This window comes from Solanum stenotomum, chromosome 8, assembly GCF_019186545.1.
Source record: "Solanum stenotomum isolate F172 chromosome 8, ASM1918654v1, whole genome shotgun sequence".
NCBI lineage: Eukaryota > Viridiplantae > Streptophyta > Magnoliopsida > Solanales > Solanaceae > Solanum > Solanum stenotomum.
The window spans coordinates 9,800,785-9,941,330 of NC_064289.1; the positions used below are offsets into that span (position 1 = coordinate 9,800,785).

At 33.4% G+C, this 140,546-nt stretch overlaps 18 protein-coding genes, 3 non-coding genes and 1 pseudogene across 23 annotated transcripts in view; 12 read left to right on the forward strand and 10 right to left on the reverse strand.

Moving 5' to 3' along the window:
- Nucleotides 1–265: 265 nt before the first annotated feature.
- LOC125874839 (uncharacterized) lies at nt 266–2,103 on the reverse strand. Its single transcript, XM_049555870.1, has 5 exons — nt 2,063–2,103; nt 1,853–1,985; nt 1,301–1,404; nt 879–1,023; nt 266–772 (listed from the first exon to the last, which is right to left on the reverse strand). The coding sequence occupies exons 1-5, from the start codon at nt 2,101–2,103 to the stop codon at nt 266–268; spliced, it is 930 nt and encodes a 309-aa protein (XP_049411827.1).
- Nucleotides 2,104–4,887: 2,784 nt separating this feature from the next.
- Nucleotides 4,888–5,592, forward strand: LOC125874831 (uncharacterized). Its single transcript, XM_049555861.1, has one exon. The coding sequence runs from the start codon at nt 5,089–5,091 to the stop codon at nt 5,551–5,553; it is 465 nt and encodes a 154-aa protein (XP_049411818.1). The 5' UTR covers nt 4,888–5,088; the 3' UTR covers nt 5,554–5,592.
- Nucleotides 5,593–7,450: 1,858 nt separating this feature from the next.
- Nucleotides 7,451–14,374, reverse strand: LOC125874801 (protein CIA1-like). The gene is made up of 10 exons (XM_049555833.1): nt 14,115–14,374; nt 13,170–13,313; nt 12,695–12,910; nt 12,405–12,472; nt 11,931–11,996; nt 11,752–11,805; nt 10,170–10,232; nt 9,797–9,905; nt 8,694–8,777; nt 7,451–7,932 (listed from the first exon to the last, which is right to left on the reverse strand). Exons 1-10 carry the CDS (start codon nt 14,307–14,309, stop codon nt 7,840–7,842), a joined length of 1,092 nt encoding a protein of 363 aa, XP_049411790.1. The 5' UTR covers nt 14,310–14,374; the 3' UTR covers nt 7,451–7,839.
- A 3,428-nt stretch (nt 14,375–17,802) lies between these two features.
- On the forward strand, nt 17,803–18,834 carry LOC125874812 (L10-interacting MYB domain-containing protein-like; annotated as a pseudogene).
- Nucleotides 18,835–27,971: 9,137 nt separating this feature from the next.
- Nucleotides 27,972–31,399, forward strand: LOC125874808 (mitochondrial arginine transporter BAC2). Its single transcript, XM_049555841.1, has 2 exons — nt 27,972–28,379; nt 30,550–31,399. Exons 1-2 carry the CDS (start codon nt 28,146–28,148, stop codon nt 31,261–31,263), a joined length of 948 nt encoding a protein of 315 aa, XP_049411798.1. The 5' UTR covers nt 27,972–28,145; the 3' UTR covers nt 31,264–31,399.
- A 377-nt stretch (nt 31,400–31,776) lies between these two features.
- On the reverse strand, nt 31,777–32,628 carry LOC125874827 (uncharacterized). Its single transcript, XM_049555856.1, has one exon. The coding sequence runs from the start codon at nt 32,586–32,588 to the stop codon at nt 32,040–32,042; it is 549 nt and encodes a 182-aa protein (XP_049411813.1). The 5' UTR covers nt 32,589–32,628; the 3' UTR covers nt 31,777–32,039.
- Nucleotides 32,629–33,848: 1,220 nt separating this feature from the next.
- On the reverse strand, nt 33,849–38,695 carry LOC125874786 (uncharacterized). The gene is made up of 9 exons (XM_049555812.1): nt 38,460–38,695; nt 37,505–38,140; nt 37,290–37,387; nt 36,446–36,799; nt 36,003–36,296; nt 35,663–35,914; nt 35,351–35,572; nt 34,550–35,120; nt 33,849–34,262 (listed from the first exon to the last, which is right to left on the reverse strand). The coding sequence occupies exons 1-9, from the start codon at nt 38,581–38,583 to the stop codon at nt 34,045–34,047; spliced, it is 2,769 nt and encodes a 922-aa protein (XP_049411769.1). The 5' UTR covers nt 38,584–38,695; the 3' UTR covers nt 33,849–34,044.
- A 1,029-nt stretch (nt 38,696–39,724) lies between these two features.
- On the forward strand, nt 39,725–41,833 carry LOC125874837 (60S ribosomal protein L37-2). The gene is made up of 4 exons (XM_049555868.1): nt 39,725–39,881; nt 40,129–40,264; nt 40,379–40,480; nt 41,596–41,833. The coding sequence occupies exons 1-4, from the start codon at nt 39,879–39,881 to the stop codon at nt 41,637–41,639; spliced, it is 285 nt and encodes a 94-aa protein (XP_049411825.1). The 5' UTR covers nt 39,725–39,878; the 3' UTR covers nt 41,640–41,833.
- A 1,900-nt stretch (nt 41,834–43,733) lies between these two features.
- Nucleotides 43,734–47,084, forward strand: LOC125874794 (rop guanine nucleotide exchange factor 12-like). Its single transcript, XM_049555825.1, has 7 exons — nt 43,734–44,130; nt 44,921–45,037; nt 45,123–45,277; nt 45,380–45,454; nt 45,545–45,814; nt 45,898–46,218; nt 46,361–47,084. The coding sequence occupies exons 1-7, from the start codon at nt 44,046–44,048 to the stop codon at nt 46,745–46,747; spliced, it is 1,410 nt and encodes a 469-aa protein (XP_049411782.1). The 5' UTR covers nt 43,734–44,045; the 3' UTR covers nt 46,748–47,084.
- A 149-nt stretch (nt 47,085–47,233) lies between these two features.
- On the reverse strand, nt 47,234–48,950 carry LOC125874833 (photosystem I reaction center subunit VI-2, chloroplastic). The gene is made up of 3 exons (XM_049555863.1): nt 48,723–48,950; nt 47,899–48,025; nt 47,234–47,542 (listed from the first exon to the last, which is right to left on the reverse strand). The coding sequence occupies exons 1-3, from the start codon at nt 48,851–48,853 to the stop codon at nt 47,363–47,365; spliced, it is 438 nt and encodes a 145-aa protein (XP_049411820.1). The 5' UTR covers nt 48,854–48,950; the 3' UTR covers nt 47,234–47,362.
- Nucleotides 48,951–49,409: 459 nt separating this feature from the next.
- LOC125875336 (U5 spliceosomal RNA) lies at nt 49,410–49,526 on the forward strand. Its single transcript, XR_007447401.1, has one exon. It is a non-coding gene; the product is annotated as a U5 spliceosomal RNA (small nuclear RNA).
- Nucleotides 49,527–55,411: 5,885 nt separating this feature from the next.
- Nucleotides 55,412–56,685, reverse strand: LOC125874802 (long-chain-alcohol O-fatty-acyltransferase-like). Its single transcript, XM_049555834.1, has one exon. It carries the CDS (start codon nt 56,569–56,571, stop codon nt 55,513–55,515), a length of 1,059 nt encoding a protein of 352 aa, XP_049411791.1. The 5' UTR covers nt 56,572–56,685; the 3' UTR covers nt 55,412–55,512.
- A 4,221-nt stretch (nt 56,686–60,906) lies between these two features.
- LOC125874832 (protein CURVATURE THYLAKOID 1C, chloroplastic) lies at nt 60,907–63,613 on the forward strand. Its single transcript, XM_049555862.1, has 6 exons — nt 60,907–61,174; nt 61,970–62,064; nt 62,426–62,512; nt 62,873–62,935; nt 63,104–63,141; nt 63,439–63,613. The coding sequence occupies exons 1-6, from the start codon at nt 61,069–61,071 to the stop codon at nt 63,491–63,493; spliced, it is 444 nt and encodes a 147-aa protein (XP_049411819.1). The 5' UTR covers nt 60,907–61,068; the 3' UTR covers nt 63,494–63,613.
- Nucleotides 63,614–67,754: 4,141 nt separating this feature from the next.
- LOC125874785 (golgin candidate 5) lies at nt 67,755–85,759 on the forward strand. Of its 2 annotated transcripts, none has more exons than XM_049555810.1 (20): nt 67,755–67,853; nt 68,050–68,245; nt 70,284–71,377; nt 72,150–72,221; nt 73,571–73,645; nt 75,670–75,784; nt 78,418–78,479; nt 78,565–78,612; nt 80,683–80,967; nt 81,047–81,106; nt 81,189–81,272; nt 81,376–81,441; nt 81,513–81,611; nt 81,689–81,907; nt 82,640–82,751; nt 83,068–83,279; nt 83,519–83,578; nt 83,700–83,813; nt 85,344–85,418; nt 85,502–85,759. In XM_049555810.1, the coding sequence occupies exons 2-20, from the start codon at nt 68,098–68,100 to the stop codon at nt 85,535–85,537; spliced, it is 3,036 nt and encodes a 1,011-aa protein (XP_049411767.1). In that variant the 5' UTR covers nt 67,755–67,853; nt 68,050–68,097; the 3' UTR covers nt 85,538–85,759. The 2 variants fall into 2 exon arrangements, with proteins under 2 accessions (XP_049411767.1, XP_049411768.1); XM_049555811.1 differs by having other exon boundaries at nt 83,074–83,279.
- A 1,237-nt stretch (nt 85,760–86,996) lies between these two features.
- LOC125873351 (probable plastidic glucose transporter 3) lies at nt 86,997–94,154 on the forward strand. Its single transcript, XM_049554264.1, has 13 exons — nt 86,997–87,186; nt 87,663–87,774; nt 87,905–87,972; nt 88,323–88,455; nt 88,875–88,974; nt 89,039–89,151; nt 89,412–89,505; nt 90,881–91,034; nt 91,123–91,266; nt 91,357–91,430; nt 91,542–91,630; nt 92,029–92,143; nt 93,459–94,154. Exons 1-13 carry the CDS (start codon nt 87,090–87,092, stop codon nt 93,639–93,641), a joined length of 1,476 nt encoding a protein of 491 aa, XP_049410221.1. The 5' UTR covers nt 86,997–87,089; the 3' UTR covers nt 93,642–94,154.
- A 1,475-nt stretch (nt 94,155–95,629) lies between these two features.
- LOC125873226 (protein PLANT CADMIUM RESISTANCE 8) lies at nt 95,630–97,192 on the forward strand. The gene is made up of 4 exons (XM_049554126.1): nt 95,630–95,902; nt 96,372–96,443; nt 96,591–96,803; nt 96,933–97,192. The coding sequence occupies exons 1-4, from the start codon at nt 95,719–95,721 to the stop codon at nt 97,013–97,015; spliced, it is 552 nt and encodes a 183-aa protein (XP_049410083.1). The 5' UTR covers nt 95,630–95,718; the 3' UTR covers nt 97,016–97,192.
- Nucleotides 97,193–101,264: 4,072 nt separating this feature from the next.
- LOC125874904 (transcription factor bHLH68-like) lies at nt 101,265–106,269 on the reverse strand. 2 transcript variants are annotated; one of them, XM_049555954.1, is made up of 8 exons: nt 105,905–106,269; nt 105,015–105,411; nt 104,650–104,724; nt 104,183–104,248; nt 103,541–103,606; nt 102,760–102,828; nt 101,985–102,029; nt 101,265–101,763 (listed from the first exon to the last, which is right to left on the reverse strand). In XM_049555954.1, the coding sequence occupies exons 1-8, from the start codon at nt 106,078–106,080 to the stop codon at nt 101,635–101,637; spliced, it is 1,023 nt and encodes a 340-aa protein (XP_049411911.1). In that variant the 5' UTR covers nt 106,081–106,269; the 3' UTR covers nt 101,265–101,634. The 2 variants fall into 2 exon arrangements, with proteins under 2 accessions (XP_049411911.1, XP_049411912.1); XM_049555955.1 differs by lacking the exon at nt 101,985–102,029.
- Nucleotides 106,270–116,532: 10,263 nt separating this feature from the next.
- Nucleotides 116,533–123,301, reverse strand: LOC125874022 (peroxisome biogenesis protein 2). The gene is made up of 8 exons (XM_049554828.1): nt 122,981–123,301; nt 122,070–122,183; nt 121,811–121,964; nt 120,715–120,851; nt 118,949–119,049; nt 118,047–118,164; nt 117,536–117,702; nt 116,533–116,982 (listed from the first exon to the last, which is right to left on the reverse strand). The coding sequence occupies exons 1-8, from the start codon at nt 123,119–123,121 to the stop codon at nt 116,853–116,855; spliced, it is 1,062 nt and encodes a 353-aa protein (XP_049410785.1). The 5' UTR covers nt 123,122–123,301; the 3' UTR covers nt 116,533–116,852.
- Nucleotides 123,302–123,444: 143 nt separating this feature from the next.
- On the reverse strand, nt 123,445–123,526 carry TRNAS-CGA (transfer RNA serine (anticodon CGA)). Its single transcript has one exon. It is a non-coding gene; the product is annotated as a tRNA-Ser (tRNA).
- Nucleotides 123,527–125,048: 1,522 nt separating this feature from the next.
- LOC125875341 (U5 spliceosomal RNA) lies at nt 125,049–125,161 on the forward strand. Its single transcript, XR_007447404.1, has one exon. It is a non-coding gene; the product is annotated as a U5 spliceosomal RNA (small nuclear RNA).
- Nucleotides 125,162–128,395: 3,234 nt separating this feature from the next.
- Nucleotides 128,396–129,803, forward strand: LOC125873274 (aquaporin TIP2-1-like). The gene is made up of 3 exons (XM_049554175.1): nt 128,396–128,701; nt 128,889–129,139; nt 129,283–129,803. Exons 1-3 carry the CDS (start codon nt 128,575–128,577, stop codon nt 129,652–129,654), a joined length of 750 nt encoding a protein of 249 aa, XP_049410132.1. The 5' UTR covers nt 128,396–128,574; the 3' UTR covers nt 129,655–129,803.
- A 605-nt stretch (nt 129,804–130,408) lies between these two features.
- The window catches only part of LOC125873449 (uncharacterized), a 10,674-nt gene continuing 536 nt past the window's right edge, over nt 130,409–140,546 (reverse strand). The window contains exons 2-15 of the mRNA XM_049554387.1: nt 136,761–136,965; nt 134,733–135,153; nt 134,451–134,542; nt 134,039–134,197; nt 133,552–133,888; nt 132,780–132,898; nt 132,616–132,688; nt 132,326–132,546; nt 132,186–132,242; nt 131,972–132,107; nt 131,639–131,761; nt 131,388–131,558; nt 130,889–130,948; nt 130,409–130,812 (exon numbers count right to left, since the gene is read on the reverse strand). Coding sequence (XP_049410344.1) covers nt 130,693–130,812; nt 130,889–130,948; nt 131,388–131,558; nt 131,639–131,761; nt 131,972–132,107; nt 132,186–132,242; nt 132,326–132,546; nt 132,616–132,688; nt 132,780–132,898; nt 133,552–133,888; nt 134,039–134,197; nt 134,451–134,542; nt 134,733–135,153; nt 136,761–136,965 — 2,294 coding nt within the window. The 3' untranslated portion in view covers nt 130,409–130,692. The remainder of the gene's footprint in view (nt 130,813–130,888; nt 130,949–131,387; nt 131,559–131,638; nt 131,762–131,971; nt 132,108–132,185; nt 132,243–132,325; nt 132,547–132,615; nt 132,689–132,779; nt 132,899–133,551; nt 133,889–134,038; nt 134,198–134,450; nt 134,543–134,732; nt 135,154–136,760; nt 136,966–140,546) is intronic.

Below are 140,546 nucleotides of genomic sequence, written 5' to 3' on the forward strand. Positions count from 1 at the left end.
CAACCCTCATGCATGTGTTTCAAACTTTCAATAGGCTGCAAGTTCCAGCGGTAGACATTCTATGAATTCAAAGTAGAATTGTGTCACTGGTAGAAACTCAAGTGACTAGCTCATTGAATGTGTCAAATACTCGTAGAGACTTTATATAATGAGCATATTTACAATCAAATGATTTAATTACTGAAGGAGTAATATATACTGTGTCAATTCTTAACATGTAGTATGCAAAAAGTAAGATGATTGAAAACCAAAATTTTAAAGGAATTCATTTTTTTGATTTTCCACCAAGATCTGTAAGGCGAGCGACGACCTCCTCATAGTTTGGTACCCTTGGATGGACATGCCCAAACATATCAGGCGTACAAGAATTTGCTCGAGTGTGTCCTTTCACTAGCTCTTCCGGAGTTATTTGCTCCAATTCAACTGGAAGAGATGTTGTTCTGCCTGATGGACCGCCTCGATTTCTATGACTAGAGATTTCACCATTTGGTTCATGTCCTGAATCTTTATGACCGGACTGATCCAGATGTTTCGTCCTAACTGATTTTTGTTCTGAGGTAGCATTTTCAGCTGCATCATCATCTCTTGATTCGATATGATGAGCATCTTCAGATTCTTTATTGTTACTTGCTACATCCGCGTGCTCTTGTTCACATAGCATCTGTTGCAAAGCTTTTGAATTCCATTCTAAGCCATATTCTGCTGCTATATCTTGCATCAAGTGTAGTTTCACGTCCATTTTATGTGGTACTGGCTTTAATTTCGCAGCAAACTGCCAGAAAAAAAATGATTTTTTACAAGAAAGAGGAAGAGATAGGAGTTATCTGAGAAATATTATGCATGAGTTTTATCTGAGGATGAAAAGAATGTATAGTTACCTGATTATTGACACAAGATTCAAGTGAATTTCCATATCTTTCATTAAGCATCGTCCTAAGTTGACGTAATTCAGGCAGGTCTGCTAGTCTTGCTGCTGCAAACATCAAAGATCCCACAGGTTCCTTGCAATCCTCAGGGCATTCCCTGAAACAACAAGAATTGTTCAGAAATGAGGAAATAGTTTGACTCACAAGAAAACTATTCTTAGAAATTGATAAATTAGACAGGACAGGGTAGACCAACAGCTTACCGAGGACATGATCTTAGATAGAAAGATATGGAGGTCAAGGATAAGTGTAGAAAGTTAATAGACAGTCGATAGTCTATTGTCAGAAAATGGATATCATAGTAAGCAATATTAACAATTTATGTTTACTGTTCTTCTGAGACACCAAACAGAAATTAACAATGTCAAGAGTACCTCTGTGTACTTATGGTGTCAAGGTGACTAAGGATCTGCTCACAATATTGATCCAAAAAATCATAACAGCTCAAGAGATTCAGCTCAACTAGAAGGCCTTCAGTCTGGTGCATTAAGACAAAAAATCAGTAGAGCTTAATTTCATCAATTTTGGGGAAAACACAGATTGTACAGATTCACTTTATTCAGTCTAATATGTCAATCCTCATCATATGATTTTCGATAAAAAGTAGATGGATCCTCTATTACGCAGAGAACATTGCACCATCAACAGACTAAACGTTGATGCAACGACTCATCCAAAACAACAACTACGCCGAAAGAGATGCTTTTGTCACATAGTAGAAGTATATTATGTAACATACACCATAACACTTCTATTTTTATAAAAACACATCATTAAAAGCAAAATATGAATTTTAAAATCGAAGAGTTTCCAAATATAGAAATGAGTCATTCAACATACAAAAAAGAAAGAGGTCATATAAAATAAAACAAAGTCATAGAATAACGGAATATACAGACATATAAATTCCAGCAAAAGAAAATTACTCTTTCGTAGGCATTGACATCCAATTCAGATTTAATAAGGTCAGCTATATCATTCCTCAAGTATTTCTGCATTGAATTTCTCTTCTTCCTGATCATATCGATTCGAGTTTTGGTCTGCTTGATTGTAGACTTGCTGTATCAGAAAATTTCCACAAGAACATTAGCAATATTAACAAGAAAAAATAAAAACAGACGAATTATCACTCTTACCATTTTGAATAAAACTTGTTTTTCTTCCATGAGTCCAACATTTTGGTTCACCTTAAAGGTTAAAAGATTTGAAAAATTAAAAGGATACAAATTTTAATTAAAACCTTTAAGATGGAGAAAAGAACAGAGGAATCTCATATACTAGTATTAATTAAGTGTTAATTTAGAATTTAATTCGTTATGAAAGAAGTTGAAGATAAAAAGAAAAAAAAAACAGTCAAGCTATACTCCATGGGGGTCTATTGGATAACGGCAATTAAGTTCTTTTACTGTAATGTCCTCACTATTAGGAGTGTGTTTTAATGGCTATAGGTGAAGGAGAAGGGTAGTATGGTAAATGCTTACACGTTCTATGGAATACGAAGTTGGCGGGTTTACGTTAGATTGATGGACTCGGAGTGGAAACCGCGGGAGAGTAACCGTTGAATATCATCTTCCAATTTCCATCCTTAAATTATTTTATTTTATTACTATATTATTATTATTTTTTCTTCTTTGGAGGTAAAGGAATATAAAAGACAAAAAGTTTTTTGTGATATTGGATTTGGAAATTTGAAAAAACCAAAAAGAAAAGAAGAGTGTGATGGATGGATAAGATTCTTTAATTATTAACTAGATTTTTTTGAGTTTGTGTCTTCAGATACATTTTTTTCTTAATGAATCTTATGAGACACAAATTTAAATTAAGTGAATCTGTAAGTACTAGGTACTTGGTGGTTATCTCAAAAAAAAAAAAGGAACCTACACCTAATTATAAGTAATGCTGGGATGGATAAGATTTTTTAATGGGAGAAGGGATGGATTTACCCCCGAACTTTAATAAATGGTACGTATATGCCCTTCGTTATACTTTCCATCCACATAAGCCCCTGCTGTCCAATTATAGGTACACATATACCCCTCTCACTAACGGACCCCAAAGTTCTTACACGTGTCTTAATCCTATTGAACTACCCGTTTGACCCTTTTTTTTAACCCATAACCCAACTATCCGCCCCATAGCCCAATACCCACCCAATTTCCTCTAAAAGGAATCCTAATTAAAACACCCAAATTAACACACCAAAGTCAGAGGTCCCCGCGTATCTCACACACCAAAACCCTAGTCGTCCCCTCTTGACACACTGCCAAATTGCACACCACCAAGATTACCCTACCAACCGTATCGTTGGTTTTGAGCAAATGACAAGTCAATGTCATTTTCCAGGCCAAGTTGAATATCGAATGTGTTCTTTGGTCTCCTCGGAGTTGTCATTGAGAAGATTAATTAGCAGAGATATTAGTTCCATCTGGATCAATTTTCACTTTGTTGACTTGTGCCAACTAGAGGTTGTCTAATGCGACAACGATGTTTGGTTGAACTCCGGCATACCTTGACACTAGTAACGGCTTGAATGCCGATGAAAATTGCGGCGTGCACAATGTAACCCTAGGTGTGTGTTTAGCATATGAATTGCAGTTATGTTTCACAGATGACAGATAACATCTACAAACAGAGAAATTGAAGTTGGAGGAGGCAGATGATGGGATTTCGTTGGCGATAATCTCTGACAAAATCGATTACGAAGATGAAGAGGAATAGCTGGAGGGACGAGTAGTAAAGTAAGTAGTGGCAAGTTGTTGACGATGACAGATTCTTCAGAGCTCGAAAAAGAGTTGAAGCAATGATTATTCCTTGATTTTATTTTCGATGCGGTGTGAGAGAGAAGCACATGTGGATTCTCCGCTACCCATTGAGCAATTTGGGTTATATTTTTGGATTTGGGTATCATGTATTTGGGTGGGGATTTTAATTTTGGTAGAAAAATTTAATAAAGGGACGGATTTTGGTGTGTTAATTTGGGTGTTTTAATTAGAATTCCTTTTAGAGGAAATTGGGTAGGTATTGGGTTATGGGGCGGATAGTTGGGTTATGGGTTAAAAAAAGGGGTCAAACGGGTAGTTCAATAGGATTAAAACACGTGTAAGAAATTAGGAGTCTGTTAGTGAGAAAGGTATATGTGTACCAATAATTGGACGACAGGGGCTTATGTGGACGGAAAGTATAACGGAGGGCATATACGTACCATTTATTAAAGTTCGGGGGTAAATCCGTCCCTTCTCCCTTTTTTAATTAGTAACCAGATTCTTTGAGTTTAAATCTTGAGAAATAAAGATTCATCTTTCTCTTAATGAATCTTATGTTGTACAAATTTGAATTAATCAGATGTGTAAATATTAGACATTTAAAGAGTAAGACAAATTTTTCTTTGCTCAAAACTTTTTGAAATTGTTTTGAATAGTATATTAGCTATTGAATTAGAGCCTGTTTGGATGGGCTTTTAAGTTGGTCAAACTGACTTAAAAGTCAGTTTTTGACTTATTAGAGTGTTTGACAATAATCAAAGTGACTTATTTTAAGTAAAAAATGACTTATTACTATTTATCCTCACTTGCCATAAAAAAAAAACAATATTTTGTGGTCATGATGTTATAATCAGAAGTTTTGTGTTCGAATTCTGAATATGAAATTATTTTTATGGAAAGTATTACTTCTAAAAATGATTTTTTTATTATGTAAATCTGAATTTAATCAATTAAATTTCAATATAGATATCAGATATCAACAATTTTTTTCCCATTACAAATCCTTGCACCTTTCCCCTACACACAATATTAATTACAAATCTTTGCCCTCCCCCCCCCCCCCCCCCCCCCCCCCCCCCCCCCCCACACCCAAATAACAACCCCCTCCCCCCCCCCCCCCCCCCCCCCCCGCCCACACACACACACAAAATATTAATACTAATAAATCCCCTCATATTGCATTCTTCTCCAACACAAGAATATATTCTCTCTCTTACACTATAGTTTGTAGACCACAATAAAACCATCATTTCTCCCTTCAACAACACTCCCTCTTGGCTAGCTCCAATACTATAGTTTGGAGACTAGCCAAACCAAAAAAAATAATAAAAAATCTTCCTTCTACAATTTGCTTCAAATTCATTCAATATCAACAACAAAAATTCAACAATACGTTCATTATGACGAACAAACGTGAAAATCCATCATTTTTTTCTATACATCCCTCAAGACGCCTCGATCCTAACAATGACAAGGTTGAGTCGACAAGGACTAATAATTTACTAGTGAAGAAAAACAATGTTACGATTAAGCGTGATCAAGAAAAATTCAACGATGCAGGAACTATGTCAGACATGATCAATGTGCATGTGGGACATGCTAGTGCACATAAAGAGGGCGGGTCGATGTGGACAGAGGATAGTGGACGTGAAAGATTGAAGAGACATAGAATTGAAGTGGCAGGACATGTATGGATACCAGAAATTTGGGGACAAGAGGAATTACTCAAAGATTGGATTGATTGTAGTGCATTTGATTCAAAATTGATGAATAATAATAATATAATGTCAGCTAGAGCTGCTTTGGTTGAAGAAAGAAGAAGAACAAATTCATCTTGTAGATTGAGAATTGAAAATAGCTATTGAAAATATGCTCCAAAAAAAAAAAAAGATGAGTTTTTTTTTTATTTTCTGCATTTTTATTTCATTCTGATTTTAATTTTTTTGGGATTTTTTTTTACTCTTTAATTGAACTGTTTTATTATTTTTATTATCATAATAATTGTGTGTTTCCATGTTAATACATTGAAGAAATACATATGTTTATGGTTGGGGATAATAGCACTTTTGGTCCCTGAATTATAGGTAAATTCTTATTTCGATTCATATGATTCCTTTATGTGAAAATATGCTATTTTGAATTTTATTTTAGTATTCTATTACCGTCAAATATGGAATAATAGTATATATTTTTTATTAATTGAAAGTTTAATATACTTAGTTGGATATTAGTAGGACTTACATATTTTCCTTTTTCTAAAAAAAAAAATTGGAGGGGGGAGGGGGGTAAAAGCTACAGAGCAATAATGGTAAATTCACGATTAGTCACTTTTCAGCTCATGTATTTAAATATTGTTTTTATTTATTAAATTTGAAATTTTATAACTATGTTATTTTTCAAAGATAATGCCGAAAAATGGTCACGGAACTCTATTCTTACGATCAATACAAGCATCTATTTTATTGTATGTGAAAATTCACATGAAATCACCTTTTCATTTCGTATAATTGAAAAATAGTTACTATCCTGAAAATTCTTTGATATTGCTATGGAATTGGACTTACAAAAATGTGAAATTCGAAAATAATAACCATTTTCCAATTATAAAGTTGAAAAGTGACTAGCCCACTATCTTATTATATTGATAACTTAATTGAAAGATCATGACCTAATCAATCTATAATTAAGGATCACATTGATCAATTAATAAGTTCTGAAGAATTTTCAGCTTAAAAACGACTTTTCATTCTCTTGTTTTATCATGACGCGTTCCTTTCCCCGCCCCACAAGCTGACAACTTGAGGACCAGTAAACGTCTTTTTTTGTTTTTCACATGTACCCTAATTTTTCCAAGGAAGGAAAATGATTTTTTTTCTTTTTGTAAAGTCAAAATAAGGAAAAAGAAATAGGGATTGGAACTAACCATCGAAAATTATATTATGTAGATATATCAATCTTTTTATGTACATATAATATATGTTGAATCTCTTGGATTGCCACCGATCGTGAGCACTTTATTTTTAAAAGTAGAACTTTTCGATACGAATCTGAAGTGGGCTCAAAACGAGGTGGAAACACCAATGGAAAACCACAATAATAAGAAGGTGAGAAAAAGCCAAAACGGAATTTCAACATGTAACATAGATCACATAATGTGGCTATTTGAGAGATGCATTCATATATGCTAAAATCCAACTTGTTATACAACATGCATGCATAAGAATATTATACAGTAATAATGAACCCAGCCAAAAAAAAGATGGTCCCAGCTTTAGTAAGTTCTTTAGAAATTTGCAATTTATTCTTTTTAGATTTAAGGGTAAAAACCACATTGAACTATCGATTTTTTCACGAGTTTCACACTTTAGCTAACGGTTATTCCTTTTTTTCTAGCTGAACTATCACCATAGTCCATATTCTGTATTAAAACATACTAAATTATCAGTTGTTCCCTTTTTCTACCTGAACTATCACCATCGTTCAGGTAGAAAAAAGAAAGAAAGATAGTTGAGATGTGTTTTACTATATATATGGTGATAGTTCAAGTAGAAAAAAGGAACAAAACTCGCGAAAAAAATGACAGTTCATGTGTATTTTTAACCATTATGTCTTCTTTTAATTCTCTAGTACAATTCATAGTAGTGATATTACTAAATATGAATTAGACTGCCTATAAGAAGGGGGGAAAGGATAGTAGTCATAAGGCTCAAAATTACTATGAATTAGGGGAGGGTATCACTCGGTAGCTTTGGCTCAAAACTTGTATAATGTGTTGAGAAATCCACAATATGTATATTCAACCAAATGTGAATACAGAAGCATATATAAGAAGTGGATTCGGAGGCTAGCCATGGATTGCCAAAACTCATAAACTTCAAATCTTGGATACGCGTTTGCTGTGAATTATGCTTTTACAGTCCTACATCATTGATAAAAATGTTGACAGCAGAAATGATGGTATCAACTTTGCACATACATTCTCTTATTTTTCTAATATAATATGTAATAATGATATCACTAAGGATTGTGGTGGATAGATAGAGTCCCTCTGCCCTTAAGCAGAGATCTTGAATTCGAGAAAATAAATAGTTTTCCAGAAGTATGAGGCATCAACAGGCTCAAAATTACTATAACAACACTTCCAATATCAACTATGGATCTATGCGGCCAGCAGGCCAGGGGCAAACAAACTCCCATATCTTCACTGTTCCATCATCACTGGCGGACGCCAAACGCCTTTTATCCTGCAAGGTATTGATAGAAGAAAGTAAACACATTGAGGAATTTATTTGACCAAAAAAGAATCTTGTTTTCAATTTTGTTAGTGAAATAGAGGAGAAACTCAAATACGCAAACACATAGGCCTCGAGCAATTTGGTGAAGAAAAAAATGCTTGAATAAAGGGTAGGGTCGAATTAAGACAGATACCGATCCAACTAAAGTTGGTAAGCATAATAGAGTGAATTCAACCTTCTAGACTTTGATACAAAACAACACGACTGAATATTTGAGTATAAAACAGAAGACAAAGATCTTGAAAAACCATACAACAATCATTGCAAATTTGCAGTATCTAACATAACACCATTTGTCAGATCTGACACATATTTTATCACCTATATATGTTGCACAGACTCTTCAAAAATTTCGCGAGGTGTGTGTCGGATCGTCCAAAAGCTATGGCATTTTTGGAGGATGCGACACACCTACGAAAATATTTTTGGATAATCCGAGCAACATAGTTTATTACATATCTGTCAACAGAATCTGAGGTCAACAAATATTCATTTTAAAGTCCAACGCTAAGAACCTTAAAGGTCGAACACATAAAACTTAAATTCTGAATTGCCTATGATCGGTAAAACGCTCAGAAGTTTCCAGATGATCTCAGCTTCTGCTCAAAGCTTAAAGCATCTTTGTAGCATACTAATTGCAGAGTTTAAAGCAATGACAGATGAACAAGTAAAGGTCAAAATCCTATCACTATGGTATACCGGTGACTTACCCCAGAGTGCCATTTTACAGAATTTATGTTCGTTTCATGAGCCTTCTCCTTCTTCAAAAGTTGTTTAAATGAAAGTCCATCAACCTGTCATCAGACTAGTGTTATCAAAAGCAAAAAACGCAAAAAAACTCTAAGTTCCGCTAGGGCTTTAAGCGAAAAGTGCAAATAGAGCGTGGACTTAAATGAAAAAAAGGCTCATAGAGAAGAAAAAAATACAAATATATGTGTTTAGTCCAAGACTAATAATCATAAGCATGAATGACACATATATGAATAAAGAAATTGAAATAAAAATTACGAAGAAGTGAAACATCAATTATTTAGTGTTGCCTCTTTAGAAGACGCTCATTGATAAGGAAAAGTATGTCTTAGAACCCAGATAACGAGACATTCAAGTTGAGAGAGATTTGGCGAGAAGAACAAAATCAGAATCAAAGAACTGTCCTAAAGCTAGGGGAGAATGCAGCTTTAAGTTCCCTGGTTCATTTGAATCAAGTACTTTTGAAGTGGAGCATAAATTTATGTGTAAATGTCCATCAAAATTGCAATTACTAGTAAATATGAACCCATAAATTTAAAACATAATGGGTTTCATTGCTGAGAATGTTAAAGGTTGAAACCATAGAGCTTAAATCCTAAATTGGCCTCTGTCCTAAGCAGTTAATTTTGATATTATTGTAATCTTCTCTTTCTTTCTTTTTTCTAACTTTTTTTAAAAAAAAATAGTGAACACTGGGACAGTTTGTGAGTATCTCAACTAATCCATGGGCGCAGCATGTCTAGCATGAAATACAGGCAGCAAAGATAATTCTGCATGTCAAGGCTGGAGACGACGGGCCCACACCTAGTGGCATAGAAGAACACCCCAGATTCTTCCAGCTCCCACAAGACATTTGGGTTAATAGGAGGAAGGTTTTGGAGTACGGAGCTCAAAACTTGATCGAAAGATCAGTGTATATTGAAGAAGCTATATAATTGATTACTAATAGTACTAGTTTGAAAGGCACATTGGAGTTGATCCGCTAGGGGATTAACATTATACACAACATAATAAGCACCTGAATTACAAAACTGTACAAGGGATATAGAAGGTTTTCCAATACCTCATTGTCCTTGTCCTCGATAAATATATGTATAGTGTCATCAGCTCCTGCACTAGCATATATTTCTGGGTCCTGGTCTTCCTCCTCAGGTACCCAACGGAGTAATTCCCTAACATATTAGAATATCCATTGTTAGCCTGTAGGAATAGCTATAACATACCCAATAAAAAGAGATCAAACATGAAATCTAGACAGTCAAACAAGCTATGAAACTCTCAATTTATGCAAAATAGACCGTAAATCTTAAACTGCCCCTCCCCCCAATTACACACTTTGCAGAAAAGGAAAACTGTCCAAATAAAGGTAATATTAAGGAGTGAAAACAGAAAAAAAAAAAAAGAGCATAAATTAGTTATAGATATAGAGTAGCTACCTCAACCAGTCAACTGCGAAAATTGTCGTATCATGATATCCAGATGGAGTGCAAATATGTGACCTAACAAGCACAAAAAGGAGATGGTAGCAAATCAGGAATTGGAAAACATAGTAATTACAGCAACATATACCCATTGTAGTCCTACAAAGTGGAGTCTTGGGAGGGTATAGTGTATCCAAACCTTACTCCTACCTCAAAGATAGTTATCGCTGACCCTCGGCTCGGGAAACATAGTTATCGCTGAGAACTATTATAGCAAAGATATTTGACTAAATTAATGAAGACCACTCTTTGTCTGAGGAATGACAAAATAAACAAAGCAATAAATGTGGTCTCTTAAGTGAACAAAAATAATTGTCCATTTGAATGCATCAAAATGATGTTCAAAAGGTCTTGCTGTTGGAAAAACAATATAAATATCTCAAATACACTATATTCATGTTTGAGAACTTTTCAACACTATTTTGTGACCATATTAAATCCATTTATAAGCCTTTAATTCCTTCATTAACAGACATTGATTTGTTCAAATTTATTTGGCCATTTAATGGCCAGCCTTGAATAGAAATTGAATGGCTTTACCAATGCCATTATTCCTAAACGGCTACATACTAGGAAGCTCATATCTTCACCATGTAAGTCCTTTGTCATCTGTGGGATTAAGGAGGGAGAGAGATGTCCATTTTCTTCTACAATATTTTATATTCTTCCACTTATATATTGAAGTCGTGGAACAAGAATAATAATCTTTTCTCTTAATTCCTCCTCCCATATTTTGTAGTGCTGGATTTTCGTTTTAAAAATCTTTGTTAGTTTCTGGCTCCTAGTTTAATACTAGAAGAACTTGTTGTATCATGGGGGATACACCTATACTGGGTGAAATATCCTTAAGGACAGTGTCTTACGACATGCCTCAAGCTATGGAGAATTTCCTACAAGCGTTCGTGGAGAAGTATTTCCGTAAGATTTCCAACACCTGTACCCCCTTTTATGTTGGAAAAAATAAAAATATGTGCATTAAGATGCACAGGCTTCTCATTCCACAACAACGAAAAACCCTTTTTACTCTTTCATATACTAGGGATTTCGGGGCACTACCGTTGATGTCACGGAACAAAGGTTGGATGCGCACCGATAACCCTGAAAAAACCTTTGTTTGCTTGGAGGCATCTGAAGGCTTACATTGACCAAGGGGATAAACATGGATGGCTTCTTAGAGCGTTCTGCTCCGTTTACCAGTGGTTGCAAACATTTCAGTGTGCTAACTTAATAGAATAATTATGGAGATCAGACAATTCCTCAGGATTCAAAATGCGACTTGGATCAGGCCTTGTGCCCCAGGGTTGGGGTGCGAGGGAGGAAATCAACCATTTTGCCTTGCGTCCAAGTTCTCATGTGCGCGTGTGGCAATTCTTCTTTTTTACTCTTTACTAGCCCACTAGAAAGGTAATTGTTAATAGAGCGAAAAAAAAGAAAAAGCTCTTCGCAATCAATGAGGGACACTCTCCCATAGGATCACATATATCAACTTTATAGGATTGCATTATGCTTATGAAAATAAGGATAAGACCGGGCTTACCAAAGTTCTGTAGAATCACGATCAGAATCCCATATCTTGATGGTAAGGTCATCACTGCAAGTTAGGGAATTCAATGTAAAATCTGTTTAGTAGTGACTACAACAACTATCCTAGTTAAGATGCACCCTAGACTTAAGAGTGTATCTTTTAAAACGAATTCAGCAGAGAGAAAGCCATACCTGCAAGAAACCATTTTTCTTCTATCTTTACTGAAAGAGAGAGACAGCACAGCAGAAGTATGTTCTCTGAAAGTTCAACCATGTAGTGGTATAAGCTCCTAAACAATCTTAAACGACGCTACTGATAGCATTCTTGGTCAAGCTTTCAAAATCAACTTATTTTGGAAAGTGTTTGTTGAAAAATTACTTTCAAAGAGTAGAAGTTTGCTTTTGCCTTTAATTTTGATTTTGTTATAAATTACTGTTGTCCTACGTTGCTTGGACTATCCAGAAAATTATAGACCACTTTTCACTGTTAGTAGGATGAGTGAAACACTTCACACAAAAATCTCTAGAACTAAAATCCGACCTATGACTGTTACATGAATGTTCCAAATAGTCACACAATGGAAGGTTTTTCAGAATATAAGATACACTTATACACTATCTAGATATAACGAAATGAAAAATATACTGCCAAATAATAATTCTTACCTGTCAGACTCACCCAAAGTTTTAATACAACGCCAATCACCACTGTTATAACTTGTCTCTTTCCAAACCTAAAGTTTTCAAGCACCACTAGAGATTAGATAATATCACTGATGAAGGTTCAAATCCCTTTACTCTGCCACTGCCCTCATTAAAAGAAAAAGAAGAGAAATGTGTTGACTACCGATTCTATGTTACATGTAATAGGGGTATGAAAAGCATGCTAAACTCTTTATAAGCAAATAACACATGCACACACACAGAGAATGTGCAGTTGAACCTCTCAAATATACCTTAATGGTGTTATCACTACTAACGGAGAATAAAGTATTATTATCATCCCATTGAACTATCTTAACATCTTCTGTGTTTCCTTGTAACACTGAAGCACAATCAAACTCATTTCCAGGCAAAGCTTCCCATATCCAAATTGACTTATCACCTCCACATGTCGCAAGCAGTAGCCCGGCCATATCCCAGGAAACACTTCTCACTTCATTCTCATGACCCTGGACATTATCCACATAATGAAAATAAGAAAGCAGACAGGATTTCGTAGATTTATAACTTATTAAAGAAAATGAAAAAAAATCCTAAATATATAAGTTCATCCAAATTAGGAACACAAATCAATTATAAGCTAAATCAAAATGAACTCCGTAGTAACAAATTCCCGTATTCTGCTGAGTGCTGATAGATCTTTGAAGTTTGTATGTTGCAATAATTACAGAGAGTTAACTCTCTGATAGTCTCACAAAGTCATTGTACCTTTAAAGTGTAGATACGCTCATAGGCATGATCAGCGACATTTTTCCAAATGACAGTGGTGGCATCAGAGCAACCTGCTGCCAACAAATTGTATTCCCGTGACCAGGCACACGATCTAACAGTAGATGATGCCTCCAAAACAGCCTGCAAAATTTCCTTCTAAGAGTTATTACAGCTCTTTTTTATGTATAGGTTCAAATAGTCATTGTAGCTAGAGAATGAGTCACTATATTTTCTTGAGCATGGAAAGAGTGCTAGAGATGCTAGAGAAGGAACTTAAAGGAAAAAAATTCTTATAAGGAAATGGGGTTAACCAAATGCATAGATAAGCTAAAAAATATGTATAAGTCAATTTGACTAGCTTATAAGTTTAATAAGACACCCTCTTGCTAGAAAATTGTTAAATGGAACTCGACCTAACACAACCCCAAAATCTAGCTCATAAGGGGACGATTACTCAAGTCAATATAGGCATATCACTAGTCCAATTTCCAACCAACATGGGACTTTAGCCCACGTTAACACCCCTCTTCACGCCCGGGTCCAACTGGAGCGTGTAACAGAAGCCCAAATAGGAATGGATCATGTTAAATGGACCTTAGACGCCAATTCAATCCTAAAAATTAGCTCATCGGGGAGAATTGTCCAAGTCCATATAAACATATCACATGCCCATTCTCCGACCAATATAGGACTCTAACCTACTTTAACAAAAAAAAGAAGAAGAGACTTTTAGTCATTCTAACAAAAGAACATCTTATCAACATTTTTTTTATCACAACTATTGTTAACAATTTCAAAACTTCTATTTCAAACACATAACTATTTATTTATAACATCAGTTTCACCACTTAAAAATGTTTTTCAACACATAAAACCTTATCGGTTATTCACAATCAGCTAATCCAAAAGATAAATTTGAGAAAATGAAAAAAGAAATCAAACCTTACACACAAATAAGCCGGATAAGTTCTCTTCCCAGATCCGTACGGTTTTATCATCACTCCAGGATGCCATTACTGCCAGAAAACCCCGTACTCCGGTATCCACCTTCCAAGCTATGCCCAAAACCTTACCGGTGTGACCTTCGAGCTTTTGAATCTCTCTCAGTTCAAAATCGTCGTAGCTGAAATTCTTCATCGCGGCGGAATTGTGGCGGCGAAGCGACTGTGCTGCTCAGTATAAATTGGGGAAATTTGATCAGATTTTGGTGATGTTTGAGTGGATATGTACAGTGAGCTGAGAAAGGAGTACTTATACGTTACTTAAGTGGGCCTATTAAGTTAGTTACTTAGTTTATGAACTGACAGTTACACCCCTAAAGTTTTTAAATAAAAGTTTCAGTTAATTAAAGATTTCACCCAATTTGTCATTTCTTTTTTCTATTTTAAGTCCACCTCTACATCAATTGCACTGGTTAAAATGGGGTAAGTTAACAACTGAGTGATTTATTGACCCGTCTAAAAGTTACTTGGATTGAAATGAACTAAAATGAGGGTCATAACACAATTTGTTCAATTTTTTCGTAAGTGTTGATTGTTTTCTTATATTTTAAATATATTTAATAAAATTATTTTTTTTTACTATGATAAATACTCACTCTGTCCAAAAATAGTTGTCCACTATAATAAAATTAGTTGTCTACTTGTCCAATTTAGAAAATTAAGAGATAATTTACCTTTTGTGTTTATTTTACCCTTGTTATTAAGTACTCATTTATCATCTAGCATTTTTTAAAGCATTAAACTTAATAAAGTCAAAGGATAATATAGTAGTATTACCCCTATTATTTATTCTTTCTTAAGGGGCGTGTCAAGTCAATAGCAGACAACTATTGTTGGACATAGAAGAGAAAGTATATAACATATTAAATTATATCTCGTAATATTATGATAATGAGTATATCTATTTGTAAACATTCTATCTAGTTTGATGTATTTAATGATGCAAACTTTTATTTTACATTATATTTCGTATAAAATAAACTGGTGTAGATTTAGCATAAAGAAATACTTCCTGCGTCCGTCTTTAGTTGTTATGGTTTTCTTTTTCATAATCAAATTATAACTTTGACAAACATTTTACGATGTATTTTTTTCATCATTTTGATATGCAAGAAATAAAATTTATAGTACTTTTCGTATAGTTTTTTAATATCTAATTTTTTTTGTTTAAAATATCGAATTAATGTAATCTAATTGAAAGTTAGTCAAATTGACTTTTAAAAAGTACAATATGACAATTAAAATTGAACGGAGGGAATAAGTGTATTATTAAATAGGTATAATATATAAATGTGTCTATAAACTTGGCCTATTAATGTCTTTCAACTTTGGGTGTGCACAAGTAGTGGATTCGGAGGCTAGACATGGATTGCTAGAACTCATAATCTTCAAGTCTTGGATATATTATTACATCATCATCATATATTACCAAAAGTGGGAAGCTCCTAACCTCGTAGTTGGATTATCATTTTGCCCCTATTTTACCACTAAATTCAATTAAATATCAATATATAATTAATTAATTAAATATTAAATAATAATTATTATTATATTTAAATTCATGCATCAAACAGGATCTTAATGCAATCATCGTATTCATGTACTAAATGTGGTTAATGAAGTGTTAAAGCATAACCTTCAATCTTAATTTGTAATAAGTGGGGTAATGAAGAGTCTATCAAAAAGACAATCCAACAACATTATTTATATTTTCTTCTTTCATCCAAATTTGTGATCAGCTTGCCCTCTATGTTAGGTTAATATGCATCATTTGTAAAATTCTCATTACCAATTTGTAATTGTAAGAATCCTTACTAATTCATTTATTGGTATTCTTTATTATTTCATGCATATTTATCTTCTTTTTGTTGAGAAATATGTAAATTGTCATCAAGATGAAAACTCTATTGATACGGAATTGTAAGTAAATTTTGTTTTTTTATATTTTCATATTTTTGAGTTTTCAAATATAACTTCATAATTGGTTATTATATTTCCGTATTCTTCATTTCTTCCACCTTTAGGATATAAATTTAATAAACACTTCGAATTTATAGGAGAAAATGATGAAAGAAACTTTAGAATATTTTTTTATTTTAAGATATGTAATATAAAGGCAAGAAGAATTCTCCTTTATATTAATTGAGTGTCTTCATCTTTTTTAAATTGCTTTTTGAGGATATATTTTAGTTAATTAGTGTGTTTGAGTTGTTTCTGTTTGAAAATCAGTGTGACCTTTTCACCCACTATACAGATTTTATACAACAGTAGTAGGGGACAAACGTCCAATGCACGTTCCCAGAACTAGTTGATAAATAAAGTTGACAGCAGAAATGATGGTATCAACTTTAATATTATTGAGAAAATTTGCAGATTTGTTCTCTTGTTTTGCTGGTATAATATGTAGTAATGATATCACTAAGGATTGTGGCGGATAGATAGGGGGCCTCTACCCTTTAGCAGAGGTCTCGAATTCGAGAAAAAAAGAAGATAGTTCTCCAGAAGTTTGAGGCTTCAACATGCTCAAAATTACTATAACAACATGCATTGTTTTCCAGTATCAACTATGGATCTATGCGGCCAGCAGGCCAGGGGCAAACAAACTCCCATATCTTCACTGTTCCATCATCACTGACGGACGCCAAACGCCTTTTATCCTGCAAGGTATTGATAGAAAAAAGTAAACACATTGAGGAATTTATTTGACCAAAAAAGAATCTTGTTTTCAATTTTGTTAGTGAAATAGAGGAGAAACTCAAATACGCAAACACATAGGCCTCGAGCAATTTGGTGAAGAAAAAAATGCTTGAATAAAGGGTAGGGTCGAATTAAGACAGATACCGATCCAACTAAAGTTGATAAGCATAATAGAATGAATTCAACCTTCTAGTCTTTGATACAAAACAACACGACTGAATATTTGAGTATAAAACAGAAGACAAAGATCTTGAAAAACCATACAACAATCATTGCAAATTTGCAGTATCTAACATAACACCATTTGTCAGATCTGACACATATTTTATCACCTATATATGTTGTACAGACTCTTCAAAAATTTCGCGAGGTGTGTGTCGGATCGTCCAAAAGCTATGCATTTTTGAAGGATGCGACACACGTACGGAAATATTTTTAGATAATCCGAGCAACATAGTTTATTACATATCTGTCAACAGAAGCTGAGGTCAACAAATATTCAATTTAAAGTCCAACGCTAAGAACCTTAAAGGTCGAACACATAAAACTTAAATTCTGAATTCGCCTCTAATCGGTAAAACGCTCAGAAGTTTCCAGATGATCTCAGCTTCTGCTCAAAGCTTCTTAAAAGCCCTTTTATGTTGACCAAGTATATTACATTTTTGCCCTTAATTCTTTTATACAATTTTCAAATTGTCCATATTGAAGTTTTTTTTTATTATCTTTCGATTTTTGTTTTTTTTTATTATGTATTTTTTTTGTGCGTCTTCTGTAGCTGATTTCGTTTTGTGTATTTTCTATTTTGTGTTTTTTTTTTGGATTATGTATATATAATTTGATTGTGTGCAGTATATATTTGTCATTTATATAAAATTATGGAAGTAGTTATTTTCAATTTTCTTATCAATTCTCATCTTCAGATCAGTTACACCATGTCGGAAACACAAACTAATGCTAAGTGGGATGATGATGCTCATCTCAAATTTATAGAGTTATGTGAATTAGAGATTAGGAAAGGAAATAGACCAAACACTCATTTATCTAGAGATGGATGGAAAAATATGATTAAAGCATTCTATGAAAAAAGGGAAGACGCTATAAAAAATAACAAATAAAAAATCATTGGGATGACATGAAAGCCAAGTGGACTCTTTTTAAGCAATTGATGAGAGGAGATACATGTATAGGATGGGATGCCACCAAAATTACAATTATGGCAGATGATATTTGGTGGAAGCGAAAAATTAAGGTACATTTCTCACATTGTTTTATAAGTCTTTTTATTTCTTTTATTGTTATATTTTTACTTACTTAAATTTGTTGTTTCATCTTTTGTTACAAGAGGATGTTCGATATAGAAAATTTAGGAATAAGGATCTTTCACTCATATGATTTCGCTATGATGCATTATTTTCTGATATTGTTGCTACGGGGGAAAGAGAACGTGCCTCAAATCCATCCCAATTTTTTGAAACTGAGGTAGATTAATTCTGACGAAGAAAGACCAAATGGTATTGATAACGATGATATGGAGCACTTCATTAATACTAATAATGAAGGGTGATGAACGTGATGATCCACAAGATATGGATTCTACTATGTTTCCTAAACCATCATTAAAAAGATCAAATTCAACTGATGGTATTGAAACTAGTAATCAAGTGAAAAAAAGTAAGACAAAATCTACAGTTGCATCAATGAAAGAAGATATGCACTATTTAGTAGAGTTAATGTCTAACAAAAGTACTGCTACATTTCATGTGGTAGATGATCCCACCATTGATAAGTGTATGGATTTTTTGGCAAACATTCCCGGTATTTTTGAAAGGGGTGAAATGTACAACTATTTTGTGAACATGTTTCTTAAAAAAGACATTCGACAAGTGTTTCTTAAGATGCCTACGGATGAAGCTCGAAAGTCTTGGATGGCGTATAACTATCAGTTATACCTTAAGAAAGTGTGAAGAATGTGTTGTTATGAAAAAAGTAATTTTATTATTTTATGTTTGACATTATGCTTGTACGCATGGACTTTATTTATTATCTTTAATTTTGTTTAGACATTATGATTGTATGGTTAATTTTTTTTAAGTTAAGTCCTAATTTATATAAATGTGTTTGTTGTGTTGAATTTATGTAAATGTATTTGTTGTGTTGAATTTATATATAGGTATTCATTTTGTTGAATTTATACATATGCGTTTGTTGTGTTGAATTTATATATAGGTGTTTGTTATGTTGAATTTATGTAAATGTATATGTTGTGTTGAATTTACATATATGTGTTTGTTATGTTGAATTTATATATATGTGTTTGTTGTGTAAATTTATATATAGGTGTTTATTTGTGTAGGATTTATATAAAAATGCATGTTGTGATTGAATTTATATAAATGTCTTTACTGATATAAAGTAGTAGAATTGAAATATTTATTGTGGATTCAAAAATGTTGTAAGTAAGTAAAATATGTGTCATTACTTTGAAATAATGAAACTTTTATACTCTTGATTTTTTTAAATTGGAGATATTTTTATTTTTAGTTAAATGGAGGATTTGGACTTTACCATATCACCCCATTTAAGTGATTTGTTAGATGAAGAAGATGAAGAACTAGAACAAAGTAGGAGAGAGCAAAACGAGAAAGAATGGATGGCTCTATGCCGGAGAGCAGATAAATACATTTTAATGTATTATGAAAAATATTTATTCAAAGAACCTTGTCGTACATCAAGGCGTTCCGGGTATATATTTATTCAAGAGATATTACAAGGAAATGAAACTCGTTGTTATGAAAATTTTCGATTAAAGAAGGTGGTGTTTGTTGATCTATCCAAAGATTTAAATGAAAAATATGGACTTAAGCACACACGTGAAATGTCTATACATGAAATGTTAGGCATGTTCTTAATGACTTGTCCACATGGAGCAGGAAACCGAATGATACAAGATATCTTTGAACATTCGGGGGAGACGGTTCATAGACACTTTCATAGTGTTTTAAAAGCCGTTTCTAAGCTTGCAAGAGACATTATTAAACCACATTTAAATTATAATGACGGTGTTGGAGCTCACAAGCCATGTAATGAACGATATTTGCCTTTCTTTAAGGTAAGTAACAACCTTAAAGGTCAACTTCATTGATTTGAGTTCTAATTTGATATAGAAGTCATCATGTTGTCATTTCCATAGCTATCTTTTGCTCTTTACCCACTCTTGTTGTTGGATTAGTAACTGCTCTTATTCTCCATATTATCATGTTATAATCATCATGTATTGAACCATTGACACCGTTCTTGTTATAAGCCAATGAAAATGCTATATGATGATGAATCAATAAGAAATAGAACAACAAGGAGAAGGCAGTAGTAGAAGCAGTTGCCATTTTGCTAGGCCAAGTGATTTTATTGATATTTATGTCTAAGTTAAGTGATTTTATTGATATAAAATAAAGTTCAATGATTTTGTTAAATAAATTGTGAAAGTTGAGTGACCTTTTAAGATATTAACTCCTATATTTTTTTAGTATTACTTGTTATATTTCTTTAGCTTACATGTCTATATTTTTAGGATTGTATTGGATCACTTGATGGCACACATGTCAAAGCTAGATTGCCACAAAGTCAACAAATACCTTATATTGGACGTAAAGGTTATCCAACTCAAAATATCCTTGCCGTTGTGGATTTTAATATGTGTTTTACATTTGCATGGACTGGGTGGGAAGGAGCGGCTCATGATAGTCGTTTATTTGGTGAGGCTCTTCGTAGAAGTGAACCTAACTTTCCACATCCTTTAGGAAACAAATATTATTTAGTGGATGCAGGATATGCACATATGAAGGGATATATGGCTCCATACAAAGGAGACAATGTGAGATATCATCTTCCTGACTTTCGTCGTGGTGCAACAAGACAATTGTGTGAGCCAAGAGGACACATTGAAAAATTTAATTATATGCATTCTTCATGTAGAAATATAGTAGAGCGCACATTTGGTGTTTGGAAAGCAAGGTGGTCTATTTTGCGAGATATGCCTTATTATAACATTGACACTCAAAGGGGCATCGTACTTGCTACTATGGCCATCCACAATTATATTAAACAAAAATGCAATGTGGATGAGAGATATATTCTATCGGTTGACTCTGAATTTGGCACAAGTTCAAGCACTAACAATATAGAAAAAAAATATGGAAAAACTAAGTGATACTTATTGGATGGGGCTTCATGACATGATTGCTAATGAAATTGGTAACGTTTGATGTTTGTATTATTTTAGTATTTCCACTTTTATATTAGTGAAGTGTTCTTTGTCATTTTGATATTTGTATTTGAATCAAACAACTTATTTTTGAAATATGAATTTATACTCCTCTTATAAATAATTTGTGGTCATAAAGAAGTATGTGAATGATAGACAATTATTATTACTTATGAATGAAATTAAAATAATTCTTAAATCTTTCAAGTGATCTATTCAAATTATATATTTTTAAAATCTAAAATAAGTTGCACATATAAAATTAACTTGAATAATAAATTTATATTCCTCTTACAAATAATTTGTGATGATAAAGAAATATGTGAATGATAGACAATTATTATTACTAATGAATGTAACTAAAATAAATCTTAAATCTTTCCTTTGATCTATTCAAATTATATATTTTTAAAATCTACAATAAGTTGCGCATATAAAATTAACTTAAATAATAAATTTAAATTCCTCCTATAAATAATTTGCGATGATAAAGAAATATGTGAATGATAGGAAAATATTATTACTTATGGATGTAAAATATAAATTAATTTTGTTTTAATTTTTTTAAGTATAAAAACCTTAAATTAATCAACTTTTTTTCATGTTAACAACTTTAAGGGTATTTCAGACATTTTGATAAAAAAAAAAGTGTTTACCAGCACTTATTTGCCAAACACATCAATAACTTTTTTTTCAACTGCAACACTTTTATCCAAACACATAACTACTTATTTTAAAAATAAGTTTCAGCACTTTAAAAAGTTACTTTTTTTAAGCCAATCCAAACAGACTCTTATAATACTCTTTTATAGCTTATAATTTATAAATATGTGTATATATTTCTAACATGCATGTTATATATCAAAGCAAAAACTTTAGTCCAGTAAAAAAAGAAATGACTTTTATTTTCTTTTAGTTTTTTTTTTAATTTCAACTTTCCACATGATATGTATAAGATTACAAGATTAAAAGATATTTTGATACATTGTATATTTAATTAAAAATCACATAATTCAAATGTTTTATTTATTTTCTTAAACTTCATGTCAAGTTAAAACAGGTCAAACAAATTGAAAAGGTAATATATTCTTCTAGCTCTTTGAGATATAAAGTAAAGTTGTTAATAACTTTATTATAATCGGTTTCTTCTAATAGTTCTTATTCATTGATAATATAACCAATTTATTTAATCTTTCTTGACAAATAGTATTCCAGATATGTCATTTTTTCTACGAAAAGTTAACTTCTTTTTAAAACGGTATTCAATATATTATTTTTAAAATAACCTATGAACAAATACCAATTATTGCTAAAAATAAAATAAAATAAGACCCCTCAAATATGGGGCTTAAGACTTGCCTTTTTTTTCAACTCTTTAGAGCCGACACTAACTCTCCTAAGATAGGTATAAGATTGTGTATACATCATTCTCTCTTGACCTTACTTGAATATGTTAAGTTGTTGTCCACGTAAGTTTCAACAAAGAACCATGTCACAGTCCATCTACCAATATGTTAAGTTTGAATTGTATCCTTGTTACTTCGAATTTATCGAAGGAATTAATTTTGCTCTTTCTTACTTACTAATTACGTAAAAATTAAAAAATATGAGCCTGAGTCCGGCCTTTGAATTATGAAGGACCATAGAAGAGTCCTAAATAAGGGAATTTCCCATCCAAAGAGAATATGCAGAGTTGATAGGATTTTAATTCTACACCAGAACTGAATATATAAAAAAAGATGAGTAAAAGATATACAAATCGGAAAAAGTTAAAAGAGATTTGAAATCAGTTAACTAAATAAAAAAAAGGTAGTTCAATGTACAAAGCATTCCTAATACAATCATTAATTACAACTTTTACCGCTCATGAAGACAACTTGATTATTGCTCTAACACTCCCCGTCAGTTAATTAAGTGAAAATGAAACTACCAAAAACATCTCAAAAAGTGAATAAGAAAACGAAACAAGTAGTTTCCACTATCAACCAAGTCATTACGAACCAGCCGGTCCAAATTGAGGTTACGAGGGAGGCGATCGCTGTAGTACAACAATGTTGTCAAGGTCGAAACCGGTTGGATCATAAATGCCCTTGTCGTTCTTGCTACGGATCCAAACATCATTGTCACGATAAGCTGCAGTTAATTACAACATTTTTTTAGTTACAAAAAAGCATATATATAAAATTTATTAGAGCTTGAAAAACTAATAAGATTCAATTTATGTATAGACATTGATGCATATAAAAATATTTTTTACATTATAAGTGTATATTAGGGGTAATTAACTTGTTATAGCGCGTAATCTGCATTTTCAAAAGTTGTTAAATCCCATTTATCTATAATTATTAGTTAAGTAGGAGTATTCCTATCATTACAAAACGAATGATAAAATGTCTAATTTTTTAACAATTTAACTTTAAATTTTTCATATTTACTTTAATGACAAAGATTTCTTAGCTAGACAAATATGTTACTAAGATATGTTCAAAAACACAAATAATTCCAAAAACTTTTTAATCATACACATACGTTATGCCATATTTAATTTATAAAACATAGATTTCAAATCTTCTCCTTCTTTCTTTTTCTTAAACTCTATCTTTATTCAATCTACCTCATGTAAATTAAAATTGAAGGTAAGGGCGCATACAAGAGGTTCATCTAAATTCCTTTTGTGTATAGTACTTGTTTACATTTTGAATTTTCATGATCAAAATCTTGACTCCATCAAAAGGGTGACTCTACAATAATTTTTCTTACACGTTCCTTACAAAAAAGTGAACACCAAAACAAACGAAAATGGAAAACCCTCATGCTAATGTTGAAGCAGAAGAAGAATAAGGAGAAGAATTATATAAGAGTGACATACATACCATTGAATCATGCAGCTTCTTTCTTGGTTTTGGAATACTAGAAAATTGAAACTCAGAGAAAGAAATGAGTAGTTGTTATGAAATTAAATGCCACTTTGATTAGGAGCAGAGGTTTTGATTGGGTTTAATACAAACAAATACACATGCAAGTCTTGATAAAAGTGTAATTGAACTAATATGTATACCTGCCAAAAAGTTATATCGAGAAAAACAAAGATCTAGGCTAGCAAAGTGGTTTTTCATTTATCATAAAAAACATAGGGCGGTTACTTTGGAGATATCGACATATATTAGAAGGCCTAACATTTTTTTCTTTTTGGTAAGCAAAGCAAAGAGGGCTTAATTGCACTTGCAATTTACTTAAAGCTTATAAGAGTTGTGGAAAGGTTTCAGATTCGAGCTCTGGATATGGAGAAAGTCATGTTAGAAGCATCACCTCCAAATAGACCGTGCAATATGCGATCTGAATTTAATTGAAATTCTAATGCAGAGACTGAAAAAAATAATTTAAAGCCTAACTTATAATACACACGCAAAAACTATTTATTTATGTAGGTCGGGGTTGGGTATAATATTCTAATTAGCCAAGAATATTTCACAAGAAAGCGAGATCAAATTCCTGCCTTTGCCTTACTGCTCAAGCATATATATTCATATATTGTGAGCACATGAAATTAGACCAAAAAAGAAATTTACGTTACTTGTTCAATAGACAATCTTTTGAACAAGATGAGAGTTGTACTTCATTATTCGTTCCGTTCCTTTTTAGTTGTTGTATCCTAAATATAGTTATTCGTAAATACTTGCTTGTCAATTCTAAAAATCAAGAGAGATTGATTTTTTCCAACTTTGATCTTATTATTCATTATTCTAAAATTAAGAGGCACGTAAATAGATACAGGAATTAATAAAGAATATTTTAGTCCAAACTAGAATACTCCTATTATTGGATTCTGATTGATTCATGCATGTTTGTCCATTACTCTCTCAGTTTCAATTCATATGATGTAATTTGAATGGACACAAAATTTAAGAAATATGAAAAAATATTGCAACGTTCCAAAATCACATACATTTTTTAAAAAGAAGAATATACTTTTCTAGACTTTTTTGTGAAATAAATAGGACTTCAACATGTGTAAAATGTGGATAATATAATTAAATATTTATTGAATAAAAAAAGTTGTTCATTAAAAAAAAATCTTGTCATATAATTGGAATTTTGAACATAGCCAATCAAGCCATATTTGCATGATAAATTTGGGTTCTTAAGCCTAGCCTGGAGCCCAACCTGAGGTCGCCTTGAGGCCCAAATCAAATCCTTGGTATAAGATCAATATTCAATAGTCTTAAAATGCACATCAAGTACCTATATATAGAGAAAGAAAAATAGTAGAGAGAACTCAGAAAAGGACGGACAAATTAATCAAATTCAAGTTTCAACTACTTAATTAATTAGTCATGAAGGGTCCATCAATTTAAAAGTACCGGTACTCGTATTAGAGTCCAACTATTTTGGATTCGCGTCATGTGGAGATCCATTTCCGAGGAAGCGCTCCCACCAAGGAGCTCCATTTCAGGGGAAGCACTCCCTACCAATAATTTTTCCATACCCAAAAAGCTTGAATTTGAGACCTTCAATTAAGAGAAAAACAACTTCATCCACTGTATCACATCCTTTGATAATGATAATCGATATTCATTCAACGGTAGGTTATTTGGAAAAAAAAAGAAGAAAAAAAACAACTAGAGAAAATGTAAAGACTTATTGTACTATTTTGGGTTCCTTATCAGCTTTATCATATATCTGAAGTTTACATAAAACCAGAAATTCTTTTGGGACGACCATAATATACTATTCCATCTGATTCAATTTATGTGACTTACTTTCCTTTTTAGTCAGTCCCAAAAAGAATGACACATTTCTATATTAAGTAACAATTTGACTATTAAATATCTATTTTACCCGTAATAAAATGATTTATAGCCACACAAATTTCTATCATTCATTTTAGACCACAAGTTTTAAAAGTCTTCATTTCTTTCTTAAACTTCGTACCGAATCAAATTACCTCAAATAAAATAGGACGGAGGGAATAGTATAATTTGCAGGTAAGACTTTTAGTCAAACAACGTGTGAACAATGAAATCATAATTCTAAAAATAGAGTACCAAGTCTATTTTTTTCCTAAGACATTAAAAATAGTTCTTCTTCTGTGCATACTTGTTCAATTTCCTTTTTTATTTGTCTCTTTTTACTTGTTCATTTTGACAAATAAAAAAAGAACAAATTTATTTTACCTATTATATTCTCAATTAATTAATTTTGAAAAAGTTAAAACTTCTTGAAAATTTTAAATTTTTAATTCATCCACTTAATAATTAATAGGGGTAAAATAATAAACTCACTAAGTCAATCATTGTTTTCATAATAGGTGTGTCAATTCAAAAATGAACAAGTAATTAGAGACAAAGGAAGTATGTAAATTTGGAAATAAAGTAATGGTATATATTTTCAAGTTGAAAATGTTATTTGAAAATTAGAGTTATATTTGGATATTTATGCAAATTGAATTGTTTTAGAATTTTAATGTGTAATTTGAAATGATAATTATAAAAATATATTTTTGGTGTTTCTGAAAATTATTCTGAAAAAAAGAAGTGAAAATGGTTTATTTATATCTTAAAATTTAATCTATGTTCTTTGAGTATTTATTATATTAATATCGTTTTCTACATAATTGGGATATCCATAATTTTTAAAAGGGAAAAGGATCAAATATGTCATCGAACTTTCAGAAAAGGCTTATTTATGTCATCCGTTAAAAGTTTGGCTCATCTATGTCATTACCGTTTAAGAAAAGACTCACTCATGCCATTATTTTTTAACAGTGGTTTTGCAAAACCATTTTTTACACGTGACCAATTATAATTCAGCCATTTATTATTATTTTTTATTAAAAAAAATCAAAATTCTGAACAAAATTGAATTAAAATAACCCATCCAAGTAAAGATCCACCCAAGTAAAAGATCCATCCAAATTTTAAAAAGTCTCTATAACCCACAAGTATTAAAATTTTATTACTAGTAGTTGCAAAATTAATTCGTCCATTGTAATGGTTGGTCCGAATATCTATGCAGCTCCACTAGACCCGATTATGACTACTGAAAATTTACAGGTTCACGTAGCAATTAGCATCATATGTGGGGCTGTGCACAACGAACAATTTGTTGGTCGTTTCCTCGGTGGACAGAAAAAAAAAAAATCAGTTGCAGATTTTCATATTTTAGGATGTGGTGGATAAGGTCGTTCTTTTCTTAATTAGATATCTTGAATTTAAATTTGGATATAGAAAAATTTTTGGTAGAGAATTTTTTCCTCAAATGGGGTTGTAGACATTAAAATTTTGTGGGACTAAGCAAGACATATTCAAAATTACAATGTGTATTCGATTCTAGTTAGGATTTTTGGATAATACTCAACTCTAAATCCTAGTTTATGTCTATATAAATGTACTAAATTCACTCGAATATTCTACAAATTCATAGAATATTCATAAAGAGATAAAATTCAAATCATCCTAGTTTGAGAAATGGAATCAAGGATCAATTGATATGTATTCACAATCTTGATCAATAAAATCATGTTTTTTTTTTATATTTTATTTGTGATTATAATTTATTTTTTATCACTTTAAAATTTATTGCAAATAGGAACCTTTGGCACAACAAAAATTTGAATTAATCAAATATCACTATGAATACTGAACTTAACCAGAAGCAAATCCAAAATTTGAATTAGTTGAATTTCGATATAATTATTGAAGTAACGGAATACCAAATAAAAAACAAAATTTATGGCACTGCAGTGCACACTTGCTCCTCTATAAGAAGCAAACAAAAAGATGCAGACTATAATCATAAACGAGTCCCAATATCAAATTTAATTTATTGCTTCATCATCGTCTGCTTTTAGAAAATACAAAAAAAAGGAGAAAAATTTAATCACGTCACATTTTAGCAAGTGTTAGATAAGAGTTAGGCGAAATTACAACTGGATAATCTAATTCAGTTTCAGAGAGAAGAAACAGTTATAAAATTGAAGATTTTTTATTGGGGGAATTATTATAAAATAAATATATGGATTTCTGGCCAGAGTTTCTAGCAAGTAGTTGGGGAAAAGAATTTGTGGCTGGCGGATTCGGAGGAATTGCAGGTATCGTATCTGGTTATCCTCTTGATACCATTAGAGTCCGTCAACAGAGTTGTACGCCTGGCTCTGCTTTCAACATTCTCCGCCATGTTGCCGCCACTGAAGGTCCCCTGGCTCTCTACAGAGGCATGGCTGCTCCTCTCGCTTCCGTCACATTTCAGGTCATTCTTTGCTTTTACTCCGCAGTAATTACGTGTTCATGTGCTTCACTAATTGTGTATAGTTATTTTTTGTATATTAAATTGGATTGGTGGTAGGAATTCATAAATTTAAAATCCACACATATATGGATGTTTATTCATATATGTTAATCGGAGTTTTTCTTAGTTAGGCCTGTCATCAGAGGTGGGTTCGGTCAAACTTAGTAGATTATATTCAAATCATGTATAATAAATTTATTAAATATGTATTATCACTTGAATAGTTCAGAATCCATAAAATTGAAATTCTAGCTTGGTTGCGTATCACCTGCTCTGTTTCTCGCCGAAGATGAGGAGTCAAAAATAATTTTCTTGCAAAAAATTGTGTCACAGTCACAAAAGGCAAACATCGTAAAGGATTGAGATGGGTATTACGTGGAGATGAGTGAAGAGGTCCAATAACACGTCATGGTTATATTTTGTATGCCTACCAAAAAAACAGAGATAGAGACTTTGGGGTCCTCAAATGGAATTTTTTACGTTCACGGAACTAATACCAAATTAAGCTTGCTTAACAATAATAATAATAATAATAATAAAAGTAATAACTATTAGAATTTAGAGACCACGAGTCTCCTACATAAATAAATAAATATAATCACTTGTTTCCTATTACAATTTGTTAATGTTTTATAGTACTAATTGTTTGTTGACTTTCATTTGTGATGGAGTCTTAGTCATCAAATCTTCATTCATTGGTGATTCATATCCGTTTGTGGAACAAAATAAGGGAATTAACTAGTAATTAGTTATTCTAGAAGGAAAAGGATAGACATTCTCAAATGGTATGAGCACTGAAACTTTATTTTATTATAAACCATTTTCACCACATCACCCATTCTGTTTAGATTGTTGTTACGTAGTGTTAATAGTGTATCGTATTGTATTGTTTGGATATATATAATGTATGTATAGATTATATTGTTTCTTGTCGTTTCATAATGTCATGCACCAACAATATGAAGGATAAACTAATTATATTACAAAAAAAAAAAAAAGATACGGAGTAAAGTTAGAAAGAGTAGGATAAAAGGTAAAATAGGACCTACAAGCTCTATGGATTCAAGAAACAGACCTACAAATATTCAACAATACTCTATCAACAACCGGGAGCAGCTAAATGGATATTCATAACAAGATTAGCTATACTGAACATGCTTACATAGCAAGGATAGGTTAATGAACTGGGGTGTCACAGATAACCAACAGTGTGTCTTATGTAGTGGGGTATTGAGTCAAGTGAACATCTTTCTATTTACTTGTGATTACTCTAAAAGCATATGGACACATCTGTTATGTTGGCAAGGAATAACTAGAGACCAGCTAGCACTTGACAAAAGGAGCATGAGTGGCCAACAAAAATTCACGAGGAAAGGGAGCAGTAACCTCTTATCTTTTGAATGAGCATTGCAGCTGCAGTTTACTACATCTGGATGGAAAGGAATAATCGGGTCTTCCAGGCTAAGTCCTGCAAACCACACATGGTAACCAAAAGAATAGTGCAAGAGATTTTCCACAGAGGATCTTCGAAGCATAAGCTTACAAACAAACCAGTAGGACTATTTCACTATACCTAGACTTTTTCGTAGATATGTAGTCTTTGGAGAAATGATTGTTAGTTGTGTTCATTGTTTGGTTGCCACACCAATACAGATTTGTACTGAATGTTAACACTTTTGGTAATAAAATAAGTTTAATTGCCAAAAAGAAAAGAAGGTAAAATAGGACTACTAAACAAAAAATAAGAGCAAGATGAGGAGAGAAATAGGTAACATTTGATTGCACCAAAATTAAAGTTATAATCGAAACAAACATCGTATATAAGGTAAAATATAATATATAAGTGAAGATGGGCTGTCAACTGGAGTATTATTCACTTCTCATGAGAACATACACTATAGGCTTAAATTGCATTTCACGCATAATTTGATATTTTATTTTTTTGCAACTTTAGCTAATTAGCTGCTACAGTTTGGTACAAGTTTGCTACATATGAACCGGAGCAAATCTTCAACTTGAGACATGTCATTCATTGTTGTTCTTGTTTGTAAGACTAATCGATATAGAGTCTAATAATCCCTGAACTTAATTAATTTCTACAATATGTAATATAGTTTCTTTGCTATTGCAGAATGCCATGGTATTTCAGATTTATGCAATGCTATCGCGGGCATTTGACAGGAATGTGCCAGCCAGTGATCCACCCTCCTACAAAGGAGTGGCCTTAGGTGGATTTGGAACAGGAGCATTACAAAGCCTAATGCTCACTCCTGTCGAACTTGTGAAAATTCGACTGCAGTTGCAACAGAGAAACATCCTGGATAACAAAAATCAAATGACTAGTTGTAAGGGTCCAACTGATGTGGCAAGAAACATATTCAGACAAGAAGGATGGAGGGGAATTTATCGCGGATTAACAATTACAGTTCTCAGAGATGCACCAGCTCACGGCTTATATTTCTGGACATACGAGTATGTAAGAGAGCAACTTCATCCAGGGTGTCGTAAGAATGGTCAAGAGAGCTTTAGAACAATGCTTATAGCAGGTGGTCTTGCAGGAGTAGCTAGCTGGATATGCTGCTATCCGCTGGATGTTATTAAAACTCGATTCCAAGCTCAGTCACAATCTACACCATTGAGATATACTGGCATTGTTGATTGCTTCAGGAGAAGTGTGAAACACGAGGGATACAACGTGCTCTGGCGAGGTTTGGGAACTGCAGTTGCCAGAGCATTTGTAGTGAATGGGGCTATATTCACTGCCTATGAAACTGCCTTAAGGTGCCTTTTCATCAACAACAACAATACAGTTCACGCGAATATTCAAACTGAAAATGCATTCTAATACAGGAGTAAGTAGTCATTGAGTTGTGTTGTCTCATTTTATATTATTCATTATAGCAATTGTATGGTTATACCTCAAACTGAAATGTAATATCAGTCTTTTCTTATCAACTGCACTTCCTGTGGACATGGTTTAACATCCCAGATTATAATATTTTGTGTCACTTTCTGTGAAATGTAGCTTTCATTTATGTAGTATACTCCAAAGGTTCAACAAAATGCTCAAGTCAGGCTTCAGCCATTATAGGTGTTGAGATAGCCTTCTTGATCTCTTCAATTAGACATACGTCCGCCATGGGCCTTATTTTCTTTCTTTTTATGAAATTTAAATGCTCTTAGACGTTTATTTAGCAGCTTAAAGGACAGAAATGTGTTGCAATTTCTCTTTAGGTTTGCAGATGGTAAAGATCATTAATCGCTCTGCTGTATTGACAGTTCTTGAAACAAATTACAGCCAAAATAACTTACTTGACATTGTAAAGAAACCTGCTCAAGAAATACAGATCGAATAAGGTTGATTCCTCATATGGTCATTCAATTAATAGTTGCCAACTCAGAAAGTCACTTTTCTTCTTGATTCCAATTTTCTGAGATAATAACTACTAGTTGCATGATTAACTCAGATCTAATAAGGTTTTCTGAAAATTTTCAATATAGAAGTCCATGGCATGGCAATTAACAGACATAAAGAAGTTAGCTAAGCTCGAAAACTTTCATTAGTAAGCAAAGACATTTTCTCTGTAGTTTCTAGAGCTTAATAGGACCAAGACGTCACATTTAACTGTTGACATTGATGAATGTCTGTGGAAGTGATAACTCATTATACATGTCCATGAAATACCTGTCAACAATGTCAAGGTAAACTGGACATTTTAGGTAAGAGTAATAGTAGAGAACTTCTTTTATGTCCATCATTTGATCCAAATCTTCCTCATCCATCATCTCTAGTTCCTTCATCTTCTGTACTAATACCTCACCTTTACTTGTGTTTCGAAGGAATGCATCTTCCATTTTTTCTCTCTGTTCTTTCATTGTGTTGTTTACTGATTCTTCGCGAATGCTCTTTCTCTGTGGAACTTCGTTTTGGTTACTACATTCCCATTGTTGAGGAAAGTCTCTGTAGAAATCATCCAATTCCTGAATAATGCTGTTAGGAATTCGGTTGCTACGAGAGAAGAAGGGATTGAAGTGACAAACTTTAGGTAACTTGTGGTGACTTTTAAAGAGTAATGAATTGAGATTATGTAGTGTTTTGAAGAAGAGGTTCTTGGTCTTTTGAAAGGTTTTCTTAAGGAGCATTTGTGGCTTTCTGTACAACATCCCCATGTGGCTTTTATCTTTCTCTATCTTCTTATCAAGAGATAATGCAACTTGTTTCCCTCCTTAAATTTTAGATGTCGAAATAGTTTTCAACAGTACTGATGAAAGTGATGGGGACAAGGGCATTCTCTTCTTTTTTTTTCTCTCGACTTCCTTGCTTTAATTGTGTTCCCCAATATATCTTTCCCTTTTGATATTTTGGCCAACTTGTGTGCACTTCGACTAGTGTACTCTAAGTACATGCTATGGTATTTTGGCCAACTTGTGTGCTTCGACTTATGTACTCCGAGTACATGCTACCTCTCACCAACAAGATTTCGGATTACTCTATCTACCAAGGTTTAGGTAATTAAATTAGAAGAAATCACCTGATATTTTTTCGATTTACTAGGAATTCGGACCCTTTGTCTCCGAGGAGCGGCCTCATCCTAATATATCTTTTCTATTTGCGTGATATTCTTTTGACTATAATGCTGCTGAAAGTGTTGCAGCATTCATTATAAAGAAAAAGGGAAAGTTGATCGGTGAGTTGGAGGATGCTTAAAGTGATTATTACCTATAATTAAGCATACCTAAATTACATTCAGTACAGTTTGAGACAACTGGGCCCCAAGTAATACATGAAATAAGGCCATAATTTCCCTTTAATCGAGTAATAAGTACTGTCTGTATCAATTGTATCAAGTGCTTTTTTTTAAATTAAAGAGCTGTCTTTTGGGACCCTATCTATAAAAAGATTGGTATAATGTTGGTTGAATAGGATAAGAGGCCAAAACTGACGGAAATGAGATGAGCCTCGTCTTAATACCTCTGCTGAAGGAAACCTCCTTTTTTTTAATAATTGTGGCGTCCGTATCAACTTGTATGCATCTCGACTAATTCCACAAAGTACCTACTACCTCCCACTAACTAGCACATGTATGATGTATGTTAATGTGTCTACCAAGACTTGTACAAATAGAAAGAACTCCCCTGATATTTTTTGCTTCCGCTGGAATTTTTGACCTGAGGACTGAGACCTAGTGGTTAATGAAGTGGGTGAAGGAAACCTCTTCTTCTCTGTAATCTGTTTGAGGAAAACTACAGCAGTTTTGTAAGTCATGACTACAGCTGAATCATAAAATTGCAATAATTTTACTCTGTATCTTTTGTTACACTGATAATTAGAAGGTTCACGAGTTTGGCAGTAAAGCTGCGGATATCATACAACAACAATAAGCAAAGTGCAGACCAATTTTGATCAGTGCACACGGGAATTCAGTTAAACATATATAACAATCATGAAAATGATTTGGCAGATTAATTCAATATATAATTTATCATTGCTGTACATCCCAAAATTAGTGCATCAATTTTAGTTGATACAAAAGGTTCATCCCTGTTTAAACCCACAACCTATTAACATAAACAACCAATGCCTCAATACATTCTTCATGAGGTCTGCAGATTTGGCCACGACCTCTTACTGGTTGTCCTCTTTGCCTTTGTGGAGCTTGAAGAATTGATGCAGCAGCCTCTGGAGTTCTCCATAATTCTTTGTTCCAGAAACAAGACGACCTTTAATCCACTGGGGGAGCTTGTTGGTTGAGTGTGAGGAGCTTCTTTCAGAAGGATCATATGTATAGCGTTTATCAACTAATAGGATGGCAGCATAGTCGTTAATATGCCGAATTGCTCTACCTACAGCAGATGATTGAAAAGCACTGGAATATGAAAATCCACATAAAGCATATGAATAAGCTAAAGGACTATTGACAGTGGTTGTTCATTATATCAAAGATTAAGTTATATTTAAGGATCAAGATATCTATATTGCAGCTAGCTGGAGGGTTTCTAGGAGTAAAGGAGTCTCTGAGATCTTAGTTAACAGGGGGGGAAATAGTTGAAAGAGAACCTTTTCATAATTTTTTTTGGTTCTAGTCCATGCATAAATGTTTATCCGAAGACAAGTTGGATACAGCACTCACCAATTGATTGATTCACAGCTTTCATGCAAAGATTCTCATAATACTGCTTCCCTCTATGCCTGCAGCTTTTTAGGATGTCAAGCCCAGCTTGAGCATCTCCATTATACCAGCTCCTTTCAGCCTGAAATTTGGTGTTCTTACCACTAGAAGTATCAAATCCTTCAATATGTTTAATCCTCTCCATCAACTCGATGTTGGCAGGACTAGGATAGGGCAATCCAACCATGACTATGCATCGACCCATTCCATCGCTGAAGTTGATACCTTCTGATACTTTCCCACCCACAATAGCAAGGAGAATTGCACCATTTCTTGATTCGGGATCCCGCTTAGAACTTCTATGGGACAGTTCATCAATTGTTTCCTTGTATTCCTTCAAAACAGTTTCCACATCTGTACTTCTTCTAGGTTCTCTAAATATGCGCTTCTTTTTCATAATTCTTCCAATGATGCCCGACTCCTTCCATGCATCATAGACCTGGCCTTCGTAGTCAAATGATGAGAAGAAAAGAACCACGCCTTCAGGAACTACGTTTACCAAATTGGAGACCAAAAGCCCTAGTTCTTGTATCTGCAAATATAGGTTCATGAGTATGTCAGATTCAGTAGTGTACTTTAGGGTAATATTCTAACTGAATGTCAAAGCAACAACTTCTAATTAAGTGAAACTGGAAATCTGGAATTTGCTGGGAAAACATAAATGAATGCAGTATTCATGTAGCACATTCACAGACAATAGGAGAATTCACTTGTGGAATTCTTTACTTAAAACAGGCATATATGATGGAAGACTATGCATACCATGACTGATGAGCTTCTGGCGCTGTAACTAAAATCAAAGGAGCGGCCAGAAGGCCCCTGAGGAACAACAATTGGTAGAATGTTTGCAGATGGGATGATATGACCACAGGAAAAGAAATGCAACTGATCCGGTGGTAACCAAGGAAACAGGCGCTCTTTTGTTTCCTCTATAGGTTGCAAAGTCCCACCAGCCAATATGACAGCATGAGCTTGATTCAAGATCTGCAAGTAGTAGTGCAGAACCAAATGGTTTTCCATAAACGCCTTTGCAAGGGAACTTTGGAATGTAAAAAGATGAAGTTTCTAGCAAACCTCAGAAAATATCTTTTCTCCTGTGAGCATGACATATTTCAAATACCCTCCTTGTTGCATTGAGCATTTTGGCCTTGGCCTTGGCATTGATATTATTATTCTTCCATCACCATCTTTATTTGTCAGTGACAATAACATGTTAACTAATGCTTGGAAACCAGATAATGCACTTTCATCATGACTGCTTTGATTGTCATTTTTCAATCCTGAAACTTCTACTGAGAGTGCTAATTTATGTCCATATCCACATACCTGAGAGCTCAAAGGTCTTCAAAACTAAACGATATTAAAGAGGGATAGAGATAGATGAACAACTAGTAAAGAGTCAGAAATTATATACCTTGTGCATAATATTGCTTTCTTTTATATACAACAAGAGCTTATACAGATTTATGTTGTCAATATTGAGGGCAAATAGAAACTCATTTATCGCCGTGGATGACTCAAAGCCACTTTCACTTCCCTCAGCATTACAAAGGGGGTCAAAGGTGCTTTGACAATTCTCATTATGCAAAACTTGTAGAAAAGCCCGAGTAAGGACCATCATTATTTGAATATATCTTCGGTTGCCTGGCCCTAACAGATTGCGAAAGTGTATGAAGTAACTCTCCAAGTGCGAATGCACAAGTTCCAACTGAAAATGAAGCAGATCCATTAATTGGATGTTTCTTCAATGTGAAATACTAGGAAGTAAAACACAAAGAAAAGAATATTAAAGTGCTGGGTAGTGCCAGATGGATGGTTGTGCGTGTCTGATGGCAATGATTAGAAAATTTTCTTTACCTGTGACAGTGTAATTTTTGCGTTGTACATGCTGACGAGAGAATCAGCTAAATTATGAGCTTCATCTATGACAAGAACACTATCTTTTAAACTTAAACCAAGTGATTCACGCGATGATTTTGAAAGAAGCGATTGATAAGGAAGAACCACAAGATCTGCTGTGTGGACCATGCTTCTTGAGCCATAGTAAGGGCAAGTTTTTAAGTCATTTCCAATCTGAACAAGATCCTCAATATCCAAGGGCCCTTGTTGAGAAACCTCACTTCGGAATTCTTTTCCTCTTTTGTGATTCCTAAGCATTGGGCATCCTGAGGAAGTCTTGGACCTTCCCGCTCTGCCACAAGCTCTGATGTTCTGCATATAAGTTAGTAAATGAAGTTAAGAGGTTCCAATTTGGAGCATAAAACTATTTATCATAAGCTCAATCTAAACAAATACATAGTCTATGACTTCCATAAAATAATAAGTCACATATTCATATAAGGATTACATCACGCTGATTCTATTAGAACGTGTTTCTGAGCAGCATTGGCATCGTAATTCCCAGTGAACATCCAATTGCAGAGTAAAATTAAGTCATTTTTTAAAAAAGGTTTCTAACTTCATGTTATAATCTACTAAAATGGGAAAAGTATGAGAGGAATTACATTTTGATACTAGCAGAATAGATCTCTAATTCAGGTTATGCCAGAGATGACGTGTAAGATGTCTTGCTTAGTATACAACAGCTACCTATCAACACATTTATACACTTAGTCAGGTAATGGTTCTTTTACCATCTATATGTTAACTAGAATACTTGCATATGCCAATAGAAACTGGTTGAGAGTCCAGCTAGGCATACCTTTGTCTTTGATATTTTAGAAATTTCCTTCTTCTTACTTTTTTGAAGTTCCAAACATTTCTCATTTATCTGAGTGGAGCTGCCTAACTTCAACACATCTGAAATGGAAACCAACGGATCCCAAGATATTAGCATTAGAAATGTTCTCTGAAAAATTTCAACAAGATTGCAATTTTTTACTTACAAAAGAACAAGCTCGAGTCTATCTTGAGTACCTTTATTAATGCAGAAATTCTTCCTAGATCCTAAGCATACAACCTTTACTTCATCCACAAATTTAGTCTTCCTTAACTCTTTTACAAACTGTGAAAGTTGTGAATGTGTTCGGCTACAGAAGTAAATCTTGGGTCTAGCCTCATCCTCTTCATCTTCCATGTTATCTTCATCTTTTTCTTCCTCACTCGAGGAATTAACCGGCACCGCACCACCCTTCCTTTTCACACGCCCTCCATTTTCATCTTCACTCTCATACTCTTCAACCAAAAACTCCTCTTCATCCATTCCCTCAACCTCATGTTTTGTCAGTAAATTCTTTACCTTTTCAGTGTCAGTATCTTCATCCTTCCCACCCCCATTAGTAATTAAATCTCTTGCATTGTCCCTTTTTCCTTTCCTATCAATTTTTTTGTTGAACCCCATTTGCTTCTTTTCCTTCGTCTTCTTCTCAGGGGATTTGGTATCTTTATTAATGACAAAGTCCCTCATCCAATCTGGTTCATCATCAACCCCCAACTGATCTTCCTGTTTCCCACTTAAATTCGAAGAAGAATCCATCTGGGTTTTCTGATGTTGCTTTTTATCAACGAGCCATTGAAGAGCACTGCAAATTATACTAAGCGTTTTACCAGTCCCTGAATAACGGTTCAAAAAACCCAATTGAGTGAATTTAAGAGAGGCAGAGTGGAAGTCTTCCACTGATTTTAACCCAAACCATACAAAAACAACTAATAAACTTTAATCCCAAACTAGATGTGGTCGACTATGTACCCTCTATACTCATGCTACAATAGGCCCTTTCTATGTGTGGAATGGAAAAAGTTAACTAAACAACCTCTATATATAATACTTAAACAGTAACTACTCTGAATAGGATTCTAAATTAGCATCAATGTGAGTTATATAAAACCATAATTTTTTACATTTGTATAAGAAAGTGGTGAAGATATATACCAGTGGGGCTTTCGAGCATGGCAACGCCGCCTTTATTGAGGGATTGGTAAAGGGCGTTCATGAAATCAAGCTGAATGGAATAGGGTTCGTACGGAAATGCCGGAAATTCCCTTCTCTCTTCCATCTCTGAAAACAAAATTGAAGTTCAAAGGACTAGGGTTTTCTTCTTTCTTCTGTTTCTCGCACAACTTCATAAAAGTGTGCCGGTGTTTGCAGCAGTTGTCTTTCCCGCGCTTAGTTGTGCTCCGTATGTTCTTTCTTTTTTTTCCTTTTCTCTCTTGAGGGAGGTAATTATGTTTTCTTTAGTACTTATTATTACGTAAATAAGTTTATCGACTTAAAAGAAGTATATCGCATCCTTTAGTTATACATTTTATTCTTAATAAGTTATAAAATTTCATGCATTGTTCAATTGATGATGATGTGCATAATCAAAGGAGGATACATATTTTAAATGATTAATTAACTTGGTTGCGTAAGGACGCTTGTGAATATGTGCACAAACTTTTTCAAAGTATGTTGTACTTTGTCATACCCAGGAGAGGAAGTTTCAAGTATCATAGGTCCATAATTCAAATAGTCAGAGAGATTGATAATGATGTCATACGTAGTTGGAACAGGGGTGTATGAAGTAGTGGCTTGTCTTTGGGGTACCGTGTGGTAAGAATGTGTAAGTTTAAAATGTAAGTTCTACCGAGTGATGTCTAGACCAACATTGTTGTATGAGGCAAAGTGTTAACTAATCAAGAACATCCACATTTAGAAGATGAAGCTAGCAGAGATAGGGATGTTCAAATGAATGTGTGACCATATCAAGAGGGATATGATTAAAAACAAAATCATACCATGCCAAAGTGAGAGTGACTTCTGTTGAGTACAAGACGAGGGAAGCAAAATTGAGGTAATTTAGACATGTGAAGAGGATATAGATGAGGTGTGTATCGTTCATAGTTGTGATAAATTCTTTATCGAGAATGGAAGACCTCGTAATAGTGATAAATTTTCGTTTTTTTAATCGAGATTGAATTGATCTTCGATCTACCCTAATGAAACCTAAAATCTCACTTCCTGACTTTGAGGTGTAAGTGGTTAACTATAGCAGGGGTGGGTTTAAAGAGGTAAAGGTATACCGAAAAAAGAACCAGAGTGATGATTAAGCAAGATGAAATTTAAAATCTCACACAAAGAGGCTATTTTTCATAGGCAAGACCAAAATGTGGCCAGTGAATGCTAATTCTACCGAACTATATTGATTTAGTCCAATTACTTTGGGCCCAATTCAAGCCCATTATCACTGCAGGCACAACCCTAAAAGCCTTCTTCCTTCACTACCAAACTATAAGCACTGCCTAGATCGCCGCAGTTCTCAGTTGAGAAAGCTCAGGAGGAGGTCGCTAGGGTTTCTGCAACTGTAGCGTAATGGTAAGTGAAGCTAACCCTTTCATCCTTTTTCCTGTTAACGTATACGTTTTCGTTTTCCTCAGCGAATTGGTACAAATCACAAATCACGAAATGGTTCGAAAATTAAAATTGAAAAGAACTACACTGAACATTGAAGAATGACCTGCACATATCATAAAATGGTTCTGATTATAGAAAAGTGGTGCATATGTTTTTGTAAGTTTGCAAAAGGTGATCTGTAAGTGAATGTGTGGATTTTACTATATAGGGTAAGGGAACAGGAAGCTTCGGTAAGAGGAGGAACAAGACCCACACACTATGTGTGAGGTGTGGAAGACGGAGCTTCCATCTCCAGAAGAGCCGTTGCTCTGCTTGTGCTTACCCTGCCGCCCGTAAAAGGACATGTAATACTTATAATCCTTTCACTTTTGATATTATACATTATATCAGAATATCAATCCTCTGATAGGAGTTGTACTCTCTTTTTTTACATGCTCTTCTGAATGAATGATTTACAGACAACTGGAGTGTGAAGGCTATTCGCAGAAAGACAACTGGAACTGGCCGCATGAGGTATCTTCGTAACGTCCCTCGCAGGTTCAAGACCAATTTCAGAGAAGGTATACATATTATAGCTTATCTTTATTTTTGGAAGTTCTTTTGTTTCTGCATTTTAAGGTTTGCTAATTTACATTTTATTTAGGATAGAGTGTGCCTTTGGTATGGTGAAAATTGTTTATAGGATTTATGTAATCATTTTTCAGTGATTGTTTACTTCTAAGATGAGACCTTACTTCCTCTAGTTATAGACAAAAGTCATTTTACTTTACAGATATCCATATACTTGCCTAGACCAATATTTATGTTAAGTTGTTTAATTGAGCACCAAGTTTAAGAAGTTTAAAGATAGAAAGTTGTCAATTTGTTTCCTTTATAGAAAGAAAAGAGTGTCACATAACCATGGATTGATGAGAGTAATAAATGCTATTGTTGTACATTGTCTTCCACTTTGTATGAGTGAGGTACCCTGCATTATAGTACATGCTGTGACTACCCTTTTACCTTGAATGATGTTGCATATTGCACCCTTGTTCTATAGAGAACTAAGTGGTTGTTGGGTAGTTGGTTAGAGTTCTGTAGTTATTTGTAATGCAATAATTAGTTATGAAGGAATTTGTGTTATTTTGTTTAGGTATTTAGTATGTCTATTTATTACACCTTCTATCACGCATAATATATTACATAGATTCCTTCATAACTTGTGCATATATTATATGGATTTCTTAATTGGAAACCAAACATCATATTAGTTTTAAATATGAATACCTTACCTTCTAACCAGTTACCAAACGTACTATTACTTACACAAGATTTAATATTTGTATAACTAACCTCCAAACCAGCTATCAAACAACCCCCAAGTGTCTATAATTAGTTCCAAGAAACCAGAACCAAATGCTTAAAATAATTCTAGTAAGTTAATTTTCAAGATAAAACTGTTTTCACACAATATTTTTCCCGAAAATTGTTTTATGTCACTTAGCCAATGCTTATTGGTGTTTTAGGTTGAGTATGCATTTAGTTGAGCTTGAAAGATGCATATCTATAATTCAGTGTGATTGTTCCTTTGTTTAGCTTGACTAAGTTTGTTTAGACATTGCCAATTGATGATCAAGAATATCTGGTACTAACTAGTATGAGATAAATAATAAACTTTAAACTCTTGTTCTTCCAGGTACTGAAGCAGCTCCAAGGAAGAAGGGAGTAGCTTCTGCTTGAGGCCTTTAGACAGTTACTTGAGAGGCTATTAGTGGTAGCTTCATTTTGATATTTCAAGATTTAGAGCAAGGAAAATTTTGGGACCTTCTATCTTAGGTTTTATTTCCCTTTGAAAGATTAATGTGCTTAAAATTTTCAAAGTATGTATTCCAACTTGGCATTTTTATAAAGAAGGGATCTTGAGACTTCCATAACTTATTGGATCTGATCTGCCTGTCTAGTTTTTATGTTACCTTGTGGTTGTTCAAATTGCTCATTTTGAATCTGTTGCTGTATGAAATGATTCCATTTATTTTAGTGTTACCTTGAGGTTGTTCAACTTGCTTATTTCAAATCTGTTGCTGTATGAATAATGACGGCCAATGTGCCCGTTCTTTTATTCTAATTTAACCTGATTTGGGTCTTAGTATGGTGATCTTACCAGTTAAATGTTTGCATAGATGATTAGTTCAGCTTGTAGTATGAATTCAGATGTCTGCCTCTGAAATCTTGCGTTTCTTGGTTACTGAAACANCCCAATGTGCTGTTCTTTTATTCTAATTTAACCTGATTTGGGTCGTAGTATGGTGATCTTACCAGTTAAATGTTTGCATAGATGATTAGTTCAGCTTGTATTCAGATGTCTGCCTCTGAAATCTTGCGTTTCTTGGTTACTGAAACAATGAAAAGAAAAAGTCTGGCATATTGCGCGGAAGGGATCTACATTGAATACAAAGTAGTATTGGAAATTATTCTCATGATAAAAGAAATTTCTCTCTGATCTGGTCTCCTTTATTCTTGTAAGTTTTCTTGTTTTCCAGAAAATGAAGTTACAGCGATGTGTGTTTTTGAAGTTGTAGGTGAACAGAACTAACTTTAGGCTACAGTGTGATTTGAGTTATTCACCAATTACCTCTCATGACACTTGTTTTTTTCAAATGATTCGACTGGAATCTCACAGTGAAAAATGTCTATATTTCCCTCATGGTGCGAGTAAATAATTTCTACATTTGATGTTAGAAATGCACAATCTTGCTAGTTGGTGTTGAGTGCACCGAACTGGGTTGAAGAAGGGACCGGGGCTTCTTCATTGTAAGGCATCTAGAAGCTCAATAGTCTTGTAAAATTGTTAAATGAAAGAAGTCGCAGTAGCAAAGGGGTAACGGCAAGGCCATGACATTTACCTCTACCTTGTAAAAATGAAATATTCCTCAGGCCACCTTGAGAGATACAACTTACCAACTGAACCGCGTAAATTTAATGATAAATAACTCTTCTTTTTTCTATGTAATTTATGAAGTTTAAAAAGAAAAAATAATTTTAATCTTTATATAGTCAACCACAACTACCTCCACGAGGTAGTGGTAAGGTCTGCGTACACTCTACCCTCCCCAGACCCCACTTAGTGGGATTTCACTGGGTATGTTGTTGTTGTTGTTGTATATAGTCAACCACAAAACATGCTTATGTGAGTACGAATCCTCTTAATGAAAATAGATGATTCTCATTAGAAGTCATAAATCATAATCAATCTCAACTAGTTTAGGATCACACACAATTAATTGATTAACAAGTAAATAGAGAAATCATGACTGAATGGGATAAGTAATTCACATTATAGCAAAAGTTCTGAGTACGATTACTGGATATCATAACCTAGAAAATAAAGAAATAACCTCCATAGCATTAGATGATTCGTTCCAATTTTCTCGTATTTGGTTGGCTAAGAAAACTAATTCCTTAATATGAATAAAATAATTTCTTCTAAGGAAAGTAAGAAAAATAAATTTTATAAGTGACAATTCACACGAATCGTTTCCTTTTCACCCTTCAACACCATAACCCCATGTCCCCATCCCTACCACCCTGGAGTGATACTTTGCGTTCACTAAGCAAACATAAATAAATAAAATCATTTTTACTTAAGTCTCCTCCTAGCGACTAAGGAACATTTTAGGAGGAATTTTTGCACACGTTTGATTTGAACTTATCTTTATCACCTTTTAATTAAGTTGGGTGGCCTGACTTTAAAAGCAAAACAGACTTATTCATTGTCTTATAACAACCAGCTAATAGCAAGCAAACAAATGTACAAACGCAATTACACAAACACATAATTGCATTTGTATAATTAGTCAAAGCAAGAGGCCAGTGACATTACATCCTGTTTCTATCATTCTTCAAAACAAACATGCACACCACGTTCTTCCAACCATTCACTTAAACTAAGAATTAAACACCAAAACATCCTCTCCACAATTATCCATCAACAAAACACTTTGCTTCTATCCCTTTCTCTCTTTACCTGCAGAAACACAACCTTTTTCTTCACAAATTTTCATTCTTTTTCACCTCACAAACAAACCCCATTTCATTAACTTTCTTGTCATATGGTCATAAGTTCCATTTTTATGGAATGTGTTAATCATGATTCTTGAAACGAACAATAATTCAATGGCTGGCTTCAAGTCACGTTTGGCTAACGATTCAACGGTCACTTGCCCTCGTTCAGGTAAGTCATTTTCTTCCGTTTTTAGAAAATTCACAAAAAAAAATTGTGTGTGTGTGGATGGATTCTTGATTTTGTACATTCTCCGTGAAACACAAAACTTTAGTCAATTGTTAAAGCCCTGATGTCTCTGATAATAACTAATTTTCATAAAGATCTATATTTTTCAATATTCCCTTTCTGTCACCGTGTGACAATGTCAAGATTTTCACTAAGGGTATTCAAAATACAAAGAAATACATGTATGAAGAAGCCAAACGGATTCAACATCTAATATATATACATAAAAATTAATTATGTATAGAGTGTAATTTTCGATAAAAGAGGGGACCCTAGCTCCACCATTGCTGTCACCTTTAATGCTTTACTTTTGAAAAGAAAAATTGTGCTATGCTTGAGGGTCTTAAATGATTGAACATGTCTAAAGCATTAACTAAGGTTATCTGGCCAAAGCTAACAAAATGTTCCATTTCTCCTTTAGGGGTAATTATTCAGAAAATTTTCATCTTTTGGGTGAAAAGTACTTAGTAAATGAATTGATATATAGGATCTTGATATATTGTAGTCAAAAGATGTGGTTTGCATGTTTTATGCATTCAGGGGCAGAAGCAGAGGGGCGCAAGGGGTTCAAATTATATTGTAATATGTATATTAATAGGGCAAAAATGATTTTTTCCGCGTATATGTAAGTTGATGAATCCCCGACATAGGATGTTTTTTTTTTTTGAATCCCTGGCTCCGCCACTGGCATTTACCACATTGCTGAAACACTGCCTCTTTTGGTCCTATTTAGATATGGAGTTGATGAAGGAAAAGTTTTCAAAGTTGCTCCTTGGTGAGGATATGTCTGGTGGAGGAAAGGGTGTCTCGTCTGCGCTGGCTTTGTCAAATGCAATCACAAATCTAGCAGGTAATCATCAGTGTATAACTAAAACTTGTTGATCTGTTACTAATCGGAGAAGTCAACTTTTCTTATCAATGTATGATATGTGCAGCTTCTGTTTTCGGAGAGATGAAAAGATTAGAGCCAATGCCTGCTGAGAGAAAAGCAAAATGGAGAAAAGAAATTGGTTGGCTTTTATCTGTCACAGATCACATTGTTGAATTTGTTCCTTGTAGACAAGTATCAAAAGCTGGAACAAACATGGAGGTACCTCTACCTCTCTCTCCTTCAAACTCTTTGTTGCATATTTCATATATCTACCGTACAACAAGAGTGATCGATCATACGTTCATTTAATTTCTCTATCAGGTTATGGTAACAAAGCAGCGATCTGATCTTCAAATGAACATTCCAGCTCTACGGAAGCTAGATGCAATGCTTATTGTAAGAGATATGAAGTTTTTTTTGTTTTTGTTTTCCTAAGTGATCTCAATTGTCCTGATTGGTGTTTATGCCTGGATTAATGACCAACAGGATTGCTTAGATGGCCTTAACGATCAAAGTGAGTTCTCGTATGTATCAAAAGATGATGAATCACAGGAAGAAACAAACAGCAGGAAAGATGACAAATGGTGGATACCTACTCCTAAGGTTCCTCCTAACGGCTTGTCTGATCCAATGAGGAAATGGCTGCAATTTCAGAAGGATTCAGTAATCCAAGTTCATAAAGCGTCCATGGCGATAAATGCTCAAGTCTTGTCAGAAATGGAGATCCCAGAAAGTTATATAGAATCCCTACCTAAGGTCTAAAAAATCATGAATCTCACTTTTAACTTACTTCAAGCTTGTGATCTTGTGTGTTAACATTTCCCTTTTACTATGTTTAGAATGGGAGAGCAAGCCTAGGAGATTCGATCTACAAAAGCATCACCGATGAATACTTTGATCCAGATTACTTCTTCACAACTATGGACATGTCTTCAGAACATAAAATTTTAGACCTCAAGGACAGGATTGAGGCTTCTGTAGTTATTTGGAAAAGAAAGATGAATGCTAAAGATGGGAAATCATCCTGGGGTTCAACTATTAGCTTTGAGAAGAGAGAAATGTTTGAAGAAAGAGCAGAAGTCATCTTGTTAATTCTTAAGCAGCGGTTCCCTGGAATTCCTCAGTCAAAACTAGACATTAGTAAAATCCAATACAACAAAGTACGAAGCATGCACGTTTTGATTTACTTCCAATTTCATATTCTAGAGAATATAGACTTGTTTTCTTTGCTTCTATTAGGTGATTCAACTTCTAGAGAATATGACATGAATTAATGGAACAAGATTTTACTTGATTTTGCAGGATGTGGGGCAAGCTATTTTAGAAAGCTATTCAAGAATAATAGAAAGCAGGGCATTCACAATCATGTCACGAATTGAAGATGTTCTCCAAGCAGATGCTATGGCCCAAAATCCTTCCAATGGAGAAGTAAAGAGACCATTATCAGATAAAGAAGAAGTAGGAAAGCTTAACTCTGCTGAGAATGGAGCTTCATTGACACTTTTAGACTTCATCGGTTGGACACCTGATCAAGAAGACAACAACACAAAGAAATATTTGAAGGAGGACCCAACTTATAAAGATATTAACGCGAAGATTAAATGCAACCCTTCTAGCATAGTCACCAACAAGAGGTTTTCTTACCTAGAGAACTTAGGTATGTGTAGAAGTCCAACTGCACGTCACTAATTGATTGGCACTGCAGAATTTTAGTTTACCTCACGAGGACTGCCATCAGAATTCACGGAAGTCTGAAAGCTCGTCCTCAAATGTACATATTGAGATGGATCTCACCCATTTAGGATTCAACTAAGCCATTCCTTTTGTAAGTAGGGAAAATTTAGTAGACCTATTTGGTCTGTGGCACTTCTTTTGAAGTGATTTACTGTGTACAAGATGTCACCTTGTTGAAAAAACAAAGTGAATTTTTTATTTTTTGCAAATAGTACTATGTTAGTTTGTATGGCCTTTGGTCTTTAGATTTACTGGAAAGGAAGTATGTAAGAGAGATTTGGTGTCCATACAGTTAAACACTACCATTCCTTTATCAGTCTACCTTTCATGTTCTTTTTCAGAGTATTTACAATATCACAAAGGCATGATGAACCAACAAGAATACATCCGAGCGAAGATGATAAAATATCATAAGCTACAAACTTAGAAAGCAATGCTTCAAACTTTCCAGAAGATTTATCTTGTTGTAACAGAGGTCTGAGGTAAGCTTCAATGTACACTTACAAGCTGTTATATAGATGATACATCAATTACAAAATGAAGGTAAAGAAATTTTGGATTGGGAAGCAATTAGATCTTGCCACGTGGACCGAGCTTTGGTGGAAGTTGGGGGCCTTTCTTGATTGGTAGGATATCCCCTGATGCAGTTGAACTGAAGTAAGCAAGAGTTGAGCCACCTCCCAATATCAAGAACTTGAGCAACAGACCTCTCTTTGTGAAAGGAGCAGCAAATGTCTCAAAGAACTTGCTCTACCAAATACAAAATAATAGGAAAAAGACAGTTATAACTCCGTAATGTTCTGGCGAATAATCGATACTGCAACTAGCTAGTAAATGAGGAGCCAACATACAAAAATACAACTATTTAACATAGGCATGGCAAGTAGACGAAAAAATGGGGAGCTCGGTGCACTAACGCTTTGTGCGGAGTTTGAGGAAGGGCCGGACCACTAGGGTCTACTGTTGAACCCATGACCTCCTGGTCACATGACAACTACTTTACCAGTTAAGTCAAGGCTCCCATTCTGGCATGGCAAGTTAATATGAAGCATTTTTGCAATAAAGAAATGTGGGATGCTTTCTAAGGGGAGAGAGACAAATAATACCTGAAGGGAGTTGTAGGGTGAAGGTGCATCTGACCCATACAAGTCCCACTGACCAGTTGTGTTGCCCAAATCCTCCAAGTCAAAGTATACACTCTTGTCACCATATTTTGCAACCACAGCACCAGCCCTACACAAGTTTATCATAATCAGTCGAAGCAACAAAAATAATTCTTACAAGCCCATAACTCATCTTTAATTTCTATCTTCGAAAGCTCAGATGAATATAATAACATTTCTTAACACCCTCATATAAACCATGCTGATGGGAGGTAACAGCCAACAGATGCTCGATGGAATAAATAGAGGTGCACATAAGCTGGATGGACACCACGGTTATTAAAAAAAACTAGTTCAATCTTTAGACTTTACCACTAACCAAACTAATTAAGTGCATGTTTGACAGACAAAAAACTACCCTGTTTAAAAACAGAGGCGAATTCATAATTTAGAGTATGTGGCTCCAAAAATGAGTGTTATTTTATTATATGTGTGCATCTTTTTTTTTATACATGTGCATAGTTTGTAAAAAATGTGCTTATGTGAGCATTGAGTTATTTGACCAAACTTTTAGAAAAAAATAATTACTTTTTGAGGAGCAGTAGAAGTTGTTATTCAGAACAAAAAAATAGTTTTTTCCCCCAAAAGTCTTTTGAAACCTTTGTTAAATACTATTGTTGCTCTAATATTGACAAATTGCTTTGCAAGTTGATTCATCAAACACAAATTGCTAATCTCTAAAAGAACTTTTGGAAAAAATAAGAGATATTGAAAGCTTGATCAAAGAGACTACTAAAATCCGAGACATCGGCCATCCAGTACCTTACCTAGATTTAGATTGCTTCAAATTGAGGCGAGATGATCTAACATTTAGTTTAGTTCCAGCAATGGAGCTTCCGGCTAGGCCCTTGACACTACTGGTGGGCTGCACTGCAGTAAGAGTTGCCATAGATGCCATTATTGGGCTCTGTTTCAGACTAGGAAATTAGTTGTGGTTCAGAAAATGATGTGATTGTGAATATGTTATGGTTTTGTTTGAATCTTTTTTTGCATGGATTTGAACATGACACGTTGGAAACTGGATATATTTCTAGAGATTTGGAGTCCCATTCGAGTGGTGACACGTGTGTCCAGGATGGATTTATCATTATCCTATCCCTTCTAATTAAATTGTAAATTTTGTCCAACTTCTCAATCAGGCAAAGAACAAAAAAGATTTTAACTTGTCTGTTTATACAATGTGGTTTACATTGACAGTCCAAAATTTGACGATAAATTTCATTTAAACACTCAAGATATTAGTAGAGACACTCTATGTGATTAATTAAAATAAAATCAGCTAGCTTTCTGTAACATTTTTCCAATGGTGAAGAGCATACACTTAGATGCCAACAAAGTTAATAAGACGGCTGAGGAAAAGTGTCAGGCGATTCCCACATCGTTAAGGGGAGAGTAAACCGTGACTTCTGTTAAAAATATAAAATGTCAGTACAAGGGCGGTGCAAAACTCACGCAGCCACGCAGTGAGCACAAAGCGAACTATTCTTTCGCCTTTTACTAAAGAATACCGTGTGCGCTCTGCCCATAGCGGCATACGCTCATTTTTGGAGGGGTTCTCTTCTTTGAGTGACCCCCTACAATTCAAGTCTGAAAGCTTTGTTTATTGAATTTAACTTTTATTATAACATTAGTTAATTTTAAGCTGTCAATTGCTTTTAGTCCCTTGAAATCCTTATTATAAATTTAGTTTGAAAATTAACTTGTCCTAACAATTGATCATGTTCAAAAAGACTCCTTATTATAAATTTAATCTGAAAATTAACTTGTTCTAACAACTGTTCATGCTTATTTCTCAAAAAACCTCCTTATTATAAATTTAATCTGAAAATTAACTTTGTTCCAACAATTGTTCATGCTTATTTCTCAAAAAATCTTCACATTCTTGAGAAAATGATCAATCTTTTATGGGCACTTCAATTTTTTCATTTATTTTTTTGGTCTTTTCAGATTTTGTAGGTATCAAAATGAAGATTTTTTAGGTGTAAAAATGAAAATCATGTATATGATAACATAAACTAATAACAAGTTTGTAAAAGATTACAAGTAGACGTTTCATCATGTTTTTGTCTTTCTCAATCATATGTACATCGCCCATATAAATAAGAACATGGTGAAAATAGTCCTTAATGTACAAAGGATGAATTATTTTGGTCTTAAGATATTTACTCCTTAGATTAAAAATAATCTCTGGTATATATGAGAAGTGTATCGTTTTGGTCCTAAGCCTTAAAAATGATAGGTAAGAGTAAATTGTTTTTATCAAGAGAGAAGTATTAAATATACCGTTGAACTTAGCGTGGATTATTAGATTCATCCCGAACTATTGATAGTCTTAAAAATATCATTTACTTGATTGACTCAACTTAAAATATACATGTGATCTGCCACATGGCATAACTAGTGGTCTCAAACTCTTGTAGGAGTATGTAACTCTTAATAAAAATCCAAGATAAGGGTTGAAAACACTACTGAACTTAATGAGAATTTAGAGGTCTTTTGGTTTGAAGACAAGTTATGATGAAATAAGTTATGTTGAGATTACTTTTTATTGGTTGTTTGGTTTGTCAAATATGCATGACATAATTTCTAAGAATAAGTTGTTTGTTTAAAAAAAATATCCTCTAAGAATAGGTTGTTTGTTTATAAAAGATGTTATTTTTGTTATTTTACATGTTTATCTCGAGATTAGTATTCCCTCCATAAATAGGGATAGCTTATCTCAGTCATAATTATTAATTTTGGGATAAGTTATCCCACACTTTATAACTAGCCAAAGAATTGAGGAGTACTAAAAACTTATTCCAGAATTATTTTTCTTTATCCGTCACACCAAACGAATCCTAGGAATATATTTCACCCATGTGACAAAATCAGAGTTATATTCAAGATTAGTTAGTCAAGTAGATGAGTATTTTAAAGTATGTCAATAGTTCGAAAATAAAACTAAAAAATAATAATTCACACCAATTTTGAAAGTGTTTTCAATCATTTTCTCTTTTTGTCAAACTTAACCCCTTTTTAACACATGTGCAACTCACGATCCGATTCGCATGACCCGCAAAAACACTAATCACGTAATTAAAATTTGCTTAATCACCAAACTAAGTAGGTGTTTGGTCATGCGATACCATATCATGATATGGAATCGTGAGATGGAATCAACGTTTGGACATGCGATTTTACGCTGATTCCATATCATAAGATGTGATTCCATATTCTCCAAAAATCATGATGTGGGAATTCTATATCATGATTTGAGATATTTTCAGTACAAAAAATGATCCGCAAGTTTATATTTTGTTAAAACAACCCCACATTTATATCTACTAACCATTTATTTCATATGTAAATAAAATTTATAATTACATCATTACTTTTTAAAACACATATGCAGGCCCTTAAACTTGTCCCTAAATTTCATTTTGACATTCCAACTCAACCTTGCTCCATTTTAACCCTTCAACTCCAATTTTTATGTTCCATTTTGGCACTTCTTAAGTCATCACCAGCCACTCAAAGTTGTCCGCATAATTCACTTGGACACCTTAACTATGAGATGTACCTATTGAACACTTAGGACTCGTTTAGTAGGAGGTATTAATCAAAATAGTCCATGGATTAAAATTTAGTCCAACAAAAATATTGTTTGGTTACTTTATTTAACCTAATCCATGGATTAGTTATACCTCATACAAAGTCTTATTTTATCCCTAGAAAAGGGAGGGATAACTAATCCAAGGTTTAACAATCCTTGGATAAGACCCCTAAATGACTAAACTATCCCCAAATCTTTTTTCCTAATTTTTTTTTTGTAATTTAATGCTCTTTTTTTATTTATATGAGAATATTTATATATATTCTTTAAAATTCTCCAAATTTGTTCCATGTAATTTGATGATTTCACAAATTAATATTTTTTTCTCCATGTTTGATTTGTTATATTGAGTTGGTTTTTTCAGTCTTTTTTAAAAATGTAGTTCGTCAATTGACCATTTGAACTATTTTTTTAAAAAAATAAGTTTTGTGTATTTGAACAATTTAAGTAGCTTTAAATCTATGTTAAGTTTAAGGGTAATATACCGTGCTATCAAGGATCTCCATGGTGGCATATCATACCTCAAAATTTAATAATAATTTTTAAAATATATTTTAGTAGTTAATTTGACATATTAAATGAAATATAAAATCTCATAATAACTCAAGGGTATAATAGGAAAAAAACTTTTTCTAGAATTTTAAATCAAACATAAGATTAAATGGGAAACATGAACCAAACACTTGATAAAAACTAATTCTTGCATTACTAAACTCTGCATTACTAATCATTGCATTACCAATTCATGCATTAGTAATCCCTGCATTATGCATCTTTGTACCAAACGACCCCTTAAGGTATTCAAAATAAGTACATATTAAACACTTTTAGCTGACATGGCATGGAAAGTGCATTTCAGCGCATGACCAACAATTTTTAGCTATATTTTTTTTTCTCTTTCTTCTTCTTTCTTCTTTCACCATAACTAGGGGTGTGCAAAAACCGATTTAACCAATAAACCGAACCGAAAAAAACACTATTGGTTTATTGATATTAGGTTATTGGGCAAACGGTTTTTAAACGGTTTTGCAAAAATTTTTATTGGGTTATTGGGTCGGTTTCCGATTTTATAATTTTTGTTAATGGTTAAACCGATAACCCAATAAGACTATACTAAATTTACTAGTCTTATTGTTAATGGTTAAACGATTGTTACTTTCACACCTTTTGTTAATGGTTAAACGATTGTTACTTTCACACTTTTTCCTTTGAATGTGTCTAGTGTCTAAACTTGCAAGAAAAATGATTGTTACTTTTATGATTATTACTTTCATGCCAAATGCTGGAAAAATCATATGGTTTATTTGAAAATTTTCTTATCGTGTATATAATATATATGAGTATTTTCTTATTGGTTAAACCGAAAATCGAACCGTTAAGTACCATAAATCGATTAACCAAAAATCGATAAGAAATATGTTATTGGTTTGGTTATCGGTTTGAAGTATTTACAAACCGAAAACCGATAAACCGAACCAATAACACCTAAAACCGAACCAAACCGACCGATGCGCACCCCTAACCATAACCCATTTCCACCATGTTTGTCGGCACCACCACAGCCATTTCCACTGCGCCCGCCGCCGTTATTACCACCACTATCCACCCTTCTCTTTCCTTCTTATATTCAGCCACTTCGCATTCTCCCTCACCACTATCATATTCATGTGGAAAGCACTACTACCTTTACAAAAATTAAAATTTTCTTCTTCACTACCCAAAACATAAACAAGATAAAAAGGAATAAAAATGAGTAATTTCTTCTGGAAAAAAAAATCAAAATCAGAATTAACTATGGAAGAGAAAAACTGAAAAGGGATAGAAATGAAGAAATTAAAGAAGGGTTCAATTTAAAGCTGGAAATCTCTTCACAAACAATTCATTAATGGTTGAATTTCCTTGAAATTTCTTCTTAATTTGAGATGAGAAAAGGAAAAAAATAAAGAAATTAATGAAGAATATACAGTTTACTATTTAATTATTTTTTCTTTAATAAACATATTTGGATTGATTTTTAGTTGAATTAAGACTTAAGAGACAGTGAATGGAAGAAAAGCACTTTGAATAGAAAAGGTTGTAAGGTTGACGGCGGGAGGACATCCGGACATGCCCTTTTCCTTTTTTTTTTCTTTATAAATTTTTAATTATTATTTTAGCTCAAAATGCCACATGTATATCATTGATTCGTCAATCTGCCACGGCATCGCGAGTGGGTTACACACATTTTATACTTTTAGCTGATTGTCAAAAAGTGTTCAAATGGTTCAAATTCGAGTTTGTATAGGTGTTCAATAGGTATAACGTTAGGTTGAGGTGTCCAAATGAATTATGCGGACAACTTTGAGTGGTTGTGGATGACTTAAGCCTAAAAACACATACACAATTCCTCTAACTTGCCCTCATTTTTCATTGTCATGCTAACTTAGCATTGTTCCATTTTAATCCTCCAACTCTAATTTTTCTAGTATCATTTAAGCACAAAATACTAAATTTATGATTTCTTTATTTTTATTTATGTTCTTCATTTTCACTTTTTCATTTTAAAAATCAACGTCATATTTTATTTTATTTTATTTTAAAATATTAATGGATGAACATCATTTTTTATTTTGTACATTATTGTGTGAAAAAATAATCGACGAAAGTGTGTTGGTTTTCTTTTTTAAACAATTAATTAAATTAAATAACACCACTTTTTTTTCCATATCTAGTCTATTTGGACTAACTCAAGTATCAGCTTTCTAATTTTTCATTCAACTAAATACGAGTAAAAAAAATTCATGTTCATTGCTAATTAATAACACTACAAAAAATGTTGAAACTTGATAGACTTCGTTGGGTTGTCATTGATTTTCTTAAGAAAGAAAATCGACGTACTTTCGTCGGTTATTTTTCACGCAAAAATATAGGGAAACTCTTAAAAGAAATTGTTACTTTTTTTAAAAAAAAATCAATGTCATCCATCAAATTTAATTTTTTACAATAACTAACGGATGAACGCTGATTTTTAAAATGCAAAATCGCAGTTGAATAACACATATAGAAATAAAGAAATCATAAAATTAGTATTTTATGTTAAATGGTACATTAAAAAAATAAAGTTGAAGGGTAATCTTTTATTATTTTTTAAAAAATACTTTTTTTTGTCTTCACTCTTCACTTTCTTAGAAAAAGTGTGATGCACACACTCTGTCACATCACTTAGAAGTGTCAAAATGGAACATAAAATTAGACTTGAAGGGTTAAAATTGAACAAGGTTGAGTTGGAGTGTCAAAATGAAATTTAGGAACAAGTTTAAGAGTATGCATATGTGTTTGATTATTCTCACCAACATATGGTCACTTTAACTCACATCAATCGATCGTTGAGTAATAAATTTATACTCTTCATTTACTCCAACACCTAATTTATTACATCTACCGTTTTGTATTTAATACAACTCAACGTAACAATGTTGGTTCATCTTCTCCGTCACATGATTGAGAAATGCAAGTTCAACGTAGTGAAATTATTTGTACTATGTGAGAGGATTATATTAAAGACTAGCATACTACAAGTTATGTTCAATATTTTTTTATTGAATTAAAGTTTGATGAATTGAAGTTAGATGAAACAATTACTTAAGCAAAGAACAAATAATTTTATAATAATTTATTATGCGATTTTATAATTTTTTGTTTATTTCTTAAAATTGAATAAACAATTAAGACAATTTTAATAGTTTTACAACTTATGAGATTCTTATGTTTATGAGAAATTATACAACATAAAAATTTCATATCGTATGTCTAAACAAAACTTCAATTTCATCTCATAATTTCATATTATGATATCACATTATGATACCATATAGCATGCCAAACGGGCCCTAAAATAATAATGCCAAATTTTAAGAATTACTCTACAACAGTGTAGATCTAACTCAATCCCATTACGGGTACTTACCAAGCAGCAACAAAATCTAAATTCCCAAAACTGGCAGCAACCTATCTTTGACCAAATCTACCATAACGTAGTACTCGTTAATGGCTTTCTGGTCTAACCCATTCCTAATAATCTGTGGGAAAAATAGCCAATCACCAGTCCAAGCCACAAACGCCACTGTGAGGACACCGGAAACCACTCTATTCATCTGCCAGCCGCCATGAAAAAATTTCTTCACAGTAACCTCAATGCACACACAAATCCCATGTAAGACGAAGAACCAAGTCACTTCCCATGTGGGTCTAACGCGGGAGAGGTAATAATAGATCAATTCATGCATTAGCCCAGAAACTAAAAATGTAGTGAAAATTGCCGGTAAACTGGCTAATTCCTTCCCTAAAGAACTAGTTAAAATAGCCCTGACAGGGAAATACACCGCCGGGCGTAAAATCCCCGGCACCATTAAGTTCCATCTACGGCCCCAAAAGTCTTGAAGTGAGGTGGCGAGGTATGGTTCGTTGAATTGGGGCTCAATTTCTAGCCCTAGAAGAGCTCGTACTGGGACAACTGTGATTGCAAGGATAAACTCCACTGCTAAATAAATGTGTAAGCAATAGAGAACCAAAATTACATTTGAATGTAAAAGTTCTCTGTAATTGTATACCCTAATAATAGCTGCCAAAAAAATTATTTTCCCCCAAAACAAACCGGGTACTCTTTCGGTACTCTGCACCGACTGAGTTGAAATTTTGAATCCGTCTCTGATAACGTATTTGGGTTTAACGGGGAGAAGGGCGATGGAGAGGAAATGAAGAAGAGGTAAAGAAGAGTAAGAGGATAAAGGCCCTCGATCGAAACAAAAGAGGAGGATCTTGAAATTAGCGAGCCAAACGAGGTAGAAAATTGTTGGGGCACCAAGATGGAAGGAAGAGAGATCGAGAGGGAGAATAAGAAAGAAATAGACAATAGGAAGGACAAAGAGAAGCCTTAGGACGCCGCTAGGAATGCGGGTTACGCAGTAATAGCAATAGCATAAAGCTCCAATAGCAGCAAACCATACTCGGATGAAATTCTGGAGCTCGACATTTACATCCATGGCGGCCGATAGCTACTCTGTTTTTGATCTGCTTTCTCTCTCTTAGTTTTAGCAGCCACAGTTCAGGAAAAGTGGATGCTCAAAGACTGTCTAATCTTTGGACTTTAGGTTAATATGAGTAAAAATGCAATAAGAAATCAAAAACATTTTTTAACTAAATATAATGCCTATTAGCAGTATATAGCACTCCTTATTCCAATGATGCACATGTGACAAAAAAATAAAATCCTGCACATGTGAATTCTGGAGTATCTATTTACGTGCATTAACTATACATCCAATTCTTTACCGATTAAAGTTCCACCCAATGAAATTAATAAATAATTTTATAATTAATTTTTAATTTATTTTTATTATTAATTATAGTCATTTTTTTATTACCCTTTTCAAAATATTATATTTAGTATATTCAAAGGGTGATATAATAAAATTAGTTTTTTATTTATAATTTTTAAGAAGTGTGCAAAATTAATACTCCCTCCGTCCTAATTTATGTGAGGTACTTTGACTCGGCATGAAATTTAAGAAAGAAAAGAAGACTTTTAAAACTTGTGGTCCAAAATGAATGATAGAAATTTGTGTGGCTGTAAATCATTTCATTAAGGGTAAAATAGACATTTTATAGTTAAATTGTTACTTAATATAGAAATGTGTCATTCTTTTTTGGGCTGACCAAAAAGAAAAGTAAATCATATAAATTGGGACAGAGAGAGTAATGAACAAGTATTGTTGGACATAGGGAGTAGCAGACAATAAGAAACTCCAATCACTTTACCTTATAATAATATTAGTTATGCGTATTCTTAAATTACAAATCAAACATCTATTAAATGTGTTGAATTTTATACATAACAAAATAATATTTTTATCCAACATAAAATTACTTATATAACATTTAATGCATGAATAAGTTACACTTCATTTGATAGCTAGTTCATAGGTGAGTTATGAATTAATATCTTAAAAGATCATTAAACTATGAGAATTTATCTAGTAAAGCCATTAAACTTTGTTTTTAATCAATAAAATCACTCGACTTTTTATCTCAAAAAATCACTCAACTACATTTATCATAAAAATAAATTTGACATGAAATACTAAATTATTTTATTTATCATATAAATATGAACCCACAAATAAACAGAATTTTAAAAAATTTATTACAGTAATTCTTTTTCTTCTTAATTTAACATTAAATAATCTAACATAACAAATAAATTATTTTGTATGCTATAAATAGAAACTCAGCTCAGCATCTATATATTTTTATAATTTATTAATGTGTTAATATTCTAATCATCGCCTCCGTTTTCTTCTAGTTTGATGAGCAAAAGGATCACAGTAGAACAATTTTGCGGGTTATCTTCCTTGATGTGGAATGTCTTAGTCCAGTAAGTATACATTACGTTCAACATCAAAATCATGATGCCAAATTTTTGTTATTTTCATTTCAGAATATGAAATTGCATCTTTTATATACAGGCTAAGAAATGGACTTCAACAGTAAATAAGCTCAAGAGCTAGGAGTTCGATGTCTAGGTTGAGGCTCACTCATTGAAGTGTGACCGTAGATCTGGTCTTTCCCATGAAAGACATATTTAAAATTCAGATATATTTTGATGAAAGAATAGACATTGATGATTTATGAAGATGTACACTGATATTAAGCACTAATATTTAACATATAAAAAATATATAAATGTAGAGTCGAATTTATATAACATATAAATAATTTATTCGTCATGTCAAATATTTTTAATGGTAAATTAAAAAGAAGAAGAATTATGATGAAAATTTTAAATTATGTTTAGTTGTGGGTCCATATTTGTGTGGAATATAAAATAATTTATTTTATCATAACAAATTTATTTTAGGAATTTATGTAGTTAAATGATTTGTGTAGATAAAAACCTTAAATTGAGCAGAGGCGAATCTACGTAAGTTCAAGGGATGTCACATGACATCTTCATCGAAAAAAAATAGTAAATATACATCTATAATTAAGTGCCAAAGAAGAAAAATTGAATATATTATACACAGTGATACTCCTTGACACAACGGTATAGGTTGCATGTTTGAATCTAGAACTTAATTAAACACTATTTATGAAACGTTTAATATTATTAATTTTAAAAAGTTATTTTGAATATACTTTAAAATAAAATAAAAAAACTCATGAGTTTTTTTTATAATTTTTTAAAAATATTTATTTTAAAAAAATGTATAGTAGTGAGCCCGAATGGTATTTTATTCATATATTATTCTCTCTCTTTTTTCCAAAAGAATATGACGTCACATTATTTTTTTAGTGTTTTTCATTTTAAAAGATGACACCCCTTACAAAAATCCTGCATACGCCACTAAAGTTAAGTGATTTCATTGATATAAAAGAAAATTCAATGACTTTACTAGATAATTTCTCATAGTTCAACGGACCTTGAGACATTGACTCGGTGAGTTATGCATGTATTAAATTCTGTATAAATATTTGCATTTGATAATTGATTAGAAGATAAAATATTTTTATTTAAAATTAATAACAAGTGTTTGATTTGCATATAAATTTAAATAAATATATATATATATATATATATAAAGGAGAAACATAGAGAAGGTGATGTGGCACCTCTCTATAGCCTCCATTTCAATTTTTCTTTTTTTGTGGTTTTGTTGAGATTTTTTTTATTTAAATTAATTATGTTATTATAAAAATAAATCACTTAATTATTACAAATTAATAAATTTATTAATGAAGAAACACTTACAACTAAGACTCTTCACATGCCAAATTATAAAAACTTTATAGCCAACAATATTGTTTATCTTTTTTCTCAAATTTAAATATATTTTCTCCTTTAATTTATTTAATACAATTAATTAATAAATTAATTAACCCCACGTAGTTTATCAATTAATACAATTGATATGCTATATTTATATCTTCTTTACCTATGTTTTCCCATCATATTTGCTTATATATTTTTATACTATCATAACTCATAACTCATCTACTTAATTTCCCCTATTATTAAATATTTAATGTAAAACTTAAGACACCTTATGGTATTCCTTCATTTTTTTCCTATATAAATTAAAATTTTAATTTCTTAAGATTCAATTCAAAGTTACCATTTATTTTCACTATTATATTATATTCATGCTTTTGTTTGACTTGAATAACAAAAAGAAAACTCTTGAATAGTGATAGTCTTGTGAAGTGGATGGACAAGAGCTCACAATTATGTATTGATTTCATTTTCCTTCTATTTTTTATGATTAAAGTTGTAATGATATATGTATTTTATTTTTTCTTTCTTTCCTTTCTTATGTATTACTATGATGCCTCTTAAGTTTAATTTATATAGATTTATGATTGTTGTAAGTCTATGATTTCTTTTGATTCAAATTAGTATTTTAAAATGGAGTAGATCCTGAAGAGATATTACTTTCTTATGAATTTATCTCAATTATGATTGGAATTCGACTATAAGTACTAACCATGTTTAAATTTATAATTAATTTCCTTTTGCTCAAATCAGTAACTTAATTATGTTTTAAAGTCTGCTAACTACTAATCAAGTTTTAAATTTTATAACTGATTGCGTAAAATAAATTTTAATGATTGGAATATATTTTTCATTTGATATTTATTATGTTCAGGTTCTTCGAACTATCAAGAATTATGGCATGACATGAAAATTGATAAATATAAAGTAACGAATGTCTATAATCGTCTGTGTCTTAGACATAGTTCTTGTGTTTACTTTCTTCCAAATGCTTCCTGGTTTAAGAATTTTGGCTATGGAAAATCTATTTTTGTGTCTTTTTTGTTTTCCAAAGCTGAAAGTGAGTGTGACATTTAACCTGGTTGGAAAAATACAGCTTCCATATATTTAAAAGGTGCAATTGCCTTCATGCTCTATTTTCAAGCAATCAAGATTGAGTAGTTACTGGTGGATAGGTTGGATTTAGTTTTAAAATAGGTTACGGGTGGATTTTCTATGTTATGGATTGAGTAGTTAAATTTGATTTTAACTAAAACTCTACTAAAAAAAATATATACGAAAAACTAAATAAGAGGGTATTTTTGTAATCAAACCACTTATTTTTAGAAAGTATGTAATGGTTATTATCTTTAGTATAACAAACCAAACAATCAATAAGAAATAATAGCAGGATAACTAATCCCGATATAAACTAATCCAGCATAACTTATTCCAACATAACTTATTCCAGCATAACTTATCCCAATATGACTTATTTCAGTATAATATTCCAATATAAGTTACTCATACCCGAATAATTCTGACGGGTTAATTTTTGTGAAGCAGAGCCGGCCTTCTGATTCCCACATTCGGCTTTTGCTCTTATTATTGTTGTGGCGTATGTGGCTGCGTGTTCTTCACTGCCCAATCTGCTTCGAATAGCTTCAACTTCTTCGTAGATTCTCCTTAATTGTTGTTTCCATTTGACAAAACACAAAGTTGAAATTCTCAGATGGCTTCAATAGTAGTAGCTAAGCTGCATCCTCCTCCGCCCGCCATCACTGGTAGACAAACCCTTTTCGGAACTGTTCACACATCTACTCTTTTCGTACCCACCAGTAAGTTTTCTTCTTCAACATCCCCAATTACAGTTTCATCCTGCAATTAGTCTTATTGAAGTATAATTTTGAGTTATTGTGTTGCAATTTGATAGGTGAAATTTGATCAGTAGTAAAACCCGGGATTGTAACATGGATGATGCTACTTTTCACTAGTTCTTTTTTTAAAAAATAACTGTAGTGTCTGGGCCTCGATTAAATCCACGAAATACCTGCCACTTACACAATTACTAGATAACTCTATCCATCAAGGTTTGGACAGTTGGCAATAAATCACCTGTTGTTTTTGCTACATTTCACTAGATAGTTTAAAGACTAGTATGGATGTTTCTCGTTTATGTAGTGTGTTGTGTCCATAGAGAAGACTTAACAAGAAGAGTTAGAGATACTCAATGAACGTACATCATTTACTAGCAAAAGCAATATTGTTATTCCGTATTTACTATAGATCGAAGTAACTGAGCCTGTGACAAGAGGCTATCCTGAATTTGTTATTGACTTTTGGCTACTATGGAATGGAGGTGAATGAACCTGTAAATAGAACAATCATGAAGGTTCATTTGATATGCGGTTACAGAACAATTGATACTGCTCAACTAGGTAAAATTGACTTTGAAAGCTTATTGAAGTTGCCAAGTCATATTCAGATTCTGGATTCTAATAAATCGCCTTGACAGTTATGAAATTCTCCTTCTCAATTTATGTCTCGTCTCCTCGGTTTGTTTTCATGCTTTCATATATAATAAGGAGTACTGATATTTTACAGATTCCTTCTAATTGTTACTGTTTCTGTAGCAAGACAAGGTCACCTGGCCATCACAGCAAAGGCTACCAGTGAAAGTTCTGAATCCTTATCCTCCCCAAGTGTTGTTAAATCAGTAAAGAATATTGTGAGTTCCCCTTCTTTCCCTTTTCGGCGCTCATATCTTGATTCCAAGAGTTCATTATAGTGACACTCATACGAGAAACAGAATTAACCCACTGCTCATTTCTCTTGGCAAAAGACACCAAATGGAGTTGTCGATTAATCTTCAGTCTGTTTCGTTCATTGTTTGCACTTTTGCATTGTTGCATTTTCTGTTGATTGTACACGGGCAAAGATTCCATGCTACGCTCCTCTTTGGCCTTCACCCACCTCCCCCTAGAAAAAAAAAAGTATGGACATTGACACTGTAAAGCAACATAGATCTTCTGACCTTACTTTTTGTGATTAGATTGGTTGAATTGCATCTTGTTTGATTGTTGAAACAGTGGGACAACCCTGAAGACCGGATTGCTGTAATTGGGTTGGGAATTGCTGCTATTGTTGGTTTCTGGGCTTCTTCGAATTTTGTCGCGGTAATTTTTGTTGCTTTATTATACATAGATGCTGGAGTTATTATATGTCCATACCACATTGAGAAGTCTACAATATGGCCTCTTTGGTGGTTGACAATATCTTTGTGACAATCTCAATTAACAATACCTATCCAAGAACATATTGAGCTCCAATAACCCCTGCTGGAAATACTACTAGTGCGACATATGACCTCATACTAGTAGTCTTACATCATTTGTAGGCCCATAATGACCGTTATTCTTTCCAGTGTATCCGCGACGAGGATGTAGTGTTGCTTTAAATTATACTGTTGAGAGATTCAAAGATTTTTGTTTTTTTAAGAATTGTGAATGTACTGATGTTTTTTAAGTTTTGAATAGGCAATCGACAGCCTGCCTCTCATTCCAGGTGTGTTTGAATTCATCGGGATATTGTTTTCTTCTGTAAGTATTGAAGCACACTTATTTCCTCCTGTATTTATTGAGGAACAATAGAAAGATTTCTGTCTCCTTTATTGTTTCAGGTGTCAAATAGTGAGTTTAATATGTTGTTATTCTGATATCCTCGGCAATCATTGACTTAACACATTTCCTGTTCTTTTTCTTTTGCAGTGGTTCGTATACAGATACCTCTTATTCAAGCCCAACAGGTAAAAACTCTGTCAAAGGTTGCCTTCTCTTATCTAGTGTCTCCAATCTTACCCCCTCCCGCCCTCTGCTTCGTGTCTGTTAGCTGTTATGTCTGTTTTGTACATATAATAAAGTGAAAAATACCACTAACTTGCGTTATTCGTATGTCCACATTTTGTTTTCAAGCTTCTACAAATTCTTCATGCAAATGTTTGTATTGTTGGTCCAACCATACCCTTTGAATTGTCTGCTTTACTTCAGTCATAGTTGATATCATTGCGCTCCACCTGACATGTTCTTTATTTTTCCAATGACAGGCAAGAATTGTTTCAAGGGATCAATAAGTCAATATCAGATTTCTTGGGGCAGTAATCTGAAAATAATAGGATGATACAATTCATGTTGTACTTCTGTATCCAAGCATTACCAAAATGCTGAATCATTTTATAGATGAAATGATATCTCTTCAGAAATGAGCAACATTTTCCCCCCCATATACCACTTCTTACATCTATAATTTGTTAATATGCCTTTAGCCAACTGGAAGTAGAGTGCTTTCACCACCTGTCACAACCAACCCTCCGGGTCGTGTGGGCACCCACTCTAACACCTAAGTAGGAGAACCCTCATATCTTAATAGTTCAACATGCGGAAAATTTAAAGAAAACAGAGATAAATATAATAATATGATTTTAAAAAAAATAAATCTTTAGACACACTTTTAGTTAAAACTTGTAAAGTAATTTAACAACTCCCAAGGATCTAGTCTAAACAGGTACAAGAGCTACTAAGAGTACAACTGGATAAGATAAATAAAAGACACAGCTCTCACCATGCTGAAGGAAGAATAGAAGCTGCTGGAGAATTTCTTCGTCTTCACCTAATGAAACATCACCAACCTGCATCTAGACTATGTCAAAAGACATAGCAAGAGTAGTATCAGTACAAATACACGTACTGGTAGGCATCATCGGTCAACCCGACTCCAACCGCATAATATAAGAAATCAACTAGTAAAGATCATGAATTAAACCACTCGCTTCTTCACCTTTACCCTCTCTTAAAATACCTCCAAATTACACTAGCACTCTAACTATTAACCACCTTCCAATCAACCTACTTACTAGGTACTTGATCATAGCCTAACCATTCTAACACGTAGAAAAACATTCTGAAATACGACTATATGCATTCCAACTAATCGCTCGCTTCATACCCTTACTTCCTCGTCACAACATATACCCAGTAAGTGCAACATATATAAGTCAATACAACCATATACTCACAAGCGCATATCGAGCATATACAACATCAACAACAGTTACAAACAACCTCACGTTTCTCAGGTCACACAATTATACCACATCATTGGTCCTCTCATGGAACCCAAACCCAAACAGTTAGTGTGCCGGACGTGGCAACCAATCCCAGTTAGTTATGCCGGAATATGGCAACCGATCCCATAGTTATGCCGGAACGTAGCAACCAATCCAAGTTAGTTATGCCAGAACGCGACAACCAATCCATTCAACACACCACGATCACAACCATAAGTACATCCTCAAGATCATACATTTAATTTATGAATTCATAAAAATCATAATTCGTTCATCTCATTTACAACAAGTGTGATCAACAATGCATCATTCATATACATACATGTATCATAATGAAGCAAGAACAAACATACATCACACAATCATAAAATTCCAACCATCACCTAAGAATTACTTATCAATCCCTATCATCTATGCATTAATTTGACCATACTTAGCCCTAGTTCATCATCTAAGGGCTCTTTCTAGGGTTTAATCACAATTCATCATAAATCCTAAATTCAATCACTCCAATTTATGATATAGTATACATTCATAATTCTAGTTCCATTTATGATTTCATATCCTTATTCTTGAAACAATTCTATCCGAGATAGCAATTCTACAATCCCTAACAAGTCATCAATTCCTCTTCTTAAGACATAAACCCAATTGCTTGATTTCTAGAAATTGCTTGTGGAATTCACTTGGTGCACGAAGGTCTACACATTAACCCTACCATTGATTTACATATATTACGTAGTAAGCATAAATTTAAACTACTCAATTCATAAAACCTAGCCTATCTGGGCGCCAAGCAGCTGCACGGAGTTTTTAACTTTGATTCCTGTTTTTCGGGCTTTGTGACGGTGATTTTGGCCAAGAATCCGCAAGATATCACCATCTTCACGCTAGAAATCTCTCTCCCTTCTTCCCAAGCTCAGAGCAACTTTTCTGAGGTTTATATGGTGTTTTACGACTTATTTAGGTATTTTAGAAAGATGGAGAAAATAAGATTTCTTGCAATTTACGTTCTGCCTCGCCTATCCCGCTCTGGCACCGCCGCCCTAGCGGCATCTGGCTCGCTATGGCGGGACAAGGGCCCAGATTTTTCTCGAATTTGCTTTTCCTAAATAACGACGGTTTCTAGTCGTTACACCACCCCTCTCTCAATTTCTTTTGGTTTTGTACTGTCTGCCATAGTCATTCTGATCCAACAAAAACTCTTTAGCAAGTTTGAGTTCACGTATATAAACCAAAAGTGGAATCCTAATTTGTTTATGATTTGATATTTGGTATTTATTTAATTTCTGTCTAGTTAAATTTTGTTTATCCTAGTTCATATTGAAATATGTTTTTTCAGTTCTAGTTTAATTTAATTTTTTAATATTATATAATTATAGGTGTCAGTGTTACATATTTTCGTATAGTGACATTGAGTTATTGGGTACCCTCAAGACAAGTTGCAAAATGTAGCAGTTAAGAATCAAAAGTACTTCAAAATTACATTTAGGTGTTGGATATCCTATATTCTAGGATTGATGTATATTCACATGCAACTTGCAATATTTTCTTTTCCAGGGTAATACTTATAACACAACACAAATATGTATGAAGCTCTTAACCAAGTATTATTTTAAGTAATAAAAATTGTATATGACAATGTATTTTTCATTCTTAATTAACATAAATAAAGTGAGCGCATCATATTTTCGTGCAGTGATATTGAGTGATTGGTACCCTCAAGACAAGTTGCAAAAAGTAGTAGTTAAAAATTGAAAGTACATCAAAAATACATTTAGGTGTTGGATATCCTATATTTGAGGATTGGTGATGCATGTGGATTTATATCAATCATAAACAAGGATGGTAATATAAACAGTGGGTTGGCAAATGTAAATTGTTTCACTCAAATGGGTGGGTAATACTTGTAACGCAACACACAAATATATGAAGCTCTTAATCAAGTATTATTTTAAGTAATAACAATGGGAAACTTACATATATATACTATAATAATTTTTTTTTTTTTACCATTTATAGTAATATCATTTTTTTCACTTGATCACTTTTAATAAATTTATAATACAATTTTAATACATATTACAAAGAACAATTTATTATTCACATATAATACAAGTTTTATTGATGTATAATACATTTATCACACATTTTAATACACTTATAACACAATGTGTCAATTTCTTACCAAACAAACATAATATATTTTTAAAAAATAGTTATAATACATATATATTGCATACATAATTTACTTTTAATACATATTGCAGATTTAACATAATATTGCTATGTATTGCTATAAACGGTAATAAATAAAAAGTATCGCTAAAATCAGTAATTATTTATTAAAAGGTATCCATCCAAATAATTTTTCCAATAACAATTGTATATAACAATGTATTTTTCATTCTTAATCAACATAAAAAAAGTGAGTGCATCATATTTTCGTGCAATGACATTGAATTATTGGTACCCTCAAGACAAGATGCAAAAAGTAGTAGTTAAAAATAGGAATTCAAAATTACATTTAGGTGTTGGATATTCTATATTTTAGGATTGATGTATGTTCACATGCAATTTGCAATATTTTCTTTTTCTACATGTGAATTTATATCAATCATAAACAAGAATGGTAAAATAAACGATGAATTGACAAATGGAAGTTGTTTCACTCAAATGGATGGGTAATACGTGTAACACAACACAAATATGTATGAAGCTCTTAATGAAGTATTATTTTAAGTAATAACAATTGTATACGACAATATATTTTTCATTTCTTAATTAACATAAATAAAGTGAGCACAAATGATGCATATACACGATACTATTTCGTTGAACTTAGAAATAATGTCTATTTATTATTGCTATACTAAAACTAGATCTTGCGTTGATTGTTTTTTTTTTATCAAAGCAAGATTTAGTACACATTTGGATGTAAATTTGATTGAAATTTTTTTAAAAAGAAGGAATTTTGAAGTTGTAAAATAATATTTGAGAATTGAAGTTATGTTTGGATAAATCAATTTTAAAAGTTGAAGCATAAAAAATCATCTTCTAAAAAAGTCAATTCAATATATATTTAATTTTTTTTAAAAGAAAAACTATTTTTATGGTCTAATCTAGTAATAGTTGATTAATCATACAAAAAATAACCATGTACGAATACAAAAAGTTACGTACATTATTTAACGGTGAAGAGATATCGCAAGTCAAGAGTTCTAATTTATACGCCGTTAACATTTACGAAAAAACGGAAAAAAGGAAAGAAGAAAGACGGTGACGGTGACGGTGACGGTGACGGTGACGGTGGACGCTGAAGTTCACCGTTCCTGCAGATCGATTTCTTTTTCGCCCTTCCCAAATCATTTCTTTTTTATTGCTCCGCTTCCAAGGTGTGGTATTTCCAAACTTCAATCAATCCAATTTTCAATAATTTTTTGTAACTTTCTGAATCGGCAATTATTGAATGATGGGATCTGATTGACACAGAAACAATTTTTTTTTTTTGGAACAAATTGATGTTATATGGATGTTGTTTATTGAAATTGAAATTCCTAGGATTTTGACAATGTATGATTCATTGGATAGGATGAAGGAGCTTGCCATGTGATTTGAGCTTTGGATCGAGTCAAAAAGATGGCGTGGTTTGGTGGAAAACTTGATTTGGCGAACTTGGATCTTGCTGGTGCCGTGAATAAGCTCAGTGAGAGTGTCAAAAACATCGAAAAGAATTTCGACACAGCACTTGGTCTCGAGGAGAAATCTGAGTCTAGTAGCAATGAAGGTATCTTTTAGATCGTTATACTTTCTCGAAATTTTATCTCATACGTTTATGTTAATCCTCAACATTAGTTGGGTTCAGCATGTCTGGACCAGCTTTGCTATCCGACTAATTCCACGAGATACGTGCCATCTCCCACTGGATACAGATGCATATTTATTCCACTCTATTTATGAAAATTAGGATTCTTTAAAACTAGAGTTTGTTTAAATTTACTTGGTGAATACCTGGTCCTAATGTAAGTGTAACCTCAAGCAGATCATAGATCCTGGAAAGAATTTCATAGTACTTATTGCCTCTATAGCATTCTTGTATACGTTACCTAAGGTCTGTGTACAATGGCGTGCTTGATGATTTAGAAGCTGCCTAAGATCTCTCAGACTATTATGACTTTTCTAATACTGCCCTTAGTATTTGGTTACTGCCCTTGTGAAAGTTGAATCTGGTAAGGCCAAGAATGAAATGCATATTTTAGTATGTTTGAACTTCTTATTGCCTGCGTGTTTGGGAATCAGTAGTCTTTAACTCCTAACAAATCTCGTGTCTGCTAGAAACACTGATTAATAAATGATGGTGAGATTACACAGTTCAAGTCTTGCAATATCCGAATATGTGAATGGTTCAGTGTAAAGTTGGTCCAATGCTTTCAACCCATATTTGACCTGCCAATTAACCATAACTGACTCATTTTTGTACTGTTTTAAAATAGGTTCATATTTACCCATTTTTAGTATCACTCACCCAACCCATTCAAATAAGGGCAGGTTGGTGACAAATGGGTTCATTTTGCCAGCACTAATTAGGAGTAAGCTCTGATGTGAGAGTAACAACGTCATGTCAGAGTAGGTTTGGGTGCCAACCATAGATCTTGGATTGCAAGACTAAGATAAGAGGTAATTACTGGCCTCTCGGAGCTCCAACAACAAGAAATTCAGATATGAGCGAATGAGATTATATATGGGGACAATATGGAAGTATCAGGCCATTAGTTGTCTGGGGTGATCTCAATAATAAAGTGGTGATGTGAAATCTCAATACTGTATTAACGATTGAATTGAGCTCCACAGTTTAGGAATTGTGGATGTCCTCAAAAAGTTGTGACAAACCTATTAATACATAGAGAAACTTTGGAAGACATTGGTTATCACATAGGGGTTATTTGGTAGATTGTATAAGAACAATTTTGAATAGGGTGTATTAGTAATGCTGCCATTAGTAATGTTGATATTAGTTATGTTGAGATTATTTCTTATGCAGTGTTTGGTTTGGTGTTATAAAAATAACATGCATTGCATATTTCTAAAATAAATTATTTACTTACAAAAATATCCTGCCCAAACACAATGGAAAGGATGTCGAAAAGGTTTGGAGGGGCAATTGTGTCTTTACCCATGCTAATGCATACATTAGAATCCCTTGCATTGCTAATACAATGGTTTCCCATGTATTATTATGCATAGCATAATACCAAATAGAGTGTATAATTAATGCATTAGTTATACATAAGTTGAAAAAGTGTACCAAATAAGGTATTAATAATACATTAAGCTAAGTGCATGCATTGTTTTTTCTAATGCATCTTACCAAACGACCCTATAGAGTCATAGACAATCTCTTGCATGGCGGAGAGTGCAATAGCTTGGGAATGGAGCGACACGTTCTACCTTTGATGTTAGAAGGTTCCAAGTATATGTATGGCATAAACTGATGACATCTGTTAGTTACTTACACACTCAGACACTTGCACATTGTTAAAAAAAAAACACTCAGACACTTGCGCATGTACACACATGTATTTGTATTCATGTATATTTGTGTGTGTGTTCCAACACCTTCATAAACTGATTTGAATGTCCTCCAAAAATGTTAACCAAATGTTGAATTTCTTTGCTGCTTGTCTTGCCACGTTCCATGCATTCATTTAAGCCTACTTAAGTATATTAGGTTGATGCATTTCTTAGGAAAGTCAAATTTCAGAGCTGACTGATTTATTTCAATGCTTCTCTATTTTCTTGTGGGCAATGCTTCGATTGCACACCAGCTTCAGGATTATGGCCTTCAACCACGGATAGGAGGGCCTTATTTGATCCTGTCATGTCTTTTATGGGGCAAAAAAGTGAGGATACTGCTGAAGAATCTGTAGAGAAAGCTGAGTCGTCAAAGCCCACTTTGCCCACAAGGGAAGTAGGTGAAGATTCAGCTGAGACTACAACTCGACGTGATGTGGTTCCTAAAGAACCAAAAGAAGAAACAAGGGACATTATTGAAGAAACTAAATCGGTTCAAGAACCTATTGAAGAAGCAAAGGATGTTGATGCGAAACCAAATCAAATGATATCTGCTGAAGAAGAAACTGAGGAGGCAAGAGCTGTTGATGTCAAACTGGACTCTGCTATGGAAACAAGTTTTGATCGGGAGGAACAAAGAAGTGTTACTGGACCAGATGAAAGAAAAGCTGAAATTAATTCACTGGCAGAAGCATCGAAGGTCAATGAGCATGATCAGGAAACATCTCCAGGAATCCTCCAAAAGAATATTCCAGAGCGAGAATCATCTGAAAACCTCGAGTTGGTTGCTTCCCAATCATCAAATGCTTTATCTCAAACTGAAGTTGGTATCCCGCTGCTTGTTGATTCACAGGAAAATACCGGTAATGATGGGGACCAGAAGAAAGAAGTCACTGAGGAATCTCCTCCTGTTCAATCACAGGATGCATCAAATTACCCTGCAGACAGGGAACAGAAGAAAGAAGTCACCGTGGAATCTCCTTCAGCTGAATCACGGGATGCATCAAGTGACCGAGCAGATAGTGGAAGACCTTCTGTTTCAGATTCTGTAACTGCCAGTGAAGGTGAAAGTTCTGAAGAGCATTCTAACAGGAGCTTTCTTGGTGACCAGCACACAGATGAAGGTCTGAAGAGGCTATCTGATACGATTATGCCTGAAAATGAGTTGGTTAGTAGACCTGTTGAGGCTACCCAGCGAGGAAATGATCATGAGACTGGTGTGAAAGAACGGTTGAGCTCCGGAAGCAACTCTTCAGATGTTACCAATTCAGTGGTTGAACTGGAGAAGCTGAAAAAGGAAATGAAAATGATGGAAACTGCATTACAAGGAGCTGCTAGACAAGCTCAGGTATGTCCATATGCTATTTTAATGGAAATTTATTCACCTGCTCCTCAGCATCAGCGAAAACACAGGATAAAATGTTGAACCCAGCAGGGAAATATCAAGTTTCTGAATCTACTGACGTTACTTGAGAATATGAATCTTTTGTTGTATGCACCTAAAGTAGGCGAGTCCAATAATTCACGTTGTATGACCTAAGATTAGCTGAATCCCACTCATCTTCAACTATTTCTCCCAACTTGTGAGGTCATGGATAAAACTTGCTTCAATGAGTTGATTTTGACTAAAAGTAGCTTCAATTAAAAGTCTTGATTTGAACCTTGTGTGTGTGTCATCGACACATTCCATTGATGTTTTCTTGTACTTGTCAAATGACATAGTTTACCTTCTTGAGGTCTCAAATGTCTGAACACATGGATATTTTTTCCATAGTCCGTGGATCCTTTCTGAACTTGTGGAATCCATTGACAAGGATGTTGGTATACGCCTAAGATGAGGCTTAGAGGGAAGCTTAGACCGTGTACCTTCATACGTTCAATTGCAATTATCCCTTTATTATTATGCAGGAAAATTATTCCAAAGCTAATAAATATATTAATGATTTTGGGTGATTGGAACTAATTTCTCCCATTATGTATGAACTTCTCAATATCCAAACTTCCTGTTATGCCACATACTTGGAAAAAAATTTAGTTGGTGTGTTAGACCCCTGATTTTCAGTTCTTGTTTATAAAATGATGAACACTCAACAAGATGACATGCCATTGTTTTTCCTCAGGCTAAAGCTGATGAAATTGCGAAGTTGATGAATGAGAACGAGCAATTGAAGGCTGTTACTGAGGATCTGAGAGTAAGTTCTCATCATTTTAAAGTTCCTTTCGAGGCTATTAACTCAATTTGTTGCTGTCCGCTAGTTTTTCAAATGGCATGAGTCAAAGACATACTATAATTCCCATTGTTCAAGGATGAATTAACCATTTCATAAATTTGATTTCTATCATTTTTCTAGTGTTGTTTTTCTGCTTGTTATTGGATAATATTTCTTTCTCTTTTGCCCTTGCTTGCAATTTTCTTCTAGATAAGTTAATCTTGCATGTGAGCCAGGTATTGTGTAAGCTTCTGTGCTTACTGGTCGAGTCATGTTAACTACCAGCTAGTTTGGTAAGCACTTTTTAATGAACATCATCAATAATCAGACTTCTCTAGACTAGATGTGTGTAGATCAGGAAGAATTGCTTCTGTTGCATAATGTCACATGACTCTCATCATTGATGATTTTGATGAAATTGCTTTCACATCAATACAACAACAACAACAACAACATACCCAGTGAAATCCCACTAGGTGGGGTCTGGGGAGGGTAGAGTGTACGCAGACCTTGCCACTACCTCGTGCGAGGTAGAGAGGCTGTTTCCGAAAGACCCTCAACTCAAGTACATCGAATCCAAGTAAAAGGCGAGGGAAACAGTGTATAAACATACCATCCAATACGAAAGATAGTATACAATCAACAAAGGAAGACAGTAACATCAATAAACAATGAGAGAAGTGAAACGCATTAACAACATAAGGCCATAGGTATCACAGACAAGAACTGCAAGTGCAAGACTAGGACTACTACACACGCTAACAACCCCTACCCTTGCAAGGAGAGACAACACGCTAGCCCTACTAACCTTCAACCTTAATACGCGACCTCCACTCCTTCCTATCTAGAGTCATGCTTTCACATCAATACACGTTGCATTTTCTCTTAGACAAATTTGTTAGATGACTTGTCCTTCGTATGCTCTTCTATTCTCTCAAAACTGCTAGTTTCCTGTATCAATTTAAGTACAGAAAGTTTTGGCGACAATTATCCCTGCCAAGCAATTATTCTGTTGTTCATTTTATCTTCCTTTAGTATTAATATCATATGTGTAATTGGGTCTTTATTGCTGCTGGGTGGGATCAGCTTAGCACGTGCCAATGGATGTGTGTTTTGTAATGGATAATGGATCGAAACTTTAATTAAATCTTTTGTTAATTTTATTTAAACTGGGTGAGTTCCAATGCAGTTTCTAAAACTTTTTTCTAATTCCCCATCCCCACAGCTTTCCTCTTATGTGTACGTTAGGTTCATCTTTCATCCCTCAAAATTCCATGCTATGTGAAACTCCACCAAAATTATATCTCTTGCTTACACACTAATTTTTACAGAGGAAGTCCAGTGATGCAGAGATTGAATCTCTGCGAGAAGAGTACCATCAAAAAGTTTCTGCTCTTGAGAGAAAGGTATGAATGTGTTCACATGAATGTTTCAGCTTTAACTTCCATTGCTAAGTGCTTGCTTTATGGCTTGATCATCAGCCTTGTCACATCACAGCAGTAACATGAATTCTTGAAAGACAGTTTGTTTGAACTTTCGCATTGTTGCGTAGTTTTTCTACTTCATTTAGGCATCAGTAAAATGTGCAGCTTCATCTTTTATGCCTATAACTTCATATTTTATGCTTGCTGGTTCTGTATAATGCTTTTGTGTTTCTTAGACTTTTAGTTTTTCAATGGTTCTATTAGACTCTAAGGATGCAGGATTATCTTGCTGATCTGTAATGGATCGAACCCCTTTAGTGCCAATAAGACCTCATTAACTACATATATGAATTGGGACGGGGAGCTTGGACCCTCGAAAATCCGCATACTTCCACAGGAGAACATTCTTTGGAGAAACTCCATGCCCTTCTTTTAGAGTTCTTGCTCTTGTAAAAAAAAAGTAGAAGCATCTTTTTTATGCTGCACAGACATGATATTGGAAGAAGAAGTGAAACATTCTGTGTTGGCTGGTAATATTCCATCTTTTCCAAGTTAATTGATAATTTTGAAGAAATTGCACCATCCTTCCGAATCTCTATTTACTGCTGAAACCTCATGTCTACTTTCTAGAATTGCAGTTCCCCAGTTATTTTTTTAAAAGAAAATCCTCCTTTACTATCAAGTTTAATCTTTGTCCATGGCAAGCTTGATGGCATCATTGTTATTTGTTCTTTTAATATAACTCGAGGACTGATTAGCATTTCTGTTTGCTATTAGATAGTTCTTTTTTTGAATGCTATGCACTGTTTTCCTTATCTTATTTTATTTTTGAGATAAGGGTAAGTGTGTGTTCACAAAAGTCTCATCATCAAATAATGATGAGCATAGGTCACTTACAATCTCATCAGAGCATAACAAAACCTACCCCTAGGGAGATTACAAGTTGCCTATGAAATCAACAAAAAGTTCTATATCCCCCTTCATATCTTGGTTACACCATAACTAAGGCAATTCATCCTTATCTTCTCTATGTTGTTACTCTTGTCCTCAAAACATCTAGCATTCCTTTCTTTCCATAAAGTCCACCAAATGCAAGTTGGTATTAACTCCCACCTGTCTTCAGTAGAATGTCTTCTTCCTATCTCCTTCCAGCTGTCTAGCACACCCTTAGTGGTCTGTGGAGTTACCCAGCATACACCAAGGATGCAGAAAAACATGTTCCATAGGTTGGTAGCTACCTTGCAGTGGAGGAACAAATGTCCATTGACTTCTGCATCTTGATCACACATAAAGCATCTTGAACAAATCTGTCTTCCTTTTTTCTGAAGCACTTCATGTGTTAGACATGCCCTTCTACACACCAACCAAGCAAAACATGATACCTTTAGAGGTATTTTTATCTTCCAAATTAGTCTCCAAGGCCAGATTCTATTTCTTCTTTGACCAACATTGCTACTCCAGTAGCAAGACTTCACTGTGACACTCCTTTCCTCTGTAATTTCCATATAGGCTTGTCAGGCTCATTGGAGGTGCCTGGGAAGGTATTTAGGATCTGAAATAGAGCAGTGATTCTCTCGATCTCCCAATCATTGAGGGCTCTTCTAAACAAGAAATTTCATCTGTGAGTGCTCCACATCTGAGAAATTGTGTCCTTGTTCTGCTGGCTGAGTATAACCAAATCTGGAAATAGAGTTGCAAGGCATTCTTCTACAATTAGTTGTTATGTTTCCCTCATTTCCTTATTTCCTTTTTCAAACCACTTTGAAATGCTTTACTTGAGCCGAGGTCTATTAGAAACAAACTCTCTTATCTCCACGAGGTAGGGGTAAGGTTTACGTACACCCGTCTCTAGATCCCACATCCACCCCTCTCTAGATCCCACCTCTACTGGTGGGATTACATTCACTGGGTTTGTTGTTGTCGTATTAAAAGGGGAAAATGGAATGCATCTTAACATTTTAGTAAATGTGTTGCTAATGATATTTTTTTATACTCATTTATTTCAGGTTTATGCTCTCACCAAAGAAAGGGATACACTTCGCAGGGAACATAATAAGAAGAGTGATGCTGCAGCTCTTCTCAAAGAGAAGGATGAGATAATTACTCAAGTAATGGCTGAAGGTACGACAAACTCAAACTCTGGCCCTGAATGTGATTTTAATACATTACACTGTCATTTTGCCTTTGTTTCACGTGAAGCTTTCATACTATATGTGGCATATAAGATAATTATACAGTTAAGAACAAGGTACATTTTCATTAATCTTAGGTGGTATCTTTGTTTCTAACTAGACGAAAACTTAGATATCATACTTGTGGTAGAGCGTCGGTCATACTTGCTGATCAACCAAAAGAGGGGCAGGTCATACCTGCGGCAACTATGTATGTATAGGTGGCAAATGGGGGGGTTGGACTGAATTTGGGCGCGTCAAAATAGGCTGAGTTAATAAATAGTGGGTTATTGACCCGCCCAAAGTTACTTGGGCTGAAATGGGCAAAAATGCGGGTTATAACCCAACTTGCCCAACTCTTATTAAGTTTTTATTGCTTTATTTTTGTTCTTTTTAATTTTTTAATACCTTATAAAATTATTGTTTTTCTTTTTTATGACTATATTAATATAATATATCAAATAAAATAAAATGTCCTTTCAAAAATATTTTGACAAGATTTCCAATGGATCAATTTGGGCAAGACATCAGTCCAAACTTTGATGGGCTGAAATGAGCTGAGCTAATAAATGAGCGGGTCAATAATTTTGCCATCTCTATATGTATGTAGGGTCAAACAAAGGTTTGAAACAGGAAGAAGGCTCAATGGTGATGCTGTAAGAAGTTGATGCAGTGTATTAGGAATTAGGATTGAGAAATAATCATTTTACATAATCTTGCTACATTTGCACACTTACATGTAGTGAATGGGTTGATAGTTTTGTTAGTATTTGATTGCCTTTTGAATTCTATAGTGATGTCTGATGATGCAATTTAAGACTTCCCAATATTGAATCTATAACAGTTCATTTGTGTGTTTTTGCATTTCTTTCTGAAAGTTATGATCTATAGATGACTCTTGCAATTATACTCTAATGACACCGTCTCTATTATTGATGTGTTAGACTCAATTTAGACGTAGAGAAGTGAAATCAGGAGTACACTTGTATATAAGGTTACAATACGACCCATGTACTGTTTTGTGATATAATACAAAGTTACCAAGTTCAAAAAAAAAAAGATGCCTCTTGCAATTGTTGTTTTGTTTATTTAGGCTTGTAGGTTGGTGGCATCTTTAAAGAGCACAGGACTACAAGCCACCTTAGACATTGTTATGCCACATCGAATTATCTCATAAGGTAGTACTAGAGGTGTAAAGTGATTTGGAACAGTTGAAGAGTGCAGGTAGAGAAAGAAAGAGATAGTAGGCAATGTATTTCTTGGCACTCTGGTTAACTAAATTAAGGTTACTTGGAGAGGGTAGGACACTGGGCCAATACTAGACCTCGGGGTTCACCCGTCCTTAGTTAACCATGACCGTTGAAGGTGCATGCTAAAAAAGGGATGTGTAAAGACCTAAAACCACATGGAAAGAAATTGTCTCAAAAGGTGTACAATCTCGTGGAGCTTATGCAAGTTTGGCGAAGAATAAAGCCCAACACAGAAAAAGATCCATATGGGTGATACCAATTAGCTAAGATTGAGGCTTGGCCATGTTGGTAATTCTACATTAGGTTCTGCGTGTGATAGTCTTTTTAATCTTGTTAGAAGTTTGTATGTTGGTAGAAAGATTTCTAATGCTCGAGAACCTAACCTTGAATACTTGAATGAAACGGGCTCAAATTGATAGCCAGAATTCGTATTGCCAACGACAACTAGCTTGGGACTGAGTCATAGTAATAGTAGCTTAGTATTTTGTTTCCACTTACAGGCTTAAAGATTCTGATACATGTATTAGAAATATAAATTCCATGTCTTCATGTCATACTTGTATCTTACATGATACTGCTCGATGGTAGATATGATACATAGTAGCTTGCTTGACAGCTTAGATGTCTGGTGGTTGGAAATGACTGCATAATCACTTAATTAGGAAAAGGCCACTGCCTAATAAGTTCATTGTAGTTGATGGCACTACTTTTTTTTCTTTTTGATAAGGTAGGTAGTCAACTGTGCTACATTAGCTATTTGGGTTTTATGAGTCCCCCCTTTGTGTCCTGGATCTTATCAGCCATGAGCAGTGACCATTGCATGGGTTTCAACTTTCAAGAATTTACACCTATAGCTGCATCAAGCATTATAAAGCTCTTTAACTACAGGGTTATGTAGGCTCAGAGGGATTCCATCAAACTCCAATGTTATTTCATTAGGAAAATAAATTCAAGATGGGTCAAAATGTCTATTTCAGTGTGGTCTGATGATTGGACAATCTGAAAAGTAGTCATGTCCTAAAGTATGAGTTCTATGGAAGAACTCAAGTTTGTGCATGCTGGAAGTTACATCATATCAGAACTTTTGTGAGGAACTTCATACTATTTTGTGCTGCTGTGACTGAACCTTTGGCTAGAGTGTCTTTTTCTTTTTATTGGTAACCTTTGACTTGAGTCTCTTTACACAGTTTAGTCCCTGGTTGACATGTATATCAGACTATTTGGAGAAATATCTATATTCTCTTTAAGTTTGTATAAGCTCTATATTCAATAAGATACATATTTTGGGCTCTTTTTATGCCATTTCAATGTCTAAAACCTAGTGTTTCTCCAGGTGAGCAGCTTTCTAAAAAGCAGGCTGCCCAAGAAGCCCAGATGAGAAAGTTAAGGGCACAGGTGTGGAATCAGGCATACTCATTATTCCATTTCAGAAAGCATATTTATAAGTTTTAACAAATCTTCCATTTGTTTTGAAAGTTAGATCAGAGAGCTTGAAGAAGAGAAGAAAGGATTACATACCAAGCTTGAGGTCAGTCATTTCTAATTGATGCAATAACCTGATTGTAGATATTGTGAGGGGTGACAAGAGGTGCCTGGAATACTTTCAACTCTCTCCTATTATGGTTAATGTGGTTTTTTTTTTTATGTTAAAATGTCGACTTCCTTGTTTCCATTTTCACGAAAATATTATTCTCCGAGTTTTCAGCTATAAGTTGCTCTTGGTTTTAGCATGCCTACTATAATAATTTGGGAGTAGAAATTTTCTAAAACTAATCCTAGCTGCAGTTGAAGTTCATCTGAGAAGGGGAGAAGTGTTCAAAATCTGTTTGGTGTGAAGCAAAATATTTGTGGAAGATAAATCACTTTTGGGGTTTTGTTGACAAATAATATTTTCCATCAAAAGTGGGAAACCGTCTTCTGTTACATATGTATGGAAGTTATTTTCGTAACAGTTACCACAACTTCTAACTTCATATCACTGCTCTGACAAACATTTAGACATTATAATAAATCTTTATACTTAAAAAATTTCATCAACATACTATCCAATTTGCTAACATTATTATTAACTCTTTGATAAATGTCTTTTTTTTTTAGAAACTATATTCTACGCACCAATGAACCACCGGGAAGCATTTTTCATAGAAGATATTTATCAGAAAATGACTTTATCTACATTATACCAAACACATTTAATATTTTTTGATAGTTCTGCTTGAATAACTTGAGTCCCCTTTAGAAAGATATTCTTTTCACCTGGTCTTTGTTTTAAGTGAGGTATCCTTTTGTCTTGGAAGTTGCCTTTTTGCTGACCGCTTGAGTAGAATTAAGCAAGATGAGCACAACTTTTGAAGGAATACCCTTGAGGAAATTTGGGTAACTTGTAATTTTGCTGCAATGTTCCCTCATTGGGTTCTTGAGTTGTTAAAGGAACTTTAGAGTTTGTAAAGAAATGAATCTTGGGTAGTGTGGAAGGAGAGGAATAGTAGGAATTTTGAAGATATATCCAATTCCATTCACAGGGTTAAATGGAATTGCACTGTATCTCTATATTTTTGGTGTAAAGAGATATGATTAGAGGATTCAGATCAACTTTTACAATTCTTAGGATCCTTGTAAGTATTATGCTTTGTGTTCTTTTCTGATATTCTAAAGGTCCCCGGCATATCCTTAATGCTGAAGAATACAATGTTACCAATTCTAAAAAAAAAGAAGAAAAGAATCTTGGGGCTAACTCAATCCCGAATATTAGCTTAAGAGGGACAGATTACCCAAGACCATATAAGGAGACAACCCATCCCTTTTTCATCCAAGGTGGGACTCGTCAACACCCCACCTCACGCCCAGGAGTGGACATCTGGATCATGGACAATTTAATAAGGGACCGAATATCGGGAAACAAGAATTGGGATGGTCTGATACCATGTAAGAAATGGATCTTGAGCTTAACTCAACCCCAAAAGCTAGCTCAAGTGGGGAGGGTTGCCCAAGACCAGATAAGGAGAGATTCTTCAAGAGAGCTGTTTGTATTTTTACTTCAATGTACNNAAAAAAAAAAAAAAAAAATCTTGGGGCTAACTCAATCCCGAATATTAGCTTAAGAGGGACAAATTACCCAAGACCATATAAGGAGACAACCCATCCCTTTTTCACCCGAGGTGGGACTCGTCAACACCCCATCTCACGCCCAGGAGTGGACATCTGGATCATGGACAATTTAATAAGGGGCCGAATAAACAAGAATTGGGATGGTCTGATACCATGTAAGAAATGGATCTTGAGCTTAACTCAACCCCAAAAGCTAGCTCAAGTGGGGAGGGTTGCCCAAGACCAGATAAGGAGAGATTCTTCAAGAGAGCTGTTTGTATTTTTACTTCAATGTACCCTCATTGGGTTCTTGAGTTGTTAAAAGAACTTTATAGCTCTTCTTAGACAGTTTGTAAAGTCTTGTTACTTCACATGTTTTTTTTTATGAAGTAAAGGTTTGTCACTTAACAAGTGTTTAGTTGCAAGTTGATTGCTTTACGTTTCTTATTTATTTTTTGTGGGATTATGGTATAAGTTATGATTTCAACTTACATGCTTATGCCTTTCCTAGGTTGAAGAGAACAAAGTAGAGAGTATAAAGAGGGACAAGGCAGCAACAGAAAAGTTGCTTCATGAAACAGTAGAAAAACATCAAGCAGAACTTGCAACTCAAAAAGAATACTATACTAATGCTTTAAATGCCGCAAAAGAAGCAGAAGCTTTATCTGAGGCACGGGCTAACAATGAAGCTAGAACTCAACTAGAGGGTCGTCTCAGAGAGGCTGAAGACCGTCAAGCAATGCTTGTTCAGGCACTTGAAGAATTAAGGCAAACACTTACCAGAACGGAGCAGCAGGTTTATATTCTTGAAATAGTGTCCTATCGTGGTTCGTCAATCTAATTTCCCAGGGCCTAACTTATTTTGTCACCTGCAGGCAGTTTTTAAAGAAGATATGCTGCGCAGAGAAATTGAGGACCTCCAGAAAAGATACCAAGTATAGCTTTCTTTTTTGCAACTTTTTCTGCTTGACTACTTAATTATGTTTCCTTTACATATACTTATTCTTCTGTGTTTAGGCCAGTGAACGTCGATGTGAGGAGTTGATAACACAAGTTCCCGAATCTACCAGACCTCTTCTCAGGCAGATAGAAGCCATGCAGGTTTTACTGCAGCTGAGATATTATTTTTCATATCCTATATATGGTCATGGTATACGGACCGCTCATTTAATGTCTATGTTTTATGCCTCTTCATTGATTACAGGAAACAAACTCCAGAAAGGCTGAAGCTTGGGCTGCTGTTGAGAGAACTTTGAATTCACGTCTTCAGGTCTTAAGAAAAACATATAGAAACTTTATTTATAGTTGAAACTCGAAGGGTTTCTTAATTTTACTTCGCAGGAAGCCGAGGCAAAAGCTGCAACTTCGGAGGAAAAGGAGCGATCTATTAATGAACGCCTTTCTCAAACCTTGTCCCGAATCAATGTTCTTGAGGCTCAGGTTCTTTCACCTATTCCTTTGACGTTGCTTCCATAGCTCTTCTCCCCAGGAATTTGCTTACAAATTTAGTATTGCAGATATCTTGTCTTAGAGCTGAGCAGACACAGCTAACAAGGTCCCTTGACAAAGAGAGACAGCGGGCCGCAGAGAATAGGCAAGAATATCTTGCTCTAAAGGAGGAAGCTGAGACTAACGAAGGTCGTGTGAATCAGCTTGAAGAGGAAATTAAAGAACTCAGAAGGAAACACAAGCAGGAATTACAAGAAACATTAACTCATCAGGAACTCCTGCGGCAGGTAACAATATTATGTTTTACTTTCCTATTAATTTGCTGTTTCAATGCCCTTTTAGCATCGATGATGCTTGTGGTTTTACATGCAGCATAATTTAAATATGGTCAAGATGCTTCAATTGAAGAATATGCAAATCTCCTTTTGTTGATTTACTCATTTTTTTATATATCAGCCAATGGTTGGCCTTCTTGGCTTTTGAATTAGTTTATTCTCTTTTAAGGTCTCAGATCTACTGAAATGGTCTTTTAGCATATACCTAATCAGTGGCAGTAAAGTTCCTGTCACCTGTACTTTTCCCCTACAATTGTCATTGTTCTCCTTTAATCTTGTCTTCAATAGCATCAAAATATAGACAGATAAGGAAAATTGTTTTTATATAAGCAAGGAGACAAGTTAAAATTGTATCATTTAGTGTGTCGGTTTGATTACCGACAGTCAGAGCAGCAGGTGTGAAGCTATTCATCCAGTATGGTAACTTTTTATATGATTCGACTCTATTTTTCTCCTATTCTGAAGTCTCTGCTTCTCAATCTTGATGGTGAGAGAAGAGAAATGTTATGTAGGATGGCAGTAGACGGGCCTTTACGGGCTTTATCACATAGGTATTGGTGGAATCTATCTAGACTGGATTAATACCTGGAGACAACATAGAGTTGCTTGCGACTTTGTTGTTAATGCTTTGATTTTATTAATGAGAAGTGCATGTCTGAGTCCGTTGTCACCAATATTTTACAGGAGTTGGAAAGGGAGAAAACTGCTCGTTTGGATCAAGAAAGGGCCGCTCGTTCTACTAATTATGTGCCTGATCAAAGCCCAATAATGAAGCAGAAATCTGGGATAGAAAATGGTAGTTAATACCAAATTTAGTTTTCAATATGATGCTTCATACATTTATGTTGTTGCTACTGTTCTCTTCTCCATCATGTTTAACATTCTCTATTATGTTTAACATGGTTGCTTCACTACTGTATTCCCCTTCCCATACTTGATTTTCTTATGCTTTACTTGAGCTGAGGGACTGTCGGAAACAACCTCTCTACCCTTACAAGGTAAGGTAGGGGTAAGGTTGCGTACACCACCCTCCCCAGACCCCACTAGTGGGATTACACCGAGTATGTTGTTGTTGTTGCTGCTGCTGCTGATGTTGTTTAACAATCACCTAGTTGCAGGAAGTTTGACACGCAGGCTTTCAAGTGCTAGCAGCTTGAGTAGTATGGAGGAAAGCTATTTTCTGCAAGCATCTTTGGACTCGTCTGACAATTTATCTGAGCGTAGAAATGCATTAGAGGGTAATATGAGTCCATACTTTATGAAGAACATGACGCCTGCATTTCGCCAGAAAGATGGGGAACTTGCTTCTTATATGTCTCGATTGGTATGGACTCCCTGACTGATTCTATTAAACCGTGTATCATCTGAACTCATTTTATAATTTTAAAGTATTAGTTGGCCTCTTTTCACTGTGTGGTGTTAAAGTTTATTCAGTGGTAGCTATCTTAGTAACGAACCATAGGAGCTAAAGCTTACAGTGCTCTGTTTTCATGCAGGACTATTTTTCCTTTCAACTAGTTTTTTCCATTTGACCTCCTAAAATTAACTTATTGATTCTTCCAGGCATCTATGGAAGCCATCCGTGACTCCCTTGCTGAGGAGTTGGTTAAAATGACTGCAGAGGTAAACTCTTTTTTCCAGATACTAAATTCTTTTTCTTTCTCCCTTAGAGCCTTCCCTTTGTGATGTCCCTTTTTTGGATGAGGAAATCATTATTAATAGAATGTCTTTTTTATTTGTTTAGTGTGAAAAGCTACGTTCAGAAGCTTCCATGCTGCCTGGCATCCGAGCAGAGCTAGATGCACTTAGGAGGAGACACTCGGCAGCTCTTGAATTGATGGGTGAACGTGATGAGGAGGTACAAACTGAGTTTTTCATGATTTTTCTCTGCCACAGCTATGCTTCTTGATGATCTCAGTTTTGGGTTTATAAGGGAACTTATCTTTGCTTCAATATTACTCATCAAAAAGCAACACCTTTATTTGGGAAATCATTATATCAGGAAGTGGGAACTCTGGAATTTTTTGAAATCCCTCAAAATGTGATATGATGTGTAAATCACGTATATGAACTGTATCAATCACCTCAACATAGTAAATTGTACATTTTTGGCCGAGTAATTTGTGCACATTCACCTTTCTACGTTTTTGAAAGGTCTGACTCCATTTTTAATTACTTCTCCTTTTATTTTGGATGATATGTGCAAATTGCCACCTAAAATATGACTTATGGTGAAAAGAAAAAGTTATACTTCCCTTACCTTTGCCTTTAAAGTTTTCTCTATTAGAGGTCTCGTTTTGCTCCAATTCCCTGGTGTACTAAAAAGATTAAGACTCAGTTGATGTAGGATCTTGTCGTCCTTTTTCTGTATCTTACTCGGTTCTGTTCTTTTTGTTGCATACATGGGTAATTTCCTTTATAATAAAGGTGTTCTTCTTTTAGATTTATATTGAATTATACCTTATAGAAAAAGATGTATATTAAATATCAATTCTGCAACTTATTTCAGTTTTTTCAAGTGCATGTTAGTGTGCAAACACAAACAATTACCTGATTTCCTTATGGGCATTGTAGCAATGAGTGAATTTACCTGTTGGAGATCATTCTTTCTTCATTCTAGTTAAATGTCTGTCATTTCAGTTTCATCATTCTTTGTGAAATTATTGCATCTTCTGAACCACGTTGTAAAGAATAGACATCTTTCTTTGTCAAAAAAAATAAAATAGACATCTTTCTTTTTCACTCAATTTTTTATTTTTTATAAAATACCTTTTTGCACCACCAAACTCCTTGAAATGTTGAAGTGCCCCCTTCTCCACGATCCACTCGTAGCATCTGCTGCCATATATGTTATTTTTACTCCATTATTGTTGACAGTGTACCTCATACACTCTCCAGGTGTTATATACTCTAGAAGTTCCTTTTTCTACTCCCTAGTAGACACGTTTGTATCTTTTCCTTTTCGCTCTTTCTCTATTTCTTGATTTGTGTTCTTCCTCCTCTAGCTAAGTGCAGCCCTCCATTGACAAACCAACACACTTAAGATATTGATGAATTCTTTAAACAATGGAGTATGATACAGATTATGGGCTTGGCTGATGTCGACTTGATCATCTTAAGTTAGGTTAATTGAATCATAATTTCTAGTTGTTCGATGTTATTCCATCGTACTTGAATTTGACACAAGACTTTGCAATAGTTGTTTGGCTTTACTGCCACGTGCAGTTGTCCAATCACGTTGGGATGCAACTGGTCAAGTGTCACTTATTTTTTTTAATTTATAGATCAACTGTCCATTTGAAATCTAATCTATGTCCACAATGAAGTATTGATCTTTCCCCATAGTGCTCTTTGAATTTCTTATTCACTGGACGTGTACTTGTGATAGTTGGAAGAACTTCGTGCTGATATTATTGATATGAAGGAGATGTACAGAGAACAAGTAAATTTGCTCGTGAATAAGGTATATTATGCTCAATTATTTAGTCCATTTCTTTCCTTTTGCGAGTCCTGGAAATCCATGTTTTACTCTCGATATGCTTGCAGATCCAGGTGCTTAGCTCATCACTGAGTGCCACCTGACAGCTGATTTGTTGATGAGCGTTTTTTTTCTGGTCTGTTTCATCATGGAGGGTGCTGCAGTGTATTTGGTGTATCACATTGATTTTGGACACGATAATTCTTATGTCACCGGTTTTATTATAAATCTATAGAGAAACTACCTTTTACAGAGGTTTGTTATTGTAATTTTAAAGTGAATTGTTGTATAGCATATTCTTTAAACAGTGGCGTATTATTGGCTTTCAGCTTTGATCCCCAGTTCAATTTTTGTTAATGAAATGGTTGGCTGTGCCTTGCTGGTTGCAGCTAACATGTTTTGTTCACGTGCTAGGAATTTACTCACCCTGACTAATGAACGTCTAATTTCCAGATTAAGTTTGAATTTGAAGAGTAAAAAAAAACATTACGTATATGTTTTTTAAAAATTTTTACAGTGATCTTTTGCTATGAATTCAAAGAAGAGAAATCAAACAAGAAGAAGTTTCACTGTTTCACACCCAGAACAAGAAGGGAATACACTTTTTATTTTTTACAAAACATTGAAAATATTGGAACTCCTTAAATTTGTCAATAAATTTTATTCAAACACTTAAATTATGATATGTTTTAAATGAATATTTTTGTACTACATGATAAATGTTCCAATTACACACTTCAGTCCAAATTTGAAAATACTCGTGTGTTATCGAGAGTTCATTAATTGAATTTTAAAATCATATATATATATATATATATATATATTAATTAATTAAAACATACTTAAGGTTTTATGGCTCCTTGAAATTAATGCGTGTAAAAAAATTATGTCTTAAATAAGTAACTTATTTATGCAATGAATATTTTTTTATATAGAAAAGTACATGATAATAAAAAATATATTTTATTACTATGTGTTTTGGTGGTCAAGAACATATTACAATTTAGGGCTACAAATAAAATTTACAAATTGTGTGACATATAAAGTATAGGAGTACTAGATTGACAACGATGAGGTGTCACATCATCATAGGAAGAGACCCGAAAAGCAGAAGAAAAAAAAAGAAAACGAAAAAGCAACAAGATTGGAGCAGGTGTCCGTCTCAGAGCTCTCGTAGTTTCTAGATGCTTTCGTGTCGTCATCACTGTGTTTCTCATTCCTTCCATGGAACCACTGCATATGCACTTGTTTGTTTGCTTACAAGTGAAAACACGTTAGCACCTTTTCTAAGATTTCTCCCTTCCCTTTTGCATTAACACTTTTTCCTAATTAATTCCTTCTAAAACTTCACTACCAATATGCAATAGCTAGTGCCTCACAAACCATCAGGAGGTAATTAACAAGTACTCACTCTGTCTTATATGTTAATGATGATACATAATTAAAGAATGAAATGCAAAAGATTCTACTTCTGTTTTCCATTTTTGATTTGAAAGATTATGTTTTATATTTTTTTTGATTGATGGTAAGAGTATTGAATTGTCGGTTACGATTTTGAAATATGGAATTTTGCCTTGACATCAGATCTGGGATTTGGGCAGGTTGGCGTATATGATTGGTATTTTTCTTACATTACCATAGATCAGATCACACAATATGAGAGGTGGTGGTCTTGCAGATGCTTACTCCATGTACAAGCGTGCATCAACTAAAGACCAGTTCACAGATTATGAAGATAGAGAAGAAAATCTAGGTACCCCTTACACACTTTTCTTCTTATTTGCAGGATGGATCCAAGATTTAGAAGCATTGTCTCCCAATGCAGTCTATTCTAGTACAATTTTCTCGATATGTATATATCGTACGAGCAGAAAGGAACGTGTTAATTTTGCTGTCTATTCATCTGGGGTTGAAGGGGTGTGCACGCGAATGGTGTTTTTATAATATTTTTGATAAAGTTAAAGAATGGTGTTTTTTTAATTTTAAATCATGCCAAGATCTATTTCTCTCTGTTGTTCCAAATGATGAAATCATTAAGTTTCAATTTTTATAAGATTTTGCCAAGAAATAATTTTGCCAACTTGGTTGAATGATGTCATCCATTTTCCAATTAACAGTATCATACTCTTCTAATGTACCATCAGCTTAGAGACAACAATAGGACATAACATAAAAGGATATAATTTTGTGTAAATTGACTTTTGATTCTTCTTCCTTGTGTCTATTTAGATCGTACCGAAAATGGTGTGTGGAAAGAAATTGGAAACCCCTCATGGAAGCGGCCGTTGCCACATATACTGGTGGCAATTATTTCATCACTCTTGTTTGGCTACCATCTTGGGTATGACTGAACTCTCAAATTAGTTTCTTGCATAAATCCTACCTTTTTAGTTGGTTAAACATTGACCTTGTCGTCCATTTTTTATTTTTATTTTAAAACTTGGCATTGTATTTTGGTTTGGTGTATTCAGGGTGGTTAATGACACTCTAGAAAGCATGTCTTTGGACCTTGACTTCAGTGGCAGCACTTTGGCTGAAGGTACTATACGCCATTTACCTTAAAGATTCCCCTGTGCCCCAGCTCCTGCCACCTGAACTTCTGTGTGTTCGCCTCTCTAGGAGGATTCTTAATTTTGAGTTGGTGGGAGGGGGGGAGATCCACTACTCATTTGTGACGGTGCATGCTAAATTTGAATAAATATAGATGTTATTTTTTATTTTATTTTGTTTTATATACAGAGATCGAGTCCAAGGCAGTGATGTCAATCAAACCTATTGTCTAATACTTGCATCTTCCCTTGCTTCTTCAAAGAAGATTATCTTCATCTAGTTGCTTAGTTCATTGCCTACTAGGTTCATCTGATATGATAATTATATTTTCAACTGAAGGTCTAGTTGTGAGTACATGTTTGGGAGGTGCTCTTTTGGGCTCTATATTCAGTGGTTGGATTGCAGATGGGGTTGGTCGTCGGAGAGGCTTTCAACTGTGTGCTCTACCAATGATAATAGGTGCTTCTATGAGGTAAAACCTCAATAAACTTTTTACTAGCTATATTACGGCCTTTTCAACTTTGAATGCAACCATGAACATTTACTTTGTAATACCGTCCAAATATTGTGTAGTCTTGAATCCTCTTCTATTCATTGTATAACCTGACTTGGATGAATGGATGGTTTAAAAGAAAGTGTATAATCCCTTAGGGGATGTTTAGTCTTGCTATCTTTTGCATTGGCAAACTCTCCTGCAGACTTATTTTTAAGAGTCTTGTAAAGGTCACTTATATGGCCGGGGGTGTTTGAGTTTTCTTTTCATGTTTAAGTTATTGAAATATATAACCTGGAGCGAATACGAGAGGGTGAAATCAGAAACTTTTAATTCTATTTTATTTCAGTACGAGTTTCCGGAAATTAACTGAAGGTTCTTCAACTGCATAAATGTAGTGCTGCAACCAGTACTCTTGGGGTTATGCTTCTTGGAAGGTTATTTGTTGGAATAGGGATGGGCCTTGGCCCTGCTGTTGCTGCTCTCTATGTTGCAGAGGTATATGATGTTATCTTTTGCTCCTAATTCTATCTTTTTAGTTACATTTAATTTGTTTGACCAGGTTTCACCAGCTTTTGTTAGAGGCACTTATGGGAGTTTCACTCAGATCGCCACATGCCTTGGGCTCCTGGGATCTCTTCTTATTGGAATTCCTGCCAAGGATACTGCTGGTTGGTAAGGATTGTGTGACCTTAATCTTCCTTTTTATTATTAGTAAAATCAATTGATAAGCCTGGTCTGATAGGAATGAAAAAAATGTACTATTCCATTTTATCCAGTCACTGTTTGGAATAAACTGTCTTTCTTCAGTTTGAGACTGCTAAACTGCTTTTTATGGGCATATTAAGAATAAGTCAATTATCCTACATGTTTATAGCATTCCGTTAATTAATTGAGTGACGTGAACTATAACTACTTCTAAAATGATGTCACAGGTGGCGAGTTTGCTTTTGGATATCCACCATTCCTGCTGCATTACTTGCTGTTTTGATGGAATTCTGCGCTGAGAGTCCTCACTGGCTTGTTAAGGTTGGTTATTAAGCTCTTAAATCATTGAGTGTCTTGCAGTGGATAGAAGTGGCATTAGCAAATTCAGTTTTTTTTGTGAATCTTGCAAATAGTAAAATCTGTTGACAATTCACTAGGTCATCAATTGGAAGAAGCTCTTCTTTATTTCAGTTGACAAGTGAATACCTAAAATGCATATGCAGGCAGTCCGTTTATAAACTACTGCTTGGCTCCTGTCTTGAATATATATTTTCAAATCTGTTCTATGTACTCATACTCTAAATTTTAGTACAATCCATTGAATGTTGGGCATTTTAGTATCATTTTAACCATGTTCTCGTACAAGGCAACATAATGAAATAACTGAAGGCGATATAATCTTTACAGATTCTGACAACATTATCCTGATTGCTATCTCTATACATTGATGGGCTTGTGAGCTTCCTGTGCACAATAACTTAGCAGGTTTAAGTGCAACTCTACTATTGAGAGAAACATTATTGGTTCACTCCTGCCACAATTTGTCTTCGGTCCCTGATACTTGATGTAATTCTAGATGCAAGAACAATTAATTGAACCACAATTAAACAAGCAAGAAAAGATACAAGGATATGATTAAGAAATAGAAATGAGGGGAATTGACTTCAGAAGAAAAGAAGGGATAATCTAACAATTAAAATACATTAATCATCAGATTCAATCCAAGAGGGAAGAGAAATGAACTCATACATGGAAATCCTTACTTAGAGTATCCAAGAAAGGTTCAGTGAAGAGATACCAAGGAAATCTCCCATAAACTCAGAGTATTTCTCTATCTTCAAAACTTAGCTATCCCTAATATGAAGACTAAAAACTATTTATACTAGTCTTGCAAAAATGCCTAAATTAAAAGAATAACCAAATTATTAAAATAGCTACTTGAGCATGTTAGTTGCCCTGAAGTCTTCCTTACATGCTTCCTTTTAAGTCCTCCAAACTCATGATGGTTGAAAGAATGCTCCAAAGTCCTTGATGACCTATATGGTTGTCATCATTTCCCTCATAAATCTATTTGAGCATGTTATGAACTTTAAAAGCTCTTTTAATGAATCTTCCATGACACTTTGCTCCTCGTGAATGATTGAAAGCTTCCACATCCAAGATAGCCCACATCCTCGTTGTTGATATCAATCCTGCTACCTCAATTTGCATCAATACTACAGTCAAGACTACACCGTATTTATACCATAATATAGTTAGCATGTTGTAGTTATCAAAATAAAAGCTGGTATATTATTATGGTGCATCTATGCAGGGTATTCTTGATTTAATGTCAATTGTGTGTTCTATCATTTTCAAACACTCAGCAGTATGGTTCTCTAATCTAACTCACATTTTATTTCTGGACCTCTCTCAGAGAGGAAGAATTGATTTAGCTGAAGAAGAGCTTGAAAAGCTTATGGGAGCATCACATGTTAAATATGCCATTGCAGAAATGTCAAAGACAGACAAAGGAGATGAGGTGGATAATGTTAGGTTTGGAGAGCTACTGTATGGTCGTCATTTTAAAGGTATAATTATTGATGATGTGTTCCCATTCTGTCAATATTTTTCTGTGTGAAAAAGTTGATGAATTTATAACTTTTGCCATTTGGACAGTGGTTTTCATTGGATCTGCCTTATTTGCTTTGCAACAACTATCTGGAATAAATGCTGTATTTTATTTCTCTTCAACTGTTTTTAAAAAGGCTGGAGTACCTACAGACACTGCAAATACATGCGTTGGGATTGTAAACTTAACAGGTAAACATATCCCCTCACCATACAAAACGGGATAACACTCTTGAAGCTGTTAGTGATTTCTCATTATACTGTTGCCTATAACATCTACAGGGTCTATTATTGCAATGATGTTGATGGATAGGCTTGGGAGGAAGGTGCTTCTAATTGGGAGTTTCTTGGGCATGGTAACCTAAACTTGTTTGCTCAATCCTTTGTGCTTACCATGGCCGGTCTGAGAATCGTGTCACTATATTTTGCTTTCTCATGCTTAAACTTCTGAGTTGTTTTTGGTGCAGGCAGTCGCAACGGGTCTTCAAGTAGCAGCTGCGAGTTCATTTGTACCAAGCTTTGCAGTATTATACCTATCAGTTGGCGGGACCCTACTGTGAGTAATCCACTTCAAGATTGTCGTTGTAGTTGTTAGTGCATTAAATATATTGATAGAAAGGACTAGAAATGCTCGTTATGCTGTAATGATTAGATAACTATCTGAGGCTTATAATTCCTTCCTTCTGGGAAAGTTATTTCTTTGTCCAACAAAGAGAAGTCAGTAAAAGCTAAGAGATGAAGATAAGTAGTTTCGGTACTGCTTCTGTTGATAACAGCTTTCAATTGCATTCTAGTCATTATGTACTTGGTAACTGTTGACTATGGTTAAATCAATGAAAGATGAGACAATTTTATGCTATAGGTAGCTTTCCTGATTATTAAGAAGATAACTACAAATGCACAAACGCAATGGCCGGTTGTTTTCTTTCAATAATGGGAAATTATTTATGTTAGGTATGTGTTGGCATTTTCTTTGGGTGCTGGTCCAGTTCCCAGCCTCCTGCTGTCAGAGATATTTCCTGGCCGGATTAGGGCAAAGGCAATGGCTTTATGCATGGCTGCACATTGGGTACTTTCATCCTGCTCTTGATATTTTTGTTTTTTTGCAAATTATTCTCTTTGCTTTGACCTTGGATGAAGAGTAGAAGGATCTTTAGAACTTTGTGTCTGACAACTATGATCATTATATGACACTACATATTGTTCTTATGCGAACCATTCAAGTCTTAATAACTTTTCATATCAGATTCTTCTTTTGGTCATTCTTTTGCTTTGTCTTCTTTTTTTTTCTGTTTTTTTTTTTGTTTGGGTGGGTTGGGGTGGAGTGTGTGTGCTGTGGTCCAAACAGAGTAAGATGGATGTTGGGGATTCATATGGCCAACTCTTAACTAGTTTGGAGGTTGATGCACAATACCAGTTGTCGAGAGAGGAGGTTTATTCCCTTATTATTTCTGGTGGTAGCTTGGAATTACACGTTTAATAGAAACACATCTCCCATTGGGTACTATATGTTCTAGACTCCCAGTCATTTGACACAATGAGTCGCTGCTGAGATGAAAGCATTAGCCACATCCTGCTATTGGGTGCAAGTCAAATAAGATGTGCAGGTAGATTCATCCATCATGAATCACAGGTTTGAGTACTGTGCATTATTGACCCTCGGATATATATTACATTATCCATCACGAGGAAGAGAGCTGTTCTGTGTGCACAATCTACTTAAGTGGTAGTAATAATATCTTGCACATAGCATCACAAAAGGATCTCCTTGTTGTAGCACCCCCCTCCCCCTCTCCCTCTACCCCCCTTTTTAACTGCCAATAACCAGAAAAATGAACCATTTAAAGTGATGGGGAAATCTAGGGGTATCCTAATTCATCCCAAAACTTCTAATGCAGTATTCATTTTGTATTCTTAACTTCAAATAAGAATCTAATCTTTGCACATGACCAACCCTTTGACTCTCTGATCCGGTGTTGGATGATCAAAGTGTTTTGTGCTTAAAATAAAGTTCTCCCTGGAAGACTTTTGAGTTTTGACATCATTTAAGAGAGATCTAAACTTAGCTGGTAAACTCTATATACTGTTCTAAATACAAATTGATATGAGATAATCTTTTACATCTCAAAATGGAAAAAAAAAAATGAGATCACGTGTACTACTTATGTCCTCATTCACATTCTGGTTTATGTGTGGTTCAGCTACAGCAGTAATTTAAAATTATAAAGTGTTCGCAGCACTTTGGCTTTTATTTTAATTGTTGTTGTCATAGCTTTTGTTTTATCCGAAATCTCAAGAAAACATCATAGATTTTGTTAGACTGATGTTTTAATTTCATCTTTCTTTCCCACTGTATTCTTATCGCATATTTTGCTCTTTAACAGGTCATAAATTTTTTAGTCGGTCTTCTGTTTCTGCCGATGCTTGAGCATCTTGGACCACAAATAGTGTATGCGGTCTTTGCAGGTTTTTGCTTGTTTGCAGTGGCCTTTGTGAAAAAGAATGTGGTGGAAACAAAAGGAAAAACATTACAGGAGATTGAGTTTGCCCTTCTTCCGTCTCATTAGTTTGTGACTAGATCACACTCTATATTAAGTTCAGATTGGAAAATGTTAAGGTCCTAGTGATTGAACATCCAAATTCTTTGCTATAGCTATTTCTTGATTTGTACAATTTTGGAGTGTGTTCATAGGCAGGAAAGGCAGCAACGACAAACAATCAAGATAAAGATCGTCAGAAAGCAAGTTTTCATAGGGAAATTGTCACTCTGCTTATTTTTGCTGCTTTTCTGCTCACTCCACTGGTCGATGACTATTGCCTGAGGGAGCATGAAACTGCATCTGCCTCGGCCAGTAGTAGATCACATATATACTACAGAGTACCTATTGTTGTTATTTTTGTATACCCTTTCTTTTAATTTTTACCTTGATCTGATTTTTGTAACTAGCATGGCACAGAAAGGCTACTCTGAACATTCCTTACAGAAATAATGTTACAGATTTTGAATTAGAAAGATACTGGTAGCTGCTTTGCTGTAACAAGAAATATTGGTAGTATTGTAGTACACAATTGATTAATGTAGCTGAGATTTTTTCATATTTGTCTTCAGCATTGATTCTCTTAGCTGAGATTTTTCAATATTTGTCTTCAGTTTCAGCATTGATTTTTCTAATTGGGTGTGTTTGGTATGAAGGGAAATGTTTTCTTGGATAACAAGTGGGCTTTTTGCTTATTTTCTAGTGTTTGGTAAGTAAAATATTATCCCAAGAGCATTGATATGTTATCTAGTAAAACGCTATGGAGGTGAGATGGATGGGGAGTGGTTGGGGGGGAGGGGAATAGTCAAGGGTTGGGGGATCGCGTTGGTGGAAGGAAACAATTAATTTGGAATGTCACTTATGCAATTTGTTATCCTTATTTTATCAGGGAAGTCATTTTTCTCGTAAGGAATTTGTTTTCTTTGAGAATATTTTTCAGACTTTTTGACCAATCAAACATAAGAAATTTAGAGAACATTTCTTTCGTACCAAACACACCATCTTTAAAGTGTGTTTAGTACGAAGTGAAATGATCTTTTAGTATATTTTTCGTGTTGGTAAGTAGGCAAAAATTATTGTGCCAAGTATTTATATATAATCTAGACAAACACCACGTGGGTATGTAGTGGGAGCTAGAGTTGAGCCAGAAGTTCACAGGAAATTTCTCAGAAATTTTAAAAAGAGAAGAAAAATGATCGTCTTGGTTGTATCATCATGTATACAAGATACAGTTTGAATCTTTGATGATCATGCCATAATGCAAAACATGTACAATCGTCAATCTAGTCATATGTTGACTTTAGGGTTATATAATGATGATATAAACGTGTCTTGTTATATGAAATAATGGCTAATTAGTATGAGAAATTATTTATTGAATCTTCTGTTTTAATGCACTACACGTCTCTACTATTGCAAGTTGACTTTGAATAACTACCTTTCAGAATATCATTTTCTTTTTGTTCATTTTCTAAATTAACAGCAAGTCTTATATATGACCTTGGGCATTTTCCTAGCATAGAGATAAGTATTGACTCTGAAGAGAATACTTGAAGAGTGAAATCAAATGCAAGGATAGTATAACTAACAATACAGTAAATTAAGCAGTGTAATTTCACGGTTGCTTTCGAAAGATAATCAGCTCAACTGCAACAAATCAAAAGAGGATAGTATGAATATCTACGACGAATATGAAACAACTAAAATGCAAATCAAACAAATATTATTGAAAAGGGACGTTATACTAATCCTCCTCCCAAGATGTAACTAGCTACCAAACTTGCCTAGTGGCATATGAATACATAACCAACTTGGAATAAAATGGTGTAGGAAACTTCCAATAACTTGACTATTCTATTTTACCCCCTTAATTTTGTCTATTTCTGTGATATTAATGATACTCTTAAAAATTGTATAATGTGAAAAAGGACACTTTTGACCATAGTTAAGCTGAATAATCTCTCAGTGATTGTTTTTTCCAAGTCAAAGATGCCATCCACTCTGTACATGTCACACAAGAAGTCCTTTCCTACTATATATATAAAAGAACTTATTGATATATCTTCATCCTATACTTAAGGGATAATTGTAAAATTTTTGGATAACAATGGGAAGAGTTGAAGCAAACAATGAAGAAGAAACCTCTCAGGCAGAGAGTGGTACTGAACCAGCTGCCTCACAACCTCAACAGTTCCAAGGAGTACAAGGTGTATATCAGTCACCATCACACTTAACAATTGGAGCTCCTTGGAGTACTGGCTTATTTGATTGTCATCTGGACCAAACTAATGGTAAATTAAGTTTTTCTTGCTAATAGTTTATTTTAGTATCAACTACTTAAGTGTTACTATCATTGTTAAGTGTCCTATCTGTGTGGGATGAGTTAGTTGGTCTCTTTTTCGGCAATCCTCACCTTGTGAGTTAGCTTTTGAGGTTAAGTCAGCTAGGCCGAATGTCCATTTATTTTTCATGGCATCTGAGATAGACTCATCCCAATTCTAGGTTTACTCGATGTTTGGCATTTTTGTTATATTGTTCACACTTTAGATGTCCAATCCTGGGCATGTGGGGTATTGGGCAATCATCACCTCTTGAGCTAGGCCCAAAATTCATTGTTTTATCTCGGTACCAGAGTCAAGCTCATCTGAATTCTTGGTTTACCATGTTGTGTGGGGTATTGGAATCCCAACATCTTCACATTAACTGACTTAAAATCCTGGATCCACTTTCTAAAAATTACTTTCTTGTTTGTTTGTGCAGCTGTTATGACGGCGTTGTTACCTTGTGTAACATTTGGACAAATAGCAGAAGTCCTTGATGCAGGACAAATGAGTAAGTTTCCTAGTCGACCCATCTTACTTTTTATTATTTTCCGTATACAGAAGTTAAACTCTTTGAATAAAAACTGTGCATATTTGTTAGCTTGTGCTATGAACTAATACTAAAGTTTGATTTTTTGTTTTTTGGTGATTAATGCAGCATGCCCTTTAGGGACTTTCATATACATGCTGATGATGCCTGCTATTTGCTCTCAGTGGATCATGGGCTCAAAATATAGAACCCAATTGAGACAAAGATATAATCTCGTGGAAGCTCCTTATTCAGACATGATTTCCCATATGTTCTGTCCATGTTGCTCTCTTTGTCAAGAATTCAGAGAGCTTCGAAACAGGGGACTTGATCCCGCTCTAGGTATGTCACACTTGGTTACAATTAATATTATACTGTGTGTCTCGTTCATCTAAAAGCTGAAACTAATAGATGACGATGAGACTCTTAAGTCACGAATATCTTAACATTGTTCCAATAAATGTTGTACAGGGTGGAATGGTATAGTTGCTCAGCAGCACTATGGGAACCAACAAGTGAATCAAGCTCCTCAAGTACAATCCATGTCAAAGTAAATTTCAAGATTGTGATTCTTTATTTGTTTGATTTGAGGTTGTAGTGTGCTAGTCATTTTTTTTTGCAACAACCAGATTCTGTTCATGTTTGAAGTTGTATCCTTAAAACTCAACCATATTGTTGGCTGTGTTAATTGTTTGAACTATGTTTTTAGAACCCCATTTCGAGTTAGATTACAGTTTTAATCGAAGCAATGTCTCTTGTCTATGTGCTTGCTATGCATAACAGCATCAACCCCAAACTAATTAAAATCGATAATAAGAATCCTGTAGGATCATTATGCTCTATGTGAACACATTTTATTCCAAATAATATGACTAACAAAACAAAATATGTGTTCACTACGTAGCATTAAAAACAATCCAACAAGAAAAAAAGAAAAGAAAAAGAGTTTCATACTTCCATTGCAATGGACTAATGAAGATTTAGCATCTATTGGATGGGCCGGGTTAATTTCATGCCTAATCTTATCTTTACACAAATAGCCGCACGTTTACCTTTTTTTAAAAGGTATTATTTCTTTTTAATTTATGCGTAGGTGGACGACTATTTAGATTAATTATTGGGCAAATTACAGAAATCACATACTTTTAAGGCAAAATTATAATATATCCCTTAAAGTTTATAATTACAGAAATCCTCAAATGGATACAATAATATAAGTGCTGATACATTAATTTGATGCGCGAGATACATTGATTGTTAAGTAAGATACATTACATTTAATACATGATACACTAATCTGATGCGCGAGATACAATAATATAAGAGCTGATACATTAATCTGATGTGCGAAAATGAGGGATTTTGGAGATTTGTAAAACTTATAGGGGATAATGGTAATAAGTAAACTAAAAGGTAGGATTTCTGTAATTTTTCCTTAATTCTTCAATCTTATTTGTTAAGAGTTGAATTACGGAAGTACTAAGTTATTGTGAAACAAGTTGGGCCGGGCCCCTAATTTGGGCCGTCTTATTTTTCTTGTCGGCCTTCTTTTACTTTATTTTTGGACCTTTATTTTTCGTCTTCAACATTGTCATTTCCTAAAATTTGTTTGTTTATAATGGATGAAAAGAAAAAGGCAAAATTCCATAAGTAGCATTATTAGCATCCATTTTTACAATATATAGTGAGATTTTAGTTTACTTTTACATAAACAGATTTATGTATATTGTATATCAGCTATTAAAATATATAATATTGCTATGTTTTGTAATTTTCTAAAAGTACCATTATATAAAGTGATAAAGGCCCGCAACTGCTACATCAAGTAATTTTCTCAAAGAAAAAAAAATCTAGCTGGCTATTTAGAATTTAAACTATAAAAGAGTAACAAGGAGGCCGAAAACTCTATTCATATAAAGTTAGAGAAAATTATATGAAATAACAAACTATTAATTCAAATTAAATGTTATAGTCATAGTTTTTTTTATTTGTAATTCGCAGCAAATATTCCATGTTTTTTGCCATCCCATTTGTATATTGTACCGAAATATACAAATGTAGGATCCATTTATATACTGAAATATATAAATAGACCCAAATACATATTTTTTATGTATAAGTATACCGAAATATACATATTAATAGTCATAGCAAACACTAAGTTTGCTATGGAGCGCAATTATACAAACTATAACATACAAATATGATTTTTATGTTTGCTAAACCTAAAATTTACCCTATCAAACTTGAATCTCCACTATAGATGGTAGATTAGTAGTATAGTCAAACATACAATTAGTTATTAGTCGGATCATTGCTCTTAATTAGTCCAATCATGATTTAGATATGTTTCATTCACTTCATGTAACCTATCTTTAATTAGTGAAATTAACCTAACCACTTACTAGTGAAATTTTGCTCAATTTTTTTTGGATATTCTAAATCACGTTTTTTTCCTCCTAATCTTTTAAGATATTTCTATAATTGGGTTTCCAGCTACTGACTGACAATAGACAGGTCCATTATCATCATTATACCCCAAACAAACAAACAAAATAAGGAATAAAGTTAGAATGAATGTATTTTGTTTGATATAGTATCATAAAAGGTAGAAAAAACTAGTAGTACTTGTCTCAATTCAATACTTGTTGGGGTCTATTACATATATATATATATGCTATTATTAAGAGAATATGTTATAGTTAGACTTTTCTTTTATTAAGTACAAAAATCTAATGACTTCCAGGTAAGTTTAAAACCTTTTACTAGTAGAAAATCGTTTTTTTTTTCTTCTTAGAATTATTAGTATTCTCGCTTCTAATATCTCATGCCTTCAAGTCTTGTCACAAAAAACCTTTCGTGTGTATATATGTAGATGCATAATTCTTTTTTCACTCAAAACCTGTCTATATAGATATAGAACTTCGAATCAACAACAATTTGAAAGTTACTTTTTCCGGCCCAGTTTCTCACCATGGTAACTGAATATTTTCAGCATCAACAATAAAACCTAGCTATGTCTCTTTGTGATCTTGCTGTACATAAAGACGACGTTTTGTTCGTTATGAACTAAAAAGTGATTGGCTGATTAGTAAACGTTAGGCCGCCTAGCCACTTGCAAATAAAAGGTTGGGGAATGGACAGGGACAGGTATATAACTTGCTAAGGGAAATTGAAATTGGCCACAACAACAAGGGTGGATTCACAATGTGTTATATGTAACATGAATCAAGTAGTTTTTGTCAAAAAAAATTATATTAATATTAAGAAGTTTATTAAATATTTATTAGTAAATTTTATTATTATTATTATTATTATATAATAACTTCATGAAAATTCTATAGAAATTCATAAATTTAAAATCATGAATTGAGATTCAACTACTGCGCGTCCATTCTAAACTGTCACTATCTAGCTTTGAAAACGAATTCAAATATATTGTTGGTCCTTTTTAAAAAGCACAAGTAGACAACATAATGCTACTGTTTTTATTAATTTAATATTTGATTTAATATGTTTTGGCTTGATCATGAATTGATGATTGTATTGAACCAACTTTAATCATATACATTTTTTTTTTCTTTTCATTGTTTAATTTGTTAATCATCTTAAATAATAATATTGTCAAAGCCTCAAATCTTTTAAGCACATTTCACTTTTTTGGATGTCCCAAGACACTATTGACATTAAATAATGAATGTATAATTGCTTCTTGACTTTCTTACATAGCAATTAACACACAAGTACATATATCCCAGCACGAATCTTAATTTATTGTCAACTTTTATAAAAGGATAAAATTAAGAATTAAATAATTTAACTTTTATAAAAGGATAAAATTAAGAATTAAATAGTTTCCTATCATCGTGTCATATATGTATTTTATTGAAATTTCAAACAGAAATTATTGGATAGAGAGGAACTAATAATAGTTTCTTTATTTTAAAATTGTTTACCTTTTGTTAGTGGAAAACGAAAGTGGAATGACCTAGGCAATTACAAAGTTCATTAGTCGAGGATAGATCCTTAATTCCGCCGCCCCCACAATATATAAATTATTTAAAAAAGAAATTACTGTTAATTTCGTGGCAATTAATAATTAGTGTGTGATTTAATTTAATTAGATGATTGCTTACTATACACTAATCTAATACAAATTTAACATTCATCATTCCATTTCAACTTGTAGCTGAAGGTAGACGTTTTTCAGAGGTAGAATCTTCTAGTTCTTTTGATTGGAAGGAAATGTTTCTCGGTAGAAGAAAGGAATAACAACTATTCCTAAATTTTTTTAATGGAAAATCTAGTAACAAGAAGATTTAATAAAAAAATATCAACAAATTCTTATGGAGTCCAAAAACATAAAATTGAGCCAAAACATTTAATTAAGTCAAATCGAACAAGAAAAAAATGGAAAATATTTTCCTCTACCGAACACAACCATAATCTCATCATTTTCATCAAACTATTATTCACTTGTGGTAATTTGAGCGATCATACGTACAATTTTGACTCAAAAGTGAAATATAATCTTGACCTAAAGTCGGAAGCTTAATTATTTACTCTCTCCGTCCATTTTTAGTTGTCATGGTTTCCTTTTTTAGAGTCAAACTATAAGAATTTTGACAAATATTTTACGGTGTATTTTTTCATCAAATTGATATGCAAAAATTGCAATTTATAGTACTTTTCATATAGTTTTAAATATCTACATTTTTTTGCTTAATATCTTCCTAACGATAGTCCCAAATAAATTTCTCGATCATAAAAAAAAAAAAACTAAGAGTAACGAATTTAAAGATATTGCAAGAAAGATAAAATTTCTGAAACGATATGTTGATTGTACCTATGGATTTCCAAGTTACATATACAACACTTATGAACTACCTAGTAAGGTAGTATGATTATTCATGAAATTCAAGAAAATAAGACCATATTGTACATTGGACAATACCACTTTATCTTTGACCCGATTTCAAATGCAAAACAGCATCACAAACAGTCACCTCTGATGACTTCCATACTGAGAATGACTGCTTTGTGATGTTATATCATTCATTCCATGAGGACACATAGGCTCCGATCCGTCTTATCATCAGTTTGTTGACATCTCGGTATTTTTATACTGTCAGTGTATATAACTTAAATCCAATCAGAATAAACTCTTGTAACATCAAAATCCTCCTCCGAGAGCTGGAGCCCAGTAATCGGCGCCGGTGTCACTTCCTATATTTGCCATGCAAGAAATAGGAACCAAGCACAACCCTCTACTCCTTAAATCCATCGCTTTGTGCTGAGAATCCTATAGAGAATGAAAATTAAAATCAGGTCACTTAGCTTAAAAGATAATTAATTAGAGGCAACTCAATTTAGTACGTAGCATTGATTAGTAATGTCGTAGAACAAATGATAAGTAACCTGCTATAACATGTTAAATTATCCTGATGGTGTAAAACTTAATATATTTGCTAATTGTGACACTAGTAATGGGGCATGCATGCATTGAATAGAATTATACCGTACCTGCTTATTTGCTGGCCTCCTTTTCAGAAAATTACCATCCAAAAACTAGATGAAAAGGAATTAGAATTCAAATCAGTATCTACGGACAAGAAAGTTATAATGGATCCAAATTCAAAACTTTATTATCCCCTTTCTTGACTATTAAGCTACTCCTTCTGTTTCTTTCTAGTCTGTTTTTAAAAAGAACGTCACATTTTTATATGTAGTAAACTTTTAGTGTTAACATTTTCATCTTTACACTTAACAACACTCCCTTATAGGCATGACATCATATTTAAACCACAATTTAAAGTGTACATTTTGTAAGTTACACTTTTAATTAATTAAAGAACACATGAATTAGACGTACTCTTTATATTCTTAAACTTTGTGCTCAGTCAAACTACGTAATAGAAAACAGATCATCAGAGTTTGTTTTTAACAAACTCATATATAGTTGAAGAAGTGCAATTATTGTTGAGAAGTTCATTTCACCTTTAGGCCGGTCACTTTTTATGAACATATCACTTTGATATAACTGTTGCTTTACAAATGTAAAGCCTCACATAACTAGCTTTTGGTGAACTGCTGAGGGATCCAATAAAGTAGGCATTTGTATATCAAGCTATTTTGGCAGTAAATATTAATTTTCTTGAAATCAAGAAAAAATAAAGGTTAATCTTGATAATTAACGAATTAATCAGATATGATTAGTCAGTCGCACGTGTATAAATATGAGAAACTGATGAGGAATCTTGGTCGTGCATTGGAAAATGTGAAAAGAATAAATTCTTACATTCAGTGATTGTTGGGGAATGTGACCCATGCTTCCTGATGCATTGCCCAAGTATGGTGAGCTTAATGCCTGCATATATACGTGCACCACAGGAAAAAAATAGACATAAAGAAGTTAAAATGATAAAAATTCATGTATAATATCAATGGATATATCTTAAATATAATATATATATTCATAGTAATATAAAAGATTTTTTACATATTTAGAATAAGTTAGTACTCAACATATCTAGGACGATCGATTCATAATAAGTAAGATAAGTAATCTGAAAGATAATAAGGTGAATAGTAATATTCCTTTGTTTCAAATAGAATGATCTAATTTGACTTGACACATAGTTTAAGAAAATAATTTATTTTTTTTAATCTTAGGGTCTTAAATTAAAGTTGCGTGAAATATAGTACTCCCTTTATCCCAATTTATGTGACTTACTTTCCTTTTTAGTCCGTCCGAAAAAGAATGACACATTTATATATTAAGCAACAATTTAACTATTAAATGTCTATTTTATTGTTAATGAAATGATTTATAATCACACAAATTTCTATCATTCATTTTGGACCACAAGTTATAAAAGTCTTTCTTTATTTCTTAAACTCTATACCGAATCAAATTACCTCATATATAATGAGACGGAGGGGTATATATATTGCAAACATGTCAAAATCAATGAATGTTTAGATAGTGTATATGGTGACGTATATAAGTTAAACTGATGTAGTTGTAAGTTTGAAAGTCACTGCATGCTTATGAATGAAAAAAAAAAAAAAAGGAAGACCTGAATTTGAGCCTGAAGGAATCTGATGTAGCCAATAGCTTCTGATAGGACGGAGGCTGTATCAGTCTGCAAAAGAGAAACATGACATGTCTGTCTCACACACCAACACAAATTAAAGCCATATATTCTTCTTTTTCTCTTTTCCTTTTTGTGTTGAAAAACTTTATTTAATTTAGACACACCTTCATGGGTAAGATCACTAAAGCAAAAAGGAATCTAAAATGTGTTATCTACTAATTAAATTCCTAAAAAATTAATTAGTACTATTTCAATCTTATTCTTTTCAGTGATCCAGTACTGCCACCAGCATGGGAAATAGGCTAATTAATACGCACCACAAGTTATGTTTTAATTTACATGCATTGACACCATTGTAAAAAATTTTAACATGTAATTGTCTGTCAGTTATACGATGGTGAATTTATCTTCGAACCTTGCGTACATTACTTGTCTAATTTGGGTAGTGTCTCAATTTTAGTGTGACTGATTGATCGATGAATTTTAACTTATTATAGAAAATTATTAAGTTGATTGTTATATTACTTATAGATTAATCTATAGAAGTCAACTTAATCTAATGATGTGAAAAAAATAATTACACATTCTAAGTGTAAAAAGTTTCAACCTAGCTAGTAACTTTACCTTTCCAAATGGAGAAACAAGTTGGTGGAGTGATGTTACTCTATCTCCTAGCTTCTCCTTTCTTACCTGCACAGAAATTGCAAGAAAAAAAAACTGTTAACTTAATTAAGGACTTTAGTTTGCTAGGTAATTCCATAGTTTTCAGTGAAATTATGGGCGTTTGACCATGTTTTATTGTGAAATTTGAAAAAAAAAAGTTTTTATTTTCAAAGTGAAATTGTGTTTGGCTATGAACACAAATTAATTAACGTTGTTTTACTTTTTATGAGTGAAAAAAGTGAAACACATTTTTGTTGTTTTTCAAACTCTTAAAAATTCTGGAATTCGAGTTGAAGTTTCAGAATTTTATGACTAAACATGTTTTTCGGAGTTGAACTCCAGGAAAAAGTGAAAAAAGTTCATGATCAAACGCAAGTGTGTACAAAAATTAAATAGAGAAGTAAGAGAGATATAGTAATAACAATTGCCTTTAGAGATGGTTGAGCTGAAGATTGTTGAACCCTAGCCTTCTTACTAATCCCACCACTGCTTGTGCTGTTACACTTTTAATAGATGCATAAAAAAAAGTCAATAAAGTCAACAAAAAAAAGGTAAAAATTCAAAAACTTAATGCTTAGCTAAAATTTTCATAATGAAAATCACTAAGCATCTCTACTTTTTTGTTTTGATTAAATTCCTAATGCTAATCATGAATTTATTTTGGCATTTATATATAAATCACTTTCCCCTTTTTGAAATTTTAATGATGAATCCATTGACTTATAATAAATGTAAGATGAAGTGGATAAATCAACTTTTTTAATTAATTACCCCTCTTCTCTTTTTTTCATACCTCAGTTGAATTATGATCTGGATGTTGATGCTTATGTTCCCCTTTGTTGTTAGAGAAATTCAAAAGGTTATGGCTTAAACCTGTTGTAATACAAGAGCTAGCTGGTGAAGACAAATCTTGTTGAGACCAATTAGAAGCAATTAAAGGTCTCGTAAAATGATCAGTATCTAATTCGAGTTTTTGTTGCAGTGATGAGGATGTTTGAAATTCGTTGTGGACATGATGATGATGAAAATCGTACAATTGGGCCAACTCTGGCTTTACATCAGCAACAGGAACCCTAAAATTAGTTGTTGATGATGTTGGATGGACGGAATTCAAACTTTGGTCTTCTGAATTCCCGGCCTCATGAAAAGGACTAATACCAAACTTTTCTTCATCACCAGAAAATCCACTCCTGCAGAGAGACAAATTTGGAGAATTACAAGAGAAAAAAAGTCTCACCCAGTCATGACACAAAATACAAATCTTATAACCAGAAAAGGTGGATTCTGTATGTTTAATTGAACCTATTACTTTCTGCTCGAACTATGTGTAAAAGTACAAAAAAGCAAACTATGAAAATATTGATAAAATCACACTAATTTTGAACCTATAGAATTAATCTAGATCTTGTATCCGTTTTTTGCTCATAGGAACAAGACTTGAAGAAATCAAATGAAAATTATTAGCTCAACCAAAAGGGAAAGTTATCAAAATTTTCTAGGTAAGGAGCTAACATGGAGAGTATATATGAGTTAGGTCGAATTCAGTAATTTTTAACATACCCTATAATATAATATGTGCATATAATAAACTTCAAATTCTGAATATCTTTAAACATAGAATCAAACCAATTAACATGACAAATAAAAGAGAGAGAGAAAGAGACTAAAGATTTGTATATTTACATAAGAAGTTGGCTCAATGAACGAGGAAAATCTTGATTTGGATTATGAGCTCCATAAAAATGTGAAGAATTAGAATTAGAAGAAGAATTATGTTGATCATGATCATGAGATAATTGTGGATGCATGTTTCCATTCATGATCATGCTCCACCAATTAGTAGGGTTTCCAGCCATCATTTGCTACTAGTACTACTGATGATTATTTTTCACCTCCTCTCTCAACACAAATTTGTGATCTTTCTTTTTCTTCTTCTCCGGTATCTCTCACTACTTTTTGCTCTTGCACATCACTATTTTTTTCCTTTTTTTTTGTGCAAAAAAAGGAGACTTTCTTGAAGGGCTTTCAAGGCTGTATTATATATATCATTGTCAAGTGAGTAAACATTACTTTGTAATAGCACTCCCTCTGTCCCATTTTATGTGACACAATTTGATTTGACACCACGTTTAAGGAGGGAAGAAAATAAGACTTTTAAAATTTGTGGTCTAAAACAATCCTTAGATATTTGTATGGTTGTAAATCATTTCGGGAATTTTAAAGTTAAATTGTTTCTAGTTACAGTAAGATGATATTCTTTTGAAGATAGATTGAAAATAATAGGGTGCAATAAAATGAGACCGAGAGTAGTAGTATTTCTTACTTGTGGGGTTGAGAACCTTTGTTATTGTATTTTGTTTTCCCCCTTATTGATACCTTCTTTTATTTTTTTAATTTCTTGCTTTAATTTGCTTTATTGTAAAGTGGAGGCAGAAAAAGGCTGGTGGGTCAGGCCCAAAAACAAATGCTCGTGGAGTTATTTTTAAAAAAATTATTTTCCAACTTCATTGACTTAAGAGTGGTAACTAAAGGATTGTTCTTTTCCGTTACTAGCTATACAGCTGCATTCTCTGATCTTATCATGTGAAAAACGGAGCACGCTCTTTTATCACATCAATATATATATATATATAGAAAGTTAGATATTCTATCGGTCATGCTTTGTATTTCGTTATAGAGAAGTTTAACTGTATTTCATAACACATGTAATCTTTTTATATTAGATGTTCAAATTATATTATGGTTATCAAAAAGATAATTAAAAAAATTTAGATAAGTGAAAAATAAAATAAGTACTTATAACATGTTAAACTATAGTAACTATGTAAAACATGTTATGTCTACTTTTTAAGTTGTATTTCAGAGAAGGGCTCTTAGTTCCATTCTTTCGAGAAAAATTCAAAAGACATTTCTTACGTCATGGACCCTCAAGATGCTGTAGTTTGAAAAATACATCTAGGGGCAATCTAGTCTGTTGCTCAATCATAATTAGTTGTGTTAAAACTAGTCCATAAAAATATGACATGCTAATCTGCTCAAGTATGGAATTAATTATCCCATTATTAACTTAGAATTCAGTTTAATTCAAATAACTTAATATTCGCTCATTTATCAATTCAGTTTACTTTCATATTTCGTTTATTTGACATCCCTAGTCACAAACACTTGATTGTCAAGAACAAATTATAACGATCAATAGTAGTCCGCTTAAGGGCGACATGAAAAACGGTATATAGATGATCAATTTGTTACGGTAAAATTCAAAGGCTTTGTTATTAGAAATGAGAGAGAAGGTGATATATTTTAAGATTATATCTCATGTCAATGCTTTTTTGTACTCTCTTCTTTTTCGATAACGTTAGTATTCATATCAAACTTGCCTACATGTCTAATACCCTCGACTTGGCTTCTTAATAAAGCTTGGACAATCCTCAAGAAGCTACGAATAATTGGGGGCGATTTTTTTCGAAGAAAGGGAGAATGATAATTCTCAAGAGTCATCGAAGTTCAAGGAGCTTTGGAAGATTAAGTTAAGGAGACTTGAAGTTCATAATTGGCTTAAGTGAATATTCTAATGGGGGATTTAGAAGAGACAGCCACATTGCATGTTTTAGCTGACCTTAATCTCATTCTAGCCTTACGTTCAATTATATAAGGGCTATATTTGTAATTAATAGCTATCTCCGATAAATACAAGGGTATTTGGACATAATAACGGTGAAATTTGAAGAAAAAAATAGTACAATATTTGTTTTCAAGTTGAAATGACATTAGAAATTGAGATTAACTATTATCCACTGACGGTGGACAAGAAAATTACACAATCAACTCATTTTTAGAAATACTTATTTTTCTTCTTAGTTTAATTAATATATTTTCACATTTACTGATTAAAGATTTTTTTTTTCTTTTATTAAAACACGTTGAGGTTTATCATCTTTCTCCCTCTCTTTCCTACCTTTCTCATCTATGCCTTTGGATCTTCTTTTATCAATATCAAAATATTATGCAAAATTGCAGAAATGGTGTGTCTATTTTTCCAAGTGTAAGATTACTAACTTTAATTTTTGGGATTTGTCCAATTTACTGAAAAGTTCTAAAAAGCATTCTCTAAAAATTATTGTTACCACGAAACATAAAATTCTTCATACATTGGAAAAAGAAAAAAATTTCTTTGAAATAACATTGAAATATTTTTTATACAATCGACTTTGAGTATTTACTAATTTAGATTCTGAAAAGAAAAATAATAATGAGTAAAAAATTATCATCTTTTTATCTCAAATTGCTTCAATTTTGTATGTCAATTGCTTTAATGGTGTTGATGGAGAATGAGCATGAAAATAATAAGGATAAAGAAAGCATGAAAGAATCCTTCTTACTTTTGACAAGTCAAGTAAGAATTCTTAACAAACTCATATAATTAATTTAGAGTCCAAGTTACCATATAACACTCTTTTTATTATTTTTTAATAATATTAATATTATGTGATTTTTTTTTAAAAAAATTGATATGTATTTCTGAAAATGAGATGATAGTGTAGTTTTCTTTTCCACCATCCGTGGATATAAGTTACTCTCCAAAGTAGTTTTTAAGTCAAAAATAAAAAATCAAAATTAAATGACTTTTAAGTCAAAATAAAAAGTAGGGGATGCCTACTTTTGATTTTTAACTTATTTTAAGTTATTTTTATATTTGTCAAACACTTTCTGAAGTCAAAAATTAATTTAAAAGAAGATTTGACCAACTTTTAAGTCAATCCAAATATCCTCTTAGAGTGAAATTATGAAATGACTTTTTGGAATTCATCTTGAGAAACTTATAACAATTTTATGTCCAAATAGCTTTTCGAAATAAAATTCTAAAAAGAAAAAGAAAAGAGTGAAAACTGTATGCTCTTGTAAGCAATATATATAGTTGTAGTAAGTAGCTAATGGGTGAAACTCCTTTTATTGCCTATGAACTTTGCCTAAAGATTTGCAAGAGAAATACTTTTCCTCTAGAGGATTCTATGTTGTTCATATTGTATTCCTAAGACACTTAAAACAAAAATTTTGAAGAATTTGATAAGAAACAACAAAGTTTAAAGAGTATTTTCAAAACTAGAAAATTAAACTAGTAGAGAAAGTAGAACCAGAAATATATTAGAAACAATATACAAAATATTTTTCTTTAACAAGAAAATCGAGCCCACTGAATGCACAGTACTGTCCCCTTAAGGAAATTATTCCCCTAAAGTACCCCAGGTTAATGGAATATATCCTCCCAGGATAGAACGATTTTACTCACCGGTGTATCTGTACCTAAAATCACAGTGTCAGCAAACCACTCAACGGCAGTAAAGTACACTTAGAATACTAGATTTAGTAGTAGTAGAAGAAGTCAAGAAAATTCTTTTTTTTTTTTTAAATGAGAGGAAATCTCTCAATTTATAGAAAACAAATGGTAGTGTGAAAAGGTTCTTATTGTGCCTTATCGGAAAGGTCACAAACCTTTGGAAAAGTCACAGTCTTTCGGAAGGTCACAACCTTTCATAAACGTCACAACTTTTCATAAAAGTCACAACTCTTCATAAAAGTTACAACTCTTCATAAAAGTCGCAACTCTTCATAAAAATCGCAATTTTTCATAAAAGTTGCAACGCTTCATAAAAGTCACAACTCTTCATAAAAGTCGCAACTCTTCATTTTCCATTCACACTTTTTAAAACCCAACAATCCCCCGCATGAATGGGGAATGACTCAAAGACAAAGAAACGGACAAGTATATGTACTTTACAAGCAAGAATTAATTGCATCTTGATAAGTAGATTTCCCCTTGGACTTTCCGTAGTGAACATATGTCGGATATACTCGGTCAATCGGTAGATGCGATATCTTTGAACCGTCGAGCTTTGGTGTATACCTAGACAACCATATGTCACACAATTAATCCTTTACTGTTTATGGTTCTTATGGTTGTGTTCGTTTCAGCCATGAACATCTCCTGGTTTCATGAGTGTATAGAGAGATGGGCTTTTGACAATCATCCTCTTTGAAGCGGCTTACACTTCACACTCACATAGGTGATTTCTAAACGTGTTATCGCGTAGATACACTATTTGGTCAAATTTGCCAAACTTAGCAAATCATTAAAAACTTTAAGCTTTATTAACAAGCCTTAATGTTGTATCCTTGTTCCTGAGCATTGTCTTCATCATGGGAATGAATTGAGTTGGTTGACAATGCCGAACCGTCAGTCACAACTTTATTTTTCTCCTTGAATCTAGCTCTTGGGATCTCCAGTCTGCTAGATAGAGTTACCGCCATGATGACTTGTCCTAAGCTGTAAATCTATTCCCTTAGATGATCTTTCAACCTTCTCTTTAGTTAGGCCTTTTTTATAAATGGATCCAACACATTATCCTTTGACTTTACAAAGTCAGTTGTGATAATTCCACTAGAGAGTAGTTTTCTAACGGTATCATATGTATGTCTTATATGACTAGACTTTCCGTTATATATCATGCTTCATGCCCTACCTATTACATCTTGACTATCAAAGTGTATGCATACTGATGCCAATGGTTTGGACCAAAAAGAATATCTATCAAGAAATTCCGGAGTCTTTCAACTTATTCACCGACCTTATCTAAAGCACCTAGCTCATAGATCATTGTAGAGCTAGCGATACATGTCTTTTTTTTTTGGAATAGTTCCAAGAGACTGCTCTTCTACCAATAGTAAATATATATCCACTCGTGAATTTTACTTCATTTGTCCGGTGATCCAATTTGTATCACTATATCCTTTCAATACTGCTGGATATTGTTAAAATATAAGATGTGGTTTTGAGTATTTCTTAAGTACTCTAAAACTCTTTTCATTGTCATCCAATGAGTTCGATTGGGATCACTCGTGAACAGACTAATTTCATTAATAGCACATGCTATTTCTGATCGCGCACACTTCGTGATATACATCATACTTCCCAATACTCTAGCACAATTCAATTGTGAGTCACTTTTGCCTTCACTCTTTTGAAAGACAAAACTCACATTTATTGGAGACTTGACAATATTGAAATATAAACATTTGACCTAGTCAAGTACCTTTTCAATATAATTAGACCGTGACAATGCTAAATATCTTGGAGTTCTAATGATTCTTATACCTAAGATCACATCAGCAACTCCACGATCTTTCATATCAAAGTTGCTTTCTAGCATATGTTTAGTAGTATTTATGTCATTAGTCTCTTTACTGATGATCAACATATCACCAATTTACAAACAAACAATGACCTTGTGATTTTAATGTAAACACATTTATCACTTTCATCATTCTCAAATCCATTTACCAACATAGTTTGGTTAAATTTCTTATGTCATTGTTTGGGTGCTTGTTTTAGTCCATAAAGTGACTTAACAAGTTCACACACTTTCTTTTCTTTACCGAGAACCACAAAATCCTCGGGTTGTTCCATGTAAATTTCTTCCTCCAATTCTCTATTTATGAAAAATATTTTCACATTCATGTGATGAATTTGGAGGTCATATACCGCAATTAATGCAATTAACATCCAAATGAATGTAATTCTAGTTAATAGCGAGTATGTGTCGACAAAATCAAAACCTTATTTTTGACACAAAGTCTTGCTTTATACTTGTCAATAGTTCCATCGACTTTCATTTTCCTTTTGAAGATTCGCTTTGAACCCAAAGGTTTATTTTCTGGAAGAAAATCAATTAACTTCCAATATGGTTTCTCAAGATTGAATCAATCTCACTATTGACACCATCTTTCTAAAAGGATGAGTCTACAGAAGACACAAGAATTGTTACAAAATCATATTCGAAGGAAGTAGATGTCCTTCGACATTTACTATGCCTCTGAATCGCTTTATTAAGTACATTCTCCTTTTTTCTTTCCATGGTCTTTTAGACCCTTCACTAGACTAATCAAGTCTAATTTTATAGTCCACAATCATAGGTCCTATTTTAATCCTTTTAGGAATAGGAACTTGGACTTCGGCTAGACACCCCCACACTTTGAAATATTTCAAGTTGGATTTTCTTCCTTTTCATTTCTCATATGGAATAGTGTGTCATGAACAAACAAAACTTTTTATTGCTTTCTTTCTGGAAAGACAACTTTTTGTTGTTCCCTTTTGCTGTAAGGATAGCTTCTCCACACAAGTTTTGTGGTAAACTTGAACTTATAAGTAATGTAGCCATCATTTCCTCCAAAGTTCAATTTTTTTTTTCATTCTTCAACTCCATTAGATTGAGGTGAATAGGGCAGTAGTTTGATGGATAAATTCACTTTTCAAACACATTTCTGCAAAAGGAGATATATATTCTTCATCCATATCACTTCTTATCTTTTCCCAACTGATTTCAATTTCAATTTTATATTGCCTAGATGTTTCTATTGCTTCATCCTTACCATCAGCAAATATACATAACTGTTTCAAATGCAATTGTCAATAAAAGTTATGAGATACTTTTTCCCACCACGAGATGGTGTTGACTTCATATCACAAATGTCAGTGTAAATCAACTCTAAGGAATTAAAATTCCTTTCAACAGATTTATAAGAATGCTTAGCATACTTAGATTTCACACAAACTTGACATTTTTATTTATTGCACTCAAAGTTAGACAAAACTTCTAAGTTGATCAGTTTTCCTTACAAGGTTTTGTAATTGACATGTCACAAGTGTTCATGTCACAAACAGTTTGACTCAAGCAAGTAATAACAAATAAAAATATGAGTTCGAAAAGCTCTCCGCGAGGTAACTTTTCCTCACAAATATTTGATCCTCTTTTTTATAATTTTGTGTGAATACAAACATTGTTTAGCGTCATCACCTTGTCAAATGTCCTTTTTGAAAGGACCTTTCCATAACTTTCAATTTGATTGTTATAGAACTGCCCATGAACAAAGTTTCATTGGATCCAATAAAAGCAATATAGTCCAAATGTTTCTTTTACAAAACATGACAAATGACTATTCACCAATTTTCATGTCTATACAAATAGTTATATATAATAGACATGTCTTTTCATGAAAAATCACAACATTTTAAGTGACACTTTTTCATAAAAGAACTCAATCATTTTGAACAAGTATACATATAATTTGGTAGTTTCATACTAGTCATACCATATACTAGTAAAGGAAAAACTCAACGACCACAATATCAAATATACTCCAAGAATTTTGTGTGTCTAACATAATACAAAAGTATCATCAAATTTCATATCTTGTGCTCCAAATTTAAATTAGACACTAAGTCTAATTTATTTGTCATAAGCAAAGAACCCCCCACATTTTAAATATGATCTCAAAAATATTTTTCAAATATTTGAAAATAGTTTTTCCACATATTTTTTTTACATGCTATCAAAGTGTCATTGTGACATTGGTAACATGAAACCTCTTTTGAAAATATTATTCTACAAAAGAATTATAGTGCTTCAATTCCATTTGACAATTTTTACACAATGTCAAAGTTCATTCCATAGAGGCACAAATCATAAACTCTAAGTCACTGGTATTTTTCCTCCATCACAAATAGACATACCACATAGTATTTAAAATAATAACAATAGAGACAAAAAAAAAATTGTACAATTTATTTCTATATAACAGTGAAGTTTAAAGAAAATCAAAAGTACAACATTGACTTATTATGTGAAGTTTTCATATTCTTCAAATCAATTGCATAGTCTAATTTATCTAGAGTAGAAAACTACAAAAAAATTTAGTCTACAAAAATCAGACACAATCAAATTTCACATGGAGTACGAAACTACAATTTTTTTTTTCAATCTCCAAACAGAATTGAACATATTCATAGATTATCACATAGAGCTTTTCTTTTCAAATAGCCTTCCAACTATAACATTTTGACATACTATTTTATCAAACAAAAATGTGCATCTCTCATTCTGCAAACTAAAGAATTTTAAAGGCAACACTTTTTTTCAAGGAAAATTCATTCAAAAAAACATATGGTTTGCAGATCTTTTTCAAATACATACATGATAAATATCAAAATTGTTAACTTTTAGAAACTATTTTCCTCCTTAGATAAATAATAAGAAGGTTACCTGGTGTACTCTTTAACCGAAATACCACCAATTCTTCTAGTACATTCTCACTTCGACCTTCCTAGACAAAGCACTGAATTCTGGAGAAGTAATGCATTAATTTTCTACTTCCATGATTTGTTTCTCTAAATCAGTAGAATACAAGAAATACCAACAGTAGTATAATTTTCTTAAGATTGTTGTTCATCTTGTATTCCTAAGATACTTAGAACAAAAACTTTGAAGAACTTGATAAGAAACAACAAAGTTTAAAGAGTATTTTCAAAACTAGAAAATTAAACTAGTAGAGAAAATAGAACCAGAAATATATTAGAAACAATATACGAAATATTTTTCTTTAAGAAGAAAATCGAACCCACTAAATGCACAGTGTCCCTTTAAGAAAATTATTCCCTTCAAGTACCCGAGGTTAATGGATTATATCCTGCCAGGATAGAACGATCTTACTCACCGGTGTATCGGTACCTAAAATCACGGTGTCAACGAACCACTCAACGGCAGTAAAGTACACTTAGAATACTAGATTTAGTAGTAGTAGAAGAAGTCAAGAAAATTCTTTTTCTTAAAATGAGAGGAAATCTCTCAATTTATAGAAAACAAATGGTAGTGTGAAAAGGTTCTTATTGTGCCTACCGGAAAGGTCACAAACCTTTGGAAAAGTCACAGTCTTTCGGAAAGGTCACAACCTTTCATAAAAGTCACAACTCTTCATAAAAGTCACAACTCTTCATAAAAATCGCAACTTTTCATAAAAGTCGCAACGCTTCATAAAAGTCGCAACTCTTCATTTTCCATTCACACCTTTTAAAATCCAACATTCTACTAGTCTAGGTGCCTATAATCTATATTGATTGAATTAGGTGGTGATTAGGATTTATTCTAGTTATTCCCTACATACTATATTTTATCAAAATTCGTATCTGTTTTTTACTCCATCGTTCAACAATAGTTATCCACTATACTACTCCAGCAATATTTATCCACTTTATGAAATTAATGAATAATTCTACGCTTAATTCCTCGTTAATAACATGTTCTTGAATTCGAAAATTATCAATTAGGAATCCCAAGGAAATCAAATATTATGATAGCTTCACAAGAGAATGTCACTGCAAAATATTCTTGGCCATTTCAAAAGTTAACTGACACAAACCTTTTTATCTTAGCTAATTTGCAACTTGACAACCTTAAGGAAATGAAACATTGTGCTTATTTCTTCCTTCAATAAGTAGGCTTTTGGACATAGGACTTGGACCGTAATTTGAAGTTTTGATTTGAAATTAATGTTTTTCTTTGTTAAAATTTGTACAAAATTTAATTTTAGTCTCAAGTTCTTATTCCAAATTCTCCAGAAGTAGGATTTCAAATTCCATATTGTGATTTCAATATTTTTTTAATTTAAACTTGACCAATAATTATATTTTGTAAAACGATAAAAAGACTAATTATTTTAAATTTTGTATAAAAAAACTCATTTTCGATGTGATTAGATTTATGATATCACTTGAAAAGATTATATTAGAGAATAGTTAGTTATTACTATTATTGATTTTTTTCAACCGATAAAATCTTTATGAAATTATGTGTATTTAAAAATTTATAATAGCATGTGACTATAAACATCTATTTACAAAAGAACATGAAGATATACAATTTATTATTGTGACACTTTAGAATATCTCAATACATTAAATGAACTATGATTTGCTCATTTGAGAAGATTGCGTAGGAGTTGCGGAAGTTTTGATAGTTGTCAATTTTCATTAATTGAAATAAAAAAACTTAAAAAATTCAAATTACATATCTAAATAAAATTTCAACTTTAAATAAATCTGAAATCATATGTCGAAGGTTTACAATAGATTAAAGTTGATATTTCCAATAGAGGATTTGGAATAGGAGGCCAAATTGCATGCTTAGCGGACCTTAGTTGCATTCTAGGCTTAAGTTTTAATTATGTAAGGCTATTTTTGTATTATTCATAACTAGCTCCTATAAATAGTAAAGATAAGGTTTAGTTCCTTAATAAATACTTAGTAGTGACTACGATTTATACTATTTATTGCTATATTTTATCAATATTTGTGTCTAAGCTTTCAATCTTTCAGGTCATTGTTATTTCCCATTTTAAAAGTTAAATGACACTTTTTTTCACCTTTGCTAATTTGCAAATTGACAACCTTAAGGAAATGAAACATTATGTTTATTTCCCCCCCCCTCAAAAGTTGCCGTAATCAAAGTTAAAAGTACAACTTTTAGAGTCATTTCATCAAAAATTGAATCAATCGCGTGTAGACTGATCCAACATTTGAGAAAATAATATTTCAATTAAATAAACAAATGAGATGTAAAATACAGGAAAAGGGACAACCACACTATTAAAAAAATTAAAGCACTCAATAAAGCAGAACAATATGCTTTATCAAGGAATCTAGATTACCTAGTTTCATTGTCAAGTTGTCTTTTGAGCAACTTTTGATCTATAGTTTAACTTAGCTTCCCTTTTTTATCATTTCAATCACTTTGCAGAACAATCACTGTTTCTGAGGAATGTTGCTGACTAAACCACCATGCCGTTGCATAGCAGCTACTGGTTCACCACATCTGGGGCAACGAAATGATGAAGATGCAGAGCACCTTGTTTGAAGACAGTAGTAACAGTACCTATAACATTGAAATACAAACACCTGAAATTTCATAATCATTTATGCAAAGTAAACTAAAGATAGGAATGACACTGAACAGTGAACACTGTCAAATAGAAAGCATGGCAAAAGACCAAAGGAAGATAGCATCTATGTGATTTCGAGAAGCTCAATAGCTCCTAATATGAATGCCATGGTTGGCTGTAGAAACTGGACACAATCTTCTTTAAGCTGCAGACGAGGTGTTACAAAAAATGTAATGAAAACTTATTTTGGATGTAACCCTGAAGTAAAAGTAGTTTTAACTCTGATGTTCAGTGCCGTCAGTAATATTAGAACCATACTCAGCACAATGGTCCAAACAATTTTCGCCTAGAAAGAGCATTAATAATAATGGCTACACTAACCTAGGATTGTCTAGCAGCAATTTCCACGAATCCACATTATTCTATGATAAGGATTTCTTCAGTTAAGAAACGTAAAAGTATGTTCTTAATAAAGGCATATAAGCATATATGAGAATACTGCATTACCATTCTATCGCATAAATGAAAGCATGTAAATGTATATACCTATGCTGACAAGGGATAGCTACAAATGGAATTGATGGGGTTCCCTGGCAGATGGGGCATAAAGATTCATCTACTGAAGAATCTGAAGATTTGTCCTTTGAGAATGGACGAAGGAAACTCTTGACAGATGCTGAATTGAGAAGGGGAAGAAGCAAGAGCAGCAGTTCCTGCATATTAGAAAATTGTTTAAAATCTAAGTCCCTTCACATTGTTTGTGTACTGAGAAACCAAACATGTCAACAAGATAAAGCCAGAAACAGAAGCTGCAAAGTTTGAACTGCAAAGCAAAAAAATTTACAGCCCACCAACAAAAGGGAAAAAAAACATGCATATGCAAGATGAAAATAGGATTCTGTTACACTCCAGCAGCATGTAAAACAGCTAAAAAATATGTAAGACTCTATATTGTTAATGATTCAAACTATCTAGAAATTTCTTAGTGAGTTTTTTTTAATACTTTCTGAACGGGTATACAAATATTGTGAGATAATGCCAATGGAAGGGCAATTACCGAGAATTCATTCCACACCAACTGACGATTCATGTACTCAAAGCTCACAGCTCTGTTCATATTTGGGCTCCCATAAACAAGTCTAGCTCTTAAAGCTCTTTCAATGAGATTCCTGAACCTGCATGTAGTTGATACATGTAGAAAACCATTAATGTAAGAAGTTGTAATGTGTTAATTTATTGGCCAGATCACATGCAAGGGACATTTATTACAATCAAATGATGTTCTGTTCACATTAGGGCTCCATATATGTTTGTAGAATCAGTAGTATCAACCATCCTAATGTGCTAAAAAGTTTATCATGCTGCATGATTCCTGCACTAAGTTGGGGACCTCAGTCCCTCATACGAGGAATCACTGTCTGATTGGATGGAGATGCATGTACAAATTGATGACAGATATTATGGCCATAGCTCACTACAGTTAAATAAAAACAAAGGAACAATGAAGCTTAGATGCCATTGCTTTTCAGAAGAAAAAAAAATGGGGTTTTTGTTGCAAGTTCTCCCGTATGCCCTCAACTAAAAGTGTTATTCCACGCAATGATGGTTCCCAACTCAAAAAGTTTGTAATATATCCTTTGAAACAATAGGAACTTGGTCAGTTTCTACTCATCCTGATATGACCTCTTTAATAGAACATTCTCCACAAATTTAACCTTAGAAAGTTCCCTAATTTAACCTTTTCCCATTGAAAATTTGTCATAAAGCAATACAAGCTCATATGTGTGCCTCTTGACACCCATGCACCAGTGTGTTAGTTCTTACAGCACAGATTCAGGCAGTATTACTTACAGAACTATTTTGTGAACTAGATTTCTGTCATCTTCTTCTTTTATCCGGTGGTCATGTCATGCATTGAAAAAGAAATAAAAAGTAAAGTCTTTGCAGTAAGAGATATACCTTCCTGTGTAAAGAAAGAGAAGTAAATTGCTAAAAGATGCTGCTTTATAGATCCCCTCCATCCGTTGCATTAACAACCACACTCCACGTGCCAAGGACCTCTGAAGCAAATACACAGTTAAAAAGTGACGAATAAATTATATGTTGACACTAAAAAAACAGTATTATACAAGTTAGTACTCTTCATTTAACTAACACTCCCCAATCCTATTTCAAAAGACTGTTCAACTGAACAGCGATATCAACATAAGACTTTAAATTGTACTATGCAAATGTACATGGCTTCCAAACTTGGACAAACTTAAATGTTACCTTCTCAAAAAAAAAAAAAAAAAAAAAAAAACTTGGACAAACTTGTACTTTTTCTATGACATTGAACTTTCAATATTTCCTCCATCTCAGGATTCCCAACTTCATATTCCAATTGTCCTCTTCTATTACGTCAGCTTTCCTTTATATTTTAACCTGATTGTCCACCTTACTTTTGAACTAACTTTTTTCTATTTCTTCATACTTGAGAAAATATCTTGTGATCTTACATACTTCCCCCATCTAATATTTAATCAATGAATTGTTTATCTCACATCTTGATAATCCAGACCCTGAATATATTGTTTATCTCAATAACCGTGGTACCTTAAAAGTAGCATGTAGCCCCTAAATGTGACCCCATCAATTCAACTCCTCTTTCCTTTTTTGTTTTGATAAGGTCAATTGCTACTCATATTGTAATAACATGGCCAAAAAGATTAGTTTATGGATAAAAGAGAACTAACTGCTAGATAGAATATCAGTATAACATTGAATGTACATGACACCCTTCTCTGGCACAAGTATTCATGTAATGTTGCAAGTATTTTCTTTTCAAGAAAATTAAACAATTTTGGATAGGCTGAAACAAAAGGCACAAGAATACATTTGGTCATTTGGAATATAAAATACAAACAAGCTCTGCTCTAGTATTTCAAATTAACATTTATTTTTGCTAGTTATCAAGAAAATGCTTTCAAACTTCTAATTCCTACTTCTTTTCTATATGTAGAATATTGCCTGCTCTGGAGATTCCATGGCATAACAAAGTTTTGTTTGGACATGTTGTTACCACAAGAATCTTGTTGTTCTTAAATGTTATTTGTGATCTTCAGACTAAAAGATCCTATATGAAACAATTTTGTTAATATTCTACACTATGTTTATAATAATAGTGGTATCCGGACTAACTTGCACGTAGCTTAACTACTCCATCGGCACCTACTACCTCCTGACAACATATGCATCGGGTAACTACATCTATCAAAGTTAAGACATACATGAAGAAATCACCTAAATTAATTTTGAGCTGAAATTTGGCTACTAGTTCCTCATGGTCCATGGCAACATCTTTGGATGTTTGTTAGTATTCTACTCATACCAATGATCAAGGTTTATCAGTGATAGATGTTTTTACTCATCCTAATTTGAAGTTGCACATTTCGAAGTTTCAAATCATATAAAACCTTTCAATTTTCCTTCTTAACATTTCATATGCCTAAGCCAAAACAAAATGAAAATCGAGGGATTCCTTTGCATGATTAGAAGTTGTTACACAAAGTCAGAATATTGGAGGACTTTATAACTAATTATTTCTAATAACAATTGAAGTCAACAAAACTGAAGAGTATTATCTATAAGAGAACGAAGACTTCTCTTAGTGATAACATATTTGTCACCAGTAAAACAGGCATGCACGCAAACATGTCGAATATGTGAGGCAGAGAGAGCAGTACCTGCTCAGAGTCGCCCCATCTCCGAAAAGCAGAAAATGATTGTAGACGAGCCCATATATATTGACCACCAACTGTTGCAACACAGTACCATATCTTTTGAGCAACAGTAAGTCCTGGTCCCTCTAATCCAGTCCTCACTATAAAAAACATGGAAAAGGAAAAAGAACTACAACTGAAATTATAGCAGTTGATGCAAGAAAGAAAAAATGAAACTGCATCAAGCTGTCAACCTTCGCACTTCAAACACAAAGTAAGACAAAGGAGATTTTCCAAGACAGATTGATTATACACCCTTGCTAATTTAGACTTACCAAACTATAAGACTACAACTGAAATTACTGCAGCTAATGCAAGAAACAAGAAATGTGACATCAAGCTGCTAACCTTAAGCACATTTACCATATCAAAAATAATAAAAATCAAGCTGCCAACCTCTTCATTTCAAACACAAACACAAAGTAAGACCAACGAGATTTTACAAGTCAATTCCAATGGTCCCTCAATCACAAACTGATGTTATACACATGCCAATTTTAGACTTGCTATAGCATTTGAAACTTTACAGGCTCTAGTAGCTCAGCTGATCTATTAATAATTAAAAAGATTAAGACCTAAGAGGATCATATCACTCAGAGCCAGAGATCCTATCTATAAACATAAAAAATAAAAATAAAAAGGATAAAAGGATTACTAAACAGTAATTTCGAGATTAGTTGCCAACTACTTTCAGAAAAACAATGTATTGGAGCAGACAAAGGAAGATCAATTAAAAATATGTCAATGTGAGGAGGTGACATTATTAGCACAAAAATGGCTTACTAAAGAAAGGATAAGGAGAACGAGTACAAAGTACAACCATATTAGCTTCAGCAAAAATGCAGCTTGACGCCACAAAGCCAAACATGAATACTTACAAAGGATATCCAAACTAGTATTTTTCACATCCCTACAGTAGAACTTACAACCATCTCATCTATCCATAGCTTGCAACACAATATGACAAATTTAATTTCTAACATCACTGAGATACAGAAAAGGTTGGTACAAGCTACTTACAGAAAAGGAGCAACAGATTAAGCAAAGATGTTTTTCTAACCTTTTCCTCTAATCTCACTTGCACGCTCATCTCTGTATCTCAGATTCATGAGAGCATTACCAGGAGTAGGCTTATCAACCCAAATAGAAAATCGCCAGATTAGAAACTCAAGGAAAGCATCAAGTTCTGGTTCATATTGAAATAACATTCCTGGCTAATCCCAAACAAAAGAAACAGATATCAAAACTTCTGTCAGATAACAAAATCACTGAAGACTTGATGAATTTGATGATAGAACAAAAAGTTACATGATAGGTACCTTCATTAAAGAAAAGACCTTAACCAACTGCTCTTTTAGCATGGCTGACATTTCAATGTCCAGTCTTCCAGCATCTACCTGATTAACTCTGGATATTGATATTGGAATGGCTGACTGCCAAAAGAAGTTAACATGAAATTTCAGTGGTCGGGAGCAAAAAAATCAGCAAATAAAACCTCAAAACGCAAACTCTTTATTCACCCTTCTCTGAGCCCCAACAGTAAAAAGATCTGGCATTTAAGAACTTTACAACAGAAAAGGAAACAGAACAGCTTTTGGCGTGTTACAATGAAGAAATAAGTAAATTCCCATGGGATAACACACTAAAACCATCAACGGTTTCCAGAGAATGGCTAGTCTTTTCTTTCCTTTCTCGTATTTCTAATCATCATCACTATGAAGCTCCACGTCTTGTATTTCCATTAACATCATTCCAGGTAGCATAAAACTTGAAGAAAATTTAAGCTAATCTGGGCCTGACTAGGGGAACTAAATTCATTTTTCTAGTATCCTACCCCCAATAAAAAAAAAGTAGAGTGCAAATGTCCGTATCAGAAACTTTTTCTATGAATGTTCTAAGCTCCATCAAAGTTTCCATAGCTGGATAAACAGCCAAAACACAGCCTATTGTCATCAAAACTGAAACAATAACTTATAATACTTCCTTGGATTAACCCCAATAAAAAATACAATGTTTTGCGGGAAATACTGTAGTAAAATAACAAATATACATAATAAAATGGAACAGAAAAATGAAAATTTTCTCAAAGCTGATCCACAAGTTTAATTGAGCAGGTGCGGATACCAAAAGAAATATCTATTTCAAAAAGTCTCTGCCCTAACTGGAAATCAGTTATCTCAAGTGTCATAATAAAAAATTGAGGCATAAAATGAATGGGCAGAGAGAGTACCTGGTGCGGTGGAGGAAGAAGAGACTGCCACTGAGGATGCAAATTCCGGTAGGTATTGATCCAAGCATCGTGTTGTGGGGGAGGATGGACAGTGGCACCACCACGGGGAGCGGACGATGAAGCTAGGTTTTGTCGGTCCATATCTCGGCCGTACTGGGTAATTCAATGAATTTTAACTATAGTGGGATATGCGATGAAGAAATTGGTGGTCGCCGGCGGCGATTGCGTACCGGAGCCCGGTGAGCAATCTTTTCAGTTCAGCACTGACTTGACCACGCAGACAAATTTGAGACACAACAGTTGAAGTCTTTGTTTATTTAAAATTAAAAAAAAAAATAGAAAATAAAAGCGGTTAGGGATATTTGTGAAGGGTAGTTTCGTCTCCAAAAAGGGTGTGTCATGGAAGCACGCTTTTCAAGATTATTGGAAGACGCACTGTGCTGAAAATAATAAAAGAAGAAAAACGTCGACAGCAGGATTCGAACCTGCGCAGGCAAAGCCCAACAGATTTCGAGTCTGTCTCCTTAACCACTCGGACATATCGACGATTTGTCTCCCTAAGTTAAATGGATTTAATAAGTATTAATTCAATATGTAAAAATGATCCACTAGGACCCAGTGTTTGTAGTCCACATTGGAGTTCCGACTAAATTCAGATCGTGCACTGTTGGGCCCATTCTTGGGGGTGGCGCTCCCAACATGATTTTCTCTATATTTAAGGCTCAAACCTGAGACCTCTGGCTAAGGGGGAAATAGTCTCACCACTGCACCACAATCCATATTGGTGATATACTGCCAGACTTAAGTCTTCAGTTACCTATAACCTATCAATCAATTGATATTGTTATACTTCCTAAATTTTGATTTGTTTGACATACTTTCTTTTTTAGATCGTTTTAAAAAGAATAATTTTTTTTTTAAGTAATTCTTTAATTTCACTTTTTTATATAACATGTTTAAGACTGTATGATTAAAGAGCATTGTGGTACATTTGATATATCTTTAATTTAGACCACAAGAATCAAATATTTTTTTTATTTTCTTAAACTTTGTGTCAAATCAAAATAGGTCAAACAAATTAAAACGAAGAAAGTAACTTTTATTTTTATTTTTTGGTCTTCATATGTCTCCCAAAGAGGTCCAATCAAAACAACAGACAGAGAAGCTCTTGTGCTCAATGTGAATAGCATGCTAGAATACGTCAAACCAAAGGAGTCTTTGATAGGTAATTTCTAAAATTATATTAGCTGTTTAACTTTGTCTTTTGATTAAAGCAGCATGTTCGCTTTTGTTTGCTAGTTGAACTTTTCACAAGTTGAGTTAATCAATTAACAAGCAAATGAAGATGTTCCCTTGTATATCCATTTCATTTGTTCAAGCACAAAATACATATTACTAGCCTGACGGTAAACGAACCTTTGCATGGATCACTTCCTTTGTTTTAGTTTGTTGAAATTGAACCAAAAAATGGCAAAAATAATTTAGACACACGTGACGTTTTAGTCAATTCTTACATGTATGTCAATTTTAAAAATGTTTGAAGTTAGCTTTGACAAGTCATGTAAAATTCCAGTGAAAAAATGGAGAAATTCTGATCTTGTCAAATCCACAACTTCAATTTTTAAAAAAAATGTCTCAAGTTGATCTTGATAAACTAAATCAAACTTCACCCAAAAATATCTCATGTATGGCCTTGTGAAGGCCACGTTTCAGATAAAAATGCCTGAAGTCGGACACAATTTTTTAATTTCAATTACGTATATCTGAAATTGTTTCCAAAATAGAATACTTGCAAAAACAAGAAAAACAAAAATGACAGCCCCAAAAATGACTATTGGTGCACTTATCCCCATCTTGAAGCAAGCTTTTGTTGCACATTTTTGGTTTTTAAGATGACCCAAAAATACAAGCCCAATATCTTCATCACATGGGAAAGAGTATAAAACCCATACTAGCAGAGCCCATAGTGTTTAGTCACTGCAGAACATCCCACATCAGGAAGTTAGAGAAGAAGCGAGCATCTTGAGGTAGTATATAAGGGGCTCTAGCGCCTCATTACAACTTACGCAGCCACGCAAGGAACACATAGCGAACTATTCTTTCACCTTTTACTAAAGAATATCGTGTGTGCGTTGCAAATAGTGGCATACGCCTATTTTTGGAGGGAGAAAAAAATTTGATTAACAGCTTAGGCATTGCTTAAATCACTGAACAAAATCAAATATTACGATATCATCATAGCCATTAGTATTTAGATATTATCACTGAAGATTAAACTCTTCTATACAAATTTAATGACAACGAGCATGCAAACCTTCGAGCTTTATGTTTTAAATAAACTTATTGATCCAAAAATAACGTAAGATGATTTACTGAAGGGAAAAGTAAGGAAATAATGCAGCTAGCAGAGAATATACAGATCTTTAACAGCCTGTTTGGAAGTGTTTCTAAGGGTGTCACTGCACCGAGATCTTTACCAACAATTGATTATCGATAATAACTTAATGTCACTAAATATATTTATTTTAGAGGCAATTACTAGTGACAATTATATTTTAACACTCTTTTTAAATGTTCCTAAAGCCTATATAGCGATACTAGATCTAATGACAATTAATTAATATTTGTAAAGACTTTAACACTCTTCGTTAGTGAGCATAGTTATTATCGCTTAAAATTATTTTTATTGTAGTGTATGTTTGGAATATATAAAGGCAAATATTTTGGAAGAGACTCCTCTCCAGTACACTAATCTCTCCAGTTGGTCCAGTGCATATTTAATTTAATGACATCTGTCAATTATAAAATCTAATGGTTCATATTTATTTAAATAAAGCAGTCTTTAAATCATGGTCAAATATCATTAGTCATGGTTATTATTATTTCTCTTTCTCTCTCCTCTCTTTCTTTCTCACTTAATTCTGTAATAAACTTTTCTCAATCAACAAAGAATTTGCTTTGGTAACAACAAATTGCTTTTCCTTTACATTATTTTCACACCGTGATAAAAAGAAGACAAAATTCAAAGGATGAACTTGGGTTATAAAATTTAAAAAATCCAACCCATGAGACTACTTCTTTGAAACTTGGTTCGGTCACGATGGTGATCCACAAAACTCGGTCGTCTTCTTCGTAACATCAATTTTTTCAATTTGGAATTTCTGCAAAAGTCAACTAAAGGATCTGGAAAGGGCACGAAAAATGGGTAGGAAAATATTTTTTCACATACTTTTTTTTCTAGTGAAATTCTCCATTTAATTTTTTGGTCTTATTTTCTTGTGGTATTTATAACTGTGATCTTTAATTGAGGCTAATCACTCCATTTTAGTCTTTCTCTTTTGAGACTCTCCCTAGTTGTTCATATGTAAATGTAAAAACATTAAAATACTGATGTAATATTAATTTTCAATTGTTTGATTGCTCTGTTTTTCGAAGAGTTTTGGAGGGGAAAGAAATGTTTCTATGCTGATTGAGAAAGGAATGAGAGGAGAGAGAATTACTAATAATCATGGTTAATAATATTTGATCAAAAAAATTAATCTGATTCATTAAAATTTAAATTGACACGTGTCAACTCTATGAAATAGTACTGGGGGAAACTGGAGAGATCCTCTTCCTATTCTTTAGTCTTCCCAATGTTTGATTGACCGGTCAAAATATTTTTTCTAATAAAACAAATTCTTCTTGTTTTTTGAAAAAGAATCTTTAATTTATTTATTTATATAACAACTACGTTGCAAGTACATGCTAGTTAGTTAGAACCACCTCCTGAGTTACTAATCGTGGGATCATTACATACGGGGCAAATTTATTATGCATTTTATGGTGACCATCATGGGCGGAGCTACCCTTGCTTGACACCCCTTCATCGGAAAATTATGTTGTCTAGGTAGGCTAACTTTTGATTTTATTACTATATATATTATAGTTGGCACTCTTTAAAACAAGACGAAGAGTTAGTTCAGTGGTTGAGGGGCTACAGAATATCTCCTTAATCTTTGGTCTTGAACGTCAGGGGTTCGAACCTGGTTGCTTTTTTTTTCCGTCAATTTTTGAGCGATTGACTTAAATAAAGTTGACTTTACTATTTTATTTTTTAAAAGAAAATATGTACTTTATAGATTAAACAAATCCCTATTTTCAAAAATTAAAGGGTTTGAGGAGGAAGAGCCCAAAAAAATCATTTTTGTTCGCTGCCTTCGATATGACTCTTCGTCGGGTGTTGCCAAACGATTGTGATGATGTAATTATTTTTTGCTTTCATTAGTAAAATTTATTTTGTTGATTTTTATGTGTACTTACTACTTTGTATTTTGACACCCCTCAATGTAAATTCTGGCTTCGCCACTGGTGACCATGAATTTATAATTTTTTCATAAAATCATGTATTTTAGCGATTATAATAATATTTTTTATTCACGATATACCAAATCAAAAACATATAAATAATAAAAAGAATAATTGTTTTATATATAAGAAAAAGAGCATTTTTTTACCTACCAAACATATTCTAAATAACTCTAGAGAAACTCCAGCAAATTCCATCACAAGCATTCCATTCTCCATTTTGATGGTCGGTGGATGCACATTGTAGACCAGATTAAACCCCCCATTATATAGTCACGCAGATATCACAAAATCTTTTTCTTAATCATTATTTTGTTCACAAGGGTCACCACCCAAAATGTCTTAATAAATAATAACGATTGGTTCACATGGATGATCATTAATATTTTGATCGATCAACTTCCAGACATTTCCAAAAAAAGACATGTTAGTGACAGCTAAGTTTTGTAATAAAACACCTGATTGGATATACACCTAATACTCAGTTCATCTAAACCTAATACTTTTAGAGGTCGGAGATTATGAGTTTGACTGAATCCAATAATTTTTTAACTTAAATAAGCTATTTGTATCAAGAAGTTTATTGATTATATATGCAATATTAGATTTTCAGAACCCAGCTATAATCTCTTAGAGTCTTCATTTTTAAATAATTTAGAATCTATAAAATTAAAATTTTGGCTCTGTTTTTGAATACTTTTGAAATATGAGCATAAATTTATAAGTAAAAATTCAATAATAGTAGTAGATATAAACTCATAATTTAAAACTTATAAGTTAGAAATCCTAAATCCGTCTTGAACAAGGAAAATAAGTATATTGGGACTAGAGAGTGATACTTCGTCCGTCCACTTTAATTTTAACTGTCATGGTTTTCTTTTATAGAGTCAAACGATAAGAATTTTGATTAATATTTTATAATGTACTATTTTTTAATCATATTGGTATACAAAAAATTGTAATGTATAATACTTTTTGTATAGATTTTGAATATCTAAATTTTTTGTTTAAAATATTAAAAAATTAGTCAAATTAACTTTTAAAAATCGTAACATGAAAATTAATTGTGGACACACAAAAAGTATACAATATAGTGCAAAAACTCATGATGTGCATTAATTGACATGCAACATATTTTATTGTTATATTTGCAGTATATATAGGTACAAACAAGGGACTCTTGGGGTAATCCAAAAGCAATATTCTTTTCTCTGTCAATTGCAGCGTTTAATTAATTTGGTCTGAAAATGCCTTGTATAGCTTTTGGACGTTTTGACGATTCATTCAGTGGTGGGTCTATTAAGGCCTATGTTGCTGAATTTATCTCCACCTTGCTTTTCGTCTTCGCCGGTGTTGGATCTGCCATTGCCTACAGTACTTTCTAATAACTCTTCCTCCTCCTTAAAGAGCAAAATTACTCTTATATCGAAAACAAAAACATTAAATATTTATAATGTAGCCATTGATCATTCCATGCAACGTAACGCTATTATTTTTGGATCTAAGTACGTAATTTGGGAAATTTTGAATTAGATAATTAATTATTCTAAATATTTTGCAGATAAATTGACAGCAGATGCAGCTCTTGATCCTGCGGGACTTGTTGCGGTCGCAGTTTGCCATGGATTTGCTCTCTTCGTGGCCGTTTCTATTGGTGCTAACATCTCCGGTGGTCACGTTAACCCCGCTGTTACTTTTGGTTTAGCTCTTGGCGGCCAAATCACCCTTCTTACCGGCCTGTTTTACTGGGTCGCACAGCTTTTGGGTGCCATTGTTGCTTGCTGCCTCCTCAAATTTGTCACTGGAGGATTGGTAATTAGTTTTCAAATTATGATTTAGTGAGAATTCTGATACCGATTCCAACTTGTTTGAAACTGAAGCCGTAATTATAATTTAAGATTGAATTGTAAATTGATTATCTCAAAAATATCTAAATCTTTTTTTTCTCTCTGCAGGCTGTTCCAATCCACGGTGTGGCAGCTGGTGTAGGAGCTACTGAAGGAGTTGTAATGGAAATTATCATCACATTTGCATTGGTGTACACTGTGTACGCCACAGCAGCTGACCCCAAGAAGGGATCATTGGGTACAATTGCACCCATTGCCATTGGTTTCATTGTTGGTGCCAACATTTTGGCTGCGGGCCCATTCTCTGGAGGTTCAATGAACCCAGCCCGTTCTTTTGGGCCCGCAGTTGCTAGTGGCAACTTCGCTGGTAACTGGATTTATTGGGTTGGACCACTCATTGGTGGTGGCTTGGCCGGTTTAATCTATAGCAATGTCTTCATGAACTACGGCGACCATGTTCCTCTCTCTAGCGATTTCTAAAAAAAATGTTTGAATTTGATTGTGTTTGGTACCTAATTAATTCGCCTTTTGTAATAAAAAGGAATAAGAAAAGCGACATTTTGCTGTTTTTTTCCTTTTTGGTTGTTTAACATTTGGCCAGGTTATCTTGCTTAACTTCTATCTTTTGTTGTGCATATTTGGATACAACTTCGATAATGGTGTACGAATTTGATGAGATTTTATCCATTCATTGATCATAATGGTTGTATTTTACAAAATAGACTAAATAAAATTCTCTCATCTCCCACCACACCCAATAAATGGAAAATAAAGATAAAAAATCTTTTTGGTTCCATCTCTCTTTGTTTTTACAGGTTCAAAAATAAAATTGTAGTGCCTGGAAATCGAACGTGGAACTTCAAGTGATTTTGAACACCCTAAATCACTAATCTAACTTCCAGTCTTGTGTTCAAAGGATTCAAGATCTATATATTCATACATAAACAATAAAAAAATTACCTTAAATATACAACAGTGTAATTTTTTACTGAAAAAAGATTAAGATGAACACACTCACCCCTCTTAGATCCGCCTCTGTTTACAGTTATGCTATCTATCTAGGGAAAAACACTCGACTCAAGAGTACCTAAAATATTTTCTTTTTGTGTCCCACGTCTGCTTATATTTTAAAAACATTCACCTATTCCTCAGTAAAAAGAAAATGCTACTAAGAGCTCATAAGCATACACTGTACAAATATGAACAATTGTCAGATGATTGCAACGATTAGAAATTTAGAAACTCGAAAGCTTCATTTTAAACCATGGATATATATGAACAATTGTCAGATGATGCCTAGAGAAAATACAGTTGATCAAAAACAAAGTTGCTTTCTCTAGAAATAAATTTAGCAGGATCTGTGTGTACATGTGCTTGTGAAAAAGTGTTGTTTCTGTTTCCTCTTACTGATAGTTTCTTGCATTGGCTGTAATAAGGTATATGTGCAACGCCTCTTGCCACTCTACATAAGTTAAGCTGCACCAACACCATGATAATGAGGTTGCCCGCAGTTTGCATTCACTCTACAACTTTAGAAGAAGGGTTGTCTATGCTGCTTCGAGCTTGGACTTCTTTCTTCTTCGTTCTCTTTAATTGTTTCATTAGATCAAGCCTTTCAAAAGAAAACGGAGAAGGAATCTGGGCCACAAAGATTAACATATAAGCAAATGACAGAAAGAAATAATGTATAGAATGATAGATTACAGTTTATTACCAAACTTGGGACATATTTCTTGATTGCCGCTAGCATTGCTGCATGACCCACTGCGGAAACCTGATAAATTTAACACAGTGAATCTTTGAGAAGCTCTTTTATTTGTGAGAACAATAGGAAAAAAATATTTTTCACATTGACATTGTGAAACTAGATGAAGGTTGTTCATGTTAGAAGTATATTGTACAACAACTATGAGAATCAATCCGCTACCATTAATACAATTTCGTGGAAATGAGCTTTAATTTTTTAATTCTTTTTTGGTAATCTTGAGAACCAGGATAGACATGGCACATTTTCCGGATCATTTCCTTTAAAAAAAGACTTTAGCATGCTTACTTTGTAGTCCTTTCAACCTTGGCATATAAGTTCTATAGGCGCTAAAACATTTCTGGCATAGAGAGTATGAAGTTGACCAGAAGACAAGTTCATTCAGCAGAGAATATAAGCTTTGAGCAGAAGGAACAAAAATCTGTTGTTTGATATAGTTGATCCTTACAGGGATTAGCATTAAGATGGTTATGGGAACAAGGGTAGCTATATCACCCAGCGTTCTCTTCATTTTCTTTCTCTCCCTTTTGGTGAGTTGACGGCCTTTCAACTGCTTTATAAGTAGCTCTAAAGCATCCGATACGTCTGTAAAGAGCAATTCAGTACCCATCCAGAAATCCTATAGCATAATGCAATAAAAAATTAACTACTATAGAGCATACTCTTTTGGTATGATTGAATAACTGGATAATAACTTACAACACTTGCAGATATCAGCTTGGTCATAGATTTTCTTAGTAAATTTTCATGCATTGGTTTGGGTGCAGTAGAGCATTCTGATTCCACCAGTGTCACAGGGTCCATCACAGCAGAGCTGGTGGTCTGTCATTTGATAAAAGAAATTATCAGTCTATAAAGGGCTTCAGAAACTGATTGCCGAGTTAAGAGGTTGTGAACAAATATTAGATGACTAGAGATGCATTTTCTTGATGGACAGTCTATTTAGTAATCGAGAAATTTTGAACCAAGAGTGATTCACTAGAGAATAAACTCAGTATAGCAGTCCCTATTTATTAAATCTGGTGCTTGTACCTGATTCGATCTAGATCTATGTTGATGTATTGGCTTCTCTTTCACGTCTAATATGATGAATGAACCCATTCCACCTTTACAAAACAAAGATGCTGCCGGATCAGATGCACTTCTATCAGCAAATTTTTGCACTTCTCTGTTTAAGAGGATAGGCAACTCATCATTGGAATGTGCAGCAACAGAAGATTAAACTTTGTCATTAAATCCAACATACCCTGTTCTATCATAAGCTGCCCAGTAGTCCTCCAGACATACAGACAGCAGACTCTGACTAAAGAGATTGACAGAAATCAGCTTAAGAGTGAGCTACATTTATGTTGAGACTTCCAATACATACTCAGAATGATTTGATACCTCTGAAGCAAGAAGTCCAGTAACTTTGCATCTAATGGCTGCTGCGCAGAATTGTTATAGTGGGCGAATCCAGCTATAACATCATAGCATACAGTTAAAACAGTGTACAAAATTATTTCTTTTTCCGCTTGAATTGGATGTTGTTTGGATCTTCTTTTGACACAAAACTTGCTAGCAGATTCAGCATAAAAGTCGAGCCATCCAATTTCATTGGCTACTACCTGCGAGAGTTGTTTTCAGCAGCAATCGTTTATTTCTTTCATATTTTCCAAGTTATTTTAAATACTTACCTCCATGAAGAGCTGATACTCAGAGAGAGTGGAGAATTCTGGATGCATAAGAAGGCTACCACATTCTAAGTAACTGCAAGGAGAAAGCGCAAAACTGTCCAATATCAATCAAATGTACAGGCCATACTGACTAGAGTAAGGAAAGTAGGCTCTCTTTTAAATACCTCAGAAAATCTCTAGTTTGCTCATCAAGATCCTTTACACCCATTTCCGAGAGGAACAATCTTGTCTCTCTTCCCAGATATGCAAAAAGTCCCAGGGTAGCTAAACTATTTTCTTGAACCTGTCAGATCTTGAAACTACAATCAGTTCAATATATAACCTTTTTTTTTGTCACAATTACAAGTAACTGATGCATCCAAATTACAGAACAACCTTCATTGTCTTTTTAGCCAGGGCAAACCTTTAATTCCGCCAACTAACTACTCCCTAATATTGTTAATGTCAATCTTCCTTTTTTTCATAATTGTAGTGTCCTGACCAACTTGCGCATGTCTCTACTAATTCCACGGGTTACCCTCTACCTCCCACCAGCATAGGTACAGGATAACTTTGTCCATAAAGGTTTTATGAGAAGAATCACCTGTATTTTTGCCTCCGGTGGTATTTGAACTTGAGACCTCATGGTATTCAATCAATTATCAATCTTTTTATCAAACTTATAGAAATAGGAAGAAAAAGGTGTTTATCAACTCAAAATCAGTCCCATAATGGAGTTTCTTTAACATTAAAAGACAGAATTGACAAAATACAGAGAGAGAAAAATTGCATGTAGATGTAACCTTCTCTCTCTGAATTCAAGACCTAAACACAGTTCAATGACAGAGTTACGTCGAGATATCATATGTTTGGACGTATTCCACAGGTTTTGTGCAACAGTAAAAAAGAGATCATTCACAGAATTAATCGGCAACAAACCAATTAGTAAATTCTAACCTTGTCATGAAAATTATGCTTGTCTGCAATCACATTTTCTCTGTGAAATGCATTACTGAGTTTTCGTTGAACCAATCCTATCCAAAATTCTACATCTTCAATATTGTTACTTGGTAGAACCTTTCTACCAAAATGGATCAAGAAGTCTTCTTCGAATCCAGCCTCAGTAGCTAAATAGTGCAATTTATCAATTGAAACAAGTCTATGTGACAAGTTCATGAGCTCTACTAGTGCATCTTCAACTGAAGCTGAAAACAAAGGACAAGAAACTCGTCCTGAACCTAATTTCCGCACTGCTGTGCAACAACTTATTGCCAAGATATTTCCTGCAACACCACTGAATAGTTCTGTATTAGATGTTTTATCAACTGAGATATGACGAATATGTGCAATATCAATCAGAAGATTACTGTTCAAGAGCATTCAGTTGCATCATGAAAACAGCTAATATAACCTGATAACAAAGCAGTGGTCTTTAAGGACATACCTTCCTGCATAGTCCACAGACCATTTCTTGAATAGGGGAATGAACATTCCTGCAATCCGTGGCAGCTCCAGTGTTCTAAACCATTGCACCAGCTTTGGATGCCTCAAATTCAACTGACTTTCAATGCGCTCTCCAAGAAAGTCGGTGATTGGGGATAAACTGATGTAAAACAAGGAGGAGAACATGAAAACAAGAAAAAGGAAAAAATTGTCAAATCGTGACATGTAGTTTCCTTCTCCATATATAGAAGACACACAAACACATAGGAGTTCATGATGTGGGTTCCACAACGAATATTATCGGAGGAGAAGTAAAAACTGAGTGAGCCAGAAATTGATAAGCTTAACACTTAAAACTACATGACAATACACGAATGTCCATTTGTGGAAAAGTTCAAGATAGTCAAACTTACATTTCATGAACAGAAGAAACATTGTTGCTGCGCTTGCGAGAAAGAAACACTTCCACTTCTATTGCTGCTTTGAACAAAGCATAAATTGCTACCTGTGAAGCAGCACATGTTTTTATTTGTTGCATAGGTTACAAAGTTCACGAACTTGACAATTATTATAGTTATGAGCTAGGTGTTTAATATGGAAGCACGATTTATATTAATCTTCACAGTTTAAAACTGAACCACAAAATGCAGTGTCAGAAATCTCTACTAGCAGAAATGCAGGTTGTACTTCCATACCTGATATGCGATGCTTTTATGCCAGGCATGCACATCCACCCCAACCCATGCCATTGCAAGCTCAGGCCTATTTTTAGCCAATTCAAGGGTCTGTACTGCAACTGAAAAGCTTCTTGCAGACTCATGCAGTACCCACACAAGACAATTGACTCGGCTGAATTCCATCTCATCCCTGTGACTACTGACTATAGAAGAGTGCACCATAATAATGTTTTGGTCAGGGTTGCCTGTAGCTGCCACTGATCCTAGTGCTTCTGAAGGAATGCATTTCACTGGAATCTTTTGGGACAATGATCCAGAAAGATGTCCTTGCAGAACGACATATTTTACACAGCCAAAACTCTGCTCATTCACATTTATGTTAGATGAACACAGTTTCTTAGTACCAGATTTTGCTAAGTTCCATGATCTGACAATTTCTCTGCAGCACAGAGGATCCATCAGGGAATTCTATTTAATGGCTGAAATATGAAGAATTCAAGCGTCTCAAGGACGTTGTAATCTACCTTTGTATACTGACAAATATCTATGATTTAGAGATTCTGATGATGATTTCAATTTAAGATCCCCAAACCTAGTAGACTTGCTTGGACCTTTTCTGCAGATGGTGTTTATAGTCTACTGACTAAACTCATCTAAGGTTAGCAGTTAATTTGTTAGTGGGATGATTTGCACTCCCCTCACACACAATTTTAGACAACTAAACTGAACTGGTTAAGTGGAACTTATCACTGGATGAAGGACAACCATCTAAGAAGCATCAAATCTAGCATTTGTCATTTGTATGATAGTAAAACCTTTTCCTTCCTTTCTTGAATTGTATACACTTGAAAACTTATTCACATTACACTTATTATTTAAAATCAATCAATAATACTCCACACCAAGCTAGTTGACAGTTGTGGTTGACATATGAGTTCTCTATATCCACGCCATTCTAATTTGGACATATTTCATGTGAATATTAGTATATAAATTATCTTTCAAGGTAAATAAAGAGTTCTCTAAAAGTAGATTTTCTCAAAATCTCACACTTGTTTCTACACTGATACAAGTCTCTAACACAAACAAGAATACTTTGCCAAACTAGATTGAAGTGTAAAACAACTTAACTTTGATACCGACTAGTTGACACTATATTGACCATTTGTTTTCACTGTTTTATGTTCTTGAGCGATCTTCCTCAGTCTATTTTCTACATGTACTTCTCCCATTTATCAAAGGTGATCATTTCTAATTTGTCCAATCTAGTATGATCACACATCCATCTTAACATCCTTATCTTGCAGATATATCAATCTTAGAAGCCCAACATTCCTTCCCACATAATATTAATGGTTCACAATCATTTGATAGAACTTGACATTCACTTTATTAGAAACCTCTTAAGTCACTCCTCCATTTCAGCCAATCTCTTTTAATTGTACCAATACATTTTCATGATTTCATCTATTGTACCATACTCTGAATAAATTGATTTACACAATTAACAAAACAAAAAGGAAAAAGAAATATCGATGCTTTATAAATCAAGTTTCCTTTTACATTTCCATTTTAGTTATATCATCGATTCCCAAAATTATTATTAGACAAGATAGTGTAAAGAAATGATTCATGGGTCTAACTAACTCCAAAAACTAGCTCAAGAGGGGGAGGATTTCCCAATTTATTGATTTCGGTATCTCAACTTAAAATTTCCATATCTTTTACTCACGGAACAAGAAGAAATCCACAAATATACTCCACCATTAACCAATGCTTATTAATTCCCCAAACACAGACTGGCTCCGCCCCAAACATTTCCATCTCAGAAATGAATCTGATGTACTAAAAGGCAAAAGCTTCAGGGATTGAACTGATAACAACAAATATTTATACTAAGCACATTACTCGATTAAGAAATACAAAGGTGCAAATCGTTCGCGTTGACTCTTCCATTTAACTGATAGATTTCAGGATTCAACAATTCGATAAAACGATGATGCATACTAGTAAACATAAAAGAGAAAATTTGGGGAGAGAACTTACTGATTGTGTAAACTGGAAATTCGGAGAGCGAAAAGCGAAGCCATTGAAAAGGCGACGAAAAAGGAAAGAAGAAAATGGATATGGGTGAAAAGGGTGTATTTAAAAGCGAAGCCATCGAGGTAGAGAGAGAAATAAATCTGGAATTTGATATTTGGCAGTTGAATACCTAAATCCAACTTGGGATTTAGCTCCAACCAACTACCCCCTAACCCCGACGTTCAATTTAGTTTGTTACGGGGAAAATCGACGGTATCACTAATAAAGAAGTGACACAAATTTTATTGGTGTCGTGTCCAATAAATATTGAGGCTGGTTAAATTTAAAGGTACGTAATAAATTTTTATATTAAGGGGTAAATTATTTGAATCAAAGAGCAAATTTAAATTTATACCAAAAAGTCTTATATAATTAAAGTGTAGAAACGTGGGAGACTCGAAAAAGGAATAGTACTATAACCTTTGTTGGTGGGACAACTTCTAATTATTGCTATATTGTTGTCCTAATTTATGTAATATGCTTTAATAAGGCATAGAATATTATTTTTAAAAAGTTAAAATTTATGACCTAAGAGAAATCAAAGATGTGTGTGGTTACAAATATCATATTAAAAGTTAAAAAAAAAAGGTACATCACATCACAAAGAGTATGATTTTAAATAAATTTGTGATTATAGTAAATTTCATGTAATTCTTACATGTGTAAATTTTATTTTAAGATGTTAAAACTTGAGTTTGTTTTTGCTTATTAATAATTGAAATATAATGATATTATTTATGTTACGAATGTAATAATTTTAAAGAAAGGTGCACGCACCTTTTATGAAGAAAAGAAAGAGAGAAAAGTGTTTTCTTCATTATAAATGAAGAGAAAATGTAGATGAGGAGAAGCAATTATATGAAATAGCATACCTAATTTTGATAAAGTTTTGATGATTCTTTATTATATAATTCATCTATTTATAATTATTTGTGATAGTTGATATGAAGAAGGCTTTCAATATGGTTTTATGTAACATATTTTAGATGGAATCATTTTGTTGCTAGAAAAGAGTTATATTTGGATATTTGTCATACTAGTTATTATGGTCTAAGGAAATTAATATTGTTGCACCTCAACTTAGGTGACTTTTAGCTAGCGTTTGACAATATATTTTCAAATATTTTTGACAAATATTATTTGGGTGAAATTTCACCATGTGTTTGACCATAGTATTTGAGAAACATATTTCACTTTTTTAGAGAAAATATGATTTATACCCATAAATTTTAAAAACTATCAAAACTAATCATAAGTTTATATTACAAGTCGATTGGATCTTCGTTGCAACAAATAACAAGTAGTATCCATAACACTGGAGCAATGTGGTAGTTTGGGGTAAGTGCAACAAGCATCATTTCATACATCATGAAGTAGACAAAGCACATGACTTTGTTACACTGAGCCGATTGTTCATCATTTTCATCAACAACCATATCATCACTGAATATTTCATCACTGCTTTGGTGTTCACGTAAAAAATTATGTAATACAGCGCAACCAACTAGTATAGATGATGTTTTTGTAAAAGCTAAAAGTTTGGTGTAAATTTGATTTTTTAAAAGATCTTGAATAATGAGATTTGACTCAAATAAAATTGTGCATAATGACAAACTATTAATTGAAAATAAATAATATAGCTACTGTTTCATTTATTTCCTTTGAGTAGCTACAGTTTCACATATCTTGCTACTGACCGGTCCCACAAATTAAAAAAAATGGAAATAATTTCCTTTATACAATTCACTTCATCTCTTCCTCTCTCCCATACCCTTCAATTTCTCCTAAATTCTCTCCACAAAATCAGTTTTGAATTTCAAATCTTCATTACTACGCTCTCAATTGCAATTTCAAAAATTTCAAGTACCACCAAAACCTAGAAATCGATTTTTTTTTTCAATTTTTCTCTTATTTCTTTAACTTTCATATGAAATCATAAACCATACAGATTTTTCACATATACAATGGATGAACATTTTTCTTGGGTCTAGCTTAGGATTTTAGAGAGATTGCAGGTTCAATAGCCAAATCCAAAGAAATTAAAGACATCAGATTCAAATTTAAGAATGACCCAATCAGATTAGGTGAAATTAGTGCAAAATGGAAGCAATCTGAAATTGTTGAGGGAGGTGACAAAGATCAGTACGATGCTAATTCAAGTACGAAGATGAAAGGAAAACCAATTGTATATTAGCCCTTAGGTTAATATACAAACTTATTGTATAAAACAATTGTATATTAGAATTGTTTCTAGCTCATTGGAGCAAGATGAACATGAAGAAGTTTATGTATTTGTATAATCATTAATTAGTATATGTTACGATTGTATATTAGTCTTATATTTTCTCTATAAATTTTTTCCCTATATATGCTTGTTTATAAAGATATGTACATCCATTAGGTTTAATATACAAACTTATTGTATAAATAGCAGTAGTTATTATAACAATTTTACCATACATATAATATTAACAATTATACAATTGAAATATTTTATATAATTGAAATGTTTTGTATAATATATAATATCCATATAAAACATGTTTATGTTATATTCAGATAAAATTAGTGTTATACATAATGACTATATGTACGTTTTTATATGTTTATTTATACAGATCCATATTGTTTTTGCCATTAGGTTTAATATACAAATTTTCTCCATTAATAGAAGTACAATAATCTCACTATATATACAATATAAACGATTATACAATTGAAAGGTGTTGTATAATGTATAAGCTTATTTATAAAACTTGTATAGGATAAATTGAATTAAATCTTATTTTATACAATTCGCTAATTGTATTTGTGTCATATTTATACACAGTAACTCAGTAAGTCATAGTTATGTATATATGTATATTTGAGTAAAACTGTATATGTATTATTTTTCAGGGTGTTAAATTTCTAGGCAAACGTGTACCCAGTTACAATGGAGTCACTACTGATGAAGAAGTCGTAGAAGGAAAGAGATGTTTTTGCATGAGTTTAGTGATTGTCTTCCTTTTTTTGTAACAGAATTTACAGTCTTTTATTAAATTTATAGAAACTAAAATTTTATATAGTTTCGAATAAATCCTGAAATATACAGATTAATAGCTCCATAGCAAACATAAAATTTGCTATGGAGCACAATTATGCAAAATATAGTTATAAGATACAAATATGATTTTTATGTTTGTTATATATGAAAGTTGCTCTTAATTTTTTCTAGTGAAATTTGGGTTATTTGACAAAAATATTTGCCAAATAATTGCAAATCATATGGACAAACACTATTTGTTAAATTTTCCCCCAAATTTTACTTGGAAAATCTAGATGTCTACTGAAAATTAGTTGGACAATATATAAGATTAACATTTCACAAAACTAATTCGTAAGATAACCAAGTAAGTGAAAAAGTCCAAATACTTTCACGCTCAAAATTTAAATGAACAAGAAGACTCACAAGTCACAATGTCAAAATTCCCCTTGATTTAAGTTTCCTAGTGTTAATGGTGCACATGACAAGTAATATAGAAAAAGAAGTAGAAGAAACATATCGTGAATCATGATCATTAATATTATAGAAGTAACACAATTATTGGATCAAGCTTGTGACAATTGACAAATCAAGATAAAGGGGTGATTCGAGACGAAGGAAAATACTTTTTTGGAAAATAAGTATTAATTTTCTTACTTGTTTTTAGTGTTTGATATTATCTTAGAAATATTTATGTGTTATTTAAGAAAACATAATATATATAT

Coding starts and splice junctions, on each gene's coding strand:
- LOC125874839 (XM_049555870.1), bottom strand. CDS start 2,103: ATGTTGGACTCATGGAAGAAAAACAAGTTTTATTCAAAATG. Junction 1,986..2,062: donor AACAAGTTTTATTCAAAATG/GTAAGAGTGATA, acceptor TTTCTGATACAG/CAAGTCTACAATCAAGCAGA. Junction 773..878: donor AATCTTGTGTCAATAATCAG/GTAACTATACAT, acceptor TTTTTCTGGCAG/TTTGCTGCGAAATTAAAGCC.
- LOC125874831 (XM_049555861.1), top strand. CDS start 5,089: ATGACGAACAAACGTGAAAATCCATCATTTTTTTCTATACATCCCTCA.
- LOC125874801 (XM_049555833.1), bottom strand. CDS start 14,309: ATGAAGAATTTCAGCTACGACGATTTTGAACTGAGAGAGATTCAAAAG. Junction 11,997..12,404: donor ACTTTGGGTGAGTCTGACAG/GTAAGAATTATT, acceptor TTGAACTTTCAG/AGAACATACTTCTGCTGTGC. Junction 7,933..8,693: donor CTGTAAAATGGCACTCTGGG/GTAAGTCACCGG, acceptor AATACCTTGCAG/GATAAAAGGCGTTTGGCGTC.
- LOC125874808 (XM_049555841.1), top strand. CDS start 28,146: ATGGATTTCTGGCCAGAGTTTCTAGCAAGTAGTTGGGGAAAAGAATTT. Junction 28,380..30,549: donor TCGCTTCCGTCACATTTCAG/GTCATTCTTTGC, acceptor TTGCTATTGCAG/AATGCCATGGTATTTCAGAT.
- LOC125874827 (XM_049555856.1), bottom strand. CDS start 32,588: ATGGGGATGTTGTACAGAAAGCCACAAATGCTCCTTAAGAAAACCTTT.
- LOC125874786 (XM_049555812.1), bottom strand. CDS start 38,583: ATGGAAGAGAGAAGGGAATTTCCGGCATTTCCGTACGAACCCTATTCC. Junction 36,297..36,445: donor CAAAAATTACACTGTCACAG/GTAAAGAAAATT, acceptor CTTCATTTTCAG/TTGGAACTTGTGCATTCGCA. Junction 35,573..35,662: donor GAGAAAAGATATTTTCTGAG/GTTTGCTAGAAA, acceptor TACTACTTGCAG/ATCTTGAATCAAGCTCATGC.
- LOC125874837 (XM_049555868.1), top strand. Junction 40,265..40,378: donor TGCCGCCCGTAAAAGGACAT/GTAATACTTATA, acceptor AATGATTTACAG/ACAACTGGAGTGTGAAGGCT. Junction 40,481..41,595: donor CAAGACCAATTTCAGAGAAG/GTATACATATTA, acceptor TTGTTCTTCCAG/GTACTGAAGCAGCTCCAAGG.
- LOC125874794 (XM_049555825.1), top strand. CDS start 44,046: ATGATTCTTGAAACGAACAATAATTCAATGGCTGGCTTCAAGTCACGT. Junction 45,278..45,379: donor AAGCTGGAACAAACATGGAG/GTACCTCTACCT, acceptor TTTCTCTATCAG/GTTATGGTAACAAAGCAGCG. Junction 46,219..46,360: donor GTAAAATCCAATACAACAAA/GTACGAAGCATG, acceptor TTGATTTTGCAG/GATGTGGGGCAAGCTATTTT.
- LOC125874833 (XM_049555863.1), bottom strand. CDS start 48,853: ATGGCATCTATGGCAACTCTTACTGCAGTGCAGCCCACCAGTAGTGTC. Junction 48,026..48,722: donor TTGAAGCAATCTAAATCTAG/GTAAGGTACTGG, acceptor AAACTTGTGTAG/GGCTGGTGCTGTGGTTGCAA. Junction 47,543..47,898: donor CACCCTACAACTCCCTTCAG/GTATTATTTGTC, acceptor TGTATTTGGTAG/AGCAAGTTCTTTGAGACATT.
- LOC125874802 (XM_049555834.1), bottom strand. CDS start 56,571: ATGGATGTAAATGTCGAGCTCCAGAATTTCATCCGAGTATGGTTTGCT.
- LOC125874832 (XM_049555862.1), top strand. CDS start 61,069: ATGGCTTCAATAGTAGTAGCTAAGCTGCATCCTCCTCCGCCCGCCATC. Junction 62,936..63,103: donor TCGGGATATTGTTTTCTTCT/GTAAGTATTGAA, acceptor TTTCTTTTGCAG/TGGTTCGTATACAGATACCT. Junction 63,142..63,438: donor CTCTTATTCAAGCCCAACAG/GTAAAAACTCTG, acceptor TTCCAATGACAG/GCAAGAATTGTTTCAAGGGA.
- LOC125874785 (XM_049555810.1), top strand. CDS start 68,098: ATGGCGTGGTTTGGTGGAAAACTTGATTTGGCGAACTTGGATCTTGCT. Junction 78,480..78,564: donor TGAGAAAGTTAAGGGCACAG/GTGTGGAATCAG, acceptor TTTGAAAGTTAG/ATCAGAGAGCTTGAAGAAGA. Junction 81,107..81,188: donor ACCTCCAGAAAAGATACCAA/GTATAGCTTTCT, acceptor TTCTGTGTTTAG/GCCAGTGAACGTCGATGTGA.
- LOC125873351 (XM_049554264.1), top strand. CDS start 87,090: ATGAGAGGTGGTGGTCTTGCAGATGCTTACTCCATGTACAAGCGTGCA. Junction 88,975..89,038: donor CTGCTCTCTATGTTGCAGAG/GTATATGATGTT, acceptor TTGTTTGACCAG/GTTTCACCAGCTTTTGTTAG. Junction 92,144..93,458: donor TATGCATGGCTGCACATTGG/GTACTTTCATCC, acceptor GCTCTTTAACAG/GTCATAAATTTTTTAGTCGG.
- LOC125873226 (XM_049554126.1), top strand. CDS start 95,719: ATGGGAAGAGTTGAAGCAAACAATGAAGAAGAAACCTCTCAGGCAGAG. Junction 95,903..96,371: donor TCATCTGGACCAAACTAATG/GTAAATTAAGTT, acceptor TTGTTTGTGCAG/CTGTTATGACGGCGTTGTTA. Junction 96,804..96,932: donor GGGACTTGATCCCGCTCTAG/GTATGTCACACT, acceptor AATGTTGTACAG/GGTGGAATGGTATAGTTGCT.
- LOC125874904 (XM_049555954.1), bottom strand. CDS start 106,080: ATGATGGCTGGAAACCCTACTAATTGGTGGAGCATGATCATGAATGGA. Junction 102,829..103,540: donor TCCTTCAGGCTCAAATTCAG/GTCTTCCTTTTT, acceptor GTATATATGCAG/GCATTAAGCTCACCATACTT. Junction 102,030..102,759: donor TTCCCCAACAATCACTGAAT/GTAAGAATTTAT, acceptor CTTTTCATCTAG/TTTTTGGATGGTAATTTTCT.
- LOC125874022 (XM_049554828.1), bottom strand. CDS start 123,121: ATGGACCGACAAAACCTAGCTTCATCGTCCGCTCCCCGTGGTGGTGCC. Junction 122,184..122,980: donor TTCTTCCTCCACCGCACCAG/GTACTCTCTCTG, acceptor TTCTTTTGGCAG/TCAGCCATTCCAATATCAAT. Junction 120,852..121,810: donor AAGTGAGATTAGAGGAAAAG/GTTAGAAAAACA, acceptor TGTTTTTTATAG/TGAGGACTGGATTAGAGGGA.
- LOC125873274 (XM_049554175.1), top strand. CDS start 128,575: ATGCCTTGTATAGCTTTTGGACGTTTTGACGATTCATTCAGTGGTGGG. Junction 128,702..128,888: donor TGGATCTGCCATTGCCTACA/GTACTTTCTAAT, acceptor AATATTTTGCAG/ATAAATTGACAGCAGATGCA. Junction 129,140..129,282: donor AATTTGTCACTGGAGGATTG/GTAATTAGTTTT, acceptor TTCTCTCTGCAG/GCTGTTCCAATCCACGGTGT.